Source organism: Mustelus asterias, chromosome 10 (genome assembly GCF_964213995.1).
Source record: "Mustelus asterias chromosome 10, sMusAst1.hap1.1, whole genome shotgun sequence".
Taxonomy (NCBI): Eukaryota; Metazoa; Chordata; class Chondrichthyes; order Carcharhiniformes; family Triakidae; genus Mustelus; species Mustelus asterias.
Genome location: NC_135810.1, coordinates 88852174 through 88996352, shown reverse-complemented (window position 1 = coordinate 88996352; position 144179 = coordinate 88852174). Strand labels below are relative to the sequence as shown.

The following is a 144179-nucleotide window of genomic DNA, read 5'->3' as shown; positions in this document are numbered from 1 at the left end:
ATGGAATGTAGGCACAGATGGCTGGGCCATCATTTATTTCCCATCCCTAATTGCACTGGGATTGATTAGCTAGCTTGCGAGGCATTTCGGAGGGCTTTTAAGAGTCAACCACATTGCTGTGGGTCTGGAGTTTATTGTAGGCCAGCCCAGGATGGCAGATTTCTTAAAGGATAAGTGATATGGGCCTAAGTAAATGTTTCAGTAGCAGATGGGTAAAATGGTGCAGGTGTTCAGGTTAATAGGTGTTGGACAGTCTTAGTGATGGCAAGAGTCTGTTACAACCGTGATTCCCTAGTCCGTTCCTGAATCACTCCCAACATCCCCTCCTGTTCTCATAGCACCTTCCTGTGCAAAGTGTCAGTCCTGGCTCAGATGATAATACTCTCACCTCTGAGTCAGAGGTTATGGGTTCAAGTCCCACTCTACGACTTGAGCACAAATATTTACTGAGGGAGTGCTGCACTGTTGAAGATGCCATCTTCCGGACAAGATGTTAAACCAATGCCCCACCTGACCCTCTCAGATCGATATAAAAGGTTTTATGGCAGTATTTCAAAGAAGAGCAAGGGAATTATCTCCTACATCCTGGCTAATATTTATCTCAACTTCCTAAAACAAATTACCTGGTCAATATCAGATTGTTGTTTTGTGAGAGCTTGCTTGTGTGCAAATTGCCTACACTTCAAAAGTACTTAATTGGCTGTAAAATACTTTAAAACCTGGTGATCATGAAAGGGGCTGAGCTATCTTGTTCTCTTCTTCCCACATTGTTCCAATGAAGTTTTTAAAAATGTATTTGTGGGACATGGGTGTCACTGGCTGGTCAGCATTTGTTGCCCATCCCTAGTTGCCCTTGAACTGAGCGGCTCGCTAGGCCATCTCAGAGGACAGTTGAGAGTCAAATTCTAAATTGGGGCAAGGCCAATTTTGATGGTATCAGGCAGGAACTTTCAAAAGTTAATTGGGGGAGTCTGTGGGAAGGCAAGGGGACGTCTGGTAAGTGGCACGCTTTCAAAAATGTGTTAACCAGGGTTCAGGGTAAACACATTCCTCTTGGAGTGAAGGGCAAGGCTGGCAGAAGTAGGGAACCCTGGATCACTCGGGATATTGAGGCCCTGGGCAAGAAGAAGAAAAAGGCAGCTGGGATCAAGTGAATCCCTTGAAGAGTATAGGGGGTGTAGGAGTAGAGTTAAGAGAGAAATCAGGAGGGCAAAAAGGGGACATGCGATTGTTTTGGCAGATAAGGCAAAGGAGAATCCAAAGAGCTTCTACAAATACATAAAGGGCAAAAGAGTAACAAGGGAGAGAGTAGGGCCTCTTAAGGGTCAACAAGGTCATCTATGTGCGGATCCACAAGAGATGGGTGGATGTTAGGGAACTTGGGGAAATAAATAGTGATGTCTTGAGGAGTGTACATATTACAGAGAAAGAGGTGCTGGAAGTCTTAAAGCGCATCAAGGTAGATAAATCCCCAGGACCTGATTAAGTGTATCCCAGGACATTGTGGGAGGCTAGGGAGGAAATTGTGAGTCCCCGAGCTGAGATATTTGAATCATTGATAGTCACGGGTGAGGTGCCTGAAGATTGGAGAGTGGCAAATGTTGTGCCTTTGTTTAAAAAGGGCTGCAGGGAAAAGCCTGGGAACTACAGGCCAGTGAGCCTCACATCTGTGGTGGGTAAATTGTTGGAAGGTATTTTGAGAGACAGGATCTACAGGCATTTAGAGATGCAAGGACTGATTACGGACAGTCAGCGTAGCTTTGTGAGTGGAAAATCATGTCGCACAAATTTGACTGAGTTTTTTGAAGGGGTAGCCAAGAAGGTAGATGAGGGCAGTGCAGTTGATGTTGTCTACATGGACTTTAGCAAGGCCTTTGACAAGGTACCGCATAGTAGGTTGTTGCATAAGGTTAAATCTCACGGGATCCAGGGTGAGGTATCTAAATGGATACAAAATTGGCTTCTTGACAGAAGCCAGAGGGTGGTTGTAAAGAGTTGTTCTTCAAACTGGAGGCCTGTGACCAGTGGTGTGCATGATGTGGAGACAATACACATCTCTTTAGCCTGTCTTGATGCTATTAGCTGTAAGTATTCGCATTCCAACCATTATTCATGTAAATTGAGTTTGTGTCTTTATATGCCCTGTTTGTGAACAGAATTCCCACTCAACTGAAGAAGGGGCTTGGGGCTCCGAAAGCTTGTGTGGCTTTTGCTACCAAATAAACCTGTTGGACTTTAACCTGGTGTTGTTAAACTTCTTACCAGTGGTGTGCCTCAGGGATCAGTGCTGGGTCCACTGTTATTTGTCATTTATATTAATGATTTGGATGAGAATATAGGAGGCATGGTTAGTAAGTTTGCAGATGACACTAAGATTGGTGGCATAGTGGACAGTGAAGAAAGTTGTCTCCAATTGCAATGGGATCTTAATCACTTGGGCCAGTGGGCTGACGAATGGCAGATGGAGTTTAATTTGGACAAATGCGAGGTGATGCATTTTGGTAGATTGAACCAGGGCAGGACTTACTCAGTTAATGGTAGGGCATTGGGGAGAGTTACAGAACAAAGAGATCTAGGTGTACATGTTCATAGCTCCTTGAAAGTGGAGTCATAGGTGGACAGAGTGGTGAAGAAGGCATTCGGCATGCTTGGTTTCATCGGTCAGAATTTTGAATACAGGAGTTGGGAAGTCTTATTGAAGTTGTATAAGACATTGGTAAGGCCACACTTGGAAAACTGTGTGCAATTCTGGTCGCCCTATTATAGAAAGGATATTACTAAACTAGAAAGAGTGCAGAAAAGATTTACTAGGATGCTGCTGGGACTTGATGGTTTGAGTTATAAGGAGAGGCTGGATAGACTGGGACTTTTTTCTCTGGAGCGTAGGAGGCTGAGGGGTGATCTTAGAGGTCTATAAAATAATGAGGGGCACAGATCAGCTAGATAGTCAATATCTTTTCCCAAAGGCAGGGGAGCCTAAAACTAGAGGGCATAGGTTTAAGGTGAGAGGGGAAAGATACAAAAGTGTCTAGCGGGGCAATTTTTTCACACACAGGGTGGTGAGTGTCTGGAACAAGCTGCCAGAGGTAATAGTAGAGGCGGGCACAATGTTGTCTTTTAAAAAGCATTTAGATAGTTACTTGGGTACGATGGGTATAGAGGGATATGGGCCAAATGTGGGCAATTGGGATTAGTTTAGGGATTTATTTTTTTTAAAAAGGGGTGGCATGGACAAGTTGGGCCGAAGGGCCTGTTTCCATGCTGTAAATCTTTATGACTCTATAACCACATTGCTGTGGCTCTGATGTCACATGTAGGCTAGATCGGGTAAGGATGGCAGATTTCCTTCCCTAAAGGGCATAAAGGAAATGCAACATGAACTCAAGGAACAGCACCTCCTCTCTGGATTTCACACTTGAGTTCAACAATTTCAGATGAAAACCAATATTCCCATTTTCTTGAACAGCAGCTGTTGATTCTGATTCTGATATCTCCCATTACATGTCCTCTAGACCCAACCTTTGTTTCATTACCTGTCGCTTTTGCTTTTTAGGCTCTCCTGCCTTCCACCACCCTATTACAGATCTTTTTTGTTCTTTCTTTCCCATGCTTCTTGTTACATCTCTAATTTTCTTCATTTCTGATGCAAGGTCATTGATCTGAAATATTTTCAGGTCAATGTGACAATACATGTGATAATAATCAAATCAAAAGGTCTGCTTGAACTAATCTACAAGAAAAGCAAGGTTTTGCCATCAAGACTTAAGAGGAAGAAAGGACTCTTGACAACATATCAAGGGCCAGTGACAATGAAAGAACATCCCAAATGCGTTATCTTTCAGAGATAAGGGAATTCAAAAAAATTCTTAAATTATACACAACAGTATGCTACCTGACATGAGTATTTCCAACATATTCTTGGTTTTATTTTAAAATTTGGATGTACTTGTTTATGTTGCGACTTTTTTTAATTTGGAGGGAACCATAAACTACTGAATATTATTTATGAATGCATTCTATAACAGGCACATCCAGCTGTTGTGTATAATTTAAGAAGTTTTTTGAATTCCCGTATCTCTGAAAGATAACGTATTTGGGATGATCTTTCATTGTCACTGGCCCTTGATATACTGTCAAGAGTCCTTTCTTCCTCTTAAGTCTTGATGGCAAAACCTTGCTTTTCTTGTACATTAGTTCGAGCAGACCTTTTGATTTGATTTATTATTGTCACATGTATTAGCATACAGTGAAAAGTATTGTTTCTTGCGAGCTATACAGACTAAGCATCTCGTTCATAGAGAAGGAAAGGAGAGAGTGCAGAATGTAGTGTTACAGTCATAGCTATGATGTAGACAAAGATCCACTTAATGCAAGGTACGTCCATTCAAAGGTCTGATGGCAGCAGGGAAGAAGCTGTTCTTGAGTCGGTTGGTACGTGACCTGATTGAACCATTTGATGGTGCCCTATCACATCTAATTTTCTCTCCATTTTTCCATCTCATTTTGCACCATTGTTTCTGGTGGCCACAAGACGTACCTGCTACTTTGAGGCAACTGCATGCAAATATGGTGGAAATTACAGGGGCGATTCTCGCAAAACAAATTCTAAGTGCCAAATTCCCGTAAAAACTGGAGTAACTCCCATGGTTTTTTTTTAGCGGGATTTTCAAAATGAATCTCCCACACTCTGAGCACTGCAGAGTGCCTCGGAGATTCATTCTGAAAATCAGGGGATGGGGCCTATTCTTGCCTGAAAGGCCATCAGCTGAGCTGGCCACTGTGCATGCGGCAATCTGTAATAGCGGAGATCGGTGCATGCGCAGTAGCCCCGCACTAGCAGCCTCCCGATCGTTGGCCAGCTCGACTGCTAGCTAGCACAGCAATCCCCCCCCTGCTGGCTTCCTGACCGCCCCCCATCGCTGGCTTCCTGACCGCCCCCCCTGCCCACTCACCAACCCGACCGCTCGCCTCCCAGACCTCTCTGGGCCAGCCCAGTAGTCCTGACCCCGGCAGCCATGACACACCATTCTGGATGGCCAGCCCCCAACCACCCATTTCTCTCCCTTGGGATCTACCGATCCCAAGTGCAGAGTGACAGTGGGACCCCCTACCCCCATGGCACTGCCCGATGCCCACGGGGCCAAGCTGTCAATGCCCAGGGAGCACCCCCCCCCCCCCGCCCCCCGACCTCCTGGAGGGGCCCCTATGGCCTCCTTTCACTCAAGCGGGGTCGATTGCCAGTTCCCTGTTACTGAGGAACTGTTGTAAATCCCGCTGTAGTGAAACACTCCTCGCGGGGAAGGAGGGGAGATGCTAGTGGACCCAGAGACTTCAGTCCCAGACCTGCTAATGGGATTTAAATGCAAATTTTAATATTTAAATCGGCTTGGCGTGGAGCTGCTGACTCCCTAAATTCTGTTCCCGGAGACACACCGAGGCCGTGGCGCCCAGTGGGGAATGCGCTAAACGGTCTCCGCTGAAGACTCCTGGCCCATTGCCAGAATTCTGCAATACATCTTTTTTGCAAGTTTTTTCCCTTCCATTTAAAATGGGTTTTCAAAGTTAAGCCAAACAAGGAAGATGTGGAAGATAATTTTTCAGAAACTGTAAACATTGAGAGCATCAGTTTATAACTTATTACTTGTGCCACTGAAAGTTGGCGGATGTAACTTTTGTGTATTGTGTCTATAACCACAATATCTCAAAAATAAATGGATTGGTTTTAACCAAAGTAATGGCCCAAGGGAGAGATAATTAGTTTTTGCCGAAAATGCAGAAACATTTCCAAATCCTGGAATTTTAAAAAATAGTTCTGTTGATATTGGGAGATAGATAAAAATCAATTTGCCCGAAGAATGTTGGGGGTTGTTTAATTTAGAATGTTGTAGATTTGTCGCAGCTGCTGTGGTTCAATTTGCCAATGTTGCCAAAATATGAACAGAGTTTTCGGAGCAGATTTTTGAATGTGGCTTGGCCTGAAACTTCCTCCGTGAAATGGAAGCTCTTCATGAAAGATTTATTTTTTTCAGCTTTAGTTACAGAGCACCAACCAGGCAGGAAAAAACCTCAGGAGCTGCGTATTGTTATAATGTTGAGTTAACAGTGTGGTGGAGGTGTGCACTCCACGGAGAATTTTCTTCACTTGTATCTAACTGTTTTCGGTTTGTTTGATTTGGTGCATTTTCTGTGGTCTGCTAATTTGCTCTCCACCATTTTACAAAATGAACAAGGCACCTGAAAATCCATAGAGCTTATCGAGCCCACGGGAAAACTGCAACCAAGTTTGTGGGACCTAATTTAAATATTATTTGTAAATGCCCAAAATGTAGGGAGGGTTAGCTTGTATTGAGTTTTCTACAGCAGTGTCCGACTGAATGCAGATTTTTGGAAGGCATATGGACCCCCTTTTATAAAGGAGTAATGGAGCTGGTAGTTACTGCCATGATGCTTAAGAATATCACGTTGCTTCCTGAAAAAGCATTTACAGTGCTCTACCAGAGAACCTTGAGTGGCTTTGTCCTCTTGCTGACCTCAAACATTTTATAACCTCAGACGTTGTTTCTCTGAAGAAGAGAATTGATTATGCCTATTCCTTTAAGCTGTTTAGGGTTATTAATTGCTAAGGAGTAAATTTGGCACCTTTCCTGGTCCATACATCTCTGTTCCAGGTCACACAATACTCTAAATGGTTCAGTGAGTAATTGAGGATTTTTCTTTTATGTACTGTACTTGAGATATATTTTTGACCATATCTTCCATTACTATGCTGTGGAATATTGTTTTATTTGCATTGATATGATTGAGATCTTGTGTAATACTGTCAGCTGAATTATTTGAATCACTGGCTTCTTAACAGTATAATCATAGAATCATACAGTATAGAAGGATACCATTCAGCCCATCAGATCAGTGCTGGCTCCTGTTCTTTCCCATTTCCTTTTCGATAATAGAGCCAGTTCTCTTTTAAAAGTTACTATTAATCTGTTTTCACCATCCTTTCAGGCAGTGCACTCCAGATATTGACAATTTGCTGCATCGAACAAAAACATTCTAATTTCCTCGCTGGTTCTTCTGCAAATTATTTTAAATCTGTAGCCTCTGGAGACTTAACCTCCTACCAATGGAAACTGTCAAACCCTTTGATTTCAAAATAAGGTAAACAATCCCAGTTGTTTGAGTGTGTCCCCATAAGTGAAGTATCTTATCCCTGGATATCAGCAGGACATGTAGTAAATTTTCTTGATGGGAGCATATCACTACTAAGTGAAAGCTGTGGCAGATAGTCGGAAAGTGTGAGGTCATTCACTTTTACGTCAGAGTTGAGGGGGAGAGCTGACTGGTGGTGATTTTAACTTGAAAGTCACTACACCTCTGGCAAGGGGCAAAATTGAGAAGGCGGGCCTTCATGAATAATCTCCGCTGGTACGGAAATTCAACCTGTGCTGGTGACATCACTTTGCATCACAATCTGACGCCTCTCCGAACATTGACGACTGGCAATCTACTGTGCTTAGAACCAGAATTTTCATGGACTTATTTCGACTGCTGAGGAACTTCGAAGTGTGTCCTTATAGGGATACCTCAGGCGGGGCCTTTGGTTTCAATCCATATCACAGGATTACGTTTGTAAATCCAGAACTTGATATACTTGTGTCCTGCTGGAGTTTGCGACCATTGCATTCCTGTCGGAATTGAGACTGGAATCTGCAGGAACAGCTGATGAACAAATTATTATTTCTGTTAAAGAAATTAATAAAAATAGGATCATAATTGGAGAGATGGAATTCTGATTATTTGGTAATTGCTAATTTGCAGGTTTAAAAAAATCTAAGTCTGTATTTGCACTATTCACAGCATGGCAGTGCTAATTATTGGTTAGACTAAATGTCAATGCAGTCAAAAGATGGTTGCTTTTGTATCATGCTGTTATTCTGCATCAACACCAATAATGTTTCTTTGAAACAATTGTTTGAGATTTCACAGCTGTTTGAATTCTGTTATTACTGTATTAAAATTCATTGAAGACCAGGGCCGTTTTTCTTGGAATTAAACTGACACTTGAGTTTAAGAATGAGCACTGATTTTAACCCTTCACCAGCCCTCCTCCAAAGATTACTGGTTAACAGCACAAGAACAACAGGAATTCTGATCATCATTGTTTTGCTTCACTTTGTCAGGTTTTCCCCTCTCTTCAAAACATTCGGGATACTAAGGCCTCGCCCACTCCAAACCTGAAATTCCCTTCCCCCATCTATATTGTCAAGGGGTAATGAGAGGTGTGTAGTTCCAAAACCTATGGTATGAAACCAGATGAACAATATTGGCAGTGTTACCACCTACTGACTCACTGTCACTTGCATTTTGCTGAGCCTGACTGATGACTCAAGAGTATTATGGAAGTAAAGCGCGAGTTACAAAATAAATTGTGTGGGTTGAAGGCATATAGCCTGACATCTTGTACTTGATGCCAGCTTGGAATTTAGTTTTAATTTTTGTATTATCAAGGTTTAAATTAGAGTAGATGTTTGAAATAAATTATCAAAACCTTCCTCTTCCCATTGCTTCTGGCAACGTCATGGCACCTTGCCCAAGGGGCTGTAACTTTTTATTTATTTCAACACTGCCACTGGATTTAGGATGTCCACTGGTTGCCCCTGTATAATAAACCATGCAGCACTGGTCTTTCTGTTAGCACAATGTTCCTTGTTATTTTATATCAATAACAGAAAATGCGAAGGTGTGCAATCAATAGTGTTAAAAACTACATGCCAACATTTTTTTAGCCACAGGTAGGCTGACTGCTTAGGTTATCCATTTAGGCTGTTATTGTCATTTTTGTATCACTGTTATCAATGGAAGTTGTATCTCTTTTCAACTATTGCACTTACACTCCACCAATAACATTATGGATTTAATGCTGCAATGTAATGGGCATGCATTTAGAACACTATGGAGATGAAATCCAGGTGGCCATTATCAGTTTCCTGTGTTGTGAATTTTTGGATAGGTACATTAATAGGGAGGGACTAGAGGAATACGGTCCATGTAAGGGCAGAAGGATTTTTTTTTTTAGTTTAGTGAGGGCGTCATGATCTGCATGGGCTTGGAGGATCCATTTCTATGCTCTACTTTTCTTTTGTTCTTTGTTATTTTATATGGTGAGATGAATTTGGCAACCAATAAGGAACCGCATGTATAATAAGTACATAAATATAATACTGTGACTAATAAATCCAATAGGGAATGCAAGAGAAAATTATTTACTTAGCGAGTTGCACATTCCAATTGCTATTATCTAAATACCACTGGGACCAGTGTACTGGTGAATAATAGCTAGGGATGGGGTACTGGTGGTGGTGCAAGGAGTGTTGGAAATATAAAGAGAATGGACAACAAAATTGTGTAGGACAGTAATGCAGGTAATAATTAATCGAGTGCGGATAGAGGAAAGGATCCAGCATACAAACATAATTGCACCAGCAAATAAGGTCAGAGTAGGAAATGTGGTAAAAAGGTACAATTAAAGGCTCTTTATCTAAACATTCGCAATAAGATAGATGAATTGATACCATAGATAGTTGTTGCAGAGATATGGGTGGAATTCTCCTGAATCGGGACTAAGTTTGCCTATGAGAAACCTGTCAGCCTGTCCAGCTTTTCAGAGATTTCTGTGCTAAGGGGACAGGGCTCCTCCTCCCAAACTGGAAATGGTGCTCTTCCCACCCCCCACACCCCATCCCCCTCCCACTGACCAGGGGAGCACCACCAGCCCTCACCAAAGAAGGGCATACTCCCAACCCACAAAACGGGAGAATCCCACTGGTAAATGCTGCTAAGGCCAGTGGGAAAAACTCCAGGATTCGCACTGGCATGGGCACTTTATCCTCTCGGCCTTTTTCTAAGATCAAGTGTAGTTATGCGGATGCTGCACTTGGTTGAGATCATTAGGTTACATTTAAGCTTCATTTTCACATGAAGCAATTTTTAAAAGCGGCATCTCGGCCTTTTGGCTAAGATGCAAATGAGATCAAGCCTTGGAGGAGGAAGACCTGCGCCTACTCCAATCAGCTTGGCTCATGTAGATCAGGCCCAAGACCTGTCTTGCAGACCCTGTCTTGTCAGCTTGGATCGGGAATGTCTCAACTTGTTGAGACTCTGAATTGGACTTGATTTGATTGAATTGGAATTAAAAAAAACTTTGTCCCAAATCAGGAGAACCGTGGCCAAAATCTTTGGTTTTCATGACCAGCACCATTTTTCACGACCAACACCATTTTATGAGCACCAGATTTCCAGCGCAGTCAACCTCTCACCGGAAACGGACGAGAGGTAGGTTAATGTATTGAAATTTATTTAAAGAAGGATTTGCATGTCATTAGCGAGCCCAGCACTCAATCGTCTGGGCTCACCTGCCTTTATGACTTCGCTGGGAAAGGTTCTCGCCGACTAGGAATAGAAATCCATGATTGGGGAGCAGTCGAATTGGCCTCACCAGTGGAACTGGAGGCCATTGAGGCCCCCCGGGGAGGCCGAGGGCAAGAAGGGTGTGCCCCTTGGGCAGTGCCACCTTGGCACCTGGGCAATGCCCACCAGGCAGTGCCATGGGGTGGGGCCAGTGGGGGAGGGGCCAGTGGGGGGGTGGGTCTAATGGAGAGGAGGGAACCCGCTACAGTGATCGGTAGGGGAGGGGGCCCTCTGCCACTCCGCAGCGATCGGTTGGGGGAGGGCAGCGGGACTGCAATTGGTGGGGGTGGGAAGGGGTTGGCAGAGGATGCATCTATTGCCACGGGCCCCTGCTATTGCAGTGGGGGGGGGGGGGGGAGCTGCGTCTGGCTGCCTGCACTAGCAGGGGCCTGACAGCTCTCTCTGTCTGTCAGACCCCTGCTACTGCTAACGTGCATGTGCAGCATTGGAGGCCTGCACATGCACACTATCTCCCTCTGCAGGCTTTCAGGTGCATTAAACCCCGCCCACTGGCGTCTGCAGTGAGCAACAGGCTCACTCAGAATTTTTGCAAGCATTGTGCATATGGCGGGGCCTAAAAACACGCCCAAAAGACGGATCTGAAACTTCCAGTTTCAAGACTGCCCAGCACTTCGACAAAAAATAGTAAAATACTGCCCAAAGTGCCTAGCAACATGAACCCAAGTTAGCAGAATTTGGTTCCCATTTCCATTGGGATGTTATTTAGTGTGCTCAAGGGGTGGGGTGGGGAAGAGATGTGACACACGGTCCCGTAACCACAGTTTTCGTGATGCTTATAATCAATTGGGAGAACAAGTTACAGGCACGGGAGAGATATTCTATTAATCTTTGTAGTTAGTTTCTGTGTGAACAACTAGCTTGACATCAACTCATGTTGCAGCTGTTCAAAACTCTAGTGCGGCCGCACTTGGAGTATTGCGTACAGTTCTGGTCGCCGCATTATAGGAAGGATGTGGAAGCATTGGAAAGGGTGCAGAGGAGATTTTCTAGGATGTTGCCTGGTTTGGTGGGAAGGTCTTATGAGGAAAGGCTGAGGGACTTGAGGTTGTTTTCGTTAGAGAGAAGGTGGTTAAGATGTGACTTAATAGAGACATACAAGATGATCAGAGGATTCGATAGGGTGGATAGTGAGAGCCTTTTTCCTCGGATGGTGATAGCTAGCACGAGGGGACATAGCTTTAAATTGAGGGGTGATAAATATAGGACAGATGTCAGAGGTAGGTTCTTCATTCAGAGAGTAGTAAGGGCGTGGAATGCCCTGCCTGCAGCAGTAGTGGACTTGCCAACATTAAGGGCATTTAAATGGTCATTGGATAAACATATGGATGATATTGGAATAGTGTAGGTTAGATGGGCTTTAGATTGGTTTCACTGGTCGGCGCAACATCGAGGCCGAAGGGCCTGTACTGCGCTGTAATGTTCTATGTTCTGTGTTCAGCGTTGAGGAATTCTCTGGATCAAGACTTGCTGCATTTTTTGTCTTCATTTTCAGCTTAAACTGAAGGTCTGGAAAGCATGTACAAGTAACCCCCACAGCTTGCCTCCTGGACTTGCAGAATTTCACTAGCTGTTCTGTCTGGAGACAATACACATCTCTTTAACCTGTGTTTAATGTTCCCTCCACCCACATTGTCTGTACATTTAAGACCTGGCTGGCTGTAGGATTCGCATTCTAATCAGTATTCTGCAACTTGATTCTGTCTGTTTGCACTGCTTGAGAGCAGATTTCCACTCCATCTGACGAAGGAGCAGTGCTCCGAAAGCTTATGGTATTTGCTACCAAATAAACCTGTTGGACTTTAACCTGGTGTTGTGAGACTTCTTACTGTGTTCACCCCAGTCCAACGCCGGCATCTCCACATCAAGCATGTACAAACCAGCGTACAGTAACTATTGAGCTCAAATGGTAATTGGAAAAATATACATTTATGATTAATAATCTAGTAAAGCTCAACACAGAACAGATGATATTAAAATAGACCAGAGACAAAGGAAACCAAGTTTATTAACTTAATGGAAATTTTCTCTATTTTAATACATTGCTGAGTGGTAGATTGATTACACAAGACCTGAAACATAGAATGAATCCATAGAATCCCTATAGTGCAGAAGGAGGCCATTTGACCCATCGAGTCTGTATCGACCACAATCCCACCCAGGCCCTATTCCCGTAACCCCACATATCTACCCTGCTAATCCCCCTGACTCTAGGGTCAATTTAGCATGGCCAATCGACCTATCCTGCACATCTTTGAACTGTGGGAGGGAACCAGAGCACCCGGAGGAAACCCACGCAGACATGGGGAGAAAGTGCAAACTCCACACACACTGACCCGAAGCTGGAATTGACCCCGGGTCCCTGGTGCTATGAGGGAACAGTGCTAGCCACTGTGCCACCGTGCCACCATATTCCTTTTGAATTGGAAAGAAAGACTGCTGAGATTATTTTTATTAAAAGTTTATTTATTAGTCACAAGTAAGGCTTACATTAACACTGCAATAAAGTTACTGTGAAATTCTCCTAGTTGCCACACTACAGCGCCTGTTCGGGTCAATGCACCTAACCAGCATGTCTTTCAGGCTGTGGGAGGAAACCGGAGTACCCGGAGGAAACCCACGCAGAAACAGGAAGAACATGCAGACTCCACACAGACAGTGACCCAAGCCGGAAATCAAACCTGGCTGAGAGGCAGCAGTGTTAACCACTGTGCCACCGTGCCGCCCAAATGTAAATCTAATTACCACAAAGCTAAAATAATATTCAACAGAAGATTTAAGCCATTAGTCTTGCATAATAGTGGTCTGTTTACATCATCAGTGTGCCAAAATGAAGCCGGGCAAACCACTCTTCTGTTATAAAGGCCCAGAGAAGGCATTTATTCCAACAGGTTTGTAAATTGGCTGAGATGGCATAAATGGGATTTTGAATCTTTCCATGATAAAGGAATTAACTTCTGAGATGTTCACCATGGCTGAAGTTAGAAGGGGCTGTGTTGTAGGTGGAGTTATAGTATGTTCTCAGGGTTGTAACTATAACTGAACACAGGGGATCCATTGACATGCTCTTTTACAATACATAATAGTGGCTATCTTGAATGAGATCATATAGGCCTTGTGCCAGCCTACAAATCATGATTTCATTAGAACTCATCCGAGACTGGTAATTTAAAACAAAAAGAAAAATTTGAATTGTTGATAGTGGAGGAACAATGTTTTAAAATGACAGCTCTGATTTTGATGCCAGGGTTGTAATTTCTTCATTATAAGTTTTTAACAGTGTACTGAAAGAACCTTCAGGAGTACTTGTATTCAGAAGATAGTTCACACAAAAGAAAATATTGGGCAATTGGTTTCGATTGAACTGTAAAATAGTGCCTGATATAGAGGGGATGCTGATGCAAACAAATATAAACCTGTTTGACTTATTTTAACAGTACTTGCATTTGTATAGTTCCCCTTTTTGTTCCTCAAATTCTAATAATTTTAATAGGCGTGTAGTTTTGAGAAGAGCAGGTATTTATCCGCTTTCTGAAAACACAAATGATGTATTGTAGCCATTGGAGGGCATTCATGCTAGATTTCATTTTAAAACTTTTGTTTGGGAATACAGCAAGGTCACCATGTCAGGGCGAGTGACAAAAGGGAGAGTTTTTAATTATTTTCCACACAGAAGACTTCTTGAGTTTGCTAGCTTGGTACTTTAGCTCCTTGTTTCAATACTAAAGTACATGGGGAATTATTTTGTTTTATGCAATGGATCTTTTCTCAACCCCTTTCAAAATTAACATAACCAGTTTATTCACCCATAGGTCAATGAGCTGAATACCATTGCAATGTCCTTTCCTTTTTTTCTCTCTCACTATATCCACTGAGTGAGGAGGACGTATTGTCTGTGTGAGGATCTTTCCAATGACAACTTTACACAGTGGATTAAAGGCGGAAACTAGCCCCAAGGGTCATACAGCTGTGACTTTGCTCCCTCTCTCTCTCTCCCTCCTATTGTTCTCTAGAGATGTGATGTGCCAAACAAACAAGCAGTTAGTCACTGGTAGCCCTTTGCTTATAGTGCCTACTGTCGCTTTGCTTTCTGACTGCTCCTGAACCTCTTCGGTGTTTCTCAGTTTGCATTTTACTCTTAAGGATTTTTTTCCTCTCCAAAGAAGTGACGAATTTTCAGTTAGGTCTTTGAGACCTCTGTGAACTGCTGCATTGTCTGGGGCTGGTCCAACTGGTTTGTGATTTGATCTGCTTGCCTGTACGAAAGAGCCACTGTTTAGCAGTCATCTAGAAGTTTGTATATATGTGAATGTCCTCCGTGCTCTTTCCCAGATCACGCAGGTAAGATGTCTTGTTTGTATTTTGAGTGTGTCCTGACGTGCATGTTGCTGACTTGGTCAGGGGACAGTATCTAGTACAGTAACCATGACAGGCAACAGGTGACTTGATTGCTGGCAAATGTCCTAAAACTGCAATGGTCATAGTAAATAAAGCAAAGTTCCAGTCAGCATTACACATTTGATAAAATTAAGTTGGATGGGGATATTTCTTTTGATTGTTGCTTTTAGGTTTTGTGGTTCAGAACAAGATGAGCATTGTCCCCCAGCTGAGCTGCAATAAAATTGCATTGGATTTTTGTTGTATTGCAGGAAAGTAGTCATGGAGAATATTAAGAAAAATGAGAAAACGTTCTGTTTGAGCAATATTATAGATATCAGCAATAGTCAATTGAAGCGCCATGGCTTGCTTCCTGCTTGCATGTCAAACACCATTTTAGAACTTGACCACTGTTTATCATAAGTGCTCGTGTTCAGGACTGACCTTTTTTTTGCAATAGCAACTCGTGTCTAAGCTGTTGCTCTGGCCACTAATTGCAATGGTGCATTTCTGTTTTTAGCACAGTTCAGGGCAACTCATTGTACTGGATGTAGATGATCTAACTTCAGTTCCACGTTTCACTCACTCCATTTTATTTTTAAAAGGCCTTATTTGATTTACAGCTCATTCATGTAACACCAATTTGTGTATATTAACTACTTGCATTATTTTTTTCAAGTTTGTAGCTTTTTGTCATTCTCTTTATTTTGTTTTAATTTGTTTGATTGTTTTTTTATTAAGCTGGAGCTGATTGCATTTATAAGTCTGGGTGTAACCAACCTTGTGCTTTCCTGATAAGAGGTAAAATCTGAAACATTGAATAATGAGATTGGCATGCAAGGCCTGTTTGTGTAATTCAGATCGTTTTAAGGGGCAGCATGGTGGCACAGTGGCACCGCTGCCTCACAGCACCAAGGATCGAGGTTCAATTCTGCCCTTGGGTAACTCTGTGTGGAGTTTGTACATTCTCCCCTTTTTTTGAGATCCATGCTTGGCCTTTCAAACAGGCCTTTCAAAGCTGAGCAATATTATGTGTGGATGACATCACTAATGCATATGTTAATAACCTAGTATGTCTTCAGATAATGCGGCCTCTCTAAGTTCAGTTCAAACAGACAGGAGAATTTGTTTACATGACATTGTGTTTTTGTAATAGACAGGAGCAAGCACTTGATTCTTTAATCACCCTGGAGGATTGCCAAGCAAATATTTATAGGATTTTAACTTGCCTCATTGTAATAGCCAAGCCTTGACAGTTCTTGCACAAATGCTTCCAAGGTCAAGTTTACTACTTGCATGGCTCCATTACTACAAACTTGTATTCAAATAAATGGTTTATCCATAACTTTTTTGCTTAGCAGATTTTGCCTGCCGCATTTTGTGCCATGATGTCTGACCCATATCAGTGTTCAGTGAAGCTCTTATAAAAGTTGGTGACTATTAAATTTCGGAGTAATTTGACACTCTACCTTTCAGTTGATTACTCAAATTGCTTTTAATGTGCGTCCTATAACCATGAGTTGCATTAGCATCAATCTGCCAGTTTCCTCCCATCGGTGCTGAGGAAGACTGACTTTTTCTTGTGAATTCGGCCCTAGTTGTCTTACTAAAAGTAGCAGATATGTTGCTGTAAGGGCAGCGTGCATCATGCACAAGCGTTTCAATTATCTTTGTAGTGACATCATGTTGCAATTAATTACTCCATGCTTGCATCCTGACCAGAATGCCATAGCCAGCCTGCAGAAACATGAAATGTCGACACCAGTGCAATCAAATTCTCAGAAGATTGATTGCAGGTTATACAAATGAAGAGGGCACTTATTTGAGTGCATATCTCTGCCATGTGTTAACTCAACATTGTTACAATGTGCAGCTCTTCTTTGAGACTTGTACTTGCCTGGTTGATGCTCTGTAACTTCAGAGCTGAAAAGAAACATTTTTGTTAAGAGCTTCTATCTCACTGAGGAGGTTCCAAGCCAATCCACATTCAACAACCTGCTCTGAAAGCTCTGCTCTTCTCTGACAACTGTGCCAAATAACATCACAGCAGCTGAGACAATCTTCAATGTTCTAAAAAAAATGAACCGCATTCTAAATAAAACAACTCGATATTCTAATGGAAAAATAGTCAATTTGTCCTATTTCCCAGTGCTAATGTGAATTTTAATTAAATTTTAATTTTAAAAAAAATCCAGGATCTGGATCTGCAACTGCATCAAAAACTAACCAATTCTTCCTCTGGCTATACCCTATCTGGGTATGAGATTTTGTTGAAACCTACTCTTAAGTTTTTGAGATATGTTGTTAATAGACTAATGGGCAAAAACATTACCTCACCCACCTTCGATGCCAGAAGTGATAACTGTGCAGAGGAAGGCAGTTAAGCTCAAGGCTGAAGTATCAAAACAGTTTTTAAATCAGTCATTTTCTTGCTGCAATAGAAGTTACTGATGTCCTCTTTCACAATGTATCAGACTGTCCACAATTTAACAGTGCTACACATACATTTAAAAAAATCTGTCCAAGTACAAATCATCAAGTGATTTTTCACTGTCCATTTTATTTGTGTACTTTCTCTTTTGTCAATAGAAAAGAGCACTCTGCAATTGACTGTTTTGTTCATGGTCATGATACTTGGGTTTTGATGGAATCAGGGGTTTGCAATTAAACAGGGAATTTCTGAGAGCCAAGTAACGTCATTTGGCCATTCATACTTTGGCAACAACGCGTCCCTTCAAATGCTGATAAATGAGACATGTTCCAGAAGAAGAAGTGAAATAGTGCACAGATTTAGATTATTCAAACATTTTTGGATGCTTGGACTGATCTTGTGATGTGTTGATGTCTGAGCAAGTGTCTTTCAGTAAAGTAGTGGTGTTATTTTGCACTACTTCAGAGGTTATGTGAACATGAGCCCTTCTGTCCAAACAAGCCCTATAGATTGTCACTTTGTAGATTCACAGCTTTCACACCTCAGCTTTCTTGTAAACACTTATTTGAATAATTAGTAAGAAATCTATAAATCAATTTGCCCAGTCCTCTTGTTACCCTTGAGAAGGAGCTGGAGAGCTGCTGTCTTGAACTACTGCAGTCCCTGAGGTGTAGGAATACCCATAATGTTGTGAGGGAAAGGGTTCCAGGACTTTGACCCAGGGACAGCGTATATTTCCAAGTCAGGATGATGAGTGACTTGGAAGGGAACCTCCAGATATCTGCTGCCCTTGTCCTTCTAGGTGGTAATGGTTGTGGTTTTGGAAGGTGCTGTCTAAAAAATCTTGGTGAGTTCCTGCAGTGTATCTTGTAAATGGTACACACGGCTGCCACTGCTCGTCGGTAGTGTAGGGATTTAATGTTTCTGGAAGGGGTAGTAATCATGTGGGCTGCTTGCGCTGGATGGTGTCCAGCTTCTTGTGTTCAAGTTGCACTGATCCAGGCAAGTGGAGAATATTCCATTACACTTCTCACTTGTGCCTCGTGGATGGCGGGCATGCTTTGGGGAGTCAGGAGGCAAGTTACTTGCTATTGGATTCCTAACCTTTGACCTGCTCTGGTAGCCACAGAATTTATACGGCTAGACCAGTTCAGTTTTGGGTCAATGGTGAGCTCCAGGATGTTGATGATGGGGAATTCAGCAATAGTAATGTTATTGAATGTCAGGGGGTGATGGTTAGATCCTCTCTTGTTGGAGATGGTCTTTGCCTGGCACTTGTGTGGCATGAGTGTTACTTGCCACTTGTCAGCCCAGGCCTGGATATTGTCCAGGTTTGCCGCATTTGGACATGGACTGCTTTGTTATCTGAGGAGTTACGAATGATACAGAATTTTGTATCGTCAGCAGTGAACATCCCCACTTTCTTATGATGAAAGGAAGGTCATCAATGAAGCAGCTAAAGATGAGGAACTTCTGCATTGATATCCTGGAGCTGAGATGATTGACCTACAATTACCACAACCATCTTCCTTTGTGACAGGTATGACTCCAACCAGCAGAGGGTTTCCCCGCGATTATCATTGATTCCAGTTTTGCCAGGGGTCCTTGATGCCATACTTCGTCAAATGCTGCCATGATGTCAAGGGCAGTCACTTTCACCTCCACTCACCTCTGGCGTTCAGCTCTTTTGTCCATGTTTGAACCAAAGCTGTCATAAGGTCAGGAGCTGAGTGACCCTGGTGGAATCCAAGCTGAGCATCCGCGAGCAGTTTATTGCCGCTTGATGGTGGCAACACTTTACTGATGATCGAGACCAGACTGATGATTGTTTTATGTTTACAGGGCATACCATTTGATTTTGATTTGATATTTTAAATTTGATTAATTATTGTCACATGTATTAGCATACAGTGAAAAGTATTGTTTCTTGCGTGCTATACAGACAAAGCATACTGTTCATAGAGAAGGAAATGAGAGAGTGCAGAATGTAGTGTTACAGTCAGAGCTAGGGTGTAGAGAAAGATCAACTTGATGCAAGGTAAGTCCATTCAAAAGTCTGGCAGCAGAGAAGAAACTGTTCTTGAGTTGGTTGGTATGTGACCTTAGACTTTTGTATCGTTTTCCCGACAGGAGTGGAAGACAAAATGTCCGGGGTGCGTGGGGTCCTTAATTATGCTGGCTGCTTTTCCGAGGCAGAGGGAAGTGTAGACAGTCAATGGATGGGAGGCTGGTTTGCATGATGGATTGGGCTACATTCACGACCTTTTGTAGTTCCTTGTGGTCTTGGGCAGAGCAGGACCCATACCAAGCTATGATACAACCAGAAATAGTGCTTTCTATGATGCATCGATAAAAGTTGGTGAGAGTTGGTGCTGGCGTGCGAAATTTCCTTAGTCTTCTGAGAAAGTAGAGGCGTTGGTGGGCTTTCTTAACTATAGTGTCAGCATTACCAGAGTAATTTTCCACATTGCTGGGTGCATGCCAATGTTGTAGCTATACTGGAACAGCTTGGTTAGTGGCGTGGTAATTTATAGAATAGAATCCCGAGAGTGCAGAGAGAGGCCATTCAGCCCATCAAGCCTGCACTGCAACAATCCCATCCAGGCCTTATTTCCATAACCCCATGTATTTGTACTGCTAATCTCCCTGACACTTGGGGACAATTTTACATGGCCAGTCAACCCAACTCTCTCATCTTTGGAGTGTGGGAGGAAATCAGAACGCCCGCAGGAAACCCATGCAGACACGGGGAAAACATGCAAACTCCTCACAGTCTGAGACCCAAGACTGGAATTGACCCTGTGTCCTGGCGCTGTGAGGCAGCAGTGCTTGCCACTGTGCTGCCCAAAAGTTAGAACATAGAACATAGAACAGTACAGCACAGAACAGGCCCTTCGGCCCACGATGTTGTGCCGAGCTTTATCTGAAACCAAGATCAAGCTATCCCACTCCCTATCATCCTGGTGTGCTCCATGTGCCTATCCAATAACCGCTTAAATGTTCCTAAAGTGTCTGACTCCACTATCACTGCAGGCAGTCCATTCCACACCCCAACCACTCTCTGCGTAAAGAACCTACCTCTGATATCCTTCCTGTATCTCCCACCACGAACCCTATAGTTATGTCCCCTTGTAATAGCTCCATCCACCCGAGGAAATAGTCTTTGAACGTTCACTCCATCTATCCCCTTCATCATTTTATAAACCTCTATTAAGTCTCCCCTCAGCCTCCTCCGCTCCAGAGAGAACAGCCCTAGCTCCCTCAACCTTTCCTCATAAGACCTACCCTCCCAAACCAGGCAGCATCCTGGTAAATCTCCTCTGCACTCTTTCCAGCGCTTCCACATCCTTCTTATAGTGAGGTGACCAGAACTGCACACAATACTCCAAATGTGGTCTCACCAAGGTCCTGTACAGTTGCAGCATAACCCCACGGCTCTTAAACTCCAACCCCCTGTCAATAAAAGCTAACACACCTATAGGCCTTCTTCACAGCTCTATCCACTTGAGTGGCAACCTTTAGAGATCTGTGGATATGAACCCCAAGATCTCTCTGTTCCTCCACAGTCTTCAGAACCCTACCTTTGACCCTGAAATCCACATTTAAATTAGTCCTACCAAAATGAATCACCTCACATTTATCAGGGTTAAACTCCATTTGCCATTTTTCAGCCCAGCTTTGCATCCTATCTATGTCTCTTTGCAGCCTACAACAGCCCTCCACCTCATCCACTACTCCACCAATCTTGGTGTCATCAGCAAATTTACTGATCCACCCTTCAGTCCCCTCCTCTAAGTCATTAATAAAAATCACAAAGAGCAGAGGACCAAGCACTGATCCCTGCGGCACTCCGCTAGCAACCTGCCTCCAATCCGAAAATTTTCCATCGACCACCACACTCTGTCTTCGATCAGACAGCCAGTTACCTATCCAATCGGCCAACTTTCCCTCTATCCCACACCTCCTCACTTTCATCATAAGCCGACCATGGGGGACCTTATCAAACGCCTTACTAAAATCCATGTATATGACATCAACTGCCCTACCTTCATCAACACAGCACCCCATTGTTGCCCAGTTTTGAGCTGCTAGATCTGATCAAAGTCCATCCCATTTAGCATGCTTGTGGTGCCACTATAAACTGTTCATTACCCGTCATTTTAGCTTGAATTGCCATTGGCATCAGTACAATACAGTGTCGCAATGAGCTTTGCAAATGAAACTCGTGTTCATGGACCCAAATATAGTGGGTGGAATTTTACAAGATTTTTTCTAAGTGTCCAGTTGGTCTGAAAATGGGAGAGTTCCAGATCTGTTTTTTGGGCGAGTTTTCACGCCCAATCTTCTGCACTCTGTCTCTAAAAAGATGGGCTCGTCAGTTTCTAGCTAGAGAGGCCATGGGCGGGTCTTAGCTCGCCGGACAGCTGTCAAGGGAGGTATTGCGCATGTGCAGTCCTCTGATGCTGCACGTGCGCATTAACAGTAGCAGGATCTGACAGAGAGAGAGAGAGCTGTCAGGCCCCTGCTGCTGCAGGCAGCCTCAACTAGTGGCTCGAGATACAGCTCCTGCCACGCAGACTGATCGTGGCCCCCCTCCCCCACAGATCGCATGCAGAGTGGGAGTGGCCTGCCCCATTGGCCTTGTCCCCTGACACTGCCTGGTGAGCATTGCCCAGGTGCCAGGTGGCACTGCCAATCTGGCACTGTCCAAGGGGCACCCCTGCCTTGCACTCAGCTTCCCCAGGGGGCCTCGATGGCCTTCGGCTCCACCGGCAAGGACAATAAGACTGTTCCCGTTCATGGGGAGCAGGTGTTTTCCTCACCAGAGAAAGCTTCTCCCAGCGAGGCCATAAAGGCAAGTGAACCCGAACGATTGAGTGCCGGTCTTGCTAAATACATTGAAATGAAGATGTACATAAATTTAAATAAATTAATCAGCCTCTTGCTCATTTCCGGTGAGAGGCTGACCGCGCAAGACATCCGGGTGTTGTAAAACAGGCGTGAAAACAGATACCATTCGCACCAGCCACTTTATGCCCGATTTTATGACATTTTCCCGTCGCAAAACGAGCATAAAGCAGCTGTAAAATTTTGCCCAGTGTTTTGCAAGCTAATTGGGAGTCGTACTTTTTATGCTCATACCCCTTTTAAAATAGTCTTGAATAGCTTGGTTTCGTCAAGTAGTTAATAACTACTGATTATTGACCGTACATACTGCTTACCCCAATATAAAGTCATTATTGACGGAGGATTCTGGAACTTGTACAGTAACAATTTGTGGTACCCTCCCTCACCCCAGCTCTCAAACTACTAGTCAGCCCATACCAACACTTGACCTCCAGCCACTACTCCTATCAATGGCTAAGAACACATTCAGCTGGATCTGTTCCAAGTGCTCTGCGGTTCCAAAGCAGCGGTGGTGCCAGTGGAGGAGCAGCCTATGGCCACTCGGACGCTCAGTTTAATTTCTCCTGCTTGAATAGCGGGACACCAGGATGTTGAGGGCATGACAGTAAATCTGGACTTTTTGCACCTTACAGCTGATATCATTATTGTGTTGATGTTTGTGGGCCCTTGTTACACATAGGTAGATTGCTGCATTTTCTTGCATTACATTGTGTCATAGACAGAATGTATCTGCTGCCTTACTACCTGGAATCTGCTCTCTTATTTCCTGGAATCAGTATGCTTTGTTTGGAAAGATGGAGTACTGTGTGCAGTTTTAGTTTCCTTACTTGAGAAAGGATATACTGGCACGGAGGGGGTGTAGAGGAGATTCACTGCGTTGATTCCGGAGTCGAGAGAGTTGGCTTATGAGGAGAGACTGAGTAAACTGGGGCTATACTCATTGGAATTCAGAAGAATGAGGGGAGATCTTGTAGAAACATATATAAGATTATGAAGGGAATAGATAAGATTGAAGCAAGGAAGTTGTTTCCACTGGCGGATGAAACTAGAACTAGGGGGCATGGCTTCAAAATAAGGGGGAGCATATTTAGGACTGAGTTGAGGAGGAACTTCACACAAAGGGTTGTGAATCTGTGGAATTCCCTGCCCAGTGAAGCAGTTGAGGCTTCCTCATTGAATGTTTTTAAGTCAAGGAAAGATCAATTTTTGAACAGTAAAGGAATTAAGGGTTATGGTGGGCGGGCGGGTAAGTGGAGCTGAGTCCACGAAAAGATCAGCCATGATCTTATTGAGCGGCAGAGCAGGCTCGAGGGGCCAGATGGCTTACTCCTGCTCCTAGTTCTTATGTTCTTATGTGCATCTTGGGAATGTGTATTCCAATGAATAATTCAGTAGCAAGCTTTTGTGAGCTTAAAAATGAAGGTTATTTATTTTCATGCACCATGAAGTAACCCAGTGTCACTTACAGAAACAAGCAGGTTGGATACAGTTAAAAATTAGTTACTTCAGACTCTGATTTATGATTTCCAATCTCCCATGTGGCAGTCCTATGGTTTCTTGAATGGATTCAATGATTTAAAGTTGGTAGGGGCCTTTTAAAGTGAAGGGCTCACAGCAGGCTTTGAAGTATCTTGTAGTTGAATATCTAGGAGGTTGATTCTCAGATGAACTTTGAAACTGAACAAGTTAAGTGCTTTGACTGCTTGCTGACTTTCAGCTCACTTTAGGTTCTCAGCTTGGTTGATGACGACTGGATGGATCTGCTGGGTCCTGGGGTAATAAGAGTACATTCCCTAAAACTAGCTTGGATCACATGACGTTGTTGAGTACACTTCTAGTTTGTATGGGGGAGGCCATCATGTTACAATGGGAAGTTGATAGTGGCTTTTGAGTTTTGATCTTTCCTTTTGTCCAAAATATGAAGACAGGCAGACTGGAAACTCCATTGTCATTAGGTGTTGGTTCGTGTGTGAATTCCACAAATGGCTGTCCATATTTAGTGAGCTGTTGGCTGGAGACTTGATACTGTCTGTAGTACAAATGCTAAAATGTCACATGACTTGCAGCAGCTAACTTTGCTTGTTTATGTCCAATTTTAAAAAATATTTACTGATAATTCATAATTTGATACACCTGCACTAGCCATGACAGTAGTGACTACATTTCCAAGTATTTAATTGATTTTTAAGGCACTGATGCGACAGACAATATGCACATGATTTTTTTCTCTTCTGTTCTCTTAATACCACATTTGTTCACTCCACGTATGTATTTCCTCACATTGTGCTATTTATAACTCTTGTATGTCAGTTGAGATTAAGGGATGATTGAAAACTTTACATCAGTTGTGATCAAATTAATTGTTTTGTTGTCCATCAGAGTTGACTGATTAATGCAGTGTAGAACCATGGGCGGTGGGTGGCGCAGTGTTTCGCATTGCTGCCTCAACACCAGGTACCCCATTCGATTCTGGCCTTATGTGACTGTCTGTGTGGAGTTTGCACAATCTCTCTCTGTCTGCATGGATTTCCTCCGGGTGTTCTAATTTCTTCCCACAGTTCAAAGATGTGTAGGTTAGGTGCATTAGCCACTGTTTTTTTTTTAAAAGAAAAGCATTGTGATAGAGTGGAGGAGTGGGCCTGAATAAGATCATCTTTCAGAGAGCCAATGCAGACTCGATGGGCCAAAGTGGACTTGGGTGCAAAGTAGGATACAGATGGTAGAGTTTTGGATAATTTTGATTTTTTAAAAAAACAAGTAAAATCTTCGTCTCTGTGGCTCACACTTGTTGAGTAAACTTGCTAAGTCATCAATGTGTAGTCATTATCTGCTTTGTGGAAGGCTAGTTCAGCAGCTCTTAATATATGGTATAAAACAAAATGCTGTAAAGTCCTTATACGTGGTGCTGTGCAGTGTTTCAACACACAACTTGGTGTATTTATTAAGGCTGCCATTTGAAAGACCAGTAAAATATGGCATTAAATCCACTTGCTGAGATATTTCAGGAGCTAGCAACTCTAGTATACCATTAAGTGTTATATCAATGTTGCTATAATTGCACAATTTACAACCTAGTCTCAGATTTTATACAACATTGTATAGAATTTTTCTCATGTCTGCTTCATGGCTGTAGAAAGTATCTGGCTTATCGTACTTCACTGAAAGATCAGTTTGTGAAATCACGAGATGTTCCGCAACTCCAAATCTTAATTTTCAGAAAACAAAAGCAACAATGCTGCTGAAATAAAAACAAGTGCTAGAAATACTCAGTAGGTCAGGCAGCATGTGTGAAGATACAGAATTATTGGCCGAGATCTTCCGAGCAGCTCCAAGCTGGGCTGCCGCTGCATTCAAATTCCTCCACTCAACATTGTACGTTTCTTTGGGACCTTCCTGGTTTTCACAGAAATGCACAGCGCAGTGCAAACTCCGTATAACTACAGAGCCTGGCAGCATGGTGGCACAATGGTTAGCACTGCTGCCTCACAGCGCCAGGGACCCGGGTTCGATTCCTGGCTTGGATCACTGTCTGCATGGGTTTCCTCCAGGTGCTCCGGTTTCTTCCCACAGTCCAAAGATGTGCGGGTTAGGTGGATTGGCCATGCTAAATTGCCCCTTAGTGGCAGGGGGACTAGCTAGGGTAAATGCATGGGGTTATGGGGATTGGGCCTGGGTGGGATTGTGGTCGGTGCAGACTCGATGGGCCGAATGGCCTCCTGCACTGTAGGATTTTATCGATTATATGAATGTCAGTTGAGGAAGCCCATCGGAGCAGAGTGGAGTTGGAGAAGACAGAACGCACCCCGTTTTTAAGGCACTCGCTGATGTATGGTAAATTTAAAGGTCCAAGTGAAGTGGATGAGTGAATGGGTTGGGGAAGATGAAATGGCTTAGTTGGTAGTCAGGTCAGGGGTTAGTCGAGATGGTCCTGTCTGATCGGGGAGGAGTCAGTTGTGTAGTTACACAGATATTGGATTAGGTTTTAATTTGTCTAACATTTCCTGGTTAACTACCCACAAGTTCTGCAGAATAGCTCCAAGTCGCTGACTCCGAGTCTGAGTTGGAGGCATTTCCACAGGATCCCAAAGAATTGCCCGTTGGAAGTTGATAATCAGTGAAGCGGAAGAACAAAAGAGAAGGTTTGGGGTAGGACGAAAGCCAGGAGAGATTAAGTGGATCACAAGAAGGGAAGCAAAGCTGAATAATCTTTCTTCAAAATACTTCTTTTCAATCTTGTTTAAGGGCAGATGGATTATGTAAGTGCATAACATGATGGGATCTCACCAATCACATGACTGTTTATTGTTCAATTTACTATAGTCTCTATTTCTAGTTATACCCAAACTAGTGTTTCTCCTTTACCATTGAATGTGAAAAGATTTGTTCAACCCTTTCTTTGTTTCCTCTGTGCAGGTACTCCAGTCCAGTGAAGTTCTGACCTCTCACAACATATATGAGGAAGAGAAGGAAGGAAGTGAAGCTGAGTTGGAGCCAGTGAATGCAAACATCAACACTCCAGATCTTTCCAGCATCTGTAGTAATGGCAACATGAAAACTCTCCATAATGGATGGACAAATGCCAATATCTTGTTATCTGTAGATAATACAGATTCCAGAATGTTTCATAATTCATCACATCAGAAGATTGGTAATGGTTACTGTGATCATAGTAGTAATAATAATGATCAGGAAATGGGAGAGAATCAATTGAGCCCTTCAAAAATCATGCATTTTTTCTCAAATCCCAAGAAGAATCCCAATTGTGACTCTGATAGTAGACCCCATTCTGTGATATTGATGGGAAATTCCCCTACTTGGAATGCCTTATCATCTTTAAGGAAAATGGGTTCTTTCAAAAAACTCAAGTCCTCGGTTTTTCAAGGAATTCAAGCCAGAGGAAACAATGAGGTTATAAATGCAGAAAATTTTGAAAATGTGCACAACCATATGCAAAATGGCCATGCTGTGCAAATTCAAAACAGATGTTCTAACACAGGAGCATTACAGGATTTGTGTAGTTCTGTGGAGGACATGGCTTCTGAGGGCTCAGAAACTGAAGATGTTGATGAAGCCTTTTTACGCCACACCCACCGATCACGGAGCATTAGACGTGCTTACAGGGTTGGACGGATAAATTTATTGGATTGTGATAAGTCCCCAATTCAAGAGGACTCTACTAGGGTTGTGTCTCTTGGGGGACAAGAATCAAACATTAGTGATCCAATAGGAACAAACTGTGAAAACCACAAAGCTATCTACAGGAGAAGCAAAAGCACTGACAATTTAAGTTTTTTCAAGAAAAGTTCATTTAAAAGGAAATCAACTTCCAACCTCACAGAGTTAAAAGTCAGCAATGAAAATGAAAGAATACAACGGACAGCAAGCACATCATCAGCAGATGAAAAAGTCAATGGCAATATTGAAAGGCGATCAAAACGCTGGAGGAGTCCAATCAGGGCTAAAGATTTTAACAGAATGCTAAGACTAGTGAGTAACGTTGCAGATGTTGCAAGGAAGCGGGAGAGTCAATCAAAGGAAAATTCACCTTCACATGAAAAAAGCAATCCAGCTCGATCTAACAGCAGGCTACATGATGATTATTCTCGAAGAGTTTCTAGCAGTGCTGACAGTGAAAGACACAAATTTTCCTCACCTGAGTGGAACCAACCTTCTTCCTTTCCTGTATCCCCCAATTCATTAACTCCCACAAATTTGCAAACTGCTACGGTGCAATTAGAAAAATCATTATCCTCACCAGAGCTTAAAAACACCCAGTCTTCCCAATGTTTGAGCTTGGCTGGAACAAAACCAAACAGTCAATGTGCCTTCTCTCCTGTTAGTCCCACCACCAATGAAGTATTCTTTGATAATTCAAATGAAGACAAACGCGCCAGTCAATTTACATTTGAAACTGAGCAGCCTAATATTCCAGTCAGACCAATTGCTCCTAAACCTCCGAGTGCTAGCATTGAAAAGGTTAAGCACAATATTACTTTTTATTGTCCAAATCAACATAGTACCTTGTCACTTAGCTCAACAGACAGTGATGGGCGAACTGAAGGAACTATCTCAAAAGCTGGAAAATGTCCAGTATCATTTCAGGATCTGGTGCAAACAGTTTTCTATGATGACGGTAATGAAGACAGTGGGATAAGTAGTCATTCACAGCTCAGCCTGAATACAACAATTTCTGGAGTGGATGAGAAAAAGGAGGTAGGATTTATGTACTGTTTATTTTTGCCATAAACAACACATTTCATTGATTTCTTTGAGGAGCTTATGTGTATATGTACATCTGTACGTTGATTGGGTGGCATGGTGGTACAGCACCAGGGACCTGGATTCGATTCTGGTCTGCGTGGGTTTCCTCCTGGCATTCTGGTTTCATCCCGCAGTCCATAGATGTGCAGGTTAGGTGGATTAGCCACAGTAAATACCGTGGTTATGGGGATAGGGCAGAGGGGAGAGCCTGGGTAGAGATGCTCTTTTGGAGAGTTGGTGCAAACCCAATGGATCAAAGGCCTCCTTCTGCACTTTAGAGCTTCTATGGTTCTAACAATTGACAACCTTGTGGGTGAGACACGAATACTACTCACTGAGCTGCGGCTGACTAATATTATGCAGTATACATGACCATATATTTATGAAAGTAGTGATAGATCTGGGTGACAAAATGATAAATTTACTTGATAGTTCTATTTATAGCATGAATACTTCTGCATTAACGATCCTGTGGTTGCAAAATTAACATAGGTTGGGATGGGAAACTGATGAAGTAGAGACTTTTAGTTTATGGTGCTATAGATTACCTGTCCCAGCAATAACAGCGGTTAAAGAATAATTGGAACTGCAACTTTCCAAAGGTCGGACTTACTCTTTCATTGTTTAGATTACAACTGATGATTTTAGAAATGTTGGGTATTAATTTGGCTTGGATGAGGAGGGGAAAGTTGTTAAGAAATTTTGAAGTCTAATTTCCTAAATGATTGATAGATTAATATTATATAAACTGCTTTTATATGGATGCCAGTTTTTTGTGGGTCTACCATTCCATTGTAGGGATAAGGAATCGGGTCGTTCATGCTGGTCTCCTGGATTCTGAATGAGATGCCATTCATCATATCATGCTAATGTCATTCAAATGTGAATGACTGTGTATTTAGATGTGGCAATTGTATTTTATATTAATCTTAATTCATTTATGTGATTTATGTGCTTATTACCAGTAATGACTGATTTGATGCACAAAGTTGTCAAAAGATATTTTAGCTTGGATGATGGTTGGCCTCTATGACCTTGAGTTAGACGAGGGAAAGTGGCTAATGTTTTTCGGTCTGATTTGATATCTATAATGATCCCTATTGACACTATACATGTGTTGACATTGGATACCTCCCTGCATGGCTTCCCTGATGGTAACTATCAATAGGCTATTCTGTCCAGGCTTATGCAACCATTCAGTGAAATATTGAAGACTCTTGGCACTGAACACACAGCCCCCAATATACATTGTTGTCTCAGGGTATAAGAAAAAGTGGGAGAAATTGTGGATCAGTGAAAAGAGAGAAGGAAGCTAATAAGTAAGATTAAAAACTAGAAATGCTTGAAGCATCTGTGGGGAGAGAGTTATTGTTTTAGGGCAATGATTACTCATTGGAACTAGAAAAGTTAGAGATTTAATAGTTTTAAACAGATTCATATCAGTCATGTGAACATGTTATGAGATCACTCAGAAAACCAATTGTTCGTGCATTTTGCAGCCTTCTGAGGCCACCCTCAGTTACAGTATAAATTGAACTGCAAGGAAAGACACTTTACATCAAATTGATAGAGAAAATCTGCTCAAAGGAAGGAATGTGGGGAAACCTTGTGGCAACTGGTCAAACCATGCATTGATTTATAGATCAGAACATCTAACATGGGTAAATGTTCATCTTCACTGTGACTGGTAATCTGGCTGAGGGTAGTCTGCCTATTGTAGAATCTACCTAGCTTTTTAATTTTATTTAAGTTAATAATATAAACAAAATACAGCAGATTGGTGTTCTGCTGTGCCAGATTACTGTCCATATGGCAAAGATGGAAAATCAGCCCCCTAGTATTTTTATTTTTTTGTACGTGTAAATCTATCTCTCTATAAAGATACTGACTTCTGGCATGTACCCTTCAATATTTCATTTGTGCGCTTCACAACTCCTTTTGTGACCCATGACCTTAATGGCATGAGAGGAATTCTTGCTTACCCTTTATGCTGCCCTTCACAAACCAGGATGCTTTCCTTTTTGATGCATCCTGCTTTTCAAATGATATGTCTAATTGAAACAGTCCAAATTGCTTTCTGCCTTATAGCCAATACTTGATGCTTTGTGTAGAAACCAAAGCTAATGCTAATTGGTTCCCCATCCTCAGATAAGTTAGTTGTAATTAAAGTCTACGATAGCTAGCATGGATAGAAGAAAAAATAAACTTGCAGCCATTTGACTTTCAATCTTTCTTATTAGTATGTGCAGCAGTTTTTATAGAGCATCTTAATTACCAGGTTATGTTCCTATATATGCTGTATTGTTATAGTGATCTTGAGCCTTATCATTCTGTTATATATTTTGCAACTAACTTGGGTACAATTAGGATAAAAGTACACTCTTGCTGTTTGGGGGATCTGCATGCTAGTTTGGACCTAAACTCTGTTGTAAACTAGCAATAAACAGAGAAAACACTTGCAGCTCAGAAGCAGGTCATTCTGCTGGTCAACTTTATCTCACTATCCAGCTCTTGGTCCATAGCCTTAAAGGTTACGGTACTTCAAATGCATATCCAGGTTTTTTTTAAACTGATGAGAGTTTCTAAATTTAATCAACCTTTCGAGCAGTGCATTCCAGATACCCACACTCCCCCTCGATGGAGAAAATTCACTTCAGGTCCCCTCTGACCCCACTGCCAGATTACTGACCTTTCTGTTAAGGGATGTATACCCTTCCTATCTTCTCTTTCTAGACTCCATAAACCTCAGTTAAACTTCCCCTCAGCTTCCTTTACAAAGAAAACCATCCCAGTCTATCAAATCTTCCCTCATATATTTAAAATTATACTCCCTCATGTGATCACATGTTTTTGCAATGTGAAGACCAGCACTGTATGCAATGTTTTTGCATTGTGTCTCTCGGCTAATAAAAGAAAATATCCTTTTTGTCCACCATATCTTCCTGTCATGCAACCTACAGGGATCTGATTTGATTTGATTTATTATTGTCACAGGTTTGGGAGACGGTGAAAAGTATTCTTTCTTGCGCATGATACAGACAAAATATACCGTTCATAGATTACATTGGGGAGAAGGAAAGGAGAGGTGCAGAATATATTGTTAAAATCATAGCTATGGTGTAGAGAAAGATCAGCTAAATATATGGTAAGTTCAATCAAACGTCTGATGGCTGGAAGAAGCTGTACTTTAGTCAGTTGGTTTATGATCTCAGGCTTTTCTATCTTTTTCCCGACAGAAGAAGGTGGAAGAGAGTATGTCTGGGGGGCATGGGTCCTTGATTATGCTGGCTACTTTTCAGAGGCAGCAGGGAGTATAGACTGAGTCAACTAATGGGGGACTGGGCTACATTCACAACCCTTTGTAGTTTCTTGCGGTCTTGGTCCGAGCAGGAGCCATACCAAGCTGTGATACACCTGGAAAGGATGCTTTCTTTGGTGCATCTGTAAAAATTGGTGAGAGTCGTAGCCGACATGCTGAATTTCTTTAGCCTTCTGAGAAAGTGGAGGCATTGGTGGGCTTTCTTAACTGTAGCATCAGCGTGGAGGGACCAGGACAGCTTATTGGTGATCTGGACACCCAGAAACATGAAGCTGTCGACCATTTCCACTTCTTCGCCGTTGATGTAGACAGGGGCATGTCCTCCACTGCGCTTCCTGAAGTCAATGACGAGCTCCTTTGTTTTACTGACATTGAGGGAGAGATTATTGTTATCACAACATTTCACCAGATTCTCTCTCTTTGCTGTGCTCCGTCTCGCCATTGTTTGAGATCCGACCCACTACAGTGGTGCCATCAGCAAACTTGAAAATGAGTTGAAGGGGAGTTTGGCCACAGAGTCATAAGTGTATAAGAAATATAGTAAGGGGCTGAGGACACAGCCTTGCGGGGCCCCAGTGTCGAGGATAATCGTGGAGGTGTCGGTGCCTATCATCACTGCGATCTGTGGGTTAGAAAGGCTAGGATCCAGTTGCAGAAGGATGAGCCGAGCCCTAGGCCACGGAGTTTGGAGATGAGTTTTTTTGGGATAATGGTGTTGAAGACTGAGCTGTAGTAGATAAATAAGTGCCCTTGTTATATCTAGGTGTTCCAGGGATGAATGTAGGGCCAGGGTGATTGTGTCTGCTGTGGACCTTTTGCTGCGATAGACAAACTGTAGTGGATCCAGACAATCTGGGAGACCGGAGTTGACGTGTGCCATGCCTAAGCTTTTGAAGCATTTCATGATAATGGATGTCAGTGTCACTGGGCGACAGTCATTAAGGTACATTGCCTGGCTTTTCTTTAGTACAGGGATGATGGTTGTCGCCATGAAGCAAAAGGGGACCTCAGATCGACGTAAGGAGAGCTTAAAGATGTCTGTGAATACTCCCACCAGTTGGACTGCACAAGATCTGAATGTTTGTCCAGGTGCCCCTTCCGACCCAATTGTTTTCGGTGGATTAACTTTCAAAAAGGCTGATCCAATATCTGCAATAGTGACCTCGGATACCAGTTCAGCTGAGGCTTCTGGGAGGATGATATCCTCTCACTGACCTCTTGCTCAAACCAGGCGTAGAATGTGTTAAGCTCATCGGGGAGGGGTGCCTTGTTGCCGGTAATTCTACACGTCTTCACCTTGTAGCCTGCAATGTCGTGTAGACCTTGCCATAACTGATGGGTGTTCTTGTGACTAGCCTGGGACTCTAGCTTGCTCTGGTTCTGTCTCTTGGCATCTTTGATGATGCTTCCGTAACTCGTATCTGGATTTCTTGCATTGGTGGGGGTCACTGACTTGAACACCTCAGACCTGGACTTCAGTAAGCAGTGCATGTCCCTATTCATCCATGGTTTCCAGTTGGGAAACACATGATTTGCTTCTTTGGCACAGTCTTCTGTGCACTTACTAATGAAGTCACTGTTGTGGCGTACTCATTCAGGCTGGTCACTGAGTTCTTAAGTATTGATCAGTCCACTGAATCAGAACAGTCCCATAGGCGATCATCCCGTTCCTCGGACCAACATTGCACAACTTTATCGGATTCTCCCACTTCAATTTTTGCTTGTAAGCTGGGAGCAGGGGCATAGCCTTGTGGTCTGATTTGACAAAGGGACCACAATCCCTCTGTTCCTCCGCACCTCTGGTTCCTACTGCTTATTATTTGCATTGCGTTGTTGTTTGCCATCCCCAAATGCAATTCCTCACGGTTCTCTCTTCGTCAATTTTCTGCACACCTGACCAAGCTTTTGCTATCTTCTTGCAGTCTAAAGCTTTCTTCCTCACTGACAACCACACAATCAATTTTTGTATCATCTACAAATTGCTTGATCCTGCCCCTACATTTATGTCTGAACCATTGATATATACCATGAAAAGCTGGGGACCTAATATGGAGCCTTGTGAAACCCAATAGAAACAGCCATCCAATCACAAAACACTCATTGATTTGCCCTTTGCTTTCTGTCATTGAGCCGCTTTCGGATCCAATTTGCCACTTTCTCTTCAGTGTTTACTTTTCAGACCAGTCTCCATGTGGGACCTGTCCAAAGCCTTGATATAATTAATGTAGACTACATCAAATGTTCAATCCTCATGACACTCCTTGTTACCCTCTCAAAAATGTCTTTCAAATTAGTCAATCATGGCCCTCTCTTAACAAATCTATGCTGCCTGTTCTTGATTTATTTGTGTCTTTCTAATTGATTTCTGCTACTACTTAGAATTTTTTCTAATAACTTGCCCACCACCGAGGTATGACTGACTCGGTCTATCTCTCTTCTCTCTAACAACAGTGACATTAGTGGACCTTCAGCGCCATGCGTGTAACCATTGGATTGGAAAATGATGATCAGAGCCTATCCTCGCTTTTCTGAACAGCCTGGGAGTGGTTAGTTAGCTACTTCCAACAGTGCTAAGCCTCTTAACATTTCCTTTTGTTGTTTATCGCATCCAATATTTCATCTTTCTCCATGACTGCAATGACTGCATCATCCTCCTCTTTTGATAAGCCAGACACAAAGTATTCATTGAAAACCATGCCCATTGATGCCTTCCTCCTCCACCCAGGTCAGTAATCAGATTTACTTTCCCACATTTGAAATAATAAACAAAAAAAAATTCTGGAAATCTGAAATTAAAACTAACAATGGTGGAAGCACTCAGCTGGCTAGATTAGATCTGTGGAGAGATGAACAGTTAGTGTTTCAGGTTAATGACTTTTCATCAGAATATTAATGAAATATTGGTCTTTAAAGTAAAGGCAGGTTTTAGCCAATATATCAACGGGCAGCATCATCTTCAGCTTGAAGTTGGCGCAAATCATGTACTTTGAAAGTAAGCAAATTAAACAACTAAATGATTACATTCATCCTCTGAAAGCAATTAGTGCATTTTTTTATTTGACCCAAGCCACAGAATAGGTGGAGTAGTGTTTTACAAAACTGGGAGTAGCAATCAAATTGCTGAGTGATTTTAGGAAACTGTATTGCATAATAAATATAGTACCAAGTTATGTGCTCTGAATCAACATGGCATAAAATTAACAATCATGCAGTATGATAGACAAATGTATAGTTCCTTTTCAATTATCCAATGATTAGCCAGTTTTGGGTGCCTTATTTTAGGCAGTATATCAAGGGTTGGGGAAGATACAGAAGACATTACCAGAGGAGGGAGGTAATCTTTATTAAGAGGAGAGAGTACAGATATTATTCATTAGGACAGAGAAGAGGACATTCCAGCCCGAATGGCTGTTTAACAAGAGTGCTAATGGACTGAGTGGTGGGGGAGCATGTGCCTCTCCCATGGAACCAAGGCCACTCTCTTCAGAGTGTGTCTTCCAGCTGCCTGTGCTTTCTTGGCAGTTGAGGCTTTATAATATCAACATTGCTATGAAGTTGGTAGAGCTGATGATTCTGTCCATGTTTCAAAATGTCAATGCTTTGCTTGAAGCCTTAACGCATGTTGGAACTGACTCCTCCATGCTTTACAACATTTAGTGAAAGCTCACTAGCAAGGCAGTGCAACCAGAAACTCCACCCACCCCTCTCCCCATTGTCGGCCTGACGTCACACTGGGGGGGGGTTCACAACAGGTCCTGACAAACAGGGACCTGATGAATGGTCCCTGCTGGGATAGACCCTCAAAATCAGCATTTGAGCCCTCTGATGCAGACGTTTCTCTCTCAGGCTGACAGGCAAGTGGTGTTCAATCCCCCTGGTCTAACACCTGGACATGTATGCCCAATAATTCTTCTCATGAAGGCACCTCTTTTAACTAAACTTCTAAAGTATGTTATGCCGTCTTCTCACTAAGTTGGTGTTTGGTGATGGCACAATGAAGTTAATGGTGCATCTACCATTGGTTGGTTTGCACTGGTACAAGGGCTTCTGCACCTTCAGTACCTGAAATCAAATAGAGAAATGATGGTTTTGCTTTTAATCTGAGACATTTATGAGGACAAGATGTCAAGACACCCTACACAACATTTCCTCCGCTGTTGCCAGTCACAGTAGCTGTGACTCTTTCCTTGCCCATGATGGGCTGCATGTCTTACCTTTGAGCTGGAGAGGGGTGCAGACTGTCCCTTCTTCCTCTGCTGTCAGCTTCCTGGTGCATATCCCCCTGTAAAAAGAGGTTTTGTTAACATCTTGAGGTGCTTATAATGGTAGAATAGTTGGTATGCCGATTGTCGAATCAGGTGTGCAGAAGGGAGGCAAGGTCGGGAAGTATCAACTTGAGTAGCAAGGCTATAAGTGGTTGAGATGTGAGCATGAGAGCAGTAATCTTACCTTGACATAATGAGCTCAATGAACTTCTTCCAGTATTGAAGTCATTTCTCTAATAAGTACTGGCATTCACATGCTCTGCAAAATCTTCACATTGTTTGTGGTCTTCATACCTGGAAGGGCAACTGCCCTTTACGGGAAAGTGAATATCCTTTCCCCTGTCCACTAACTTTAAAAAAAAAGAAAGGTTGGACTTTAACCTGGTGTTGTGAGACTTCTTACTGTGCTTACCCCAGTCCAACGCTGGCATCTCCACATCACTAACTCCACTGCAGCATTGGAGAACCTGGGGTGCCCTGTCTGTACTCTCGGCAGTATCATCCTGAGTCTGCAGCCTCTTTTGTCTTCAGCCAGATTGTGTTTCCTCTTTGAGATGTTCCTCCTTCACACCCCCCACTCCTGTCTCACTGCTGAGAGACATGCAGGTAATGGGTAGCGCACATACAACTGGGCTACATGTCTGAGTGGTTAATTACATGCTACCTAATGGATATGCACTGCTCAAATCATTACCATTAAATTTCTAGGCCCATGTTCCTAATACATTGTGAGCACCAGCTTTGTGTTCAAAATGTGAGCTCAGCAGAAATATAAGAAATTTAATTGATTACTTTTCTGTCCTTTTTTTTGGATATATTCTTGGCAGTTCCCGATAGTGCTGGCATTGACCTAAATTTGCATTTAATCTCTCTCTCATATCTTTCTGGAAAAGGGAACTAACCAAAATAATGATTGTGAATATTCACTGCTAGTTGTCAACCCTTTGAGGTCAGGTAATCTTTAAATCTAAACTATTGTACCTTAATTTTTGGCTGCAGTGTGATCACATGAGGTCATGAATTTATTGCAGATATTTCTGTAAGTGTTGGTGCTCTTGACTCTTTAAAGTGCTTGTGGAACTTCATGTTGAAATTTGAGACCTGTGAACCATCGAGGAAGACATTCTGCAATTTGATTTTTGCCCTCTGCTGGTTGTTTCTGATATTTTATTATTTAGCGAAAATGGAGCAATTTGCTATGGAAATAGTGCCTCATGTTGCTATCATTGCGAGAGGACAAATTGTTCATTAAATTCCAACAATACAATTTGAAACTTAATGAACTGAATAGAATAAGATTTAAGAATAAAGCACAATTGCAATATTGAATTTGAACATTTACTGACATTCCAAGCACAATATAGAATTTTGATTTAAGTTTATTTTTTTCAAAAATCGCTTCGAATTAGATTGTACAGCTCTGTTAATTCTCACAAGTTAACAGCTTTTTAGTCAGAGATGCACTGTTTTAAAAATATCTGTCAAATATAAATAGATGGGTCATTTGTGATTTATATACAAGATCATAAAGCACTTGCATTAGTGAATATACAATATAAAATAAAAGCAAATTACTGCAGATGCTGGATTCTGAAACCAAAAAAGAAAATGCTGGAAAATCTGTAAGGAGAGAAAAGAGCTGACGTTTTGAGTCCAGATGACCCTTTGTCAAAGCTAAAAGGCATAGAAAGTGGGAGATATTATACTGCAGGGTGAGGGAATGAAAGGTGAGTCATAGCCACAGAAGCCAGGGAAAAGGCTGCTAATGGCAGTCCATAGAGAGTAAAAAAGGGTGTGAATGGCCAAACGACAGAGAAACTGAAATCATGGTCCAGGGGGAGTTTCCGCTCTTTGTTCCCTCAAGTCTAATCCTGATATTGTCATCAAATCTGCCAACAAAGGGGGATGCTGTTGCCGTCTGGCATTCTGACCTCTGAGGCTGAGCGCCAACTCTCAGATACTTCCTCCTCCATGGATCATGACCACACCACTGAACATCAAGCCATTATCTCTCTGACCTCATTTCCCGCTTCTACCAACTTCCCAAAATCCACAAAAAGGATTGTCTTGGTATTGTGTCAGCAAGCTCCTGCCCACTGAACTTATTCCCTCTTATCTTGACTCCATCCTCACTCCTCTGGGGCATTCCTTCCCCATCTGCATTTGGGATTCCTCTGACACTCTGCGTCATATTGACAGCTTCCAGTTTGCAGGCCCTAACCGCCTCCTATTCACTATGGATGTGCAATCTCTCTACACCTCCATCTCACACCATGACAGCCTGAGAGCTCTTCGCTTCTTCCTTGAAAAGAGGCCTGAACAATTCCCATCCACCACCACTCTCCTCAGCCTGACTGAACTTGTTCTATCACTCAACAACTTCTCCTTTAACTCATCTCACTTTCTCCAAATCAAAAGAGTAGCAATGGGTCCTAGCTACGCTTGTCTTTTTATGGGGTATGTGAAACATTCCTTGTTCCAGGCCTACGTGGGTCCCCCCCCACAACTCCTTTACTGGTACATCGATTACTATTTTGGTGCCGCTTCAAGCTCTCGTCCAGACCTCAAAAAATTCATCAGCTTCGCTTCCAGTTTCCACCCCTCCATCGCTTTCATCTGATCCATCTTGCATACTACCCTTCCCTTCCTTGACCTTTCTGTCTCCATTCCTGGCAATAGACTATCAATATCCATTATAAGCCCACTGACTCCCACAGCTATCTGGACTACAGCTCTTCGCATCCTACACCCTGTAAGGACTCCATCCCTTTCTCTTAGCTCCTTCGCTTCCGTTGCATTTGTTCCGATGATGCCACTTTCCAAAGTGGTGCTTCTAATATGAACTCCTTTTTTCCTCAACTGTGGATTCCCATCTACAGTTATCGTCAAGGCTCTCAACAGTGTGCAGTCCATCTCCCGTGCCACAACCCTCACCTCCTCTCCTCCCTCCCAGAATAAGGATAGAGTCCCCTTGTTCTCACATTTCACCCCACCAGCCTCCACATGCAAAGCATAATACTCTGCCATTTTCGCCAACTCCAGCGTGATGCCACCATCAAACACTTCTTCTCTTCATTCTGTCGTTCAGCATTCCGCAGAGACTGTTCCCTCCGGGATAACCTAGTCCACTTCACTATACCCAACACCTCTCCCGTCACTCATGGCACCTTCCCATGCAATCGCAGAAGGTGTAACACCAGCCCCTTTATCTCTTCCGTGCTTACCATCCAAGGTCCAAAACATTAATTCCAGGTTAAGCAGGATTTCACTTGCACCTCTTTCAATTTGATGTATTACATTCACTGCTCCCAATGTGGTCTCCTTGGGGCGGCATGGTAGCACAGTGGTTAGCACTGCTGTTTCACAGCGCCAGGGACCCGGGTTCGATTCCCGGCTTGGGTCACTGTCTGTGTGGAGTTTGCATGTTCTCCCCGTGTCTGCGTGGGTTTCCTCCAAGTGCTCCGGTTTCCTCCCACATTCTGAAAGACGTGTTGGTTAGGTGGATTGACCAGAACAAGCGCTGGACTGTGGCGACTCGGGGAATTTCCCAGTAACTTCATTGCAGTGTTAATGTAAGCCTTACTTGGGACTAATAAATAAACTTTTTAAACTTTATATCGGAGAGACCAAGCGTAGACTGGGTGATCGCTTTGCTGAGCACCTTCGGTCTGTGCGCAATCAGGACCCTGACCTTCCGGTTGCTTGCCATTTTAACACACGATCCTGCTCCCATGCCCACATGTCTGTCCTTGGTCTGCTTCAATGTTTCAGTGAAGCTCAACGCAAACTGGGGGAACAGCATCTCATCTTCCGGCTAGGCACTTTACAGCCTTCCGGTCTCAACATCGAATTCAACAACTTCAGATGATTAGCTCTACCCCACCTCGACACCTTTGTTTTCATTTTATTTTTTAACTGTTCGCTACCTTTTTATTTCTTTATTGTATTTCTTCGCTCCTCCCCACCCACTCTTTCCCCCTACTTTATCCCCCCTTTCCTTACCTATTTCTCCCCCTTTGCTTCCCCTTTCCTCTTTTTGTAAATTTTACCTTTCTTTCCACCCCTCTCCAAACACACACACATACACATCTTCATCTGTCACAGCTTACCCTCTGATTTCAGCTTCTCTGCTGTTTGGCCATTCACACCCTTTATTCTCTCTACGGACTGCCATTAGCAGCCATTTCCCCTGGTCTCTGTGGCTGTGACTCATCTTTCATTCCCTCACCCTGCAGTGTAAATATCTCCCACTTTCTATGCCTTTTAGCTTGGACAAGGAGTCATCTGGACTTGAAATGTCAGCTCTTTTCTCTCCTTACAGATGCTGCCAGACCTGCTGAGATTTTCCAGCATTTTCTCTTTTGGTTTTAATTATACTATCTTTTGTGAATAGTTTGAAAGTCTTATTTTGGTTACAGTGCAAATACTTAAACAGGTGGAATAATCAATCCGGGTTTCTACTTCTGAGACTCTTGCTGGAAAATGGACCAGTTTTGAACAAAAGATGAGAAGGGAAAACCGAGCATCATTGTTATCCCCTGGTTATGTAGTATGCTGATTACTTATAGTGGGCCTCATAGCTGAAGAATAGCTACTTAGATGAGGAATTGCTATTGAATTTTACTCTTTAGTAATACAGTCAGGAAAATAGCATAGAAAATTGGAGGAAGAATAAAGAACAAAGAAAATTACAGCACAGGAACAGGCTCTTTGGCCCCCCAAGCCTGCACCGACCATGCTGCCCGACTTAACTAAAACCCCCTATCCTTCCGGGGACCATATCCCTCTATTCCCATCCTATTCATATACTTGTCAAACATAGAAACATAGAAACCCTACAGTGCAGAAGGAGGCCATTCGGCCCATCGAGTCTGCACCGACCACAATCCCACCCAGGCCCTACCCCCACATATTTACCCGCTAATCCCTCTAACTACGCATCTCAGGGACAATTTTTAACCTGGCCAATCAACCTAACCCGCACATCTTTGGACTGTGGGAGGAAACCGGAGCACCCGGAGGAAACCCACGCAGACACGAGGAGAATGTGCAAACTCCACACAGACAGTGACCCGAGCCAGGAATCGAATCCGGGACCCTGGAGCTGTGAAGCAGCAGTGCTAACCACTGTGCTACCGTGCCGCCCTTGTCAAGATGCCCCTTAAAAGTCACTACCGCATCCGCTTCCACTACCTCCCCCGGCAACAGGTTCCAGGCACCCACTACTCTCTGTGTAAAAAATCTGCCTCGTACATCTCCTTTAAACCTTGTCCCTTGCACCTTAAACCTATGCCCCCTAGTAATTGACTCTTCCACCCTGGGAAAAAGCTTCTGACTATCCACTCTGTCCATGCCTCTCATAATTTTGTAGACTTCTATCAGGTCTGCCTCAACCTCCGTCACTCCAGTGAGAACAAACCAAGTTTCTCCAACCTCTCCTCATAGCTAATGCCCTCCATACCAGGCAACATCCTGGTAAATCTTTTCTATACCCTCTCCAAAGCTTCCACATCCTTCTGATAGTGCGGCGACCAGAATTGAACACTATATTCCAAGTGCGGCCTAACTGAGGCTCTATAAAGCTGCAACATGACTTGCCAATTTTTAAACTCAATACCCCGGCTGATGAAGGCAAGCATGCCGTATGCCTTCTTGACTACCGTCTCCACCTGCATTGCCACTTTCAGTGACCTGTGTACCTGTACACCCTGATCCCTTTGCCTATCAATACTCTTAAGGGTTCTGCCATTTAGTGTATATTTCCTATCTGTATTAGACCTTCCAAAATGCATTACCTCACATTTGTCCGGATTAAACTCCATCTGCCATCTCTCCGCCCAAGTCTCCAACTGATCTATATCCTGCTGTATCCTCTGATGGCCCTCATCGCTATCCACAAATCCACCAACCTTTGTGTCGTCTGCAAAGTTACTAATCAATCACATTTTCCTCCAAATCATTTGGTCCCAGCACTGATCCCTGAGGAACACCACTTGTCACAGCCCTCCATTCAGAAACGCACCCTTCCACTGCTACCCTCTGCCTTCTTTGACCGATGGTATTTGTATTATGGTATTTGCTACCAAATAAACCTGTTGGACTTTAACCTGGTGTTGTGAGACTTCTTACTGTGTTCACCCCAGTCCAACACCGGCATCTCCACATCATGACTTCTTTGACCGAGCCAGTTTTGTATCCACCTTGCCAGCTCACCTCTGATCCCATGCGACTTCACCTTCTGCACCAGTCTGCCATGAGGGACCTTGTCAAAGGCGCTACTGAAGTCCATGTAGACAACATCCACTGCCCTACCCACATCAATCATCTTCGTCACTTCCTCAAAAAACTCAATCAAGTTCGTGAGACACGACCTCCCCTTCACAAAACCATGTTGCCTTTCACTAGAAGGAATTAAAATTGGTTGAGGCACATAATTGCGACCTGTTTCTTTTCTCTTGAAAATTGGTTGATTTTTTAAAAATAAGACTTGTAATATATTTGCTTCATTTTTTTGGTCTTTCTCCACATAGATTTGTCCTGATTTCAGGTCTTTCAATAGAGCCAATTCCCTCGAGACTGATTACTTTCAAAAAGTATGATTGACGCAAATAAATGTACAACAAGATTTTGGTGTCTTAAGACATGCACTGTAATAAACAAGCTAAAATTAACTTGGATCAACCAGAAACCTCGTACTTCATTTATGCCATTTGTATAGCCTAGTGATGAAGTCCTGTACTCTTTCTCGTGATTCAAATACCATTTTCTCCCTGCCATATCAGGGCAAGTCTTCCTGGGTTGTTACCTGTGAAATATTCTATACAGACACTTTGACCAGTTTATTACTCAAAAATGCTTTTACCCAGGTGCTGTTAGTTTGAGACAAAGGACTGTGATTCAAACTTAGTTTTATTAAAACATTTGCTTGTTAAAGAAACAATTGTTACACAATAAAAAGTTAATTTTTTCCCAAACTAGGCTGACTGCCTGAAAACACATATACTACCCACTCTAGTGAATTTGACCGGGCTGTTGGATTCAATTCACTGAGCTCATGTCGACAGATTAACTCAGGGTCTTCTTGGTACAAAGGTGGATCATGCCTGTCCTCTAATGTCATGATGTGGAGATGCTGGCGTTGGACTGGGGTAAACACAGTAAGAAGTCTCACAACACCAGGTTAAAGTCCAACAGGTTTATTTTGCTACCAAATAAACCTGTTGGACTTTAACCTGGTGTTGTGAGACTTCTTACTCTTATGTCATCACAAGTCGCAGTTCACAGCAGGCTAGTCAAGTCTTCGTTCGGGGTCGTCTCCAGATGTCTGTTTTTATCCCCCTCTCTGAGTCCTTCTGGTACATTCTCCAATGGAGTCACAGGGTGGGAGTTCACCAATGAGGTTAGGCCAGGTTATCCGGGGTGCGCATGTCCCCTTTTAAGATGTGATTCATAATAGGGAGTCTGGCTGAAACTAGGGAATACACAAACATAATGTATTTTTTCATTGCTCTGGCTGAGTACCTCTTGATGGGTTTCAGGTCATAATAACTCTCCCATTGTTAAGGTCGAGCAGCTCTGTTCAATATGCAAGACAGGTTTTGGCTGGTCCCTGTTGCTTTTGACCTGTGGTAACCTTGTCTGCATTCCATCAGTCCTTGCTTGTCGAACCTGTTCAGCTGTGTATTAATTTAAAGTGTCCTATTTTATGTTGGGCCTAGTTGCTTAGGCCATTGGCCACTTGACCACAGTTCCTCCTCTTAATCTAATGAGTCTCAGCAAATAGGATCTCACAACCCAAGTCAAATTCCCTTCACAGGCAAGTAGCTGAGTCTCAGATAGTCAGCCCCAAATCCCTAACTCTTTCACGACACAAACATTCTTATTAGTAACTATAAAAACATTAACTTTAAACTTCATACGCAGAAAACTTTTAACATTACAAAAATCAAGACAAAATGGGTCTTAATCTTAAAACATTTTCTCAAATGCAAATACAAATCTCAAACATTGTAAAATCAATAATAAAAACCGGTTCATACCATCTTTTTATCAATTCAAATACAAAATGAATATTTACAGATATGTACAGAACAGTCTTTAATATACACATGAGACTTTGTTGAGCATCATCTTCATACTTAATCTCTGTAGCAGTTCCTCCTTCCACCTGACAAATGTTACTCTTGGAGGATGATGAGGTATATTAGTGTGCATAGGATTAGCAACATAGCCAGATGTGACAGCAGGTAGACCCATGGATGTATCTGGATATTTGAACCTCAACCAGAAATCCTTCCACCAAGTGGTGACTTTAATTTGGTTAATGTTTTCTTTTATATCTTTGGTTTGCTACACTATCTTGGTGAAGGTCCTGTGGGCGCTGGCTAATTGGGTCCAAATTTGTTGCAGCTTCTCCAGCAGAGGTTTGATGCCTGTGTCAATTGTGTCAGGCATAAACACTGGCCTGAGCGTTTGAGGGTTAATCCCGAAATTTAGAGTTGGGAGTGTGCTTGTGCCCATGCATCTGTATTGGGTCTGTGGTGCCTCTTAGATAGAAGCATATACTGCTAGGACCAGCACTACTCTGTCCAGTCCTCCTTTTGTTCTGCATGAATGGGGAGGAGAAAAGGGACCAGCAACTGCTGTTTAAGATGGGAACATGAGAATAAAAGGGGGAATGTTGCCCCTGAACTCTGACGAGTCCTTGTCAGGAACAAAGTGATGAGAAAAAAAGAGAGCAGAGGTTCGAAAAAGTCGTAAGCGAAATAGGAGCAGAATTAGACTACCCGGCCCATCGAGTCTGCTCCGCCATTCAATCATGGTTGATATTTTTCTCATCCCCATTCTTCTGCCTTTTCCCCATAACCCCTGATCCCCTTATTAATCAACAACTTATCTATCTCTGTCTTAAAGACACTCAATGACCTGGCCTCCACAGCCTCCTATGACAAAGAGTTCCACAGATTCACCACTTAGGCTGAAGAAATTCCTCCTCATCTCTGTTTTAAAGGATCGTCCTTTTAGCCTGAGGTTGTGCCCTCTGGGTCTAGTTTTTCCTACTAGTGGAGACATCCTCTCCAGATCCACTCTATCCAGGCCTCGCAGTATCCTGTAAGTTTCAATAAGATCCCCCCCCCCCCCACCCCCCTCATCCTTCTAAACTCCAACGAGTACAGACCAGAGTCCTCAACCATTCCTCATCTGACAAGCTCTTCATTCCAGGGATCATTTTTGTGAACCTCCTCTGGACCGTTTCCAAGGCCAGCACATCCTTCCTTAGATTCGGGGCCCAAAACTGCTCATACTACTCCAAATGGGGTCTGAGCAGAGCCTTATACAACCTCAGAAGTACATCCCTGCTCTTGTTTTCTAGCCCGCTCGACCTGAATGCTGACATTGCCTGCCTAACTGTCGAATTGAACCTGCATGTTAACCTTAAGAGAGCCTTGAACAATGACTCCCAAGTCACTTTGTGTTTCTGATTTCCTAAGCATTTCCCCATTTGGAAAATAGTCTATGCCTCCATTCCCCCTTCCAAAGTGTATAACCTCACACTTTTGCACATTGTATTCCATCTGCCAATTCTTTTCCCACTCTCCTAATGGAACTCTCTACCATTTCGTTTGACTTTTAATGTCGTGGCTCTGAAGCTATACGATTTTGGCTAACTGTGCCGTCTTTAATTCGTCTGCCTAGTAGCAGTTGTATGGAGCGTGTTCTGTTAATATGTGAGGGGATTGAGTCCAATGATGTAGGCAAAGTGCTGTACTGCCCAGAAAACTGCCAGGAGGTATCTCGCGTGCACCGAGAAACCCCGTTCTGCCAAGGATAGGAGCCATGAGGTGTAGGCCTACAGTCCGATTCTCCTGTGGCGTTCTTGGAGAAGTAAGGCTGGACAGACACAGCAGAGGTGGTGGCACAGTGGTATACAGTTGGGAGGGAGCAAAATAGTCCCTGAGTGAGGGGCTTCAATATCCATCACCAAAAGTCATTTGATTGCCTACCACAGACATAGCTGTTAGAGTGGATCTGTGGCAGATGGAAAAACATACTTGACTGGGAAACATTACTGAAAGGAAAGACAGTGGACAGGCAATGGCAGGCATTTAAAGAACAAATAGGCGAACTCCAGAAGATGTTTATTCCTGTTTGGCACAAGAGTGGTAAGGGAATTGTGGCCAAACCATGGCTTACAAGGGAAAATAGAGATGGTATCAGATTCGAGGAAGAAGCATACAAATTGGCAATAAAAAGCAATAGGCCTGAGTATTGGAAGCAGTTTAAAATTTAGCAAAGGAGGACCAAGGGAAAAGTAGAGTATGAAAGTAAGCTAGCGGGGAACATAAAAACTGACTGTAAAAGTTTCTATCGATATGTAAAGGGAAAGAAACGAATGTAGGCCCCTTACAGTCAGAAATGGGAGAATTTATAACAGAGAATAAAGAAATGGCTGAGCAATTAAATTTGTACTTTGCTTCAGCAAAAGAAGACACGAATAATGTACCAGATGTGCTGAGAAAAGCATGTTTTAGTGAGGAACTGAAGGAAATCAGCATTCGTAGAGAAATGGTTTTGGGGAAATTGATGGGATTGAAGATGGATAAATCACCAGGTCCTGATAATCTTCATCCCAGAGTACTTAAGGAAGTGGCCCTGGAAATAGTAGAACCATTGGTGGTTATTTTCCAAAATTCTTTTGATTCTGGAATAGTTCCTACATATTGAAGGGTAGCTAATGTAAGCCCACTATTCAAAAAGGGAGGTAGAGAGAAAACAGGGAACAATAGATCAGTGAACCTAACGTCGGTACTGGGTACTGGGGAAATTGCTAGAATCTATTATAAAGGATTTCATAACTGGGCCCTTGATTGCACCCCTATTCACTCCAGTGGATCGGGCCACTAATTCCCTGAAAGTGGGGAGCTACTGTAATCCCAGTGAAATGAACCACTCTGGTGAGGGGGGGGGGGCGGAACGCTAGCGGACCCAGAGATTTCAGTCCCGGACCCTATTTAAATGATTTCTATGCTTCCTCGCTGATTTCGGGCGTGGAGCTGATGCCACTGGAAATCTGGCGCAGGGAGACACTATCGTGGTGGGAATGCATGCGCAAACCCCGTGAATCGGCCGCCGCGAGAATCTCCCAGCCCACTATGCTAAAAAATGAGTAGGATGGGAGAATCGTGGCCATTATCTCCAAATTTGCAGATGATACAAAGTTGGGTGGAAGGGTGAGCTGTGAGGAGGATGTAAAGATACTTCAGCATGATTTGGACAGGCTGAATGCGTGAGCATCTGCATGGCAGATGCAGTATAATGTGGACAAATGTGAGGTTATCCACTTTGGTAGCAATAATTGGAAGACAGATTATTACTCGAATGGGTGTAAATTGAGAGAGGTGGGTACTCAGTGAGACCTTGTTGTCCTTTTGCATCAGTCGCTGAAAGTAAGCACAGGTACAGCAGGCAGTAAAGAAGGCAAATGGCAAATGTTGTCTTTCATAGCGAGAGGATTTTAGTATATGGATCGGGATGTTTTGCTGGAATTGTATAGGGCGTTGGTGAGGCCACACCTGGAGTATTGTGTGCTGTTTTGGCGTCCTTATCTGAGGAAGGATGTCCTTGCTATAGAGGGAGCACAGCGAAGGTTTACCAGGCTGATTCCTGGGATGGCAGGTATGTCATATGAGGGGAGACTAAGTCGCTTAAGATTATATTCACTGGAGTTTAGAAGAGTGAAAGGGGATCTCATAGAAACTTTTTTTTTAATTCTAACAGGGTTAGACAGGGTAGATTCAGAAAGAATGTTCCCGATGGTGGGGGCAGTCTAGAATCAGGGGCCATAGTTTGAGGATTAGGGATAAACCTTTTAGAACTGAGGGGAGGAGAAATTTCTTCACCCAGAGGGTGATGAATGTCTGGAATTCACCACCACAGAATGTAGTTGAGACCAAAATGTCTAATTTCAAGAAGAAATTAGATATAGCTTTTTGGGCTAAAAGGGATCAAAGGATATTGGGGAAAGGGAGGATCAGGATATTGAATTCAATGATCAGCCATGATCAAAATCAATGGCAGAGCAGGCTTGAAGGGCCGAATGGCCTACTCCTGCTTTTTCTTTCTATGTTGACCTCATCCTCAACAACCTGCCTTCCACAGATGCATTTGTCCATGGCAGTATCGGTAGGGGTGACTTCCATATGGTTGTTGAAACAAGTCCCGTCTTCACATTGAGGATACTCTCTATCATTGTGTGGCACTACCACCATGCTAAATTGGATAGGCTTTGAATAGACCTAGCAACTCCAAACTGGGCATCCATGAGGAACTGTGGGCCATTAGCAGCAGCCGAATCATACTCAACCACAATCTGTAACCTCATGGCCTGGCATATCCCCCACTCTACCATTACCTTCAAGCCAGGGTATCAACTCAGGTTCAGTGGAGAGTGCAGGAAGGCATTCCAGGAGCAACACCAAGCATATCTAAAAATGAGGTGTTAATAGATTCCTGGTCAAGCTGTTCCGGTACAGGTACAACATTGGCATATGCCCAACAATGTGGAAAATTGTCCAGGTATGTCCGGAACACAAAAAGCAAGACAAATCCAAACTGGTGAGTTACTGCTCCATCAGTCTACTCTTGATTATCAATAAAGTGATGGAAGGGGTCATCAATAGTGCCATCAAGTACCACTTGCTAAGCAATAACCTGCTCACTGTCGCTTAGTTTGTGCTGCGCCAGGGTCACTCCACTCCTGACCTCATTACAGCCTTGGTTCAAGCATAGACAAAAGAGTTGAATTCCAGAGATGAGTTGAGAGTGAATGCCCTTGACATCAAGGCAGCATCTGCCAAATGTGGCATCAAGGAGCTCTAGCAAAACTGGAGTCAATGGGAATCAGAGGAGAAACCCTGTGCTGGTTGGAGTCATACCTGTGATCTATCCTTCTCCATAATTCCTCTGTCACAACTTTTTCATTAATTTGCAGTTTGAGTATATTGTTGGGGAAATGGAGATAATTTTAAGTAATTTATATTTCTTTTTGTGGGTCTTTAAAAAATGGTTTAAGTGAGCTTAATTTTGTCTGTATTTGTGTGGTAAGAAAGGAGTAATAATTTCAGTTTGGTTCAGATGCCTGCATTGTAATGAAGGTTTTACAATGTTAAAGCAGACATTGCTTAAAGAAAATCTAGGCTATTGCTTAGCAATAAGGGGCCACACTGAAACAGCAAGAGCACTTGAGTCAGTTGGAACCAGATAACTCAGAAGAGAGCAACACTCTCAGAAACTGACCGAACGAGGAAGACGTGAAAGACTGCAGAGGGTGGGTTCCAATGTAAAGAAGTAAAAGCTCTTTAGACCCGAACAGAAGAAAATTCCAGGCAGATTGTGGAATCAAAGGAACAATGAATAGGAATAAGGTCCCATTCACTGACGTTAAAGGAAGGAGCAGCGAGAGGCTCCAAGTTAAAGATGGGGCTGCAATTTAAGTTTATTTATTAGTGTCATAAGTAGGTTTACATTAACACTGCAGTGAAGTTATTATGCAAATCCCCGAGTTGGCACACTCCGACACCTGAAAGGATACACTGAGGGAAAATTTAGTATGGCCAATGCACCTAACCAGCATGTCTTTCGGACTGTGGGAGGAAACCAGAGCACCTGGAGGAAACCCACATAGACACGGGGAACATATGCAGACTCCGCACAGACAGTGGCCTAAGCCAGGAATCAAACCCGGGTCCCTGGTACTGTGAGGCAGCAGTGCTAACCATTGTGCCACAGTGCGGAGGTGTAGGCCTGGGTACTTTGGCTTGCGAGAAGCCAGATATCAGAGATGATCAAAAGGTTGGTGACTCTTTAACAGGGTCTGTGACGTAGTTGTGCTCTGGTGGCATGGCTGAGTATTTGAGAGATTGCATAGAACTTGACAGTGGTATAGCAAAAGGAGAGATTGAAATCCTGGAGTTAGAACCTTTCATAGAATCCCTAGAGTACAGAAGGAGGCCATTCGGCCCATTGAGTCTACACCGACCACAATCTCACCCAGGCCCTATTTCCGTAACCCCATGCATTTACCCCAGCTAATCCTCCTGACACGAGGGTCAATTTAGCATGGTCAGTCCACCTAACCCACACATCTTTGGAGTGTGGGAGTAAACCGAGCACTCTGAGGAAATCCACGCAGACACGGGGAAAATGTGCAAACTTCACACAGACAGTGACCTGAGGCCGGAATTGAACCTGTGACCCAGTGCTAACCACTGTGCTGCCCATTCCAAGGTATGTTTTTCAAGAGTGGAGCTCAGAAACCGCTCGTGTGAATACAGAGTTCCAGTGAAACCAGTTGGCTCACAGTTTGAGAAGGATCTGGAGGGAATTGATGAGAAATCCATATAGGTGGAATCTGTCACTTGGTTTCAGAATGTGGTGTGTTTGATCACATTTTGCCTATTAGTTTATATAGACAGTGTGCTTTCTGAGATCATTGGTGTTCAAGATTGCTTTTGTAACTTGTGTTATCCTTACAAATTTGTATGTACCTGTAAAGGTAAAGCTGGGGTGAAGGCGTAGTGTATCATAGTTACTCTTTTTCAGTTTAGTAAATGTTTTATTCTTTTACAAGTTCATCAGTAATCCGGTGACTCGGTTATCCACACATCTAAACAAAAGAAATATAAAAGTTGGGGCTTATCTAGCAAGGTCCAGGCTCTGATGTCCAGCAGCAACATCAGTTGGAATTGTAGCAATACTAAAAGCCATTTACAAGAAACAAGGCTTGGAGAAGACATTTACTGTACTTCCCTTTGTTGAAGCAGGGAGTGAAACATCCCACATTTGGATCAGGCCTCTTCGGATGCAGAAATGCCACAGCTGCCTCTCTAGAATCTGGAAACTATTTCCTTACTACTTTGCTCTATGGCATCCTTTTGAAATGGATGGGTATCAGCTGATATTAGGAGGACAATGACCTGGAGTTTCCTCTGTGATGAGGTAATGGTGCATGCCTTTCACCTTGCACACAATTGTCCACAGACAATTTGCAGGCTTGTTAGCAGAAATTTCCTCTAATCGAGTCTCTCCCAGTGTGGCACTCTCTGGAGGGGATCTGTAGCATCAGTGAGCAACAACAAGGCTCTTCAACCAATTCAATTAAAAGAGTCCAAACCAGAAATGCAGGAAATATTAGATTTACATAATGTATAGAAAGTGAACTAAAAACGGGAAATACAAATAGCACTGAAGCAGAACCAGATAGAGGAAAAATATTGATCAAATCACCAAAACTAATTTTCTTAAGGAATGAGAGCCTTGAAAATATATTTTACCAAAGATATTGTTCATTAGTAATTATAAAACCATTTAAAAACTCATTGCTCCTGAACACATCGACCCTAAGTTTTTCAAACATATTTAGTCAGAAGTAATGGACAAGTACCCCAGTTCCACACTGTTGCAGTTATTTCAATGCTGAGACTACTGAAGATGGTAGCAGCAGCACCCTGTGGATGAGCAGGGTACCACTGACGGCTTCTCAATTTTCACTTTCAATTGTCCATGTGTGTTGTAGAGATATGATGATCAGAATTCCTCCACTATAATTGTAAGCACTGATAGCACCATTGTTGTTTTCACTGACATATCAACTAATGGAAACAGAATATCTTTCTTTACTCAAAGTTGTTCCTAATTTTGAACACCTCAATATGGTCACCTCTTAATCTTCTCTGCTCCAAGGAGAATAATCCCAATTTTTCTAATCTTCCCTTGTATTTTAAAATACCTAATTCCTGGTATCATTCTAGTAAATCTTCTTGCACTCTCTCTCTAGGACTTTTAATATCCTTCCTTAAATAAGGTGCCCAGAACTGGATACAATACTCCAAATGTGGCCTGACCAATGATTTGTAGAAGTGCAGCATCACTTCCTTGCTTTTATATTCTATGCTTCCATTTATAAACCCAAGAATCCAATAAGTCTTAACAACTGTTTCAATTGCCAGAGCAGAATTATGTACTGGAATCCTGAGATCCCTCTGCTCCTTACTCCCCTCAAAGTTGTACCTTTGAGCCTGTATTAACTCCCCATGTTTCTTCTACCAAAATGCATTACCTCACCATTTTGCTGCATTTTCTGTTTTTGTTTCAGACTCCAGCATCCACAGTATTTTGCTTTTTACTCATTTAGTACCTCTGCCATACCCTCCACTTCAGTGAGCAGTTTACCTTGCTTGTCCTTTGTGGGCCCCACGCTATCCTTCAGTAATCTTTTACCATTAGATGTTTGAAAAACATTTTGTTTTAGCGCAGCCTGCCATTCTTTCCCCATGCTTCCTCTTAGCCTTCCTATTCCAGCCTTAGCCCCTCTCCTGCATTTGAGATACTCTTCCTGATTGCTATTATTTTAATATTCTGGCATGCATCATATGTTTTTTTTTCCTTTCTTATTTACTCATCAATTTCCTTAGTCATCCAGGGTACTCTAGCTTTGGATACCCTATATTTATTTCTCGTGGGTATGTACCTAGCTTGCATTATATTCATCTCCCCTTTGAAAGTCTTCCATTTTTCCCCCACTGTTTTATCCATCAAAATGCACTTCCAATCGACCTGCTCCAGTTCAACTTTTCGATCCCTAAAATTTGACCTTTTTCAGTCTGGGATCTTAATCCTTTTTATCCTTTTCCAACTTAATATTGAACCTTATTATATTGTAGTCGTTATTTCCCAACTGCTCCCAAATTTGACGTTTTCCACCTGGCCTACCTCATTTGCAAGGAAAAGATCCAGCACAGTTTCATCCCTGGTAGGAGTGGAAATGTACTGTTCCAGAAATTTCTAAGCTTCCAACAAACCAGCAGAACCTCGTTATGTTTTAGTAAAAGGCAGGATTGCCCCTCCCTGGAGCTGCACAAAGCTTCTTTGCATTTCTAAAAGATGATTCTGGCCAACACAGACACTGTGTCTCATAGAACAAAGGCAGAAGTTTGTGACTTCTAATATTCAATGTAGGCTTAATGGCCCGACTGTCACCAGCTCCCAAACACAATACGCCCAGGGGCCTAGTTAGTCAATCCAAAACCACATTGCTCCATGACTGAGACACGAGCTGTCCAAATACCTTTACTTATTAAATTGTCAGATCCTATCTTCAGTCAGAGAAATGGTACTCCAGGCAAACAGCCTGTCGTGGTCTACCATCTTACCATCGAGCAGGCGGCAACAGAAAGACACCTGTTTTCTACACCTTGAACTACTGGAACATTGGAACTTGTGCCTTCAAGTTTAATTAATCTTTGCATGTTTTCTTCCATGATGAAACTCCTCCATTCTGGAAAGATGGATCACCTTGCGACAGCCCACCGAAGTAATTCGTAAGAACTAAGAGCAGGAGTAGGCAATTTAGCCCCTCAAGCCTGTTGCGCCATTTAATACGATCATAGAACCATAGAAAATTACAGCTCAGAAACAGGCCTTTTGGCCCTTCTTGTCTGTGCCGAACCATTTTATGCCTAGTCCCACTGACCTGCACTTGGACCATATCCCTCCACACCCCTCTCATCCATGAACCCGTCCAAGTTTTTCTTAAATGTTAAAAGTGACCCCGCATTTACCACTTTATCCGGCAGCTCATTCCACACTCCCACCACTCTCTGCGTGAAGAAGCCCCCCCTAATATTCCCTTTAAACTTTTCTCCTTTCACCCTTAACCCATGCCCTCTGGTTTTTTTCTCCCCTAGCCTCAGCGGAAAAAGCCTGCTTGCATTCACTCTATCTATACCCATCAAAATCTTATACACCTCTATCAAATCTCCCCTCAATCTTCTACGCTCCAGGGAATAAAGTCCCAACCTATTCAATCTCTCTCTGTAACTCAGCTTCTCAAGTCCCGGCAACATCCTTGTGAACCTTCTCTACACTCTTTCAATCTTATTTACATCCTTCCTGTAACTAGGTGACCAATCATGGCTGATCTCATCTTAGCCTCAACTCCTTTCCTGCCCATTCAGCGTAGCCCTTCAAACCCTTAAGAATTAAAAATCTGTCCATCTTTTCCTTAAATTTACTCCATGTCCCAGTATCCACCCCACTCTGGGGTAGTGAATTCCACAGATTCACGACCCTTTGAGAAAAGCAATTTCTCCTCATCTCTGTTTTAAGTCTGCCACCCCTTATCCTAAAACTATGACCTCTTCTTCTAGAGTGCCCTGCTAGAGGAAATATCTTGCCATACACCATGGACTTTTGGTTCTGGACTCTGGGTTCACGTAAAACCATAATTTGTATTTTTATCATGTTCTTACCTGAACACCCTTTCTTTCGCTTATCCCCCTTTTATTGTACTAGTGCAAAAGGAGCGGACATCGCAAAACCCCATTCCTGTGTGTTCTGTGTGTGTTCTGTGTTTGCTATGCGGATTGGGTTGGGGAAAATACCCCACTACTTACAAACAGGGGAATCAAAAAATGCCCTTCTGTTTATGAACAGGTAGTGATAGCAGAAATCAGGACTGTTTAAATGAATCCCACTCTTGTCCTTAACAGAAGGTAAAACTACTTTTAATCACGTGTATTCAGTTCCAGACAGAAAATGGAAACATTAGATTGCAGGATAGTTTTTTTTTACTTTGACCTACATCTTTTACAGTTGACTGAATTTTTTACTTTGACCTAGATCTTTTATTGTTGACTGAATACATATTTCAATGTGCTATTTATAAAGTGAATTACGTGTGAATAATTAACTAACTCCTGTTCCTCAGGTTCTGATACTTCCAATCAAGTTCAGACTTAGGTAATCTGTTGACAAATATCCTTACAACAACAATGACAGCTAATACTTATATAGTACCTTTTAATGTAATAAAACTTCCCAAGATGCTTCATAGGCACATTATAAAAGAAAGTATGACACCCACACACATGAGATGATATTAGGTCACATGATCAAAAGCTTGGTTAAAGGGAGAGATTTTGAGTAGAGCCTTTAAAAGAGGAAAGCGAAGTGTATGCATAGAGGTTTGGGGATGGAAAGCTAGATCTTTGGCCTTAGGAAACTGAAGGCTTGACCAGCCACTAAAAATGGAGTCATTAAAATTAGGGATCTGCAAGAGGCCAGAATTAGATGAGCATCATAATGCAAATGTCAGTGAATACCAAGGTCATGAATACCTGGGTAAACAGACTCAGGATCCTAGTAACCATTGCTTGTGGAATAATAGTTACTCATGTTGTGAACAGGTGGGTGGCAGTGATTAAGTATGAATCAATCTCGTCCATTGTGATAACATCAATTCTGTTAAACTTTAACTGGTTGAACTTGCCTCCTCTGGTAGATGGGTGTATTCATCAACGTTAAATGATGCTGCACAGCAGTAAATATGATTAATGCACCATTACGCTGTATAACAGCAGGTGTATTGGTAGCATAGAACATTGGAAGTCCAAAGTACTTTCTCAAAAAATAAGTAGCTTTTCTGACCTGCACTTTTCTGCACTCTGTTATCTGCAGCTAAGAGCAATAGTCCAAAAAGTGGTTTCCTGTCCTGTTGCCAGAATTCAAGCATGAGGTTGGAGAGGAGCTTGCAGTGGAAGGGGAGGATCTGGTTGTTGTGGTCCACTTAGGCACCAACAACATCGGTGGAATTAGGAATGTGGTTCTGCTGAGGGAGAATGAGTAGCTAGGGACCAAATTAAAAAGCAGAACCTCAAAGGTAATAATCTCTGGATTATTACTTGAGCCACAAGCAAATTGGAGTTGGGTAAATAAAATTTGGCTGAAAAGGAGAAATGGGTTTCAATCGATGGGCTACTGGCAGCAGTACAGGGGGCAAGTGTGAGCTCTACTGCTGGGTAGTCTTCACCTTGAACATGCTGGAACCAGTGTTCTGGTGCGTTGTATAGCTAAGATAGGAAAGAGGGCTTTAAACTAAATAGTGGAGGCGAGTGATCAAGTGAGGGAAGATCTGGTAAATTACAGAGGACAAGGCAGGAGAGCACGGTAGCGATAAGGAAATTGAAAAAGTGAGTGTGGCAGGAAGGGGCAAAATGTACAAAGTTAACAGGGCGCCGGCAGAAAAGGCCACAGATTGCAAAAATAATATAAGGTATAATTAAATTTTATCTGAATGCACACTGGTTGATGAATTAACAGCACAAAAGGAAATCAGCAGGTATGATCTAATTGCCATTTCAGAAATGTAGCTGCAAGGTGGCCAAGGCTGGGACCTGAATGTTCAAGCGCACTCAACATTTAGGAAGAATAGGCAAAAAGAAAAAGGCAATGAGGTAGTGCTGTTAATAAAGGATGAGATCAGTACGTTAGTGAAACAGAATCTTAGATCAGAAGATGAAAATGTAGAATCAGTTTAAGTGGAACCAAGAAACAGCAAGGTGCAGCAAACATTGGTATAACTTATATATAGGCCACCAAATAGTAGTGGTAACGTAGCGTACGAGGTAAGTCAAGAAATCGGAGGCACATGGATCAAGGGTAATACAGTAACTACGGGGAACTTTTTTTATGTGTAGCCTGGGTAAACCTAATTAGTACTAATGCTGTGGAAGACAAATTCCTGGAGTGTATACAAGATGGTTTTCTAGAACAGTGTGTTTATGAGCCAACTGGAAAATGGGCTGTTATAGAACTTCTGTTGTGCAATGAGAAAGAACTAATTAATAATTTCATTGTAAGTGAGCTCCTAAGGAGGAATGAACATAATATGCTGGGTGCAATTCAATCCATAACTAGGGTCTTAAATCTATCAAAGCATACTATATAGGTACAAGGGCCAAATTGGCTGTGGTAGATTGGGTAACTACATTTAAAGGTATGATGGTGGACAGGCAGTGGCTAACATTTTAAAAATTAATAAGTTGTTTGCAAAAAATTACATTCCTTTGAGGCACAAAAAAAGGAGGAAAGGTGATCGAACCATAGTTTAACAAGAGAAGTGTAAGACTGTATTAGACCAAATGAAGAGGCTTATAAAGTTGCCCAAAATATTGCAAGATTTAGGATTAACAGCATTTTATAATTCAACAAAGGAGGACCAAAAAACTTATGGAAGAAATAGAATATCAAGGTAAACTAGCAAGAAACCTGAAAATGGACAATAAATGTTTCTATTGGTATGTAAAGAGAAAAAGATCAGCAAAGGCAAATGTGGGCTCACTCCAGGTGGAGACTGGAAAGTCAAACATACAGAACAAGGAAATAGCAGAGAAATTAAGCAAACACTTTGAGCGGATTTTCCAGCTGCGCTCACCTCAATGCCTGAAAATCCCACCTGAAGTCAACGGATCTTTGCATGGTCCATGTCCTGCCTATATGATTCCTGGGAATATTGCCCCCCTTTTCTGTCTTTATGAAGAAAGATGCACAAAAAAACCTTGCTGGAATACTAGAGAATCAATAGTCTACCGAGAACAAGGAACTGAAAGAAATTGATATTTAAAAAGTAGTATTAGAGAAGTTTATGGGACTGAAAGTCAATAAATCACTTGGTCCTAAGTGTTGAAAGAGGATGACAATCGAGATGATGGATGTGTCAATAGTCATCTTCCAAAATTCTGTGGGTGCTAGAATGGTTCCTGCAGGTTAGAAGGTAGCAAAAGTTAACCCCATTATTAAAGAAGGGAGGGAGAGAGAAAATGGGGAATTACAAATTTGTTAGCCTGACATTAGTAATAATAAAAATACTAGAATTTATTATAAAAGGTATGATACTGGACGCTTAGAAAATAATAGCACTATTGGGCAAGGTTAACATGGATGTATTGAAGGGAAATCCTGTTTAACAAACCTTTTGGAGTTTTGTGAGGACATAACTAGCAGAATAGAGAAGAAGCGACCAGATAGATGTGGATGTGGTGTATTTTCATTTTCTGTCGGCTTTTGAGAAGGTCCAACACAAGAGGTTAGTAATCAAAATTGGAGTAAATGGGATTGGGGCTAATATGCTGGTTAGCAGGCAGAAAACAGTGAGAATAAATGAGTCATTCTCAGGCTGGTATAGGCTATGACTAGGATCAGTGTTTGCATACCAACTACTCACAATCTCTGTCAGTGATTTGAATGTGAGGGCCAAATGTAATATTTCAAGTTTGCTAATAACACAAAACTAGGTGGGAATGTGAGTTGTGGGAGGATGTAGAGAGATTTCAAGGAGATTTAGAAAAGTTGTGAATGCGGAAGAACATGGCAGATGACGCGCAAGGTTTTCCACTTGGATAGATAAAACAGAAATGCAGAGTATTTCTCAAAAAAGTGAGAGATTGCAAAATGTTGATGTCTAAAGTGACCTGGATGTCCTTGTTCATAAGTCACAAAGCCAGCATGCAGGCGCAGCAAGCAATTAGGAAGGCAAATTGTATGTTGGCCTTTTTTTGCAAGAGTTTGACAACAGTAATAAAATGGTATTGTTGGAATTGTATGATGCCTTGGTGAGATTGCTCCAGGCACAATGTGCACTGATTTGGTCTCCTTACCAAAAGAAGGATATAGTTGCCATCGAGGGAGCGCAACAAAGGTTCACTAATCTCTGGGGTGGCAGTATAGGTCTCTGTGGAGACTGGGGCTGTATTCTCTACAGTTTAGAATAGACTTGTCCAACCTTTTAGCCTGGAGGGCCACATTTCAAAAATGGACTGATGAGCAAATTTCAGAAAATAAAGTTCAGCACAACATTAGACATGAATTTTTTTAAAAAGGTACAAAATGAAGCAACTTGTTGAGTAAAAAAAAAAGAGAAGTATTAGAGTGTAAGTAAGTGTGTTTGTCTGGTTCGCTCCCAATCACCGGGTGCTCACTCACTCAACCTTACCCATTGCGCAAGTGGAAGAGAGTGTATGGGCAAGGTTGACATGCTATTTGTCCAATCACAGGCTTGTTTCACCCTACATAGGTTCACATATCATCAGCAAATGCATGAAGAAACCAGTCTGTAATTAAATGAGCAGGCTCTCGGCTTTCCAGGAAATTTTGGACAGTTGATTTCAGTGACATGGTAGATGAGGTGAAAGTGCCTCGGGCTGTGTCCTGCTTGTGGACCAGACCTTAGAATGTTAGAATCCATACAGTATAGAAGGAGGCCATTCAGCCCATTTAGCCTGCACCGACAACAATCCCACCCAGGCCCTATTCACATAAACCCATGTATTTACCTTGGTAGTATCCCTGACACCAAGGGACAATTTTGCATGGCCAATCAACCTAACCTGCACATCTTTGGACTGGAGGAAACCAGAGCACCCAGAGGAAACCCACGCAGACACGGAGAGAGCTTGCAAACTCCACATGGATAGTGACCAGAGCCCAGATTTGAACCCGGGTCTATGGCGCTGTGGGGCAGCTGTCCTAATCGCTGTGCCACCATCCTGCCCCAACCAAGCTTGGTTTAGAAGAATGACGGATAATCTCATTAAAACAAAATTCTTACAGCTCTCAACAGGTTAGATGCAGGAAGGATGTTTCCTTTTGTTGGGTGTCCAGAACTATGGGCACACTTTCAGAATAAGAGGTAGGCTACTTAGGATTGAGATCAGGAGGAATTTCTTCACTAAGCAGGTGGTGAATCTTTGAAATTCTCTACCCAGGGAACTGTAGAGCTCAGTCATGAGTATGTTTAAGACCAAGATCAATCAATTTCCAAGTATTAAAGATAGCAAAGGATATGGGGATAGTGCAGGAAAATGCCATTGAGGTAGAAGATCAGCTAATCTAGTTGAATGGTGGAGCAGGCTCGAGGAATCGAATGGCCTCTTCTTGTTTCCTATGTGTTTTGTTTTTATGTCTGACTTAATTTACTGTACTAAGTATCAGTGCTTATGGATAAGAATTTGATTTCATTGTATTTGATTGCTTCTGCTGCTAACAGAGATATATGTGAAAAGCAGCAAAAGATCAATAATAAATTTAAAGGATGATTTTACGGACTTGTGTAACAGAGAGATATTGTGTGTCTCTTCACAGCCCTGCACTAATTACAAGAGGTATGGTGCTGCAAATCTTTAATGTTTTAAATTTATATTTTGATATGTGTGGTGCATTGTAGCTCTTGCACTGCTGTTAGTGTTTGGCACTTATCTGACTTTAAAAGCCTTGAACAGTGCAGAGGTAAAAGTACAGTCATGGGATCAACATCATGAGTCATAACCTTCAGACCTCGCTCAGTGTAGCTGTAGATTGCCAGATGGGCTGACGTGTTTTAATACAAAAAAAGAAAGATAAAGAATCAAGTGGATGACCACTCTCAATAAGTACTGTATTGTATTTCAGTGTATGTGCAAGACTCTGCCTGACCATGAGGTAAGCACCACAATAAGTAAGGTTGATTTTGGTCTTTTAAGTAGCTGTGTTTTTCTTTTTGCTGCATCCTCTGCAATGATTAATTATTAACTGTATTTAAAAAAAGGTGAGTTAAAATGAAGCGGTACAAAGGATTAGAATAAACATTAATTAGAATAAAACATTTTTCCTTCAGCAAATGTTCACAGTTAATAGCTATTAAGTTGCTTCTAACAGAATGGAAGATATTATTTACTGCCTAAGTTAGGCATTTAACAAGTGCATTTAATTCTGCACCCTCATGATGAGGTCAAAACACCTTAAAACTGAGCTTTTGTCCCTGAACTGCACGGATGCAGTAAACCTTTAGATGCAATAACCACTTCTGCTGAGTCAGCTAATTTCAGCTGGCTGAACAGTAGGGGATTACTGTTAGCTCCAGCTCAACCGGGTTAGGGCTTGTTGATCCAGAAGCATTCCCACCCTGTTCACGGTATCATAACTTCACTAGAATATTGATTGTAGATTCCGTGCTACGCATTTTCTGAGATCTGTAAACCTCGTAATATTTTTAAAGTTTAAATGTCTGTTTAAATATGCCAAGTATAGGCGTTTGAGATGTTTGTACATCTAAAAAAAGAGATGATTACTTGTTATTGCTTTTAATATGCTGATGTATGGAAACCCTAGAGCTTGTAACTTGGGAAAGAAGTAATACTAATAAAGATGATGACACTTCGTGTTCACATTTGAAAGGTTTCTTCCGAAGACCAGTGGAGAAAGCCATTACCTTCCCAGGAAGAAGAAAAGACAGTTGCACAAAAGATTGGGCAAAGAAATGGGAACTCGTGGAAAGGCAGGCAGCGACAACGACCCCTTTCAGACTATGGTCAATTTTCTAGCGGGAAGCTTTCTATCCCAGAAAATGGTTTTCCCATTCAACCTCAAAAAATTGACCCGACGGAGAATGAAGATGCAACTGACACCCCTTATATTGACTCCCAGCCACAGAAATGTGCCACTGTTCAGTTCCATAGAAACCAGAAAAGGAGACCGATCTCTGTGATTGGTGGGGTCAGTACCTATGGGAATATTCGCTCAGAAGAATTGGAGGACCTTCTTACAATACAAGTAAGGTGACACTCTTTACCGTGTCTTCTACACCAAAATCAAACTTTCCTGCTATGATCTGCTTCTTCATATTTGGCTGAAAGTTTGCTTCAGTTCTTCAAGAAACTCTATAAAGGAACATGTGCTACTTCCTGTCCTCCCTACTTCTGATTCCGGCATTGGTGTACTTTATATTTGCTTTTCTGTCCTGCACTTGAATTTCTTGCCAATTCTTTTCCATTTAATACAGTGTGTATTGCCAATGTTTCCACTTTGATAATTGCTGAGTCCATGAATTTGATGATTAATGTGGTGCTTAAATTATTGCAACAGATAAAGATTTCTTGCATTGTACCACCTGGTGAATAACAAGTAAATTCATTTCAGATATTTTAAAACTCAAGTCAAATGAAAGGTTACTTGACATATTAATCCTTAAGTATCCATAAAATCTCCCCTTCCACTATGATAATAGTCAGCACAATATTTTCACTCTTATGATAAGAATAGTGAAAGAAGAATGGTTGATTTTAAATTGAGCATTTCTCCACTCCACCTGACGAAGGGACAGCCTGTTCCGAAAGCTGGTGGCATTTGCTACCAAATAAACCTGTTGGACTTTAACCTGGTGTTGTTAAACTTCTTACTGATTTTAAATTGTCAGGACAGTGATCATTTTCATTGGTGATAATTGGAACTTTCTCTAACACTTTGAATATTACTAGATTATTTCTAGAGCAAAAATAGACCTCCATATGATAATCAGTCGAGGCTGGATCATTTAATTTATTCAAAACTTGATAGACAAGGGAGTTGAGCGTAATGGGGAGGGGGGTGCACAGGGGGGTGGGTGTGGAGTGGAGGAAAGTGGAATTGAGACCATAACTAGATCAGCCTACTGAAATGTCACAAGCAGGCTCAAAGGGCTCCTGCTCCTAAGACTTTTCCTATGATCTTGATGAACAAAAAGTACACTGTCTTAATGTAAAGTAGCAATTGGCACAAAGGTTCTTTCAGCAGTAGAAAAGAGGAAAAATTAATGATAAGAATATGTTATATACCACCACATGGCAAAATGGGCATGGATGCACTGCTGTGGCCGATCATGTAGATTAGACTTGGAAGTTAGACTATGGGCATACCTGCACTTCAGGGACTTAGTGGTTCAAGAGGGCAGTTCACTACCATCTTTTGAAGGGCAACTAGGGATAGCTGGTTTAAATGAAGAAAAAAAAAGGGGGATTTTTATTATCTTGTTTTAATACTAGGATTTATTGTGGAACAATTTTTATGCATAAGAAAACATAAAATTCTACTTATTAAATTCTTTCAAGAATGTTTCCAGAAACAGTAGGCAGAGAACCCACAAGAGAAGCATTATTGTTTTTTTAGTAACTAATGAAGTGGGAGTAATTAAGCCTAAATGAAGTAAGGGATCAGTTGAGAACTCATGTTCATAAAGTTTTGTTTTGAATTGAAATGCAGCTAGAATGGAAAATAAATTTATTATATTAAAGAATTGGATTTTGGCAAAGCAGATTTTGAGTGGATGAAACACTAGTGAACAAATTTTGCAAGTCAAAATTTTTTCTTTTGATAATTTTGGCAAATGTTTAGTATGAATACTTGTACTTGCAGACTTTTTGTTGAGCATATTATTGGAAGGAGTTTGAACCATTTAAGGAGAGGGAGCTACGGCTATTTTGTTTTCTTTACCCCAACCTAATTATTAAAACCAACTCTGGTACCTTGACTACTATAGCATTTCCAAGCGTAGAAGGAGGCCATTTGGCCCATTTGTACCTGTTCCATATTGTTGAAAAGAGCTGCTCAATTTAATTCCACACGCCTGCTTTTTCTCCACTTCCCTAAAAATTTGTCCATTAAATGCCTTTTCAAAGTTTCTATGGAATCTAATTCCATTTCCCTTTCAGGTCGTACATTCCAGATCCAGATTGTATGCGAGACGGGGGAGACTCCTAGTTTCCTCATGATTAAGATCAGCTAAACACTATCAGGGATTGAATCTTGGTACATCCTTTCCATATACCTCTGCAGCACACTGAATTTCAACAATAAGTCACATGTGGAGCAATCAAACCATATTTCTTAATATTTTGAACTGGTTTATGACAGATGTATCAAATAAAGTAGTAATGCAGAGTTCAGCATTGAAATGTTAGGAGACTAAAATAACGGTTCCTGAATGAACCACTGACTTTGAAAAACTTGATGGTCTATGTGATAAATGCCATACCCTATGAGCCATAATGTGATCAGGTTTTATCTCAGTTTGGTGCTGAGTTGACAAATCTCAACTAGGATGTTGGGAGGGCTAATACAATTGGCCTCAAGGTCTTAAGTTAGGAAGAAGAGTCGGGCAAAAATTCCAGAACAATTTCTGTACCGTCAAGCTTGATCGAAGATGCATTTGTAGACATAAAACAATCAGCTTTAGATGTGAGTAATCATGTTATAATATATACTTGCCAAGATTCATTGTATGGTGGAATGGATTCTTATGTAGTGTACTGGAAAAATGCTACAATCTGTAGAGCTGCACCCCAGCCTTAATAGGAACCATTAAACAAAGGGAAGAAGTTTGATGGTTGAGTTGGTAAATTTAAGTATCCGGTATGGTTCAGAAACCTTGAAAGTTGGTCTCGTTCCTAAGCTGAATAAGCTACCTCAGTTGAGATAGCCGTTGAGATGTTACAGTTGGCTTCTGAATCCTTCGATCGGAGGGGAAATACATATGTCATTTGGCTCTTGCCCACTATCTGGTGGTCTGTGCAGAAAAATTTGCTTCAGTGTGATGCACTGCAGAGTTGACTATCTTGTCTTAGCTAGCAATAGGAAAAATATCAATTCAGTAAACTACTGGAGGGCAGCAAATGTACTTGATTATGCAGAATCATTTCCCTCAGGAGAGCCAAAGTGAATATGAGCGATAGAGAAGGCTATCAAATTTCAAACCATACTGAACAAAATAATGTGCTTTATTAGTTTAATTTTCAAAGGTCAGCAATATTTTTCCTTTAAAGCCTTTTAAACACCACAGTGGTTTAAAAAGTGCCATGTTAACTTTCATTTTCTTGTGCTCAGATGGTTGGCTAATAGCTTTCAGACATAGTAATCACATTTTCAAAGTTGGATATTTACAGCTGGTCGATAAACTCTACACAGGATGCAATATTTCAATCTATTTAGTTTTCAGGAAGTTGGAAGCTGAAGTATCTGGCAATATACAAGAACACTGCTGAATAGATTTTGTATTGTGTACCATAGAACTGTATGTAGGTCAAAGTCACAGTATGCAGCGACACAAACCATAGTAAGGATTGTTGGAGCTGAATTATTTTTTGATGCTGGTAGAGTAGTTGAATGGATTTGATGAAGAACTAGATACTTTTCCAAGTTTTTTAATTTAGTATTTTTTTAGTCTTTTTTATGTTTTAGTCTTTTTTATGCAATTTGTAGGATATGTGAGATACTTTTCTAGTCATATTTTAATTTCAGAGCTAGGAAGGCATTTTTGTATGACAGATTTCTCTGTCAAAAGAAAATCTACATTATTTTCTTGTGCATCATGGCAAAAATAAAATTAGATTATATTTTGTCACACCAACAGATATTGCCACAATGCAATTCTATTGTAACTTTTTAAAAAGTCCTGTGGTGTCTTTCTGTGATAGCTGTGTTCTGTGCACGAAGGAAGGATGAATTCCTGCTATCAAAGTATCTGGTGTTATTTTAATTACTTTAGAGACTGACCATTATTATGCCTCAATTATTACAATCATCATCATACTGAACTTTTTCCTAAAAGTATAAGTGATCTACTTAATAAAAATATAAGTGTAGTTCATTATATTCCCTGGGTAATGGGATTAGGCAGGTAGTAATTGATGCTATTTCTTTGTCTATGTTCTAACAATTACCCCTAGTTACCTACATTTTATGTGTCGAAAAAAATTAAAGAATTATCATAGAGAGGAAATAACCATCGGACCCATATTATGTTCTGGGGAGATCATTTTACCGCCAGCAATGCTCTGATATTTTGATAGGCCAACACAAAAATGACTAGAAGTCCATTTAAAATTTACTAACATTAGTTGCAGCACAACTACCAATTAATTATGTTAAACTGAACAGCTAAATCACCTTTCACCCATCAATTAAATATTCACCTGGACTTCAAAATCAAGTGGGGGCTGTTGTTTTCCAGAATGTTTTCCTACTAGGTTTTTTATAAATATGAGGTTTATAAGAATATGTTTTAGAACTGGGTCTCAAGTATAGCTAATCAGCATTTCTACCTTGATAACAAGGCCCATGTGATTCATGTTGACCTGCAGGTGGGCTTTGAGGGGGGGAAAGATTTCTAAGGTAACCATGAAATTCTCAGGCAAGAAATATGCTGGAATTCTGGAGCGAGGGAGTGATATGAAGCCATGAGTGCCTCTAGTTCATCGTACAGCGTGGGAGCCTGCTCTCGGATTCAAAAACAAATTGGTGAGGATTTGAAATGAGGCTGGAGTATTAGCTTAGCTTGTGCAAGAGGGAGAAGAGGTAAAACTGTCACCTTGAAAGACAATTCTAGGGTTAAAAACTACCAAGCTGGGAAAGGCAAGAAATGGAAATAAGCCCTTAGATTTTGGACTGAGGCTGGGAAAATCAAGTGAATACTTAAGGAATGGTGTAGAGTAGATCTGTGAAGTGTGTTTTGGTTGTGTTTAAAAATAAAAAGGGAAAGTTCTGTTCTATAGTTTTAAGTAAAAGCTGCACACAAAACTTGTGTTTAGTCAATGCTGCTTTTAGTCTGGTTGTTCCAGTCAGTCTTAAAACCCGAAGTCTTGTCATGTCATCCTTTTAGCTATCAACTGGAAGTTCAAATTTATTTTTAAAAGTTAACAGTCTCTACAGAGTGTACCCTGTAAGTTTCTTCTTGAGAAATGTAAGTCCGATTCTCCCAATCCAGGAAGACTAAGACAAATCCTACAACAGGAATCAGATTTGCCATTTTGGTTCAACAAGGAATAACAAACCAATTGAAACCAACTTCAAATAACATCTATTATATTGTGGAAACTTAGCTGAAATAGTGTATGCACTTAAACACTTACTTTTCCTTGGTGGTGGTATATTTTTTTGTATCCAGAATGATACATTTAATTTTCTTTGTTTTCAGCCAGTTGCTCGGCCACCTGTTCCTTCACATCAGGTACCACCATATAAAGCAGTGTCTGCCAGATTTCGACCTTTCACTTTCTCCCAAAGCACACCTATTGGCTTAGATCGGGTTGGACGCAGACGGCAATTGAGAACATCAAATTGTAAGTAATATGCATCTAAATCAAGGAACATGAAAGAATGTGACTGTCAGCATCCAGTAAAGCATATATCTGTGAATATCATACTGAGTTTCTCCCAAGGTTCTCACTATCATTGATGCCAATGTCCAGCTTATTTAGTTTACTTCATGCAACCTTCAAAGTATGCTGCATATATTCAAGGCAATCAAAGCTATGGGCCTTGCCAAATATCCCCACTAAACTACTGAAGAATTGGATGCCAGAACCAATAGCTCTCCCACCCCTTATCTAACTGTTTGTTGCGCAGCTGTATGCAATGTGGAAGGCTGTCCAGGTACTGTGGATGTCAGCATATCAGTTGACTTTTGAAGCCTTGAAAATTCCTTCTGTTAATGGGGAACGATTTATACAGCAAGTATAAAAGTGAAGTGTTGTGGATATGAGTGGACGCCATTTTGAGATATCATCTGCTCCTGATGCAGTGTGGGTGCCCTTGTAAACTTCTGCACACCTTTGCAACACTTCCTGTATCGTCTGCTTGATCCCTTATGCCCATGTATGAGGCACCGGTAAGTAAAACATGCATTGGGAGAAAAAATTGGACCTGGCTACTAATGTGAGATTGTGTCATGGCTGAAAAGGAGGTCAAATTTTATGCCAAATATATGCAAAGACATGATTTTTTGGGACTGGAGAAATATGGTTGTCTTGTACGACAGTCAACTTGTGTCCCATAATTTATGCTATGTCCTATCCACAAAAACAAAATAAATTTACAAAGAGGCAATTCAACAATCAAAACGTTAATCACCATTTCTGAATGTTCCAATGTCAACATCTTGGCGTTCACCATTGGACTGAAGCTTAATGGGACTAACAGCCCCTTCCCCATCCAATACGTTAAACACTAGCAGCTGCAGCACACCAAGAGGGAGTCCCAGGCAAGTGTCTTCAGGACGTTAATTCTACACCCTGCCACCCACCAATTTTACATGACTCTGCCAGGCACTCTGGCCTTGTAATAGTCACTGTCCTGCATTTTGCCAACATAACAGACTCCAGTATCATGACATCCTTCCCTTGATAGAATTTAAATTGTGGGATTTTAATGAACTTGGAAATCAAATAAACAGAGAAATCCACAGAATATAAGAGCTAAAATTACATCATGCTTGAAGACCCCCCAGAAGTCGGCAATCCCATGGGAGGGCTGCAAAAGATGCAGCCAATCTTGGAATGTTTGACTTGTCCATTTACTGTGATGTATTCATCATTGTGAAAATGAGGCCACCTCAAATAAAGAATTTCTGTGCAAGTTCCTTGCATGCTCCTACTTCACAGGTTTCATTAATTGTTAAGAGCTTTGGGACATCCTGAGATCATGAAAGACACTTTATGAATGCACCTTCAGGACGTTAATTCTACAACCTGCCTCCCATCGATTTTACATGGCTCTGCCAGGCACTCAGGTTGAACTGCCTCGAGAAGTGCAACATCCATTGAGGCTAAACTTGGTCTTTTGCACTCAAATGGTTTTATTCTACTCCAGTATCAGAGTGGCACAGTGGTTAGCACTGCGCCATGGACATTGGTTCAATTCCAGCCTTGGGTGACTGTGTCTGTGTGGAGTTTGCACATTCTCCCCATGTGTGTGTGGGTTTTCTCCGGGTTCTCCGGCTTCCTCCCACACTCCAAAGATGTGCAAGTTGGGTGTATTAGCCATGTTAAATGCGTGGGGTTACTGGGTGGGTGGTGTGCTGGGTCGGACACTCTTTCAGAGAATCGGTGCAGAATTGATGGGCCGAATGGGCCCATTGATGGGCCCCCTTCTGCACTATAGGGTATCTATGTTTCTAAGACTCAAATTTATATTATTTGAACTTGTTTCTTGCAACAATCACAAAAGACTAGTATTTTACAACTGTTCAGATGTTAATGGTATGTTAATTGCATTCAGTTTAAGGGTGAACAAATGAAGGGCAGTGATTGATTTAAGTACCATGAACACATGTAAAGAGAAACCTCTGGAACACTGGGTGTTGGCTAGGAATAGTGAACATTTGGTACGTTGCATTCTGTAAATAAATCCTAGTATTAAGTAAAAGATTGGTGTCCGGTTGCCTATTTTATCATTTGCTTCAGAATGAATTAAGATGGTGGCAGAAGATGGTTGCTTAAAGGTGAAGGTTAGAAACTAAGAATTTATTTTTAGACAGAAAGCTATAATCTGAGTTACTTTCGTGAAGGATGGCTGAAAGCCTGTGTAAATTATCGGGGTATGATTACCCACTAATGTTCTCGGAATTTGAACCGAATTGCCTGTGCAAAAGTGAAGTGGATGTATAGACACTGGTTACATCCTCATTGAAGAGAAAATTGGCATTGTCACTTACTAACAAAGGTAAAATCAGAAGCATTGTATTTTGGGAGTTGGATGCCCATTAGTTGGATATTGATGAAGGTTTGGATCTTCTATTAAACTTCGTGGATAGAATTTGAATGAAAGATTCATAGATTTTTAAAAAAATAGACAATCATTCCATAGAGGAATTTATCTCCGACCTTAACAGAAATTCAATTGGCGATTCCTTATTTTAAAGTTTATTTATTAGTGTCACAAGTAGGCCTACATTAACACTGCATTGCAGTTACTGTGAAAATCCCCTAGTCGCCACATTCCAACGTCTGTTTAGGTACACTGAGGGAGAATTTAGTATGGCCAACGCACCTAGCCAGCACATCTTTCAGACTGTGGGAGGAAACAGGAGCACCCGGAGGAAACCCATGCAGACACGGGGGGAATGTGCAGACTCCACACTGTCACCCAAGCTGGGAATCGAACCCAGGTTACTGGCGCTGTGAGGCAACAGTGCTAACCACTGTGCTACCATGTTATTGTTACAATCCCAGCTGATTTTAATACCGGACACATCAGGTGCCAGAGTGAAACCTGACTTGTAGATTCTAACTTTGTTGTTTTATAGAAACCGTGGAGGAAAGTTCATAAGATATAGGAGCAGAAGTAGGCCATTCGGCTCATCGAGTCTTTTCTGCCATTCGATCATGGCTTCTCATCCCCATTTTTCTGCCTTCTCCCCATAACCCTTCAACCCATTCCCAATTAAAAATCAGTCTAACTCTTCCTTAAATTTACTCACTAACCCAGCATCCACTGCACTTTGGGGTAGCAAATTCCACAGATTCACAACCCTTTGGGAGAAATAGTTTCTCCTCCACACTGTTTTAAATTTGCTACCCTTTATCCTAAGACAATGACCTCTGTCCTAGAATGCCCCATGAGAGGAAGCATCTGCTCCATGTCTGCTTTATTCATACCTTTTATCATCTTGTATACCTCAATTTGATCTCCAGAGGCCTAAACTATTCAATCTCTCTTCATATGACAAACCCCTAATTTCTGGAATCAATCTAGTGAGCCTCCTCTGAACTGCCTCCAATGCCACTACATCTTTCCTCAGGGGATCAAAACTGTGCACAATACTCCAGGTGTGGCCTCACCAATGCCTTGTACAGTTGCAACAATACTTCCTTTCCTATATATTCTAATCCTTAAGCTATAAGTGCCAACATTCTATTCCCTTTCTTTATTATCTGCTGTACCTGCGTGCTAGTTTTCTGTGACTCTTGAATGAGGACACCCAGATTCTTCTGCACCGGAGCACCCTGAAGTCTCTCTCCATTTAGATAATAAGTCGCCTTCCCATTTTTCCGACCAAAATGCATGACCTCGCACTCATCCACATTAAACTCCATCTGCCACATTTTGGCCCACTCTCCTAACCTATCTATATCCATTTGTAAGGTTCTGATTTCTTCATTGCAATTTACTGTCCCGCCTATTTTTGTGTCATCTGCAAATTTGGCTGTAGAGTCTTCTATCCCTGTATCCAAGTCATTAACATAGATTGTAAATAGCTTGGGCCCAAAGACCGAACTCTGTGGCACCCCACTAGTTATTTCTTGCCATCCAGAAAAAAAAACATTTATCCCAACTCACTGTCTTCCGTCCATTAGCCAGCCACCTATCCAAGCTAATAAATTATTCCTAATCCCATGTGATATAACCTTGTGAATTAACCTTTTATGTGGCAACTTATCAAACTCCTTCCAGAAGTCCATATATACTACATCTACATGATCTCCATTATCCACTTTTGCTTGTTAAATTCTCGAAGAACTCTAGCAAATTAGTCAAACATGATTTTCCATTCATAAAACCATGCTGACTCTGATGGATAGCGTTTTGACTTTCCAAATGTCCTGATATTGCTTCTTTGATAATTGATTCTAACACTTTCCCAACAACAGATGTTAAACTAACTGGTCTGTAATTTCCCACATTTTGCCTCTCTCCCTTTTTGAATAAGATCGTTACATTAATATTTTTCCAATCCACTGGAACCTTTCCTGCATCCAGGGAATTTTGGAATATTATAACCAATGGATCCACCATCTCTGCTGCCACTTTCTTTAATACCCTAGGATGTAGGCCATCAGGTCCGGGGGACTTAACTGCCCTCAATCGCAATAGTTTGCTGTGTACCTTTTCCGTTTTGATGTTGATTGTTCTAAGTTCTATCCTTTCTCTTACCTTTGACTTCCCGTTCCCAAAGGAAGGGGACTAGTGTCCTCCACCGTGAAAACTGAGGCAAAGTATTGATTTAGCATCTCTGCCATTTCAGTGTTCCTCACTATTATCTCTCCGGTTTCATCTTCCAAAGGACCAACGTTCATCCGAGCGACTCTCTTCCCTTTTATATGCCTATAGAAGTTTTTGCTTTCCTCCTTGATATTTTGCGCTAGTTTTCTTTTGTGATTTACCTTGGCTCTTTTTATTACTTTTTTAATATCCCTTTGCTTATGTTTGAAAGTTTCCTAATCTTCCAGCCTGCTACTGGCCTTTGCAATATGGTTAGTTACTGAATAAGTTCACAGGAGTTTATTGATGAACTTTTAACACACAGAATAAAACATTTATTAAACAAGAATAACTATATTATACCAGACAAAATGTTGGAATGATTGCCACAAACACAAGAAAATGATTCAAACTCACATTATTCCTTTTGTTATGGAGAAAAATCCAGCTATTTGGCTATAGTGTACCTCTTTCTTACTCTCGGGAAAACCAGACGTAGACTCTTGGAGTTTCAGACAAGGTCTTTAATACAAACTATATAGTAAGGGCCAGTTCCGGTGTTCCAACTTGTGGTTCACCAGGAAAAAGCTCTGATTCAAGAATTCTTCAGACAATTATAGTCAAGATCCAGTTACAAGAAATTAGCATATACCAATCAGGGATGTACAGAAAAAAAGAGTTATATATGTCCATGCACAACAATTGATTAGGGTTACATCATGCATATGATACAAATGTTAAAACAAGATACAAATGTTTAAACCTAGCACAATCGTTGCATGCATGCTTAATTATAGTCTCTAGTCAGCATGAGGTTTGGTTATATTAGCTGACCACTTTTGCATGTTATCCTTGCCACCCTAGCTTGTGTCTGGGTTTGTAGATTTCAGTCACCTCCCCCATGTCCAGATGACTGATTTTAATAGCTTCTCCCAGGCTGAGCCATGGGTAGATACATAAACTTACATTTCATGCAGTCCCCCTTCCTATTCATAGTGACATGTGTTCATTGTTCGCCTTGCCTGTGAATTAACAGCCCATGGTCTGGTGCCTTGGTGTACTTGTACTGCTTGACTGCATTTTTTAATCCTTTCACCGAATATGATTATTCTTATGGCTACTAGTCCTGTACACCTTTTATCCCAGCAATACTCTTACCGACACACAACTCAGTGAAGATTTACCACTATCTGAACATCAAAGCTTCTTGTTTGGGGTGTCCCAGTTACAAAGCTTTTCTACTGGCGGAACTCTGAGCATTCACCAGACTTTTTTCCAACTAGTATCTCTGCCCGAGAAACCCAACATCAGACATGCAAAGCAAGCATGAGTTCCCTAAACTCAGATCCCCAACAGACTTGCAGTATTTCTTATTGGAGAGCTTAGAACTCCTGTCTTCACTCTCTTAACATATACACTGTCAACTTCTTTTCTGTCTTTCTCTATCCTGTATGTTAATGGACTCTTGTCGCTCGGCAACAACAGTTTTTTCTCCTCTGTTTTATTCCCAACATCACTAAACATGCAACCTCTTTTAACCCATGATGGATGTAAAATGAAAAGCTTCAACAGTGTTCCTTATTTTTCAGCAATGCTCAAGTTCGCCACTACCAAGCAACTAGAAGTAATTTCTCCTCCTCTCAGTCCTAAATGATTGGCCCCATACCCTGAGACAGTGCTTCTATGTTTTCTGACCAGCATAAACAATCTCTCAGCGTCCACCCTATCTGGAAACATTGGTGAAATTTCTGACTGACAATGGAGGAATTTGCTAATGAGAAGTTTTGAGACAAAAATATGAAATTTGCACTCACAGTTGAGCAACGGACTCTCCAGGAATCAATTTTTTATTTCAGAGGCTCTTCTTGAGATTTTCTTGAGGGCTATCTTTTGGATTTCAGAGGCTCCTTTTACATCCTCAATAACTCTTTTATTAGGTGATGCAGTCATGTAGAAAAATTACCTTCTGCAAGAGCCATTGTGCATTGAACACTGCTGCTCTTACCACACTGTTTCTATATTTTGTTTCCTCTCTTGTGATACTCTATAGGCTTTGCTGTGTCTGCATCACACTGTTTTTACATTTTCAGTCTTCATCGCGTGATGCTTTAGTCTCCGATATAATCAATGCTATGACCTCTCACTATGATTGTTTTATAGATGGTCTAAGGCTAAAATTAAACTACCCACTGATAATCAAGTGCTAGTATTTTATCCTGTTTCAATTTTGATATCCTACAAACGTAGCCTTTATTTATGTGTATGTATGTCAGATAGTGATGCTCAAGGCGCTCATTTGGTACAGTAGATTTATTACACAAAATGTTAGCTGAGTGATATAAATCATCCACTAAGTCTGATAAAAATCTAATCCAAAAGTGAATGGTAGCCCAAACGAAGATAATTGCAGGTATCTTTTTTTTCTAGGCAGAAGGACAGAATGTAATGGTAGTACCCCATTACAGATTAGTCAGGTCTCCAACTCTGAAAATCTGCTCATACTTGCATGTCTGTCAGACTAGCAGAGGCAACAACTTAATAGTGCATATAGACTTAATAAAATAAAAATACAATCTTAAGTTATAGAGTTATATAATTTCAAGAATAGTTAAAATAAACTTCAAAGCTATTTATTGCCAGAATGGCAAAGCAAGAATTTGGTTCAATTATTTGCTTGTATCTATCAATAATCTAACAGCTCAACAGTCAAAGGAGGAAGCCTTTGTTATATTATTAGATCAGCGACACCGAATGGTTTATTGCTTCCATCACAAGGATAACAGTAGGGCTTAGTATAAGCTGGTATCAGTGGACCTTGAATACAAAGTATTGACTTCCACTCCAGTTAAACAGGAACATTGTATGATTTTTCTGATTGAAAATCTTAACCTTTTTGAATATGTGAATAATTTGATTTTTGATTTGATTTATTGTTGTCACATGTATTAACATACAGTGAAAAGTATTGTTTCTTGCGCGCTATACAGACAAAACATACCGTTCATAGAGAAGGAAACGAAAGAGTGCAGAATGTAGTGTTACAGTCATAGCTAGGCAGTAGAGAAAGATCAACTTAATGCAAGGTAAGTCCATTCAAAAATCTGACAGCAGCAGGGAAGAAGCTGTTCTTGAGTCGGTTGGTAACCTCTGTAAAATAAATAACTCTGATAATTGCACAATGTAATGTAGGACTGAGCACTCCAAATCAAGAACACCTCCAAATGAATTTCTTATGATTCCAACCAGAGTTGGGAATCTGCTCATCTGGGAATGTGCTGATCTTATTCTGGACTCTTGAGCACCCCCAATTTTAATTGCTCCACGTTTGATGGCCATGCCAAGATCGTAATTTCTGGAATTCCTTCCCTGGTTTTATACTGCTCTTTCCTCCTTTAAGATGCTCATTAAAACCCATCTGTTTTGCCAAATTTTTCACCACCTGCCATGATATTGGGCGGAATTTTCCCAAACCAATTCCAAGTGTCATAACAGTGAGAAAATGGGAGTCCTCTGCACCGGTCTTTTGGGCGAGCTTGGCACTGCAATCTTCTGGCACTCTGTCAATTTCTTTGACGGCTGGGGTATGTGTGACAGTAAGGGAGGGGTGGAGACTAAGAACGCCAATGAAGCGTTCTGCTTCAAAGTCCCACATGGCAGGTTGGTAAGAAGGTTAAGGATCATGGGATACAAGGAGAAGTGGCTAGATGGGTGGAGAACTGGCTTGGCCATAGGAGACAGAGGGTAGTGGTCGAAGGGTCTTTTTCCAGCTGGAGGTCTGTGACCAGTGGTGTTCCGCAGGGCTCTGTACTGGGACCTCTGCTATTTGTGATATATATAAATGATTTGGAAGAAGGTGTAACTGGTGTAATCAGCAAGTTTGCGGATGACACGAAGATGGCTGGAATTGCGGATAGCGAAGAGCATTGTCGGGCAATACAGCAGGATATAGATAGGCTGGAAAATTGGGCGCAGAGGTGGCAGATGGAATTTAATCCGTATAAATGCGAAGTGATGCATTTTGGAAGAAATAATGTAGGGAGGAGTTATACAATAAATGGCAGAGTCATCAGGAGTATAGAAACACAGAGGGACCTAGGTGTGCAAGTCCACAAATCCTTGAAGGTGGCAACACAGGTGGAGAAGGTGGTGAAGAAGGCATATGGTATGCTTGCCTTTATAGGACGGGGTATAGAGTATAAAAGCTGGAGTCTGATGATGCAGCTGTATAGAACGCTGGTTAGGCCACATTTGGAGTACTGCGTCCAGTTCTGGTCGCCGCACTACCAGAAGGACGTGGAGGCATTGGAGAGAGTGCAGAGAAGGTTTACCAGGATGTTGCCTGGTATGGAGGGTCTTAGCTATGAGGAGAGATTGGGTAGACTGGGGTTGTTCTCCTTGGAAAGACGGAGAATGAGGGGAGATCTAATAGAGGTATACAAGATTATGAAGGGGATAGATAGGGTGAACAGTGGGAAGCTTTCTCCCAGGTCGGAGGTGACGATCACGAGGGGTCACGGGCTCAAGTTGAGAGGGGCGAAGTATAACTCAGACATCAGAGGGACTTTTTTTACACAGAGGGTGGTGGGGGCCTGGAATGCGCTGCCAAGTAGGGTGGTGGAGGCAGGCACGCTGACATCGTTTAAGACTTACCTGGATAGTCACATGAGCAGCCTGGGAATGGAGGGATACAAACGATTGGTCTAGTTGGACCAAGGAGCGGCACAGGCTTGGAGGGCCGAAGGGCCTGTTTCCTGTGCTGTACTGTTCTTTGTTCTTTTTTCTTTGAAGCCAGCTTCCAAGCATTCGGGTGCCATTGCGCAAGGCATCCCAATCTGCTGTTGAACCAAGGTGCCTTCTTCCACCCCCCCCCCCCCCCCCACCCCTTCTTTGGTGGCATTGTCTAAACCCGCCCCCCCCTCCTCTCCACTGACACAGGTCGCTGGCACTGCAGCATCCAGACCATCCTGATGAGTCCTCTGGTGGATCCCAACATGACCCCCCTCCCCCCAATGATGTCCTCCTCAAGTCACCCTCCTTGCATGACACCCCCCCCTCTTGCATAGCCCATCATTGTGCATAACCTCTTCTCCCCCCCCCCCCCCCGCCCCCACCTCAGCTCCCATCCCCTTGTCACTGCCCTGACACACTTATGGTGCCCAACTGGGCACTGCCAGGATGCCAAGCCAGGCACTGCCAGGGTGCTAAATGGGCACTGCTCAACCTGGGAGCTTCAATTGCTTCTAATTTCTCCTGGCATGGCCATGGCGCCTGGTCTCTACTACTACAGAGCATCAGTGATTCCCACCAGTGAGGTTGGAAGCATCTGGGAGGGGGAAGCTGCCGTGTCGGACCCATAATCATATGCAGATACAGGCAGTCTAATAGTAATGAGCATCGTGTACTTTCTGGGTGCAAAGCCATTCTCGCCGATTAAATGGGGCCAGGAAGATAGCAATCTAATTCGTGCTGGGTGTGAATCGGATTTTTGGCCTCGCACACTAATCGGTGAGCTGTTAAGATTGTGTCTATGGCTCTGAGCCAAATGTTGCTTTATAACGCTCCTGTGAAGCAACCTCGGGCACTATTTGGACCATTATTTAAATGGTAAAACATTGCAGCATGCTGCCGTGCAGAGGGACCTGGGTGTCCTTGTGCATGACTCACTAAAAGTTTGGTTTGCAGGTGCAGCAGATAATTAAGAAGGCAAATGGAATTTTGTCCTTCATTGCTAGAGGGATGGAGTTTAAAAACGGGGAGATTATGTTGCAGCTGTGTAAGGTGCTGGTGAGGCCACATCTGGAGTACTGTGTACAGTTTTGGTCTCCTTACTTAAGAAAGGATATACTAGCACTGGAGGGGGTGCAGAGGAGATTCACTAGGTTGATTCCAGAGTTGAGAGGATTGACTTACGAGGAGAGACCGAGTAGACTGGTGCTATACTTACTGGAATTCAGAAAAATGAGGGGCGATCTTATAGAAACATGTAAGATTATGAAGGGAATCGATGAGATAGAAGCAGGAAAGTTGTTTCCAATGGCAGGTGAAACTAGAACTAGGGGACGTAGCCTCGAAATAAGGGGAAGCAGATTTAGGACTGAGTTGAGGAGGAAGTTCTTCACCCAAAGGGTTGTGAATCTGTGGAATTCCCTGCCCAGTAAAGCAATTGAGGCTACCTCATTGAATGTTTTTAAGGCAAAGATAGATTTTTGAACAGTAAAGGAATTAAGGGTTCTGGTTAGTGGGCGGGTAAGTGGAGCTGAGTCCACAAAAAGATCAGCCACTATCTCATTGAGTTGCAGAGCAGGCTAGAGGAGCCAAACGGCCTACTCCTGCTCCTAGTTCTTATGCTCTTATGTTCTTACTATAGCACACTAAGAGAACTATAGAAATATAAGTTGTTGTGTCTGCATCTTTTAGATTTGACTGCATTAGTTAGGGGGTGTAGAGTGACCCAGCCTGATGACATGTCAGCATTCATTTGTCAGAGGTTTAATAACAGCAGAAGAAATTGAAAAATAGGAGTAGACCAATCTTCTGCCTTAACTTCACTTTCTCGTCCACTCCATATTTCCCTGGATTCTTTGATGGACCAAAAAATGCTCTTGGTCTTAACTATACACGGGGAAAGTGTATCCACAGCTTCTCGGGTAACAGATTCCAAGAATTCACAACTATTTAAATGAAGAAATTTCTCCTTGTCTCGGCCCTAAAAGATTTATTCTGACGCTTCCAGGTTCTAGGCTCCCCAACAAGGAGAAAACAGCTCAGTGTCTACTCTATTGAGCCCCTTCAGAATCCAAAGATGTGCGAGTTAGGTTGATTGGCCATGCGAAATAATTAAAACTGTCTCATTCTACAATGTTAGATCTGAATTGCTTTATCCCATGTTGATTCCACAATGTATTGTTCCAAAAAAACGGTCACAAAAGTGTTCTACAAATTCATCTTTCAAATAAACTTTGCCAATTTGATTGGTCCAGTCTATAAGAAGAGTAAAGACCTTGCAAATATTATATTGCCTTTGTTACAAGCTCCAAAGTTTTGCTGTTTAATGCTCTAGCCAATGGTATAACCACTGTTAAAGGCCCCATAAACTACTCCTGCCATTAACCAATACTGATTTTACTTCCAGATCTTCTGAGCCTAGATCCTTTGTCACACTGTAGATCACATCCTAGATCACATTGTCCTGATGTTGTTACTAAGAGGGTTTCTAATCCTCCTTTTCCATTCCGTCTATCTTTTCAAAATGTTGTCTACTCTGGGATATTTATTTTCCAACCTCATAACCATGTCTCTGTATTGATTAGATATAAACTACTATTTTCTCTGTGTTGCTAGTAAATATCTCTCATTGCAAATACTTTGTGTCTTCAGATATAAAATCTTTAATGTTTGTTAGTACTTTTGTTGGACTTGGTTATACTATATGCCAGGACAACGATTCCAGTCTGGTTTAAATTGAGTTCACCCCAATGGAACAGTTCTTCCTTTCTCCAGCACTGTTGTTAATGCCCTATAAATTCAAATCCCCTCTTTCTATACCACTCTGAACCACATGTTTTAGATTCTCTAATTTACTTGACACCAGGCATGGCTCAAGTAATAATCTAGAGATCATTATTATTGCAGTTCTATATTTTAATTTGGTCAAAAACTCTCTCAGAATATCATTTCTAGTTCTACCTGTGCCATTAGTTCCCACGTGGACCAGGACAAGTGAACCATCCCCTCCCAGCCCAGTTCATCTCTAGCTGTAAATAGATGTCCCTAGCCCTGGCACTGGGCAGAAAGCACAACCTTTGGAATTCCCTGTCTAAGCTGCTGAGAATTGATCACCTGACTATATTGTCCCCTATCCCTACCACATTCTGTTTCACTTACCTTGAACCCCCATCCTCCCCTCCAACTTGAATGACATTCTACAGCATGGTTCTATAGTCAGTTTGCCCCATCCACCCTGCAGTCCTTGTTCACATCTCTGCGGGCCGCAATATCTTGCGCCCTTAAGTGAAAGACTCCGCCATCACTACAAGCTGGATTTCCATACTTGCCTGACTGTTGGTCATATCCTCCTGTCTCTGACCATTGGTCATCAATGAACATATGAATTAGGAGTAGGAATAGGCCAGTCAGCCCCTTAAGTTTGCTCCAGTATTCAATAAAATCATGGCTGATCAGGCTGTAACTTCAACCCCATGTTCTTGTCTACCCCTGTTAACCTTTCACCCTTTCAAAATGTCTAGGCAATGCTTCCCCCTCCCTTATGGCTCACAATGTCAGCAGCTCTGAATCCAGCTCGATAATTGAACAAATGTTGCTCAAGCTGCAGACACACACCACAGATATGATTGGTGATCGGATGCTAGTAAAGTGACTAGTCAGTGACTTTTCCTTCACCTGCAGATAGGTGGCATGTATGATCTAACAGCCCAACTGAATCCGGGAAATTAAAATGAAGAATGACATATATGAAACTGTTTGGATAGTCATCTGCCTGAAAAGAGAACTCTCTGTTCAAACAATCCATTGATAATCAGAAATTGTCTTGCAACAATTAAGTGGGTGGTAAAATGGCAAGGGGGCATGAAAACAGTATACGTTAGCCAACAGCAATATAACTACTTGTGCTGAGGTTTTGTGATTAGTGTGAGTTAGAGGGATTATAAAAGGTGAAGTGCGTTTTCAATTATACGAATGTGAAAGTTTCTCCTCTGTCCTGCTCATCCTGTGTTTATGGACAGTATATTGATTCAATGTGTGCACAGTTATTTTAACTTGAAATATAGTTGCTGACAATTTAAGAAATTTGTGTGCTGTATTAGATGAAGTAAAGAAAAACTTACAGCGACAACAGAGTTATTCAAAACCTTGCGATTTTTCCATTTGAGAGTTGCTCCATTGAAGCATATTCTACCATCTTATGATTATGGAACTTTGTGTAGATATGCTTAAATGCAATTGTTCAAGGTCACAATCTGTTCCTGGGATAAATAAACTCGACCTTCGTGTATGTGAAGCGTGTGTTGAGCAGTTTTCTGTTGAGTTTGTATAACTTTGCTATCTCTAATTTCAAGGTGGCGTTGGGATATTAATTATCTGTGTGTGATAAGCCATATATTAGAAACCTTCTGATAAACAAACTTGGAACGCAGAATTTGACTTTAACTATTTCACAATTTGTGGTTATATCTAGTTTTTAAAATCATTAACCATTAGATTAATATAAAGGGAAATAACTTTTTTCAGGTTTGTGCATTGTGTGAAGACCTCAGTTCTTACTTTATTAGTGTCACAAGTAGGCTTACATTAACACTGCAATGAAGGTACTATGAAAATCCCCTAGTCGCCACACTCCGGCGTCTGTTTGGGTACAGTGAGGGAGAATTGAGCATGGCCAATGCACCTAACCAGCATGTCTTTTGAACTGTGGGAGGAAACCGGAGCACCTGGAGGAAACCCACGCAGACACTGGGAGAATGTGCAGACTCTGCACAGACAGTGACCTAAGCCAGGAATCGAACCTGGGTCCCTGGCACTGTGAGGCAGCAACTGTGCCACCATATAAATTGTTTGCTATAACTTGTTGTAAAGTTCTATTGTATGTAATTTGGAAAGAAAGTCTTGCTCCAATATATTCTGTTTGAACCATAAAAAGTTATTAAGTATTTGTCACCTTGGTTCAATTTTGGAACAAATGTTAAGTGAAATTTGAATTTAGACATCACTCTGGTTTTTGTTTTAGAATCAAGGAGTTGTATGCTGATGAAACATCATTAATAATGTAGTGTAGCATTTATTTGCTAATTCATATTCAGCTGCACTTCAGTTTGTAGCATTCAGATCTTTGCAGGGGGCTATTATGATGTGTTGCAGTGCATGTTTAGAGGAGGAAGGGGGTTTCTGAGCACATTTGTGGAAGAAAATGGGTTTTAGATTTGGGATTTGCTGGTCTAAATCATTTAAAATTTGTTTGAGAGAGGCTTCTATTCTGGGCAACCAGGTTTTGAAATTTAATATTTTTCATAGTCAATGACACAAATCTTATCCAGTTTAAGAGTTTATAAATGCTTCAGAAATTAATCTATGAACTCTGAAATATTTTGTACCACATTTCCTTAGCTATTTTTTTCAAATGGTGTAACTTTAAAAGCTATTTTGCATCGCCTATTGGCTATTTCAGTCACCTTTCTTCATTCAGTAACCTCCCTTGAGTTACCCCATGACATCACAGGGGAAAAAAAATCCTGTAAGTAGTTGATGTACAGGGAGCAGTGGACTGTTGGTGTTGAATCGGTGCCTGGCCTGATGAAGCCGACTGGCAATCGAGCCAATGAATGAACCATTGCAGAGGTTCAAATACATAGCATTTGATGTGCAAGGAAACAGCAGCAATGTCTTTCAGCTAAGTCAACTGCTTTACTATAAAATTCATATATCAGAATGGTAGCAAGGGGAGAATTGACAAGATTTTGGAGTCTAGAGAGCCTGCAGCTTGATATGTATGGTAAAAAAAATACTGTTTATTTGCATGAAGCTGTGAAAATTAAAGCTAAAGGTCACATGGGGAAAGTATTTCATGATAAAAATGAAACACAGAAGAAAATGTGAAGAGTTGATTTAGGAAATTGTGCTCTGGATTTATTAATTTAAAAGTGAAGAACCAGGAAATCTGTGGTCTGAGGATAGAAATTATGGGAAGTATTCTCGATGTCTTACTCTTGAAAAATGCCAATGACTAAGCATATACAGCTAGCTGGTGGTATTCTGATTATAGGCTTTTAATTGGAGTGAAATAACTATATCCAGAACACAATTTGTTAGAAAAATAAAGGTTTTATAGGTCATTTTATTTATAATCACACTGAAAACCTTTAGATGTGGCTTTATTAATACCACTATTCAAAATTTCATCTATCTTGTGGCTTTCAGCATACAGCGGTTCATACTTGTCTTTTTTTTTGGAAAGCGCACATACTGTGCAGTAACTGAAGGAGCTAAGCTGACTATAAGACATTCTATCTGAGAACATTACTTTTCTACTAAATCTGTGTTGTTCTATATAATGGGAACATGCTGACCGATGTCTTGGAATATGCACAGATTGTTTGTGGGAGACAGAAGTTCATAACACGATAAATTAAATGTTTTTTTCCAAGAGGCAGATAATTAATTTTAAAGAGACAATGTCCTTCTATTTCAGAAGTGCTTTTATCATGATGACAAAATGTGCAAGATTATGCTTCTTTAATGTGCTTAGCAATATCTCAGTGTAATTTGTCTAATAATTTAAAGAACATGCTTGTGCAGATATTGGTCCTTTTAAAAAGGGTGTGTCCCTAAGATAAAATATATCTATTTAAGTAGAAAGAAAGCATTGAATACAGTAAAAATATTCTCAATTAATTGACTTTTTAAAAAAAGTTGTGAATATAGACCTGGAATTTATGTTGAGTTACTAACATATAATGCTGAATTTTCATGGGGAATGGTGTGAGAGTTTGGGAGAGCATTGAGAGCTAAAAGCAGTAAAATTGATGATATGTTGAGGAAACGGACTTCTGCATTTGACAGCTGCGTGTTGGGCTGCCTGCATTTTAGGCTGCCTGTTCCGGAGAGGCAGGTTGTCAATTTCCATATGCTAACCGCTCAATAAGAGCAATATTGACACACTGCTTTCACAGATTTCCTGGACTTCCTGGAACTTGCTAATGAAACTAAGTCAACTACACAATGGCAATTGAGGGGGCTGAAGCTCAGTCAAAGATGCCAATAACTACTCCGTATTTACATCTGCATTCTTATCTATGAGTTGGAAAGGATTTGTTCACAGTACTTGTGCAAAGAGGTTGTACAATTTATATGTTACTTTTTACGCTTTGGAGGTTTACTTTACCACATCAGGCTTCTAATTGGCTTTCGCATCACTTGACTTTGCAACTTTGCCTGGCATTTTGCAGGTGCAATATGCCACCGACTGCACATAAGACAATTGAGCAACTACAGACCAACCAAGTATATTCATCAATCACAAGGGCCTCCACTCCATCAGTGTGCTGCTAGTGTGCAACTGCAAAAGATCTTTATGCAAGTGTGTGCAAAATTCCAGGGCAGCTGCCACTGTGCTTTCTTCCAATGGCAATCCAAACTCCCTGATTGCTTTGCACCTGGAAGCAGGCTTGAGGAGGAGCTGCAAGGTAACTGGCGTTACACACTGTAAATTTGGTTCATGATGGTCATCAGAAACTTGCCAATTGAAGTCCAACAAATCTGTAATGACATCTTATCACATACTATGTGCGATTGTGCAGGCCATCGGCATGCTGAGTAGGTGCTTCAGGTGCCTGGGCAACGCTGGAGGAGTTGTTCAGTAAGCCAGGGCCATGGTTTGCTTTGTTCTGCTCCATACAACATTGTACAACAGTAAGGCTTGGGCCTTCAAGATGAACAAGAGATCAGATCCTCCTCGAATGATTTGAAGGGGGAGGAGGTGGAAAGCAATGAGGACAATGCACCATAAGCTGCTCATATTTCTTCAAGGCATGCCCTTACTAATGCAGTTAGGTTGCACCGACGTATCCACGTCAGCAGAAAATGCAGTGGCCACTCTTCCCCCACCCCCATACGACTGTCACAAAGCTGTCCTGCAACCAAACAAATGTCCACTCAGTATTCATGTGGGCATTGCCCATATAAATTCATGTCCTCACATTCACCATCAGAACAAGTTAGATGGTCACTTACCACCTTGCTCCCAAAAAATTGGGAAAAAAATAACATTTGTGTGATCTGAATACATTTTTTAAAAACCTTATGACAAGACATGAAAATAATTAAAACCTGTATGTATCAAAATTTTATTTTATTTTGCTGTTTTAAAATGGATTTCTCCTGAACCATAAATGACTGCTGCAGGTCACATGACTTGAGATTGGCCATCCGTTCTGGGGAGCTACTAACAGCTATTACAACAACAATACAATTTCATACTCATCATTGTGGAATCTCGTACCCACATTTTAATCATGAAACTAGACGACTAACAGATGAACTGACTCACCCAGCCAGGACGATAACAAAGACAGAGACATCAAAACTTGTTATACCTGAAGAAGTGTTAACAGCCACCATTTTGCTCCGAAGGGAAGCAATGTGTTTTGACCAGAAGAAACTGCTTGCGAAGCTGTATTTAACTCATTAATGGGCAATGTCACATAACCCCATGCTTCTGGTCTTTTGGATTGTTTTAATATTACATTTCTAGCCTCACAGCTCAGTCTATTGTTTTAACACCGAAAGGAAGGAACGGCAGCAACTCTTGGCTGATCAAATAGCTGGTCGTCATCCCTCAACTCCTTGAAGTCTGTTTGATTTTAAAAGTCTTTGGTCAGAACTTGCCAAGCAGTCTAAGCACAGAAACCCCACAGTGCTGCATTGTTATTCATTTCCAGGGTTTTAGTGTTATTGTCTCCGAACAGAAACTCAACTGGACTGAACTCCACTACAAAGAAAACAAACTCTGGATTTTGACTTCTCGGAATCTGGAACTTACAGGAAGAAATATTCATTTGTGGTTTTTTTACCTTTTTGTTGCCCATAATTGTAAATCCTCCTCTTTTCCATTCCCCTTATAGTGTGCATGGGTACAACTTCACCCCGGGTTTGAATATGAATAAACTTTATCTTCTGAGGTAATCGTAACATGAGTTTGCTGTGAGTTATTAAATTGGATGTCTCAAACTGAGAGTTTGGGGAAACGCGCCACAACCTACTGTGAAAATAATTCAAAAACACCTCTGCTTATGGACACACAGGGAGAGGATAAAGAAGTTCAGTTTCTCTCTGTCTCCGATCCATAACACTTATTTGGCATTGCCTCAGACACCCATCTGTGTGCCCTTGTGCAACCTTGGAGCTTTATTCTTCCCTTTCTTGCTTTTCCTAAGAGATGTACGTGTTGCAGAGGTAGGAGCAGATTCCGATCCTAGTTCTGACTGCCAAGATGTTCTTGGGCAATATCCCCTGTGTTTTAGAGTCCTTGTTGAGACTGCATGTTGAAGAGGCTCTGCCCTGCTGGATGAGGCAGCATGTGTGGCACTGGCTGAGAGGTGGGCTGTGAGAAACCAAAGGGCTTTGAGAGAAGTCTCTGCCTCCGTGTCCCCTTTCACTATCATCCCTCTCCGGGTCCAGCTGACTTTAATGCTACCTCTGTTTTGGAGAACTCTGCAGATAAAACATGGCACGTTATGGCCAAAACTAGGCTATCTGTCAATTTAAGGTGCAAAACATGTTTGCCTCCAGAGCCTGCATGGTGCTGTTGAAGGAGGCATGGACTCACTTGATCAAAAGGTGTGATGTTCCAGGTGCTGGTCACTCTCTTCTCATGGAAGAACACATCATCTCAGAAGCCTGTGATTGTGTGAATTATACTTTGAAAGCCTTTCTGTGGATCACACATGGTCTGCTGCTGCTCCTCAGTAATTATCGACAGTCCCCAAGATACAGAACCTGCATCCAGCTGAGAAGAGCTTCAAGAGAGTGTGCTCTTCAAAGCAGACTCTCCACTGCTGCCTGGTGTTTCTCACTTGTAAATGAGTCACCAAGTAAAAATACAACTATAACTATCTTATTGAATCTTAATGAACAAAGAATGGGTATCTTACCTCATGCATCCTCAAAAGGAGACAACTCCTCTAAGGAATCATCATCAGTGACCTTCACCAACTGACCCTGTATGCATGAAGACCTGTGGGAGATAAAAGACATGAATTAGTCCTGGCAAAGGTAAGGATATGTTGCGCCACATTATCATTATGAAGCTGATCATATTTCCGTTGAAATCAAATCATTGTGACTTGAGTGCTATATGGTGCCTTTGATTTAATTGTGTCATCAGGTAGTTGGGAGCTCCACACATCTTCCCAATGCTAAAGGCCAGGGAGACTCCATTTATCTCCAGTGCTACTACCTCGATGTGCTTGTCAGCTGTGAGATGTTTGGAGGGCCGGTTATCTCCTCCTCTGGTGTTCTGTGCTCTTTTCCTTCTCTCCTTTTGGAAGAGGCCTATGAGGGAGTGTGATAGCATTTGTTCATCCTGTGCATTGGTTAATGATGACTGAGGGAGGGGCATGACATTGTTGAAGGATGAATGGGAACGGTGGATGGATAGATAAGGATGTGAGGAAGTACATAAAAAGAGAAGGCAGATGGGCACCTACAAGATACGTGGCTAGAAGATGCAAAACTATATAAAAAAATACTTGAAAATTTAGAGGTAAAAGGGAGGCAGGAACTTATCATAATTATTAGTGAAATGGTACTGGGAAAATGATATTAGAACTAAATGTTGACAAGGCTTGATGGCTGTCATCCTAAAGTCTTGAAATAAGTGGTTGCAATAGAAGTAGATTTATTGGTCGTGACCTGAAAAGGTCCCAGTGGATTGGAAAATCACAAATCACCAATCTTAAGACCCATATTCAAGAAAGGAGGGAGATGGAAAGCAGGAAACTATAAGCCAGTTATCCTAACATTTGTCATTGGGAAAATGCTAGAATTCATTACTCAGGAGGTGTAGGACATTTAGAAAATCATCATCCAATCAAGCAAAGTCATGGTTTTGTGAAAGAGAAATTGTTTTTGACAAATTTGTAAGTTCTTTGAGGAAAGCACTAATAAATAGACAAACAAAAAATACAAGTAGCAAGCAAGGTAGATAGTGTGGAATGTGTGGATGTGGTGTATTTGGATTTCCAAAACGTCTTTAGCAAGGTGCCAGGTGATATATTTACTTGAACATGGACATAGAATTGGTTAGCCAACAGGAAGCAGAGAGTAGGGATAAGTGGGTAATTTTCAGGTTGGTAAGCTGTTATTAGTGGAATACCACAGAGATCAGTGAGCTCAACAATTAGCAATCCATATCAATGACTGGGATGAAGGCACTGAATGTATTGTAGCTAAATTTGCTGATGACATAAAGAGAGGTGGGATATTTGTCAACAGGATATAAGGATTTGGATAGGTAAAGTGAGTGGGCAAAAATTTGGCAGATGTAGTATAATGTGGGAAAATGTGAACTTGTCCACTTTGGCAAGAAAAATAGAAAAGCAGTATATTATTTGAATGGAGAGAGACTGCAAAAATCTATTTGTTTAAAGTTGATTTATTAGTCACAAGGAAGGCTTACATTAACACTGCAATGAAGTTTACTGTGAAATTCCCCTAGTCGCCACACTCCGGTGCCTGTTCGGACCAATGCACCTAACCAGCATGTCTTTCAGAATGTGGGAAGAAACCGGAGCACCCGGAGGAAACCCACGCAGACATGGGGAGAACGTGCAAACTCCACACAGACAGTGACCCAAGCCTGTAATCGAACCCAGGTCCCTGGTGCTGTGAAGCAGTTGTGCTAGCCACTGTGCTACCGTGCCACCCACAATCTACAGTACATACGGATCTGGGTGTGTTGTACATGACTCTCAGAAAGTTCATATGCAGATACAGCAAGTGATTAGGAAAGCAAATGGAATGTTGGTGTTCATTGCAAGAGAAATAGAGTATGAGGCCAGAATTTTGCATTTGAAGTTGGAAGCATGTAAAATTGCTCAAGACGTCGGATGCGCATCCTGATATCATCGTGCCCTTGTGCAATATTTTGGGTTGGCGGCTGTGCACGAAAGTCAGAAGCACGCCCGGCAACAACGGAGAAGCCAACTTAAATTAATTAAACACTAATTGACTGGAATTTTACATTGCCAGTCTGCCTTTACGGTTAGTGGGTGGACCAATTGGCAAGACTGCATCCTTGATCCAGGGTGGGATGAAAGGTCATGGCTCAAATAAAATGAACAAGAGTGTCTGGAGACTGAGATTTGTGTATGATTGTGCAGCCTAAACACTCGGGGCATAGTTTTAACGTTAATATTTATTTTTCGCAGGTTAGCGGTTCCCTGAGACAGCTCCGCAATGACTGCCCCCCTGTGGGAGGACATTGGAAGTGTTAGCCCACATCTTACCTGCCTTCCCGGCAGTGTTCAGCTTTATACAGATTAGTGAAATTGGGCTCCAGCTGACCACGGCCAGGAATGCATTTTGCACCCGCTCCAAGGCCCACTCGGTGCATGCATCTGATGGGCAAAACCTTCACACTTAAAAGTAGGGAAGTGTGACTGCAGCTACGTACAGCCTTTGTTAGACCACATCTAGAGTACTGTGTACAGTTTTTGTCTCCTTAAGGAAGGATAAAATGGAATAAATAGAAACAGTTCAGAGAAGGTTTACTCAATTGATTCTGAATTCTTGTACCTATTGGAGTCAGGAAGAATGAGAGGTGATCTTCAATCATATAAGATTCTGAGGGACTTGGCAGGATGGATGCTGGGAGGATGCTTCTCCCTTGTAGGGAGTCTAGAACTAGGGGACACGGAAAGGGTCTCTCATTTTAAGACTGAAATAAGGAGAATTTCTTTACTCTTAGGTTCGTTAGTCTGTGGAATTTGTTTCCTCACAAAGCGGTGGAGGCTGGGGCATTGAATATATCCAAGACTGAATTCAGATCAATTTTTGATCAACATGGAAATTGAACATTATGGAGGGGGCAGACAGGAAAATAAAGTTGAGATCAAAATCAGTCATGATTTTATCAAATGACAGAGCAAGTTCGAGGAGCCAAATGACCACTCCTGCTCCTAATTCTTGTGTATTCTTGAATGAGGAGAGCTATGTTAGGGAAGGGCTTGACAAGGTTAGATTTGAAGGGGCGAAGTTAGATGCAAGTTAATAAGTCACTGTACCCACCTTTCTTGACTTGCTTACATCATTAAAATGCTTTCTGCATTAAATCCAGGAGCTTGGCACCATGCTGCTATTATGATCATCACCAAGTCAATGATTCCAAACTGTGTGAATGTGCAGCAATAGGAATGTGTTGGGCAAGGAACAAATAGACAGCAAACAAACAATAGTCCTTTTAAGATGCGCGTATGTGTGGTCATGAATCATTTTCATGAGTGACTGCACAAAAGGAACAGTGACTTTGCTAATACTCCCTTGGTTTTCACTGCAGACTTCTTGCTCCTATCGGTAGGGAAGAGTTTCTCTCTCCAATTGTTCACTGAACTTCCAGGGAGCTGATACAAGGGGCAGTTTGGTCCTTCTGGACTTCACTCTGACACTTTCCTCTGTTCTTTGTCAGCACCAAGCTTTTGAGTTTGTGTCCTGGGGTCCATATCATGCCTGCTGTCACTGATTTACCCAGAAACCTGCAAATAAAATGATAATTAGGTGGCTATTTCTCAGTTTCCTGTACACCATTGGGTCTATCACAGCTGCACCCCCAGCACATCTTGGAATTAAAATCAGTCCACGAATATTTAATATATTTTACTGAAATTCCATTCTGCAGTGGTTTACCTGAGACATTAATCCATGGGGTTTAAACAGGATAATGTCTTCTCCAAATTGACAGCAACAATTCTGATGGACGTTTTATAGATTGATTAAACATTATTACACTGTGCAATTTGAAGGACATGCAAATTGCAATAACAGTGTTTAAAATCTGTAAAATGCAGTTAAGATTTTGGGGTGAGAGTTATTTGCACAACAGTATTTTACTATGAAGATTCTTATTTATTAGCAATTTTCCCTAGTCTAGTTACTTGAACTTGTCTAACAAACAAGGACTTCACTTTGGTATCTCAGCAATAAGATCACTTTCCACTAAACGTTTATCTAGCCTGATTGTTTGTATTCCCTGGTGCTTGATAAAGTAGGCCAGAACTTCCCTAAACCCACATTTATCCTATCTGCCTCCTCCTGAACATATACCCATTGCAGAACTGGAGCAGAATGCTGTAATGATGATTTTAAACCATATAAACATTTGCTTACAATCCAATTTTTTACAATTTTGATCATTTCAATTTAGATTCATGTAACTAGAAGTTATTTTAAATGTATTTGGTATTTCTAATGCTTCTGAAACTACAGAAACCATGTAATTTAAAAAATGATCAGTGTTTATGTGCTTTTAATGGATGGGAAGTGATTCTATTTATCAACCGTGTGCAGATCCATTGCTTTTGGGATCATGAGCATTTAGGAATTCAGATTAGGTTTATGTTTAGATTCTCTAGCTGCTGGACATTTGATATAAGACTCTAAATCAGTTTGTTCAGCTGTATTTGCATAAAATAGGTTTTTGCCAGATTTGTTTAAACAAATTTACAAGTTGAGCAAAAATTGTTTCTTCGACAAAAGATAATTAGGGGAATATAGTCAAATAATTTTGAACCTTAAAGCCAATTCTCAAATAAAAACTTTTTAAAAAAAGTTTATTTAATTACAAGCAAAACCTATGCAGAAGCAATTGGAGTTCCTTATTTATCCCTTACTTGAGAGAATAATGGGTCAACGTTCTTGGAAAAATAAAATGTTAACAGCACACTATTAAAGCACTAATTGACCAGGCAATACGCAACCGTTGCAAATCTCCAGAACTTGCTGGTCGATTTACTTACACAAATGGCATCTGGCCCTTAGCCTCCCTGTTATTTTTAAGAGCTTGCTGGTATTGCATATTAATTGAGCATCTCATCATAGCAAGTTAGAGCTCATAATTAATAACATAAGTACCCTTTTAACAGCATAATAATTCTTAATGCAACATCAATCAAATTTTATTGCCCAAAAAAGATAACAGTTTAAGCAGTGGAGTCACATGACTACAAGTAGTAAATTGCTAGACTTTTACATTTTAATTGTTTTCTACTTTACGTTTCTTCTTTCATAATCCAATCTTTATTTCCTTTTTCCACACCTGATTTGACTCTAATTCACACACTTTAGTTAACATTTCTTGTGCCAACATTTCACTGTTTCTTTGTATCTTGTATAGTTTTAGCAAGACTTCTCTCTTCACGTACGCCATTCCCTTTGAAATAAAGGCAAACATTCCATTTGCCTTCCCAATTACCTGCTGAACTTGTGTGTTAGATTTTTTGTGATTTATGCACGAGGACCCCCAAATCCCTCTGTGCTACAGTTTTCTGCAGTCTTTCGCCACTTAAATAATATTCAGCTCCTTTTTCCTATAAAGATGCATTACCTCACATTTTCCTATATTATATTCCACCTGGCAAGTTTTTGCCCACTGACATAACAGTGGTTAGCACTGCTGCTTCACAGCTCCAGGGATCTGGGTTCGATTCCCGGCTTGGGTCACTGTCTGTGTGGAGTTTGCACATTCTCCTCGTGTCTGCGTGGGTTTCCTCCAGGTGCTCCATTTCCTCCCACAGTCCAAAGATGTGCGGGTTAGGTTGATTGGCCATGTTAAAATTGCCCCTTAGTGTCCTGAGATGTGTAGGTTAGAGGGATTAGTGGGTAAAATATGTAGGGATATGGGAGTAGGGTCTGGGTGGGATTGTGGTCGGTGCAAACTCGATGGGCCGAATGGCCTCTTTCTGTACTGTAGGGTTTCTATGATTCTATGAGAACGATTCTCTCTCTGTAGACTGTCACCCTCACCACTTGCCATCCCATTTATTTTTGTCATCTGCAAACCTGCAATTAGTACATTAACTTCCCCCATCCAGATCATTAACATGCATTGTAAATAATCATAGCCCAGCACTGATCCTTGTGGCATTCCACTAGTTACAAGCATTCATTATGTATTTTAGGTGTCAGTTCAACTCTTAACATTGGTTCTAATTTCACATGATTGTGGATTCAAGTCCTTCTCCAACTTGAGTGCATAATGTAGGCTGGGTAGGTTTTCAACTTGAGATTTCTAGAACCTAGGATAGCCAGGAAGCAAGAGCAGGATATCCCTGAGGTCATCTGATTTAATCCAACAGCCTTCAGAATTCTGTCCAGTCATCATGTTCCTGGGTTTACTGGATTTTTACTGTAGGATACCAAAAAAATGTTTTCTCCAATGATAACATCAACCATCCAATATGGCTAACTCTCAGAAGAATTCTCAGGAGTGTGTAATTTGTTTTTAGAAGTTGAATCTAAGCCAGGCTATAGTTCAAGACAGAATTGATGGAACCCAAAATCGTCAATAATGCCATCCTTCAAATGACTATGTTAAATTATAGATTCAAGTGGATGCGGTTGCATAACATTTCTGACCAAACAAGAAGTTCTCCCAGTTACCCAGCCAGCATTACTCTGTTGACCAGTCATGCTCAAAATAATACTGATCTGTTTGCTATAATTGTACAAAATGGCTGTGGCTGCATGATCAGAGTTAAAACATTCCATAGGCAATGACTTTGTCATGTGATGTTTCCAAGAAACATGGTAATGTGTTAAACAAGTGATTTATGCACCATTTGTGTTGGTAAGTTATACAAGCCAGTGTGATCCTATCCTTGTCCATGCACCTAAGTGACTCTTGTGGATTAAAGGGTAAGGACAACCATAGTTTCCTTGAGAAGGTGGTACCAGTCTGTCTACTTGAGAATTAATTAATTTCACCCTAAGCTACATTAAGGCAGCCTTTTGTCTTGTAAAACAATGGTTTGTGCCTTGGTGGTCAAGCATCGCCTAGTGTGATACCATGCCATTCCGTAGAGGAAGATGGTGGGATGAGAAGGTTCAGGATCCGCTGACCTGTTTTCTCTGGACCCTCTTCTTGACCAGCTTTTTTTTTCTTTTCTGCTCACCTCTTGCAATGCCCTTCCAAATAGTCAGCCTCCACAGACCATGTGCAACAGCAACTGTTTTCTATAGTTGATAGTGTCAGTATCCACCATCTTCACTTGCAGTTCTCCTTTTAGTGGAGGTTATGGATGCTTAGCAGATTATGATTCAGTGATTAGTTCACCATGTGAAAGGTCTTCAGGTATGTTAGGTTGTGTACAAATGACTGCTGGTTACAACTTTGATGTGGAGATGCTGGCGTTGGACTGGGGTAAGCACAGTAAGAAGTCTCACAACACCAGGTTAAAGTCCAACAGGTTTATTTGGTAGCAAATTTGGTAGCAAATTTGCTACCAAATAAACCTGTTGGACTTTAACCTGGTGTTGTGAGACTTCTTACTGTGGTTACAACTTTGCCAGAATATCCAGCTACCTTTCGACACAGAATGTTAGGGGGATATATGGGAAGATCAAAAAGATAATATGTCCATCAGCGAGGGAAATAGCTTCACTGAAAATAAAGGCAGGGGAGGTCATCACCAATTATAATAAACAGTTGGAGAGATGGTGGAACACTACCTTGGGTTGTATTCTCGGGAGTACCCTATCGCCAAGGAAGCTGTAAGCATGATAAAAGCTTGCTTGTCATTGCAGATTTGGATATTGAACCCACAGTGGAAGAGCTTAGCGAAGCCACTGTCTCTCTTGCCATGGGTAAAGCTCCAAGTGCTGATGTTGTTCCATCTGAACTCAAATACTGGGAATCAGCATTCCTGTAGCATCTGCACAATTTCTCTGCCCCTGTTGGAGAGAAGGAGCAGCCCCCTTGGATGCATGCGATACAAAGATTGTGATGCTGTGCGAGAAAAGGGCTAATGCACTGATTGCATCAATTATCAAGGCATCTTCCTGCTAAGCGTGTGGGAAAATTATTTGCCCATTTTGTCCTTGTTAGATTGTGGTTCCTGGCTGAATGTATCTACTTCAACCCCCAGTGTGTTTTTAAAGTTGGAAGAGCTACATTGGGCATGATCACCTCAGTATGGCAGCTGCAAGGGAAATGACTGGCAAGTTTCTGCTCCCCGGACCTAGAATACCTGACGCTAAAATGCCGGGGCTTATCCTGACAGCAGTTTGCATCCCACCCCACGCAGACGTGAAGACCGCGCTGGATGAAATATACACCATCACAAATAGCCTTGAGATGAAACATCCCGAGGTCTTGTTCATCGTGGCCAGGTACTTCAATCAGGCCTAGCTCAAAAGTGTCCTACCAAGATACCACCAAAACGTCTCCTATTCCACCAGAGGCCCAAACATCCTAGACCTCTGCTCCACAAATATCAAACATTCCTACTGCTCTATCACCTGCCCACACTTTGACAAATCAGACCACAACGCTGTGCTCCTGCTTCCAGCTTACAAGCAAAAACTGAAAAGGGAGAATCAGTTAAAGAAAGTTCTGCAATGTTGGTCTGAGAAATCGGATGATCTCCCACGGGACTGCTTAGAGTCGGTAGACTGGTCAGTATTTAAAAACTTTGCGACCAGCCTGAACGAGTACGCCACAACAGTAACTGACTTAATTAGTAAGTGTGTAGAAGACTGTGTGCCAAAGAAGCAAATCCATGTGTTTCCTAACCAGAAATCCTTGCTGAACAGGAATATCCACTGCTTGCTGCAGTCCAGGTCTGAGGCATTCAAGTCAGGTGACCCTGACCTATATAAGAAAGTGAGGTATGATCTATGGAGATCCATCAATGATGCCAAAAGACAGTACCAGACCAATCTAGAGTCCCAGGCTAGCCACACGGACTCCCGCCGACTATTGCAAGGTCTGAAAGACATAACACGCTACAAGATGAAGGCATGTAAAATCGCCGGCACCAATGCACCTTCCCTGATGAGCTCAATGCATTCTATGCCCGTTTTGAGCAAGAGGTCAACGAGAGCATGCCCTCCACTCCAGAAGCCTCAGACAAACCTGTATCTGAAGTCACCATTGCAGACGTAAGAGCAGCCTTCTCGTAGGTCAACCCACGGAAAGCGAATGGGGTACCCGGACGAATACTCAGATCTTGCGTGGACCAGCTAGCGGGGTTATTCGCGGACATCTTCAACCTCTCTTTACACCAATTTGAGGTCCCTATCTGCTTCAAGAAGATGACCATCATCTCGGCACCAAAGAAAAGCCAGGCAGCATGCCTTAATGACTATCGTCTGGTGACCTCCATCATTACGAAGTGCTTTAAAAGGTTAGCCATGGCACAAATCAATTCTGGCCCCCCCAGATTGCCTGGATCCACTATAGTTCACCTACCACAACAACAGGTCCACAGCAGATGCCATCTCCCTGGCCCTGCACCCAACCCTGGAACACCTAGATAACAAAGACATCTATGTCAGACATCTACTTATCGACTACAGCTCAGCCTTCGACACCAATATTCCTCCGAAACACATCTCCAAACTCCGTGGCCTGGGGCTCGGCTCCTCCCTCTGCGACTGGATCCTGAACTTCCTAACCCACAGACCGCAATCAGTAAGGGGAGGCAACAACACCTCTTCCACAATCATCTTCAACACCAGTGTCCCACAAGGCTGTGTCCTCGGCTCCTTACTCTACTCCTTATACACCTATGACTGCGTGGCCAAATTCCCCTCCAACTCGATTTTCAAGTTGGCTGATGACACCACCGTAGTGGGTTGGATCTCAAATAATGATAAAATGGAGTACAGGAATGAGAGAGAGAATCTGGTGAACTGGTACGATGACAATAATCTCTCCCTCAATGTCAACAAAACGAAGGAGATAGTCATCAACTTCAGGAAGCGTAGTGCAGGACGTGCCCCTGTCTACATCAATGGGGATGAAGTAGAAATGGATGAGAGCATCAAGTTTTTAGGTGCCCAGATCACCAACAAACCTGTCCATGTCCCTCCATGATGTGGAGATGCCGGTGTTGGACTGGGGTAAACACAGAAGTTTAACACCAGGTTAAAGTCCAACAGGTTTATTTGGTAGCAAATGGTGGCATTTGCTACCAAATAAACCTGTTGGACTTTAACCTGGTGTTGTTAGACTTCTTAATGTCCCTCCATGCCAATGCTATAGTTAAAAAAGCCCACCAATGCCTCTACTTTCTCAGGAGACTAAGGAAATTTGGTATGTCCACTACAATTTTCACCAACCTTTACAGTTGCACCATAGAAAGCTTTCTTTCTGGTTGTATTACAGCTTGATATGGCTCCTGCTCTGTCCAAGACTGCAAAAAACTACAAAGGGTCATGAATGAAGCCCAGTCCATCACTCGAACCAGCCTCCCACCCATTGACACTGTCTATACTTCTCGCTGCCTCGGAAAAACAGTCAGTATAATCAAGGACCCCACGCACCCGGACATGCCCTTTTCCACCTTCTTTCATCGGGAAAGATACAAAAGTCTGAGGACACGTACCAACAGACACGGGAACAACTTTTTCCCTGCTGCCGTCAGACTTTTGAATGGACTTGCCTTGCATTAAGTTAATCTTTCTCTACACTCTAGCTACGACTGTAGCACTACATTCTGCACTCTCCTTTCCTTCTCTATGTATGATATGCTTTGTCTGTATAGCAGGTAAGAAACAATACGTTTCACTGTATACTAATACATGTGACAATAAATCAAATCAAATGACACAAGCAAAGGAAACCATTCTGTTGCCTCTGTCAATCCCACCAAGGTGTTTGACCATGTGAGAAGAGGTTGTCTGTTTAAGCTGCTTGGAAAATTGGCTGACTGCTGAAACTGTTCAGTGTGATGTCCTCCTTCCTAAGCTACGTAAGAGAACATTAAGAGTAAACAAGATAGCTTCAGACTACAGTCATACATAGAACAGACCACCCAGTGGTGGGGGGTTTGTAATTGTGAACCAGTTGGACTTTTATAACAATCTGGTGGCCTTTTTTCATATTTTCCTCATGCTAGCCCATCAACAATACACTTTTTATCCAGAACAACAGTGCAGGCAGCAAAAGATATGCCGGGGAAGAGAATAAATTGAGTTTCTGTTCCTGCTCTGGATTGCTGCTACTCCATCAGGTTGAAAGCATGATTGTATAATATCTGAGTAATGACAGAGTTGGGGCTGGGTTGTGATATTCATTTGATGAAATAGCTGAAAATGTTTTAACATCCAAGCTAATATATAAATAGCACAGTAATGAAGAACTGGAGGGTTTTGACATCTATGGAACCATGTTTGCAGCATGAACAGTGCTTTCAGGAGAGGAAGGATGAAAGGCATAAAAAAGAGTTTGGGGGTAGCAGTGTAAAGAGGTTATGATGCAACTAATGAACATCTCATGTTTGTTGCATTTTTTCTTTTTCTTCGTTAGATGGCTGCATGTTCTGTCCACCCAATGTACATTTTATCCCGACCTTGGAGAAATAAAATACAAGCTTTATAGCACTGTTTCTGTTTGGTCAGGATTGATATGCTACTGTGCTTGTTGCCTTGCTTTGCTTCCATTACAATGTTGCAGCAATTAAGACAATGATGTTTGTGCACTGTTATTTTTACCAACAGAAAAAAGTGTTAATGTTACAATGCTGCCCAAATTATAGTTCTATGTTTAATGATGCTACACATATGGAAGTGTGAATATGTTCTTAATAAATAAATCTTGAAAATATTTCAATTTCTAGAATCAGTTTCTGGCTATTGATAATGCTAGGGAGTTTATTCATGTATAGTGAGGAGGTAAGCGTGTTGAATGGGATACTTCCTTTCGTGAATACTGACAACGTCCTCTGGTTAATTAACTTGTGCTTAATTAAGAATCAAGCTGTATTGTAATGGTGCAAGTGAGATGCAATAGTCAATTATCTCACTCATCACAAACTCAAAATCTGACCTTTTAAGAGTTCCACTCCATATTAAGCTACGTTGGTAAAGAAAATAATGCATTTGTATAATGTCTTTTACAAACTCAGGACATACCAAAATATCTTGGAATTAATTAAATGCTCTTGAGGTGTAGTCCCTATTCTAATGTAGGGAAATTTGACAGCCAATTTGTAGACAGCATAGTTCACCAACAGTAATACGATGACTGACCATATAATCTCTCTTTTACTGAGGTTAATTGAGGCATAAATGTTATTCTGCACACCGAGAACTTCAAAATAAAAGCAAAATGCTGTGAATATTGGAAGTCTGAAATAAAAACAGAAAAGGCCGAGAAAGGGTGATATTGCAGAAATTTAACTCTTTATCTCTCCACAGATACTGCAGGACCTGCTGACTTTTTCCAGAATTTTCTGTTTTAAATTGAAGAGGACTTTCCTGCTCCACTTAAACCTTTGCCCCTTTATAGGCAAACTGAATCTTGATTTAATGTCTCATATGAAAGACATTATGGCGTGGCACAGTGGTTAGCACTGCTGCCTCATAGCGCCAGGGATCCAGGTTTGATTCCCGGCTTGTGTCACCGTCTGTGTGGAGGTTGCACATTCTCCCCGTGTCTGTGTGGGTTTCCTCCTGGTGCTCCGGTTTCCTCCCACTGTCTCAAAGACGTGCTGGTTAGGTGCATTGATCCGAACAGGCATCGGAGTGTGGCGACTAGGGGAATTTCACAGTAACTTCATTGCAGTCTTAATGTAAGTCTTACTTGTGACTAATAAATTAACTTTACTTTACAGTGGGGGGAATTCTCAGGCTGTTCACACCGGCGAGATTCTCAGGTCCCGCTGGTAACGCCACCTCCTGCTGCTGAGAAACATGCAACTGGGAGGCTGGAGAATTTCCTGCAATATCTCTGACAATTCAGCAGTCCCTCAGTACTACTTTGAGCATCAGTCTAGTTCCTGGAGTTGGGCTTGAGTTCATGAATTCTGGCTCAGAGTTAGTGCTACTGCTTATCTAAGACTCACACCAGTACTTTGGTTCTTTGGTCTGTCGGACAAAGCTATCATGAGGATACGAATCATATGGCTAAACCCATTAAAAAGCATTCTTACATGGAAACTGTTGTGATTTTCTCCCCATCTCAGGTGCAAAGCAATATTCCCTCGAAGATGTGTGCATGCATGATCAGGCAACAATCTGAAATGTACTTGTGCATAGGCATAAGCAGGCCACTCTCAATTTTGTCAGTTTGTTGAGAGAAATTTCCCACTTAATTTAAAATCTAAATTACTATTAACTAAAACGTGGTGCTCGGGGGAGTTTGTAACTTGACCAGGGCAGATTTACAATGAAACACACTGTGCCTGTTAGGCACAAGCCCTCCAAATGACAGGGGGCCTCTAAATGTTCATTGAGTTTCTCTCAGCCGATCAAGGATAGAATAGCTTTGAAATCCCTTCCAGAATTTGCACGTCAGTCACTTTGCTGAGCCGGTCACAGAAGACGAGGTAATTTTTTCCTGACGCCATCTCTGGCCGAAAATACATTACCCATGCAGCTTGTTTCATGGTGAGGGGCAGCAGTATATAACCGGGAGACCCAGCTTGTGGTCCTTGATGGGAATTGTAGTTGGGATGTGTGGCATTTGTTGCCCAGTGTTTGAGAGTTTGAAACAAGAACAGAAAATGCTGGAAAATCTCAGCAGGTCTTCCCTCTCTGTGGAGAGAGAACAGCACTCATGTTTTGAGTCTGGATGAGAGTAATCCAGACTCCACGTTAGCTCTGTCTTTCTCCGCAGATGCTGTCAGACCTGCTGAGATTTTCCAGCATTTTCTGTTCTTGTTTCTGATTTCAGCATCTGCAGTAACTTTCTTTTATCTTTTGGAGTTTGAATTTGAGATTGCAAGCTTGATCTCTTGAAAACCAAGGTTGCTAGCAGGGCTGGCTCATTCAGAACTGCCCCATTCAGAACTGCCCCCACCCCCCAGTATGGGACCTGGCTCCAAGATTATTTTTGACCAAGTGTCAAAAAATATGGTGGGAAAAGCTGGCATTGGAGTCAATGGGCTACACACCGCTTTTCCCATCTGAGTTGACACTTAGCCAAAGCAAAAGAAAATTCCACCCCATATTTCTACATGGTTATCTACACCTACAGCTTACCAACTTCATTTGTGTGTTTACATGCATGCACTGTAAACCTAATTTGGACTATGTTGCATTCTCTCTTAGTCTGATTCAATGTATAACTTAACTCTTTCATACTCTGGTGCTATTTGACTCATCCTTTGTGTATCTTACTTTGCCTTTCTAATGCCACATCCAACAGAATGATACTGAATTTTTCACTTGGGTGAGGCAAATTTGTACACCGTCCCTTGGGAGGTATTGCTGCAGTTTGTTTGTAGCTGTGATAGATTTGTATTTAAATTGAGTAGCTTGGCTCCTCAATTGGGTAATTGCTCAGATAATAACTGAATTAACTGGCTTATGTCTCACGGGAAGTACAAAAGCTAATGCCAGTATCACACCAATCTCTTGACAAAATGCTAACTTTTGTCACAAGCCCCCACAAGAAATTTGTACCTAAATATTTGTGCTTTGATTGGTCTTCCACTGGGGTGGCCTTCAGCCCCAAATTCAGATCATTCTCCTTTTGCACTGATTGCAATAAAACTTGCAGTTAACAATGATTTATCCTTTCTGCCACGATTGCAACTTCATCCTTAAAGCATGATACAGCTCTTTAAAAGCTATTGTCACACCCTCTTGTACCATCCTTCCCCCAGCACCCCAAACAGAAAACTCTGTGTACTTTTTCATGCATCAGGATTTTATTGAAATTAAAGGGAAGGGTTTGTATTATATAATTTGATATCCACATCATAGCTCCACATAATTTAATTTGCCATGCTTGCAAAAATACAGTTATAAAAGAGGTCCCACATGGCAGATGGTACAAAAATTAAAATTACATGGGATTTGGGGTGGGGCTGGCTAGATGGATACAGACCTGGCTTGGTTATAGAGTAAGAAGTTTAACAACACCAGGTTAAAGTCCAACAGGTTTATTTGGTAGCAAAAGCCACACAAGCTTTCGAGGCTCTGAGCCCCTTCTTCAGGTGAGTGGGAATTCTGTTCACAAACAGAACTTATAAGACACAGACTCAATTTACATGAATAATGGTTGGAATGCGAATACTTACAACTAATCCAGTCTTTAAGAAACAAAACAATGGGAGTGGAGAGAGCATCAAGACAGGCTAAAAAGATGTGTATTGTCTCCAGACAAGGCAGCCAGTGAAACTCTGCAGGTCCACGCAACTGTGGGAGGCATGGTACATTGGGGAAACTATGCAGACGCTGCGACAACGGATGAATGAACACCGCTCGACAATCACCAGGCAAGACTGTTCTCTTCCTGTTGGGGAGCACTTCAGCGGTCACGGGCATTCGGCCTCTGATATTCGGGTAAGCGTTCTCCAAGGCGGCCTTCGCGACACACGACAGCGCAGAGTCGCGGAGCAGAAACTGATAGCCAGGTTCCGCACACACAAGGACGGCCTCAACCGGGATATTGGGTTTATGTCACGCTATTTCACATAAATATTTCTGCTTTTTTCCTCCTGAGTCTTTATCATGCGATCCTAGAATCAGAATTTATGTCACACTATTTGTAACTCCCACAGTTGCGTGGACCTGCAGAGTTTCACTGGCTGCCTTGTCTGGAGACAATACACATCTTTTTAGCCTGTCTTGATGCTCTCTCCACTCCCATTGTTTTGTTTCTTAAAGACTGGATTAGTTGTAAGTATTCGCATTCCAACCATTATTCATGTAAATTGAGTCTGTGTCTTATAAGTTCTGTTTGTGAACAGAATTCCCACTCACCTGAAGAAGGGGCTCAGAGCCTCGAAAGCTTGTGTGGCTTTTGCTACCAAATAAACCTGTTGGACTTTAACCTGGTGTTGTTAAACTTCTTACTGTGTTTACCCCAGTCCAACGCCGGCATCTCCACATCTTGGTTATAGAGGACAGAGAGTAGCAATGGAAGGGTGTTTTTCAGAATGGAGATCTGTAGCGAGTGGTGTTCCGCAGCGATCAGTGCTGGGACCTCTGTTGTTTGTAGTATATATAAATGATCTGGAGGAAAATGTGGGGGTCTGATTAATAAGTTTGAGGATGACACGAAGATTGGTGGAGTTGCTGATAGTGCTGGGGATTGTCAGAGGATATAACGAGATATAGATAGATTGGAAACTTGGGTACAGAAATGGAAGATGGAATTTAATCCAGACAAATGCGAGGTGATGCATTTTGGAGGATCAAATTTAGGTGTGGATTATACTGTAAATGATAGAACTCTTAGGAACACTAGAATATAGAGGGATCTGGGTGTGCAGGTCCACAGTTCCCTAAAAGGGGCAACACAGGTAGCTAAGGTGATTAAGAAAGCTATGGCATGCTTGCCTTCATCAGCCGGGGCATTGAGTACAAGGGTTGGCAAATCATGTTGCAGCTATACAAAACCTTGGTTAGGCCGCATTTGGAGTATTGCATGGAGTTCTGGTCATCGCATTATCAGAAGGATGTGGAAGCTTTGGAGAGAGTGTAAAGAATGTTCAGCAGGATGTTGCCTGATCTCGAGGGTGTTGGCTATGAGGAGAGGTTCAATAAACTAGGATTGTTTTCACTGGAAAGACCGAGGCTGAGGGGAGACCTGATAGAGAACTACAAAATTATGAAAGGCATAAACAGGGTGGATAGTCAGAAGCTTTTTACCAGGGGTGGAAATGTCAATTTTAAGGGGGCAGAGGTTCAAGGTGAGGGGGGGAAAGTTTAAGGAGGATGTGCAGGAGGAGATGGTGGAAGCAGGCACATTAGCAAAATTTAAGAGGCATGTGGATGGGTACATAAATAGCGAAGGAATAGAGGAATATGGACCAAGTAAGGGCAGAAGGCATTTTTTTTAGTTTAGTTGGGGCATCATGATCGCCATGGGCTTGGAGAGCCAAAAGGCCTGTTCCTGTGCTGTACTTTGTTCTTTCTTTGTTCTAATATGCAATATTAACTTTCTATATGTTTATCATTAAATATTACATTTTTCTCCTAGTTTCTGCAGATGGAGGCACAGAGTCTTCTGCACTAGTTGATGATAATGGCAGTGAAGAAGATTTTGCATATGACGAAATACGCCATGCAAATCCCAGATATCTCCAGCTTGGTGGAGAACAACTTGCCATTAATGAGGTATCGACCTTTATCATAAATGCTATTCTTATTGTAGTAAGATTGATTTTAAAGTTGATTTCCAAGGTGAGATGTTAAATACTGAACACTTCATATACAGAGTTAGCATACGTGAAAGGATGCCATCAAAAAATGTATCACGAATGTCAGTCCTACACGAGTGGATTACTTAATCGGAGCGCGCTTCAACCCAGGCTTTTCTGTGTTATTTGTAAAAACAAAGGCGGTCCGTGCATGTGTGTCTCTTTACATTTTCTGTTAATTGCACAAACACAAAAGCCTCAGCATTGCTCAAGTAAAGTCAGAGGCTTTCTAAGATCATGGGTGATATGCTATTAGTATTAGCAAGGACACTGTTGACAGTTTCAAAGACAGGTAAGTGTTTTTATGCTTTCTGTCATGTTCTATTTATTTCTTAGACCCTTTCCTATCTTTTGAAAGTGCTACTTTTTTTCTCTGTTTCCTTGGAGAGTTGACCCTTGGATGGTCATTGATGATTGATTTTTTTTTTTAAATCAATGCTAATATTAATATTATCATCCATTTTCCTTTTTCAAATATTCTTCATTCTTCTCTGAAGTGTTTATCATTTTTCACAATATTTGCTTTTGCAGGTTTCCGGTTTTTCCCAAGTGCCATGAAATGCAACATTATCTAAGATGTGTTTTGTTCATTGCACAGCTTTTTGATGAAAGATTCACCCCATCCTTTGCATAAATCTTATGTCATAGAATCCATACAGTGCAGAAAGAGGCCATTCAGCCCATTGAGTCTGTGCTGACCACAATCCCACCTCGGGCCCTATTCCCATAACCCCTCATATTTACCCTGCTAATCCCTCTGACACTAGGGTTAATTTAGCATGGCCAATCCATCTAACTCGCACATCTTTGGACGGTGGGAGGAAACCAGAGCACCCGGAGGAAACCCAGGCAGATACGGGGAGAATGTGCAAACTCCACACAGACAGTGACCCAAGGTCAGATTTGAACCCAGCTCCCTGGCGCTGTGAGGCAGCATTGCTAACCACTGTGTCACCGTGCCGCTCCAAACTTATGACGTATAAGTTAATTGAGACAGCCAAAGTTGGAATTGTAAAGAATGGAAGCTGAGACATTGATTTTTTTTTTTCAAATTTTCTCTCCAGTTCTCTTCCCACACTACTACTTGCAGCATTGCTGTTCCATAGATGCCAAGCATCCACTACAGCATTTGGAACAAGTACTCGTTTTATTTACCTAATGAGTATCAGCAGGCAGTTTCACCATGTGGAGGATCGCAGCATAGACCTATTTTCCACTTTCTATATCTGACCGAGGCCAATTTTAATGTCCCTTTGCCTATCTAGTCTGAGATCAGATAACACTGACCAGGGAATTAACCTGCAGTCCTAATCTCTGTATGGCTCAGATAATCACTAGATCAACTCAGATCCACTGAGAGGCCTTGCTACTTACTGTATTTATTAGCTCCTAATGGAAAGAGCATATATTTTGTGACATTTTGCTTTTATTTATTGAGGCAGTTGTAATCTGAAACTACTTTCTTTCTGTAGCTGATAAGCGATGGCCACATTGTCTATGCAGAGGCATTATGGGATCACGTTACCATGGACGAACAGGAACTTGGATTCAAAGCCGGAGAAGTCATCCAAGTACTTGATGCCTCCAACAAGGAATGGTGGTGGGGCATGATTGAAGACAAAGAAGCCTGGTTTCCTGCTAGCTTTGTCCGAGTATGTTTTTCAGTACAAAACTGCAGAAGTATGATGATGATTTTCTCAGGGCAGGTTGACATTTTTACCTGATAAACCTTATTTTTAATTTGAGGGCAAGTCTCCTTTCCTCTTGTGCTCCCTCCCTTCCCTCTTTTCGAATCCCTCTGGAAGAGGCACAGACTGGTTCATCAGCAGACAACATTCTTCCTATGGCACTCTGATCCTGTGACTGACTCACACGTGATTTGTTGCACTTCACACTCAGAATAAAAAACTGACATCTCTTTACACTTTCCTGCAGCATGCCTAAATCAAAAATATGTGAGCGATCATAGGTACAAAATAAATTTTAAGGTGGCATGTATATGTGTTGAAAATTAAGAATTTAAGAACTCCATGAAGAAGTTATTTGGATTGAATGACGAGGATTATAATGTTGCCAAGAAGAGTAGTAAATGCAAGGATTTGGGGAATTTTAGAAACCAGCAAAGGATGATCAAAAAATATAGATGGCGGAGCAAATGAACTATTGAAGTCAACTAACAAGAATCAACAAAAGGAAGTGTGGGCCCCTTAGAGACTGAGACAGGAGAAATTATAATGGGGGAATAAAGACATGGTAGAGACACTGAATAAATTGTTTGGCTGTCTTTGGAGTAGAAAATGTAAACAGAAAAGTGGAAAACTAAAAATCTAATGGGAGTGGTGGATTTAAAAATAATAATTATTAATGAGGAGAAAAATTAACAGGATCAGAAGCTGACAAATTCCATGGGCTCCAATAGCCTACACTGTTGGGTTCTAAAAGAGGCAGTTGCAGAGATGGTGAATGCATTGGTTGTGACCTTCCAAAAATTGTTGGCTGCTTGTCTCCTCATAAATTGTCCTCTAGATGCTGTCCTACTGACACTTGATCTTGAGCCACTTCATTCCCTGAAACCAGATCCAGCAATACTTCCTTCCTCAACAGATAACTGCTTCGCACCCTGTCTGTTCCTTTTTTGAATTAGGCCTCTGTTATTAGGACAACGTCATACTTCCATGTAACTACCTGCTCCTGTCATTCCCCAACTTTATTTACTACACTGTATCTTCATAAATAAAGTCTCCCTAGTCTCGTATGACCGTAGGCTGGTCAATCACTGGTGGTGATTTAACCTGAAGATCACCACACCTCAGGTGAGGGGCAAGGTTGAGAAGACAGGCCTTCATGAATAACCTCAGCTGGTACGGGAATTGAACCCATGTAGTTGGCATTGCTCTGCATCACAAAGCCGCTATCCAGCCAACTGACCTAATTGACACTCATACATGCACTGTAAACATAATTTAGACCTTATTGCATTCCTTCTCACTCCAACTCCATCTCGTAACTTATTTTTTAATCTAGCATTATTTCTCCCCTCCAGGAGCACAAGCAAACTGCCCCACAAGGTTAGGAGTTAACTATCCAATCTGAGCAGATCACATCTGTAGCCCGTTTCCAACTATGTATTCATCTGCTTTATCCTCCTACTTCTATACTCACTAGTGTATGGCATCAGGAGATTACTACTTCTGAAGTGCTGCTTGCTAGGTTCTTTCCTAGCTCCCTAAAATCTGTCTCTTCCTTCTTTATACCCATGTATTTAGTACCGATAAGGACCATGACTGCTGACTGTTCGATGCCATAAATTTGGCTTTAGCTGCACTCTCATTTTATAAAAAAAACATAATTCTCCATGGTTGGTTGGAAAGTGAGAAGGACTTGGGTTCCCATACTATCTTCCAGATCTTCTTTGACTGCCCAGTGGTAACCCAGCCGCTCTCTGCCCACACACCCTTTATGAGCAAATTGACAACATCTACCTAGCTAAACTTCACCTCAGAGCTGCTGCTCAATCTCTGAAACCTGGAGCTCAAGCGGCTCCACCTGAAGGCAGTTCCTGTCTATGTGGTTGTCTAGGACATGAGAAGCATCCTGGAATTCCCATGTGGAAAAGGATGTGCATCCCATGGGACCAATATGCCCTGCCAAGTCTCTAATTATTAGACTATTGAGTGACTTAACAAAAATAAAATTAAGACTTAAATAAGCAGTTTCTTCCCTTGTGCCAACATCATGAGTTACAACCTGCCAATTTGAGAAAATCCAATTCATCCATACACTCTGCTTCCTGCCTTTTAATCAATTCTCCATCCATGTTAATATATTACTCTCAACATTATGAGCCCTTCTTGCATTAGTACCTGAAAAAAATAAATGCCTTGGGTAGGACTCCTTATAGAAAGGCATAACTTTAAACATCTACCATAGATTTTGGGCTTTCTCATGAGATGTGTTGGAGGTTTGGCATGCAGGTGCACCTTGACTGCAGTTATGTCACCTCTGTTTTATCAGTTGTAGAGAAACAATGGCAAAGGACAAAGAAACACAGATTTGAGAGGTAACAACGTGTTCAAGAACTTTAGAGATGAAAGGAAGATTGGAAATGGGCGATAGTTTGCAAGGACAGAGGGGTTGCAGATTATTTTTTATGGATTATTTTATTTTGAGGAGAGGGGTGATTATTACAGTTTTGAAGGAGAGGGGACAATACCTCCAGTCAGCGAATGACTAACAATATCAGCTAATACACAGACCGGAAAGGTCATTCGGTGCTTAGCAATTTAGTGGAAGTAGGGCCAAGGGAACATGAGGGAAAGGTGCAAGTTCAGAGCTAGGGCAGGGGGAGTGTTTGAGGAACTTTAGTCCATTAAGCTGGTAGAAGGGAGGGAAGTGGCAGAGGCAGCTGTCGGTTGGCCTCAATCTTTCTGACAAAGAAATCTGAGCTCTCGCACTTGTTGGAGGTGAAGTTGCATTTGAACATACAAATCAGGAGCAGACATAGGCCACTTGGTCCCTCGAGCCTAATCTGCCATTCAATAAAATCATGGCTAATCTGATTGTAACCTTAACCCCACATTCCCGCCACCCCTGATCAAAAAATTTCACCCCCATGTTAAGCAAGAAGCTATCTTATCAATATTCAAAGACTGCTTCCACTGCCTTTTGAGGAAGAGAGTTCCAGAGACTCGTTATGCTTTGAGAGACAAGATTTCTCCTCATCTCTGTCTTAAATGAGTGACCCTTATTTTTAATCAACGACCCCTAATTCTAGATTCTGACAAGAGGGAGCATCTTTTCCACATTCACCCCATCAATATCCCTCAGGCTCCTAAAGGTTTTGACCAACCTCTACTGGATACAAACCTAATCTCCCCAGCCTTTCCTCATAAGACAACCTGCTCATTCTTGGTATTAGTACAGTAAACCTTCTCTGAATGGCTCCTAATGCATTTACATCTTTCTTTAAATAAGGAAACCAATATGTACACATGACTCCAGATGCGGTCTCACCAATGCTCTGTGCAACTGAAACGTAACCTTCCTACTTTTGTAATCAATTCTCCTCACCATAAATAGTGGCATTCTATTAGCTTTCCTAATTATTTGTACCTGTTTACTTATCTTTTCTGATTCATGTACTAGGACACCCAGATCTCTCTGCATCTCAGATGTCTGCAATCTCACCATTTAGGTAATAAGCATTTTTATTCTTCCTGCCAAATGGATTCTATCACACTTGCCCATGCTACGCTCCATTTGCCTGATTTTTACCCACTCACTTAACCTATCCATGTCCCTTTGTAGCCACCTTGCATCCCCTTCACAATTTACTCCCCTACCTATCTTTGTGTCATCAGCAAATTTAGCAACCGTACCTACAGTTGGAGGAGAGAAGGAGGGAAAAATAACTGGAATCATTTTAGCATTTCTGGACATTTCTGTAAGAGCGAGCAGTTTTGGAAGATGAGAGTAGGACCCGATAGTGCCCATCTGGTCCAACCAGACCGGGCAGTGAAAAGCTAAACTTATCAGCTAGGCTGCCATTCAAGTCTGTGTCCTTCCAATTTATGGGATCAAAATTTTAATGGGGACTAAGGCATCATCAAAGGAGGACTTGGCTCAGCAGAATGAAAGCTTCAGAAATGTTCTGGTGAACAGAGAGCTAAAGGCCATTTGGGATTTTGAAAGTGTAGTTTTAATTTAACTTAGAAGCATAGAATCCCCACAGTGCAGAAGAAGGCCATTCGGCCCATCAAGCCTGTGCCTACAACAATCCCACCTAAGTCCTATCCCCATAACCCCATGTATTTACCTGCTAATCCCCCTGACACCAAGGGGCAATTTAGCATGAACAATTCACCTAACCCGCACGTCTTTGGAGTGTGGGAGGAAACTGGAGCACCCGGAGGAAACCCACGCAGACATGGGAAGAATGTGCAAACTCACACAGACAGTGACCTGAGGCCGGAATTGAACCCAAGTCCCTGGCGCTGTGAGGCAGCAGTGCTAACCACTGTGCCACCCACCGTAGAGAAGTTTTTTCTAAGGTTGGTTGCTTGGAGATGTAAGATTTTTGGGGGGAAAGGGGATGAGATTTATGGAAGCGATCAGAGATATCTTGGTGTGTAATTGACGTGATAGGAACAGTGAGGTCATGTGTGATAGCAAAATCAAATGGGTATCTGTGAACATAGCTTAGAGAAAAGTTAAGAGTGGATAGGATGGTAGAGATATGATGAATTGAGATGGAGGTTGAAATTGCTGAGAATGAAAACTACATAGTGCAGATGCTAAGGGAGGAAAGCAGTAAAGTGATGTCAACAACTTGTATAGCGCTTTGACAAAGGGTCAACTGGACTCGAAACGTAAGCTCTTTTCTCTCCTTACAGATGCTGCCAGACCTGCTGAGATTTTCCAGCATTTTCTCTTTTGGTTTCAGATTCCAGCATCCGCAGTAATTTGCTTTTAACTTATATAGAGTATTTAATATAATGTCCCAAGGTGCTTCATGGGAGCATAATAAAACAACATATGACACTAATGCATGTAAGATATTAGGTCAGATGACCCAAGGCTTGCTCAAAGAGAGCAGTTTTAAGTTTGTTTATAAAGGAAAAAAATGAGATTGAGAAGCAGAGAGATGTCAAGAGGATATTTCAGAGTTTGGGGCCCAGGCAACTGAAGACACTTGCCACCAATAGTGGAGAAAATAAAATAGGGGATGTACCAAAAGCCAGAATTAGCAGAGCACAGATATCTGAGGTTTGTGCAGCTGAAGGCTATTACAACAAAAGGGAGGATTGAGGGATTTGAAAACAAGGATAAAAATTTTAAAATCAAGATGTTGCTTGATCAGGAACTGAACAAAGAACAATACAGCACAGGAACAGGCCCTTCGGCCCTCCAAGCCCGTGCTGCTCCCTGGTCCAAACTAGACCATTCTTTTGTATCCCTCCATTCCCACTCCGTTCATGTGGCTATCTAGATAAGTCTTAAACGTTCCCAGTGTGTCCGCCTCCACCACCTTGCCTGGCAGCGCATTCCAGGCCCCCACCACCCTCTGTGTAAAATATGTCCTTCTGATATCTGTGTTAAACCTCCCCCACTTCACCTTGAACCTATGACCCCTCGTGAACGTCACCACCGACCTGGGGAAAAGCTTCCCACCGTTCACCCTATCTATGCCTTTCATAATTTTATACGCCTCTATTAAGTCTCCCCTCATCCTCCGTCTTTCCAGGGAGAACAACCCCAGTTTACCCAATCTCTCCTCATAACTAAGCCCCTCCATACCAGGCAACATCCTGGTAAACCTCCTCTGTACTCTCTCCAAAGCCTCCACGTCTTTCTGGTAGTGTGGCGACCAGAACTGGACGCAGTATTCCAAATGTGGCCGAACCAACGTTCTATACATCTGCAACATCAGACCCCAACTTTTATACTCTATGCCCCGTCCTATAAAGGCAAGCATGCCATATGCCTTCTTCACCACCTTCTCCACCTGTGACGTCACCTTCAAGGATCTGTGGACTTGCACACCCAGGTCCCTCTGTATTTACACCCTTTATGGTTCTGCCATTTATCGTATAGCTCCTCCCTACATTATTTCTACCAAAATGCATCACTTCGCATTTATCAGGATTGAACTCCATCTGCCATTTCTTTGCCCAAATTTCCAGCCTATCTATATCCTTCTGTAGCCTCTGACAATGCTCCTCACTATCTGCAAGTCCTGCCAATTTTGTGTCGTCTGCAAACTTACTGATCATCCCAGTGACACCTTCTTCCAGATCGTTTATATAAATCACAAACAGCAGAGGTCCCAATACAGAGCCCTGCGGAACACCACTAGTCACAGGCCGCCAGCTGGAAAAAGACCCTTCCACTACCACCCTCTGTCTTCTGTGACCAAGCCAGTTCTCCACCCATCTAGCCACCTCCCCCTTTATCCCATGAGATCCAACCTTTTGCACCAGCCTACCATGAGGGACTTTGTCAAATACTGCATTGAGGTTTTAACAAAGGGAATTGCAGCACATTGATTTACTTTGTAGTCAAATTAAGGACAACCGATTTCATTTAATATTAAGCATATTAATTTCTATCTTATTTTGTAGTTCAAATAATCTGAAAAGCAATGAGTTTTTCCTCTAATATAGAGCTATTGTACTTGTGACTAGTGGGTTCAGCTGAATGTGTTGTTTAAAAATTATTGCTACATTCTTACACTTAATGGAGGGGTTATACTTAATAACATACTTAACACCGAAGAAACAATGAGCATGATACGCAAAAGATCTTTGCTTATATATGTAATTAAGAATTTATAATTGCATATAAATAATACACTGCTTATAACATATGGAAGATTTTCTAGTTTGCTTTGATGTTTCTGCATTAGCCAGGTTTCATAAATTTACTATTTTTTACTCTTAACAGCTACGGGTGAACCAGGAAGATGCTGTAGGTGAAGGCACTGGAAAGTTTCCAAATGAGCAACTGGGTGCCAGCTGCAGTAAACATCGCCTTCTCAAAACTGCAGAGAACCAGGAGCAGATGAGAACAAATGTTATTCAAGAGATCATGAACACTGAACGTGTCTATATCAAGCACCTGAAAGACATCTGTGAGGTATTGAAAAAAAATGCAACACTGAAACTGGAGGAAGTCTCCACTGTTTCATACCAGGAGTATCTTTGTAGTTGCAGTTTGTAACTTTCATTGAATCTCAGTAAGTTTGCAACATGGAAGGAGACCAGTTGGTCTATCATGTCTGTGCTGGCTCTCTGCAAGAGCAACTCAGCTAGTCCCCCTTCCCTGTCTTTTTCCCATAACCCTGCAAATTATTTCTATTCAGATAATTATTTAGAATCTTCTGCCATTTTCCACAGAATAGCTTAGGAAAAATGAATTGCTTTTTAAATTGTCTCACAAATGTGTGTCAAGGTGATGGTAACTTAAAATGCTAATAAAAGGTTTCCCAGTGATTGCCAACAGTAAGTACCTCACATCCACTATTTTGGAAGGTCACTGCTCGATCGGCATGGGATTTTGTAAGTTTTCCCTCCAGCAGTGGGAGATGGAAGGTAAAAGATAATCAAAATCAAGATAAAAGCAGAGAGGCCCAGCAGTAGTAGATGATTTCCAAATCTTCCCTCTGTTCACACCCAAAAAACAAATATTAAATTATAAACCAAGAGACTGGATTTTTGTTGCCTTCAATCAAGGCACTAACCTGAGAGAGCAGATTACTAGTGAGACACTGAAGGTGAAGGAAAGTGTAATCACTAATGTAATACAGGGTATAATCAATTTGTATTCATCGAACTCTGACAAAAAGACAACGTGCTAATAACCAGGATATCTTTTTAGGTGTTGCTCCAGAGGTAACTGTTGAACAGGATACCAGAGGAATTCTTCTGCTGTTTAAATTGTGCCGAGACAGCTTTACATCAATCTGAGAGACAAGATGGTGTTTTGGTGTAATGTTTTCATCTGACAGACAGTGCCTGTCATGGGTGCAGCACTCTTTTGATGCTGCACTGAAGAAACACTCCAGTCTTATGTACTGAAGTCATTGAAGTGGGATTTCAACCCATAACTTTCCGATTTAGCGATAAGCATGTGACTATTATGGGCAAATTGAAAATTAATGGAAATAAAATTACATTTTCTAAATGGCCTATAATGCACCTTGCCAGATTATTGTCCAAAGGTGCATCCGTGTGTTGGCATGCTGTTTCAGTTTGGGAAACATCACAAGTGTGAGAAATTCTGGCTTCAAACATCTACATTTGGATTCAATAGATAAAGGAATCCTTGACTTCTTTTTCCCCCACTGTCTAGCCTGGGGATCGTTCCTATTCTGAATGGCTCAGTATTACAGTTACCAAATAGGAAAGCCTTTACAAAGTGGTTGTAGGTAGCAGCAATTATGTAAGTAGTTCTTGTTTACAGTAAAATGTGAAGGTGTACCTTTCAAGCAAATAGAACTGCTATCAAATTTAAGCTATATTGCAGGGGCAGATCACATTCAAGAGTGATAGGAAGTTACATTCTCTTTAAATGGACTTAAAGAATCTGGTAAATACTTGTCTGATCATTTTTAATGGTGGAAAATATGCCTCATAATTTTTTTAAGTTTTCAAATTGTACGTGAATGTATCTGACCACTGAATGTTACATTAGCTATGCTGAGTGTACGTGTATGTGGCCATAAGAATGTTATCAAGTTATACATTTGATCATTTCAAAACTGTGCTCATGAATTCCAGCATGCTGTGATCCTCCGTTATTTCCTTTAATTAAGCCCCGTTAATAATTAATCTCCTCTATAATTCTTAAACATGCTGCAGGGTGTCTTTGCACAGCTGGACATTTAGTGAGGGTACAAAGAGTGAATTTTGAATAATAGATTAAGGCTGACATTTATGTAAAGTCAAACTGTCATATCAAATCTTGAGAATTTTCTTTTCAAAATATCTTGCATGGAAGATCAAAACCATTTGTAAGTATTATTTCAATCTTGTTTGATACAAATTATGTGCACACTGATTTTTATTATTTTCTTGGCTTTTTAGGGATATATTCGCCAGTGTCGCAAACATACAGGGATGTTTTCTGAAGCACAGTTAAATATCATATTTGGGAACATTGAAGAGATTTACAAATTCCAAAGGAAATTTTTGAAGGACTTAGAAAAACTATTCAACAAAGATGAGCCTCATCTGAGTGAAATCGGATCCTGTTTCCTTCAACACGTATGTTAAATGTATAGTTGTACTGATTTGATGTGCATGAATTCTAGCCAATTTCACCACTAGTACAAAGTTAGAAAAACAAATGGTTTATTCTCTTGATTCAGATTTCAGCTACTCAACTAAAGTAATAAGATACAGAATTCACTTGAATGGAACCTATAACATGTTTGCAGTCAACCTTGCTCCAAAATCCCCTGGCAACTGGGACATCTCGGGCACATCAGCAGTGAGCAGTGGTGGATTTATGTCCAATCTGCTATCCTGTTTGGTCTAATTCAGATTTTGAGGGACAGCACAATTTTTACACTAGATATTTTCTAGGTTTCAGCAGCACCAGCAACTCCTGTAAGCGGATCTTATATTTCCTCTGATTCAAAGTGCATCTTTTTTGCCTAATATCAAGTTAAGCAGCTGCATGACTCATGTTCATAACACCATAATAGAAATAAGCCCCTCACTGAAATATGTGAGATCTCGTGTCAGTTCTTCTCACCTTGCAAAAGGTGAACTGAATAATACAGGTTTTGGACTATTAACTAATTCATTGGCATAACCTACATGAATTAACAAAATGCAGTTTGACATCATTTGAACTTGTATTTTATTATACCCTTGTGTTATGAAAGCAATAAAACTACAACTAATTTTCTGTCCAAATGTATAAGATGGAAGATCGGCTTTTTTTAGTTAAATTTTTTAAAGCTAAATTGACTCTGACAAATTAGAAACAGACTGGTGCTGAAACTAGAGGCATCTCTGTGACTGAGAGCAAAAGAGAGATCGTCCCTGCAAACTACTTTTTGCCTTTGAATTAGGGGTTCATTCACAGAGGGCTCTAGATCACCTGACAAAGGAGCATCGCTCTGAAAGCTTGTGATTTCAAATGAACATGGTGGACTATAAACCTGATGTTGTATGACCTCTCGTCTTGTCCGCCCCAATCCAACACCGGCAACTCCACATTATGATTTAATTCATATACAATGTTTGTTCATTATTAGAGGGATGAGGATCTTCAGTTACATAGATTGGAGAAGCTGGGGCTGTTCTCCTGAGAGAAGAGAAGGTTGAGAGGAGATCTGATAGAGGTATTCAAAATTGTGAGGGGTCTGGACAGAGTAGATAATCAAAAAACTGTTCCCACTGGTGGAAGGATTGAGAACCAGAGGATAACAATTTAATGCGATTGGCAAAAGAAGCAACAGCAGCATGAGGAAAATATTTTTTACACAATGAGTGGTTAGGAACTGGAATGCACTGTCTGAGAGGGCATAATTTTATGGCCCCATTGCAGTGGGGTCGGACTGGAAAATGCGGTGAGCTATTCAAAAGTCCATTGACTTGGGAGAAACCGGAAAATCCTGCCAGCAGGCGGGGCTGTGTAGTCAAGGCAGATTCAAACATGGCCTTCAAAAGAAAATTTGATTTTTATCTGAAGAGGAAATATTTGCAGGTCTACAGGAAAAGTGCAAAGGAGGGGTGTTAGGTGAATTGCTCTAATAAAGAGCTGGCACGAACATGACAGTCCCAAAGGGGTTCTTTTGTGCTGTAACCAATTTATATTGAACGAAAACAATATGCATTGATAAACCAAACTATTTGCCAATGAGCGCAATCATATCAACGAACAAAAATTTGGGGCGTTCCAATGTTTACAGCTTCAGTAGTTCACAGAAATGAGCAGCACACATATCAACATATTGAACTGATTACTGCTTCAAATCACTGTTCGCTGCTACCATTCATGCCAGTGGGAACTTGCGGTCCCGCCAACGGCACACCCCCACCCTGGGTTTCCCAGTGGTAAGGGGTGTATTCAACAACAAACTCCATTGACAATGGCATGACCATACAATCCCGCTGCCAGCGAGCAGCGCCCCACTTCGCACTGCTGCTAAACACTCAGTGGAGAGAGAGAAAAGTCCTGTCGCATTGAGAGTCTAAAGTTGGTTTGAACGTGCTGTTTTTTTTTTGTAAAGTACAAAGTCTTGTGCCCTAACTTCTCATCTCATCCATCCCTCCTGTGCTCACTGAGCAATGGTTTTGCTCCTCCCAATTTTTGTAATCTGCTCCAACTCTGTAGCCTTCTGAGATATCTGCATGTCTCCAATTCTAGTCTCTTGAGCATGCCTAATTTTAAATGCTTCACCTTTGATGGTTGTGCCTTTTAGCTTAAGCCCTGGAATTCGCTCCCTAAACTTCTCTGCCTCTTCATCTTTCCTCCCTTAAAGCATTTGTTAAAATCTCCCTCTTTGACTAAGTTTTTGGTTTTCTGTCCTAATATCTCCTTAGATGGCATGGAAGCAAATTCTATTTGCTAACAACTCTGTGAAGTGCCTTTTGATATTTCACTATGATAATGGTCATATTTTAATGCAAATTTATGTTGTGTTGCCTATGAAAAGTAAACAATTAAATATTTTCAATTTTTCAAGGAGTGAAACAAGATTGAATGATTTGAATGGATTTACTTGCTTGCAAAATGCTGGAGATTGCAATGTAAAAGTCGACCTTTGAAGCCTTGCAAAATATGCCTAAAAGCTAGAGCCAACTGATTTGCTGAATATAAAATATGAACTGCCAGCGTAGATGGTTGCCATTTTGAAATAAGAAAAAAAACAGTACTTCTAATTAAATAAATGTGACACAATGAATTGATTCTGCAAGGATACCTTTGTGCACAATCAAAATGTTATATAAACCTTGAATGTAATTGTCTTCGGCATCCAATGCAAAGAATTCTATGTTCTAATTCATCAAATTTATTCTGAGACACTTTGATTATGGCATCATTGTAAGGATCCCACTCTCAACCAGATTTGGTAGTTTCAATTTCAGATTCATCCCTCCACAACAAATCAACCTTCTCTCCATCTGTTACCTTGGATACTCAGCATTCTTGAACAAAATATCTGTATATCTAATTTTTTCCACCTATTCCATTTGCCATGCTCTTACGCAGTCATTTTAGCCTATCTAAATTCCCTTGAAGCCTCTTTACATTCTCCTCACAACTCACATTCCCACCAAGTTTTGTCATTGGCATTCTAAGAAATGTTGGCTGGAATTCTCTGGCCGTTCACGCCAGCGGGATTCTCTGGTCCCACTGGCAGCGCAGGTTTCCCGCTGGCGTGGGGTGATGTCAATGGGAATTCCCATTGACAGCGGCGGGACTAGAGAATCCCGCTGCTAGCAAACAGTGCATCACCTCCCGCTGGCAGGCAACACATGGCTGGGAGACCAGAGAATCTCGCCGATTACATTTGATCCCCATATCCCAATCATTGATATAGATTGTGATAGCTGGGGCCCAAGAATTGATCCTTGCAGTCACAGCCTGCCAACTTGTGAATGATCTGTTTATTTTACTCTCTTTTCTGCCTGTTAATCAATCATTAACCATTGCCAGAATAATATAACCAATGCACCATTATTTTCTAAGTGTCCAGTTATTGTAAAATACTACTGATTTCAGGCTAACAGGTCTGTAATTCCTAGTTTTCTCTCTCTCCTACTTTCTTAAATAATGGGGTTAGATTTGGTACCTTTCAAACTGCAAGAACCATACCAGAATCGATACAATTTTGGCAGATGACCACCAAACTTTTTGTTATCCCTAGAGCCTCTTACTACACTCTGGGATGTAGATTCCAAATCCAGGTCCCAATTGTTCAACTTCCAGTCTCATTTCAGTGTAGCACTTAGCAGAAAAGGGAAGTTGATTTGTATGCTGCATGCAGGCCTAAACATGACTTCTTGTGCTGAAAGAATTTGGTCATCTAACAACTGGGTCGACCTGTATGCTGTGATCTATGGTATACAATATCCAGTTCATATTTTGGGATTTAACTTTTGATATTGGTGCAGAAGACGATGTTTGTGAATGTGGCATTAAGAAACATTGATTTCTGGTGATTTTTTAAAACATTTCAATGAGGTTGAGAAGCAATTTGAAGTGTAATGATCAATTTTGTTTGATTAACTACTATTGTTCCTTTACAGAAAGAAGGGTTTGGAATATACTCTGAATATTGCAACAATCACCCTAGTGCATGTGCTGAACTTGCCAAACTCATGAAACAGAGCAAATATCGACACTTCTTTGAGGCCTGTCGACTGCTTCAACAGATGATTGACATCGCCATTGATGGCTTTCTTCTTACTCCAGTCCAGAAGATCTGTAAATACCCACTACAGCTTGCTGAGTTGCTCAAGTACACTACCCCAGATCACAGGTATTGGAATGAAGTCCAAATGTATTAACAGACTGTCTGAAAAAAATATAAATAAAGTATATTCTTCTCCCTTGTGACAATCCATCATCCTTGAATGAGAGTAGCATTTTCAAAATTTAAGAGTAACTTTGGAGCACAAAAAATTGCACTTAACATTTGAACAACCAGCTTGAAACGTATTGGTGATCACAGATTACTTCATATTGGGTGCCTGCAGCTGGGCTAGGGGATAAGAATCTTTTGAATAACGCCAATTTGTATTTGTTAAATTTGACTGCATGATTATACTGGAAGGTTACATTTCAGATTTCCTTTAAGCTCCAGCAACTTCGTATAGTTTAAGCATCTTACTGAAGGTGTTTTTTTTTCAGACTATAGCGACTCCAAGATCTCCAGTATGTGAAGTTGAGTCATTTTGCAAATTAAAATATAGTGCTCTATGATGCCCATTGTGTTGAATCCTATACTTCACTGAAGTGTTATGGATATAAATGAGATATAAATGTTGGGGGGAAGTTTTTCACACAGAGAGTGGTGGGCGAGTGGAATCGGCTGCCGTCTGTGGTGGTGGAGGCAAACTCAATAGGGTCTTTTGAGAGATTCCTGGATGAGTACATGGGACTTAATAGAATGGAGGGTTATAGGTAGGCCTAGAAGGTAGGGAGATGTTCGGCACAACTTGTGGGGCCGAAGGGCCTGTTTTGTGCTGTAGTTTTTCTATGTTTCTATAAATGAGATAAATTCTGCTCACTTTTTTAAGACTATTGAAGAAAGCATATAAAGAGGGGAGAAATCCCAAAAAACAGATCGGGATGACACTTACTGCTTTCTGCATAAAACTTTTACAGATAGAAAATATAACACCAAGGGAGCTTTACCCTGCATCTGAAAATGTGTATGCCTGACCTAGTTAAGAGACCACTAAACCAGCAAAACGTTTCATTCCTCAAAACCAAATACAAAATCCAGCCAAAAATTATGAATTCAAGTTAAAAGATCTTTTTGATAACTTTCTTTGCTCCCCTGCTGAATGCATTGACCAGAGGTACAGTTCTAAGAGTTCGTGATGCTTTTCGGGTGCAAGCCCAAAGGGTGGATGTGAGTCTTAATAATGAATGCGAGCGTCCTCCCTTTATCATGGTGGCGTCACATCTGCACCAATTCCCACCTATGCCTAACATCCACAATTGCAATCTTCTAGAGGTAGTCACAGGTTAGTGTGCATGAAAAGTAACCTTGGTTGGTTGTCCATTACCGTGATCCAGGGGCCTGGGACCAATTATAATGTCCTTGCTGACACCCAAGATCGGTTAAATTCAATTGAGAATGGGAGTGGAACCTTTCAAAACTGTTTGGCCCAGCTGGTCACAGCTTTAACCAACAGTAGGGAATTTAAAATAACTTTTTGGCAATTTTGAACATGAAAAATATGCTTCTATTAAACATGCACAGCAGGGATGATGTACAGCTGACTGTGGTTGGAGGTTTCAAAGGTGGAATGTAATTGGGTGCTTTTTGTTTGCTGCGATATATTACATCTGACATCAAAGATCGATGTTTCAAGCTCTGTTTGGAAAACAAATTTTGTTGTAACATAGTCACTTTATACCCAGCTGGATTGATAGTGTTGCTGCTCCTTTTGTTCTAAATTGTATTTGATTGAAATCTAGGAACCTGCACAATGGCAGTTGTTGAACAGTGTCAAAGATTAATCAAACCTCTTGCCATTTCACAGTGATTACAAAAACATCGGTGCTGCATACGAAGCCATGAAGAATGTAGCACGTCTGATTAATGAACGCAAAAGACGATTAGAAAGTATAAACAAGATCGCTCAGTGGCAAGTGTCCATTGTAAATTGGGAGGTACATTTTGCATTTCTGTTCTTTAATTAGATTGCTTCGGTTTATATAAATTTTTGATATTTCTATTAGTTTTGGGGCAAGCAATTTTAACATCTAATTGCTGAGATTTGCTGTTAATTACATCAAATCCTAATAGATGTGCATTACCCTGGAAAAAGTGGTGGAGAAATATCTGTCATCTTGCAAAATATGTACTGTTTCAGCCAAATTGCCTAGATCGCAGCAGCCAGTGATATAAAAATGCCAGTACTGGAATAAGTCCTCTCTGATTATTCTAGTATCAAACTCAAAAACACAACAGCCCTCAGAGCTTTTACATCAAGCAAGGAAACTCTTATCATAAACCATTGCAATATTTCGTGGCACTATGAAAGCCCTTCCCCTCTGCCTTTCCCCAAGGAAAACAGTCCTAGCTTCTGGAATCTATCTTCAAAACAGGTTTCAGAGATGAGGAACTCATGAATCTTGTCTGCATTCTCTCCAATGCCTTCATATTCTTCCTAATGTGTGGTGGTTAGAACAGGGATGCAACACCCCAGCTGGGGTCAAACTAGTGTTTTGTACAAGTTGAGCATAACCTTGTTCTTGGACTCTGTGCTCCTATTAATAAAGCTTAGGATACTGTATGCTTTATTAACCACTCTCTCCACCTCTCCTGCCACCTTCCTTGACTTATGCACATATACACTCAGGTCCCTCTGCTCTTGCACCCCATTAGAATTGTGCCTTTAATTTACATTATATCTCCATTTTTTTGACGACAAAATGAATCACTTCGCATGTCTCTGCACTGAACTTCATCTGCCACCTGTCTGCCCATTCCACCAGTTTGTCTGTGTCCTTTTGAAATTCTACACCATCTTTCTCATAGTTTAATGCTTTCAAGTTTTGTATTATCCGCAAACTATAAAATTGTGCCCTGTGCACTAAGGCCTGGGTCATTAATGTGTATCTGAAAAAGGGTCCCAGCACTGACTCCTGGGGAGTTCTACTACACACCACCTTCTTCCAGCCTGAAAAACATCCATTAACCACTACTCCCTGTTTCCTGTCACTTAGCTAATTGTGTATCCATGTTGGTGGTGCCCCTTTTATTACATGAGCTATAACTTTGTTCTCAAGTCTGTTGTATGACACTATATCAAATACCTTTGGAAGTTCATGTACACCACATCAACAACATTGCTCTCAACAACCCGACTCTGTTACCTCTTCAAAAAACTCCAGTACTTTAGTTAAATACAATTTTCCCTTAAATCCATGCTGTTTTCCTTAATCAGTGACCTTCCCTCCTTCATAAGGTCAGAAGTGGGGATGTTCACTGTGATTGCGTAATGTTCACCATTTGTGACTCGTCAAATACTTAAGCAGTCCATGTCCACGTGCAGCAAGACATGGGCAAATATCCAGCCTCAACAAGTGGAAAGTAATATTTGTGCCACTTGAGTGTGAGGCAATACCATCTCCAACAAGAGAATCTAAACATGGCCTTTTGACATTAAATGAGATCACCATCGCTGAATCCCCCACTAACAAAAACTGAACTGGACCAGCTATATAAATACTGTGGCTACAGGAGCAGATTAGAAGCTAGGAATCCTGCAGTGAGTAACTCGATTCTTGACTCCCCAAAGCCTACTCACCATCTGCAAGGCACAGACAGGAGTGTGATGGAATAATCTCCACTTGCCTGGATGAGTGCAACTCCAAGAACACTCAAGAAACTGGAATAAGCAACCCACTTGATTGGCATTCTCTCCACCACTGCGGCAGCAGTGTACGCCATACACAAGACACAATGCAGCAACTCACCAAGGCTCCTTTGAAAGCACCTTCCAAACCTGCAATCTCTACCACCAAGAGGGACATGGGTAGCAGCTGCAAGGGAACACCACCACCTACAAGTTCCTCTCCAAACAACACACCATCCTACATTTGTTATCACTGGTGCATCATATGGTCTGCATCATTTCAAGGAGGCAGCTCACCATCAGCTTCCAGATGGCAATTGGGGATGAGCAGTAAATGCTTGCCTAGTGAGTGCCACATTTGTCCATGTAACTATTACTTTTGCCCCAAATTGTTATTTTGAGAAAGTTTCCCACTACCAAAATTAAACCGACTGGCCTATAGTTGCTGGGTTTATCTTTAGCAATTCTTCAGTCCTCTAGCAACACCTCTGAGCATAGGGAACACTGAAAAAGAATGGCCTGTCCCTCCATGATTTGCACTGTCACCTTCCCCATGTTCTTGGATGCATCTCTTCTGGTCCTTGTGCCTTATCAAATTTAAGTACAGCTATCCTATCCAATACCACCCCTTTATCAATTCAAAACCCTTCCAGTGTCTGAACTACCTCCTCTTTTATCAATGGCCTGGTTAGCATCCTCTTCCTTGGTAAAGACAGATGCAAAATATTTATTTAATGCCTTCGCTTTGCCCTCTTCTCCATACTTAATTCTCCTTTTTGTCCCTAATTGGCCCTACTCTTTCTTTTTTTGCCACGTTTTTACTATGTATATGTCTGTAGAAGACTTCTGATTCCCTTTTGTTAGCTGCCAGTCTCTTTTCATACTCCCTCTTTGCTTCTCTTATGTTTTTTCACCCTCTCTCTAAACCTTCTATATTCGCCTTGTTCTCAATTCCATTATCCACCTCACATCTGTCACAAGCACTTTTCTTCTTTATCTTAATTTCTATCACTTGTCATCCTTGCAGCTCCGGATTTGTTTGCCGTAGCTTTTCCTTTTGAGGGAATATAGCTTGACTGTGCCCGAATCATCTCCTCGGCACGGTAGCACAGTGCTTAGCACTGCTGCTTCACAGCTCCAGGGTCCCGGGTTCGATTCCCGGCCTGGGTCACTGTCTGTGTGGAGTTTGCACATTCTCCTCGTGTCTGCGTGGGTTTCCTCTGGGTGCTCCGGTTTCCTCCCACAGTCCAAAGATGTGCGGGTTAGGTTGATTGGCCAGGTTAAAAAAAAAATTGCCCCTTAGTGTCCTGGGATGCGTCGGTTAGAGGGATTAGCGGGTAAAATATGTGGGGGTAGGGCCTGGGTGGGATTGTGGTCGGTGCAGACTCGATGGGCCGAATGGCCTCCTTCTGCACTGTAGGGTTTCTATGATTTCTTTGAAGATAGCCTATGGATCAACTACTGTTTTTCCAGCCAACCGTTGACTCCAGGTTTTTTGGCCCAGATCTGTTCTTACCCCATTGACATTGGCTTTCCCTTAGTTAATTATTATTATTCTGGATTGCTCGTTCTCTTTTCCACAGTCCGCCTAAGCCTTATGATGCAATGATCACTGCTTCTTAAAAGTTCTTCTACTGACATTGATCCACTTGGTCCATCTCATTCCCAAGAACTATGTCCAACAGTGCCTCCTTTTCCATTGTACTGGAACCATACTGCTGTAGAAAATTTTCCTGAGCACCATCTAGGAACTCTTGCCTTTATCTGCCCTTTACTACAATCCAGTCTATGTTCAGATAATTAAAGTCCCCATTATAACTACTCTTTTTTTTTTGTGCCTCTTTGTAATTACAATACAAATTTATTCCTCTAAATCCTTCCCACTACTTGGTGGTCCATAGACTACATCAAGCAATATTATTGCACCATTTTTGTTCTAGCCAAATAGATTCCATCCTTGACCCCTCTGTGGCTTCTTCTTTCTCCATACTAAAGTGCTCTCCACTTCTCTTCCTTTCCTATCTTTCCTTAACATTTTGATCCAGGAATATTTGTCACTCTGCAGTGTGTCCTCCTTTTGAGTCAGGTCTCCTGTTATAGCCACGTCATATTCGCACCTATAACTTGCCGGTTACCACACTCCATTCATTCACATACATGCACAGTTACCTTGATTTAGACTTTATTACTTTATCCTTTACTCGTACCCCATTTTAACATACTATTCCATATTCTAGTATTAACTGGCTTTCCTGGTATTCTGTGCACCTTGGTATCTCTTTGATATTATCCCCTGATTCCTATGCCCTGGAAACTTAGTTTAAACCCTCCTCAATAGCACTAGCAAAACATACCACAAGGGACTCAGTCCTGGCTCTATTTAGGTGCAATCCATCCAGCCCCCTCTCAATGTCCCAAAAATCTAAAACCACCACCCACCATCTCTCAGCCATACGTTCATCTACTTTATATTCCTATTTTAAATGCTCACTTACACATGATGATCAAAATTTTTAGGTCTTTCTCATTAATTTCTTACCTAGCTCCCTAAACTCTGACTGTAGGACCACATCCCTTTTTCTGCCTGTGTCATTCATACCAATGTGGTCCACAACTGCTGGCTGTTTTACCTTCCCCCACTCATGGATACTTTGTAGCCGCTCAGTGACATCCTCAGCAGCCACAGAAATGCTTATTTATTCCTCTATCGAATCACGTATCACTATTGCTCTTCCAGTCTTCCTTGTTTCCCACTTGTACAGCTGAACCACCCAAGTGCCATGGACTTGGCTCTGGCTGAACTCCCCAGATGAACCATCATTCTCATCAGTATTCAGAACTGAATGCAGATTAGAGAATGGGATGCACTTAGGGAGCATCTGTACTACCTGCCTGTTCTTTTGTGACTATCTGGTGGTTATTCATCCCCTCAGTCCTTGCATACTCTAAAGCTGTGGCCACATAAACGTGCTATCCATAAAGCACTCAACCTCACAGATGTGACGCAGTGACGCCAACTGCTGCTCAAGTTCTCAAACCCAAGTTGCTACAACTGAACAGTTCCTGCACATATGGTTATCCAGGACACAGAAGGCTCCCTGGAGTCCCACATAGCATAGGATGGAGATCAAAGGAATGCTGACATTTTTCTATTTATTAGTTAACCTTATTACTGCTAATGAACCTTGCCAATACTAATAAATCTTAACTGCTGTTAAACCTCATTAAAATGGATAAATCCTACTAATACTTAACACAACTTTCTAGTAGTAATAAACCTTCCTTAAAAATAAAACTCAGGACTCAGCAACTATTCACATGTTGTTTATTATTAATACTTTATATTTTTAATCATTTTTAGCCTGCTAGTTGTTTGGACTTGGTCCCGAAGCGACAATACTCACCAGCCACTTGGGACGTTCTTTTGCTGCCATACCTTGATTTTTGTTTCTGAATGTGCTTCTGAAGCTACAGCCTGTGTAACACCCTGCCCCGCTTTCCTCTGAACCCTTGCTCTTTCTCTTGTGTTTTGGCCCAAAGTTGTCTCCAAACCCTAATGTTTTTGCGTTATGTTGAAATTCTGTAGTTCCTAGTTTTGACCACTAGAGTGAGCTCTATTTGCACTTTGGAGGCACCTTGTGGTCTTAACTGGTACTGCAACATTAAAAAGTGCCTAAGGCTCTTTCTACACTGTAAGAGTTTTAACAACAGGAGAAAATAAATTTGCTACCAAATAAACCTGTTGGACTTTAACCTGATGTTGTTAACTCTTACTGTGATTACCCCAGTCCAACACCGGCATCTCCACATCTTTCGACACTGACAGGAAGGATAATGTGTTACATTGTTGGAGCGGCTCTATGTATCATGTCATTTACCTGTATATTTTTCAGGGGCCAGATGTTTTAACTAGAAGTTCAGAATTGATCCATTCTGGAGAGTTGACTAAAATCTCATGCCAAGGAAAGAGCCAACAGAGAACATTTTTTCTGTTTGACCATCAACTGTTTTTCTGTAAAAAGGACTTGTTGAGACGAGATATGTTATACTATAAAGGACATATTGACATGGATGAGATAAAAATACTGGACACAGAAGATGGTAAAGACAAAGATTTTAACATTAATGTAAAAAATGCCTTCAAACTGAGAAGTAAATCAACAGAGGAAGTCTACCTATTCTGTGCCAAAAAGCCAGAAGACAAACAGCGCTGGCTCCAAGCATGTATAGATGAAAGGAAAAGGGTAGAAGAAGACAAAGAAATGGGTAAGTTTGATTTCTGAACATTACTCGAGGAAAAATAGGTGCAGCAATTGATTTCCTACCCTCCTGTGTGGGCAGTCATTCTTCATGGAAAAACTTGACAATGAGACTTTACAGAATAATTACAGAGCATGGTAACCAAACAAAATTCAGTCTCAGCAACACTTACAAACTTCTAACATTCCGTTTCCCCAACCAAGAGGTATCAAGGTCCAACTGATGCACCTATTTGAGGTTAGATAAGGTGGGAATATTCTGCGTGCATTGCTTAGCTAGCCATTGACTACATTTGTTGGGAATTTGGAGAAGCACAATGGATCACTCTGCAGTCACATTGCTTTCTTTCATTACCAATGTAGCAAAGTGGAAGCTACAAATGTAATGTACTTGACAGTTGAATTTTTTGTGTTTCCCCCCTAACTTGCTTCCCATAATTCCTTAAGGCAGTACTTTTCCCAAGAACATATCCTTATGTTTTATTACAATGAATTGTAATTGCTTCCATTGCTTTTGAGAATCTGCTTTTATCATAGCTGAGTCGAGAGATTCTGGGTTTGAAATGGAAACATCACTTCATGACTTGTGCTCATAATTTGGGCTGGTACTTCATTCAAGTAAATAGGGAATGCTGCATTGTCGTAAGTGTTGCATTTGAGATGGGGATGTTAAACCGATGCATAGTCCAAATAAGCAAATGGACATAATAGATCCCATGCCACCTTTTTGAAAGAGAGCCAGGAAGTTTCCTGTTTCTCTCATTAATATTCATCCATCAACAAACACCACCAAAAACAATGAATGGTCAGCATATTTTGGGGACATTATCAAATATATATTGGCTGCTGCACCAGCCTACAAACCAAGTGATTGTATTTCAAAAATTTAGTCATTGTCTCTGAAGTAGTTTGGGGTAAGTATTATATAAATATAAATCTTTCTTTTCAGAGTTACCAACAAATGTCAAATCTCTAAGGTATCATCAACCCAGTATATATTAGTTGCTTTGTGACTGTGTTAAGTGTCACTACCAGTGTAATGATTTGGTGGCTCTATCTCCTATTCTGATCCTTAGTTAAGCTCCTGATCTGAGTAGTTCTATGAAAGAAAGAGAAGGAAAGTCAAAGAGGGAAACTCCTTCTTCGTTTTGGCAATTGGCAACAAAGGGATTTCATATCGTTAAAAGTATAAAAGTTCAGTAACCGTTAACTTTGCTCAATAACTAAATATTTAAATGTCCAAAACCATTACTGATCTGATTAATATGCTAGTATTTAAGGCATTGTTATGAGTTATTTAAATTAATTCCAAAGATCGATCTTAAGATACTAAATCTTCATTATACTACTGTGCTACCACTAATGTGATTAAGTGTCCTTCTATTTAAAGAATAAAGATCATTTGCACAGGCTTGACACCTGATTGAAGACTTGGATGAGTTGTGTTCCTTCTGAACTACAGAAATGTTCATTTTCTATATATTACATCAGAATATAGATCAGTGTACTATGAATGAAAATACAGTGACATTTTGCATCATGTACCCATGTTTTATTGAAAACAAAAACTGGAATATAGTATATCAGTAAGTATTTGGGAGAGGAGCTTCAGGTGGAACACTTTGTCAGAATTCCTTCTTTGCCAGCTGTTTTCATTCTGCAAGTACATCATCCAAATCCATGTTCATGATTCAGTAGATTAACATGAAGCTCAAAGAGAGGTACAGGTGCCACATAGAGGAGGAGGAAATGGGATGTGACTCATGTATGGGAATCATGAACTCAATAGGCCTGTTTGAACTTGATGCTGATTTCAAGCAGACTTCATTTTCACTGGTGGAAGGGCTTGCTTTATTCTGCAGCATGGAGTTATGAATTCTTAGAGAAGTTATAAATATAAAAGGCAGATCAGCTCTGAGGCGCTGAAAACTTATTTAAATTGCCAGCCCTTTAAAAAAACTGCCAGTCTATGTCTGAGAGAGTTGGGGGATAAAACTTGTTCTAGGATGTTTCAATAGCTGTTTGTTTACATAACCCTAAATGCTATCATTTTAGCAATATTAATGTTTGGCTGCTTTCTACTTTGTAATCATGTTGGGCTTTGTAAGTTCATGGTTTGATCAACAACTTCGAGGTAATTAAAGGATTTAGCAGTCTTTGATGTCTGGTTATGAATATAAGACTATTTTAATAAGGGACTAAATACTTGAGGGAATTTAAATGCTTTGAATGGCTTTCTTGAATGCTTTTTTATATAGTGAATGCAAATAGATATTTAGAACCGTATTATGCAAAATGCATATTTTTGCTTCAAGTAGATTATGGACTATGTTTGTAAGGGTCATGTATTAATGAAGAATTTTCTTTTGCATTAATCTTCTTTCAGGATTTGTGATACCAGAAAATCAGAAGAAGCAAGCAATGATAAATGCCAAAAAATCCAGGCATGGGAAGATGAAGGGTGAGTAGGAGTACATATTTAGAAGGTTTCCGTTGTGTAGTGTGATAAAATATTTAAGGAGTTTACACAGGCTCCAGATTTTGAGCAGATCCAATTTCAGTGTTGCTTTTAAAAAAATGATGTCAAACATATTAAAGACTTAAAAAAAATGATGATCTTCTGGATTCGGTTTGATCGTACAAGATCATTAGAGGAATTTTTTAATACTTTTAAAATCCCTCTCAGGGTTTTACCTGTTTTTTCATTTCTCCGAGGAAATTACAGGGTGGATAGGGAGTGTATGTATTGTTTATGTATACTATCACAACTGTGTGGGATGGGGTAGATGGACCAGCAGCTCATTTCCTGTTTGACATTCTGATATGTTTGCAGTACATAGCAATTGGCAAACTGCAACTTATTCATAGCAACCAAAATAGCTTTAATTTCCCACTGTTCAGGTTAAGAAATGTTCAGGTAAACATGATAATAGCATGTTGTTGCTAGAGAAACAATGAAAATGTAATAAAACCCCAGCAAGTAACTTTTTTAAAGATCTTAAGGAAAGGAGTATAATGTGACTTCAAACCCTGTACTTTCTTCAAGGGCAGAGGAAAGAATAGTTACAGCTAGTACTTGCAGTCACTGAATACATCAGAATCCTTTTTATTACATGAGATTACAGGATTTCTGATTTTTCCCATGAAAACAAAAATCATTTTGACATCATGAGCTCATTTTTAGAAAATAGAACATAGAACATTACAGCGCAGTACAGGCCCTTCAGCCCTCGATGTTGCGCCGACCAGTGAAACCAATCTAAAGCCCCACTAATCGACACTATTCCAATATCATCCATACGTTTATCCCACAACCATTTGAATGCTCTTAATGTTGACGAGTTCACTACTGCTGCAGGCAGGGCATTCCACGCCCTTACTACTCTCGGAGTAAAGAACCTACCTCTAACATCTGCCCTATATCTCTCACCCTTCAATTTAAAGCTATGTCCCCTCGTGTTAGCCATCACCATCCGAGGAAAAAGGCTCTCACTATCCACCCTATCTAATCCTCTGATCATCTTGTATGCCTCTATTAAGTCACCTCTTAACCTTCTTCTCTCTAACGAAAACAACCTCAAGTCCCTCAGCCTTTCCTCATACGATCTTCCCACCATACCAGGCAACATCCTGGTAAATCTCCTCTGCACCTTTTCCAACACTTCCACATCTTTCCTATAATGCGGCGACCAGAACTGTACGCAATACTCCAAGGGAGGCCGCACCAGAGTTTTGTACAGTTGCAGCATGACCTCCTGGCTCCGAAACTCAATCCCTCTACCAATAAAAGCTAACACACCGTATGTCTTCTTAACCCTATCAACCTGGGTGCCAACTTTCAGGGATCTATGCACATGGACACCCAGATCCCTCTGTTCATCCACACTACCAAGTATCTTACCTTTAGCTCAGTACTCTGTATTCCTGTTACTCCTTCCAAAGTGAATCACCTCACACTTTTCTGCATTAAACTCCATTTGCCATCTCTCAGCCCAGCTCTGCAGATTATCTATGTCCCTCTGTAACCTGCCACTTCCCTCCGCACTGTCTACAACTCCACCGACTTTAGTGTCATCCGCAAATTTACTAATCCATCCTCTACGCCCTCATCCAGGACATTTATAAAAATGAGAAACAGCAGTGGCCCCAAAACAGATCCTTGCGGTACACCACTAGTAACTGAACTCCAGGATGCTTCTTTATAGGACCCTGGTTAGACCCCACTTGGAGTACTGCGCGCAGTTCTGGTCACCTCATTACAGGAAAGATGTTGAAGCCATTGAAAGAGTGCAGAGGAGATTTACAAGGATGTTGCCTGGATTGGGGGGCATGCCTTATGAGGATAGGTTGAGGGAGCTTGGTCTCTTCTCCCTGGAGAGACGAAGGATGAGAGGTGACCTGATAGAGGTTTACAAGATGTTGAGAGGTCTGGATAGGGTAGACTCTCAGAGGCTATTTCCAAGGGCTGAAATGGTTGCTACGAGAGGACACAGGTTTAAGGTGCTGGGGGGTAGGTACAGAGGAGATGTCAGGGGTAAGTTTTTCACTCAGAGGGTGGTGGGTGAGTGGAATCGGCTGACGTCGGTGGTGGTGGAGGCAAACTCATTGGGGTCTTTTAAGAGACTTCTGGATGAGTACATGGGATTTAATGGGATTGAGGGCTATAGATAGGCCTAGAGGTGGGGATGTGATCGGCGCAACTTGTGGGCCGAAGGGCCTGTTTGTGCTGTGGCTTTCTATGTTCTATGAATATTTCCCATCAACCACCACGCTCTGTTTTCTTACAGCTAGCCAATTCCTGATCCAAACCACTAAATCACCCTCAAACCCATGTGTCTGTATTTTCTGCAATAGCTTACCATGGGGAACCTTATCAAATGCTTTGCTGAAATCCATATACACCACATCAACCTCTTTGGTCACCTTCTCAAAGAATTCAATAAGGTTTGTGAGGCACGACCTACCCTTCACAAAACCGTGTTGACTATCCCTAATCAAATTATTCCTTTCTAGATGATTATAAATCCTATCTCTTATAATCCTTTCCAAAACTTTGCCCACAACAGAAGTCCAGGGTTGTCCCTACTCCCCTTCTTCTATCCTCCAGTCTTCTGGCACTGTTCCTGTAGACAACGATGACTCAAAGATCAAAGCCAAAGGCTCTGCAATCTCCTCCCTAGCCTCCCAGAGAATCCTAGGATAAATCCCATCCGGCCCAGGGGACTTATCTATTTTTACCCTTTCCAGAATTGCTAACACCTCCTCCTTATGAACCTCAATCCCGTCCAGTCCAACAGCCTGCATCTCAGTACTCCCCTCGACAACACTGTCCCCCTCCTGTGTGAATACCGACAAAAAATATTCATTTAGTGCCTCTCCTATCTCCTCTGTAAAATCCCTGCTGTCCTTTTGCTGGATGTAATAATATGGCTAAATATCTACTTGTGTTGTGCATGGAATATACAGTACAGATCAATGAGATTGGCTGGAATTTTCTGGCCAATCTCACCGGTGGGATCCTTTGTGCAAAGCTGAAGCTTTGGGTTAATATCATGTGTGATGTCTTTTTGGCGATTCAAAATTCTGCTTCACTTTGGTTGGGATTGGGGATGGAAGACAAGAGGAAGCCCTATTCTTTCTGACCTGATGTAGAATAGTTTGGCCATGGTGGTCACTGCACAAAGTGTTGCTCTATTCACAACACTGTTTTAGTTGAAAGAAGTGACATTGATGCAGAAGTAAAGAACCAACAAAGAAGAGTACAGCACAGGAACAAGCCCTTCGGCCCACCAAGCCTGCACCGATCACATTGTCCTATCTAGACCTACAGCCTGTATCCCACTATTCCCCAACTGTTCATGTGTCTATGCAGATAAGCCTTAAATGTCACTAACGTGTCTGCCTCAACCACCTCACTTGGCAATGCATTCCAGGCCCCCACCACCCTCTTTTTAAAAAAACTTCCCTGTACATCTCTGCTGAACCTTTCCCCTCTTACCTTGAACTTGTGCCTCCTTGTAATTGTCATTTCTGCCCTGGGAAAAAGCTTCCAACTTTTCATCTTATCTATATCCCTCATAATTATATAAACTTCTACCAGGTCACCCCTCAGCCTGTCTATCCAGGGAGAACAATCTCAGTTTATTCAATCTCTCCTCATGGCTAATACACTCTATATCTGGCAACATCCTGGTAAACATTTTCTGTACTCCCTCCAAAGCCTCCACGTCCTTCTGGTAGTGTGGCACCCAGAATTGGAAATGGTATTTCAAATGTGACCGAACCAACGTTTTATATAACTGTAACATAATTTGCCAGCTTTTATACTCGATGCCCCGGCCAATGAAGACAAGCATGCCATATGCTTTCTTCACCACCTTTTCCACCTGTGTTGACACTTTTAAGGATCTGTGGACCTGTACTCCCAGATCTCTCTGTGTTTATGCTCCTGATGGTGACAAAAATGATTTTAAAAAAGCACATTTAATGCAGTGGGTATCAGTGTATGCATGAATGCGGACATATTTGTTTTGTTGTTCATTAGATTGTTTGATTCTGATTAAACAGTTAATTAACAGCAATATATGATTCTCCAATATTTACTGTCGTAGGGGTGAATTATAGTGGATTTTCAGTTCCTCCTTCACATCAATCGCTGCATCCACTCCACCAGCGACACATCACTGTGCCTACCAGCCTTCCTCAGCAACAAGTGTTTGCATTGGCTGAACCCAAACGTAAACCTTCTCCCTTCTGGCACAGCTTTACCAAGCTGACACCCTTTAAGAAATGAAAAGCCATGGTTACCGTAAGGAGAAAAATCCAATCAAATCATTGTGGAGATCAAAGATTCTGGGAAATCTTCCCGCTTTGAGTAGATGAACAATAAAGAGCCATCAATTATGAATGTTATACCTGCTTCTACTCTCCATATAGCTCAATTGAGGCCTTCCTGACGTCTACAGCAGCCAGGCAATGAAGATAATAGAACTGTGAAGCAAGCAGTTACCAAAAGCTGCAGTTTCAAATGTACTCTGGTTAACTCATAAAATATTCTCACATTTTACAGAGGATGAGTACATATTTTCAGTAATTGAATTATGCTGTTATTGAGAACAGTTGCCAGTATTCTGTCACATTGGGCCTTTTCATTCCTTTCTGCACATTCATATTAGATATTTTAGTTAACCATTAACCCCTTTGCCTTGATATTTTATGGAACAGTGATGAAACTGAAAAATTTGCAAAAACCCAGTTGAGACAAAAAACAAATGTGATTCTACTACAAATTTGTTCAAGAAAGCACATTATTAAATAAGAGATGAAACTGGTTGGTACATAGACATTTTAAACAAGCAAATGTTTTGAAACCTGAAATGTGAAAACCACATTGCATATTTTGTGTTTAGGAGTTCCATATTAATACGAAAAGTCAGGAATATAAACAAAATGTTTTTATAATAGTGTCTTCAATGTGCTTTAAATGTAGATGACTGCAGATGAATTTCTTCATTGCAACAGAAACATTGTCATCTAGTGCTCGAAAGGGAAATCGAGATCCGTCTGATCAGTATTTTTTTTTTACCTGCCAAGGCCTTAAAGTTCCTTGTTTACTTGTATTACAGTAGCACAATAGGGCTTCTTTCTCATTTTCCATGTGGCATTAAATCCACAGTGTTAATCGAGAGTAAATTTAATCCTCACCATTCCAAATGAAGATTACCAAAACAAACATACAGGACTTGGTGCTTTTGTTTATATTTTGCTATTTATGGCATGGGCTGTGAGCACCAAAACCAAACTACTGTGTCACCAGTTCTAAGTGGAATGTTTCTTAGTGAATACCTTATGGAATTGCTTCATGTTTCCAGGAATGGCATTCAGCCCTAAATACGCATGGAGTACCAAAATTGTGATTTTTTTTTGCACCCATTTAAGTCTTGCCTTTTGGACTGTGAAATAACACAGTCCCATTGCTTTGTCACTGTTGGGGAAATTTGTAGGAAGAATGTCATAAAATTGAATAGCGTTTAAAAATGTTTATTTATAACCAAAATATTTGGAAACAATTACCTTTAAATTACAAAGGAAACCAACTGCTGGGGAAATGTTGCTGGCAAACTGCAGTGCAGCTTTTGTGAACCAAAGAACACTAGCCATAGTGACTAGTGATTAATCAGTACTACATTACTCCCCCGTCATTTTGCAGGTTTTGAAAGTATCCAGTCAATGGATACTTACAAATTATCTGTAATACAAGAATTGCTTTGTATATAATGTGGATCTGTGTGTCTTGAAATTTTTATTGAGACCGATTTTTCTTTTGTGACATTTACCACGTCATATAATAGTGATGTCTGGTGTATACTGTTACATTTCTGTGCAGTCTTATGAGCAGATGGCCGCTTCAAAACCATGTAATTGGCTGCTGTACAATATTGTTATCTCGAGCATAAATGTACATAACTAATGTAACTAATTTTTGTAGATTAGTTTTATTATGTTGCAGCAAGTGAGTTATCTGCAGTTAATGTATGAAAACGATTGCTCCGAAGTCATTTATTTTGGTGAAATAAATATGATTTTCTCATTGTAAAACGATGCTTGTTCATTTTTAATTAACATAAAAGGCTGCTTTTTTATGAGACTTGACAATGTTCACATCTGCCTGCAAAAGATGAGTCAACAGCTACATATATCACATTTTGAGATATTGTAGGATCTTTGTTTTTGCCCTTATTCTTTCATTCTGTCCTGAATGCCTGTTTCTTGCTGGATTAAGCACCTCCATTACCAGCTGTCACAAGTGGCCATCTTTGTATGGATCTACACACGGAGTGTCAGCATAGACTGAACAATGAGTTGTATCTTCAAAACCCCACAACTTCCCAAAGCACCTTGCAGCCAGTGAAGCACATTTGAAGTATAGTCACTGTTGTTAAGTAGGAAAAGTAGCAGCCAATTTCCACACAGGAAACACGTGCAGACAGCAATTTGTTAATATTGTGATGTTGATTAAGGGTAACCTTTGGCCAGGACACCAGAGATATAACTTCTATTCTTCTTCAAGGATCTTTTGCGTCCGTTTGAGAGGGCAGCTAGGCCTCGCTTAAACATCTCTTCTGAAAGATGGCGCCTCAGAGTGCAGCACTCCCTCAGTGTTGGCCTAAATTTTCTTGCTCAAGTCCCTGAAGCTGGACTTCCACCTCAGAGTCAGAAGATTGTGAGTGTTACAAACTGAACCAAGGCTGATGTGTGCATAACAGGCTTTACCACTGGAGGTTTACGTACTAGTCCAATCCAATGTTAACCAGAATTCACACCAGGCTATTCAGAGGAATCTTCTTCAAAATCTATTTCTATCTGAATTTGGGATTGCTTGGTCTTATTTCCAGTTTTGGCAATAGATGCTGTTCACCTTGCATAATGGAGGAAGATGCACATAATAGTGAAAGTATTTTATATGTGTTTAGAAATTTCTATTTGTAAGGTGTTTTATACCAATTTCAGTTTGCTAATTTATTACACTGGGATCCATTGTTATGTTCATTTTCATGAGACTCTTCCGTCCTTGATACAAAGGCAAAACACCAACCGCTGTCCGATTCGAAAGTTCTTTATTCTTCTTACATATACAAGCTGGCAAGCCTTTGCTACATAACCTCCACTCAGTGCTGGGAGTCAGGTAGCAAAGGCGTGCTGAATAATGGGACAGTCCCCCTTTATGTATTTTTACAATTCTCACAATCACATGCGGTTTGATAGATACCCTACAGGGCAGAAAGAGGCCATTTGGCCCATCGAGTCTGCACCGACCACAATCCCACCCAGGCCCTACCCCCATATCCCTACATATTTACCCACTAATCCCTCTAATTTACACATCTCAGGACACTAAGGGGCAATTTCAGCATGGCCAATCAACCTAACCCGCACATCTTTGGACTGTGGGAGGAAACCGGAGCACCCGGAGGAAACCCACGCAGACATGAGGAGAATGTGCAAACTCCACACAGACAGTGACCCAAGCCGGGAATCGAACCCAGGTCCCTGGAGCTGTGAAGCAGCAGCGCTAACCACTGTGCTACCATGCCGCTATATTGATGCAATATAGCTGATCACAAGACACCCTTTGTTCTAGTCAGATTAACTACATCTAAGGTCATAATATGGTTATGTTGAAAGAAAGAGAACTGTTAATGGGTAATCTCGTTAATCACAGATGTCTTAAGCTTGTCATTTCGAATTCAACTTACAGCAGCATGCGATATTTAACCCCATAATATCTCATTCCCTCCTTTTATCATTTCATGATAATTTAAACCATTAGGAGAGAGGAGCTTGGGCCTGCTATAGGCCAGGCATCGACAAACACATTGTAGCGAGAGCAATAATAAGCAAACCACCAGAATAATGATTCCCAAATGCATTAGCATTCCTCCCCAGTCCCCAAAGAGGTTACCAAAGGCCCACCAGCCAGGGGATTGTAGTCCTTAAAGTTCTGCCTCTCAGTTCTAATTTTGTCAGCCGTCTTTTTAATATGCTCAGCTAAATCAGTGATATTGTCGGAGGAATGTATGTACAGCACTCAGAGCCTATTAGGGCGCAGGTGCCTCCGGTAGCCACCAACAAGTAATCTAAAGCCATTTGATTTTGGAGTGCCACCGTCCGTATAGCTACGACTTCAGCTGAAACTTCGGAGATAGCTGTGCTCACATCCTTTAATCCAACCACAGTATCATTAGCTATTTTCTCAAGAGCAGATGCCATACTGATCAGCTCTCGAGCCGCCTTTGCTGTTTGCAGGAAAGGCTATCATCGAAAATCGTTCAGCTTCTGTTATGGCCCGTTTAGATCTCAACAGGTGTATCTTGGGGTGGAGATGTAGGGAGTCATAATGTCGGACATAGGGGACCACATATGCTAGATAGCAAGATCCAGACCAGTCCCAGGGAAGCCAAGGATAGGTGTTATCTCCACAGACAAAATAGGTGCCATTGTACACTCCCATGTCGTTTAATAGAACTGGGTCGAGTTGGAATGGAGCTCCCACAGTAGTCCAAAATGATTTGGCTGTAGGGCAATGGACTTTAGGCCTTAGCTTTACCATACTACTCCTGGGACTGGTGATATTAAACTGCTGAATGCAGTAGCTATGGACATTTGGTTCTGTTTCTCATCAGGCAGATGGATCCCCTTTGTTGATTGTTTACAACAAAGTGGGGTGGAGAGTCTGACCTATTATAGTTGGGCTGGTAATGTTTCTTAAAAGTCGATAAAGTACACCCCCCCTCCACCCCCCCCCCCTTCTTCATTGTAGAGACACCACTGCTGAAGTCAATTAGCCAATTTCCTCCCATGGTCCGAGCCCCTTTTCTTCTTCTGTCCTTAGTACCGTTTTGATACAAAATCCGCTCAATCATTTCCTTGGTTTTGAAAGGAATAGGAAACAGGGGGATCCCCTCTTTGGCCTGTGGTGGTATGTGTGAGCAGACCCAATACCTGCTTACATTAAACTTTACAGCATACTCATAAGACATGTACAAAAAGGTGTTAAAGTGAAATTGACCATTAGTCAGTCCATCTTTCAGGCTTCCTTTCCGCTGTTCCGGTTGTCCTTGTGCCAGGAAAATAGCTGAAAGGCTGAAGACGGTGAAGATAAACTTCATGATTTATTAGTGGATGTTGGTGTGCACCGTTTACAGTCACTCAGATATATCCAGCGAGGTTGTCCTTGAATCTTGATTGCAGTTGGAGTCTGGAGGAGAACTTGGAACAGTCCTTTCCACCGTGGCCCAAGTTTGGGTCGATCCCAGTTTTTTATTAGCACGAGGTCTCCTATTTGTGGTCCAGGGAAGTAGTCAGTCCTGTGGGTCAGAATCTTGATCCGGTGTCCGTGGGGTTGATCCAAAGGCGCACTGTACCTGTGAATGAAGAAACTCTAAAGGTGAGGTTAGCTGTCGGAAGTACTTCTGCATTTCGTCTCCCATAACGTGTAAATCTATCTGGGTGGGCGGGCTTGTATTTGCATCCCAGGGCATCCTCCTTGGTTTACCATAGATTATCTCCATAGATGATAGTCCAGTGGTAGAGTGGGGTGTTATTCTCATGTGGTAGAGGGCTAAGGGTAAGAGTTTTAACCAATTTAGGCCGGTTTCAGATGTTAGCTTGGCTAGCTTAGCTTTAAGGGCATCATTGGCTCTTTCCACTATCCCCACTGCCTGAGGATGGTAGGCACAGTGGAACTGCTGCTGAATGTGTAATATGTCACACAGTTCCTTATTAATTTTCCCTACGAAATGGGGGCCATTGTCCAAGCTAATCTGTTGGGGCACACCGAATCTCGGTATTATTTCTGTCAATGACAACTTTACTACTGTCGAGGCCTTGTTATTTGTAGTGGGCAAGCCGCTATCCATCTACTAAACACATCAACAATTACAAGACAATACTTATAACACTGCACACACGGTAATTCAATAAAATCCAGCTGAATACAATGAAATGGGCCACACCTGGCGAGCACTTTATGCCTTGGCCAATGTTATTTTTTTGGCAGGTTAAGCATGATGCTATGCGAGACTGAGCAGCCTCGGCTAGTCGAGGGTGCCACCAGGTATGAAGCAATATTCCACTCATTCCCTCCTTTCCCAGGTGGATGTCAGAGAGTAGACAATCAATCAATGAAGGCAGTAATGCATCTGGAATACAAACTTGGCCTGCTGGAGTAACCCAGAGGCCTGATGACGCAGAATGCGAACATCCATTCGTCTTCCAAAGATCGTGTTCAGAAGCAGGGGGCGTCCCCCTGTAAGCGCTGAATAGTGACTATATCTGGCATGCCCGGTTTGCTCAAAGAAGGCGAGCGATTTATCGCCTGCTTATTCATGGAGGGCACTATGTTAGTTTGGGCTGTTGCAGCCTTTTTGGCGGCATAGTGAGCTCTGGTGTTGCCTGCAGTAACTGTCGAATCATCGGCAGCATGGGCAGTACATTTAATCACAGCCAGTTGTTTAGGGAGGAGGATGGCTTGGAGAAGATTACGAACATAAGGAGAGTTTTGGATGGGAGTCCCTGAAGAGGTAAGGAAACCTCTTTGGGCCCATAATTGGCCGAAATCGTGGGTGACCCCGAAAGCATAACGGGAGTCGGTATAAATATTTGCGGATTTGTTCGCAGCGAGGATGCAGGCGCGGGTGAGGACAAATAGTTCGGCCTTTTGGGCGGAGATGGAAGGTTAGAATGCAGCCGCCTCCAGGGTGGTAGTATCATTTACAACTGAGTAACCAGAAATGGGTCTCCCAGAGGGGGAGAGGGAGGAACTGCCATCAACAAATATGGTAAGGTCAGGGGAAGGGAGGGGAAAGTTTGTAAGATCCGGACGAGGGGAGGTTAGAAAATGATTTCTAAGTAAACAATCATGTGGGGGCTCCGGGAGTTCGTCTGGAGGAGCGGTCAGGAATGTGGCAGGATTAATAGTGGAGCAGAAGGAGAACGTCAAGAGTGGGTTATTAAGGAGTGCAACTTCGTAACGACTTAACCGAGCCTGGCTTAGCTGCTGAGTCTGATGGGAGGTAAGAAGGGCCACCACGGCGTTTCAAAAATAAACCCACCTTAATTAGCTGCTACATTTTGAAACTTTGAAAATATGGTTCATTGCATAGCAATAATAATGGGGCGAAGCTCTGGAGGTTCTATCCTTTGGCGGAACTAAAATGAAATGTAGCAATAGGACAATATAGCAATGTATAAGGATAGTTCAGAAAACAAAACACAAGAATGGAAATGGAGGTGGAGGAAGGAGGAGAAAAGAATGTTCATTTTTAACAGTCTTGCAGCCATAATGGACCTGGCCAAGACTGAGACAAGTCACAAGAAAAATACTTCATGGTGGTTCTGTGCTGCAAATGAGGTAGGTGACTTTTGAGCTCATTCAAAGTAATGACTTAAATACGTGGTGAGAAAAAGCACCCTCATGCTACAAATTAAAGTTACATGAATGGTTCACAGCTAAACTATTAGAGTGCTCTGCAAAATAGAGAAGAGACACAAATTGGTCAAAGTCACTATGTCCCAAAAGTGTTAAAGGAGTGGTGTTAATACAGATAGTGGCCAGGGCTTGAACAAAGACTCGTGTCTCTTCATTTTCCTAATGGAATAACAGCTTGGAGGGCCCAGGACAGGGTGGTTTGGTCGCTTGCCCTGTCTTGTCAGCCTGGATCGGAAATGTCTCAACTTGTTGAGACTCTGAATTGGATTTGATTTGATTGAATTGGAAAAGTATTTAAAAAAACAGCTTGGAGAGAAAGTCTAAATTGAAAAGTCTTTTATTGGAGCCCATCTTAAACAAGACCTGAAGAAAGTATGGCTGAAAGCACAGTGGATACTTTGAAACACAAAAAAATACATATTGTATCATCTAACTCAAAACTTGGAATAGAACTCAATTTATATTAACTGAGATATAATTTTGTAAACTGGATCTCACAAGCAGAGGATGGTCAAAATTGTGCTCATGGCGAAAATACTTTTCTACAGGTCTTAATAAATGTTGAGAGGCTTTACTGAGGTGACAGTGAAAGCAATGGAATCTTGAGTAATTTTAAGATGTTGCAGTTAAAATGTTTCAGTCAATGTAAGTGAATATGAAAGGTCACTGACGAGGTTAAAGATGGATTCCTTAATGATTAAAGCTGACTCCCAGCGTTTTATGTTAAAACAAAAGCAACTGTTGGCACTTCTTAAAAAAAGTTACAAATATTCAAAAATAACCCAGCATTATCTATTATGGGCACAAAGCAAATGACAGTGATGAATGAATATCAGTATGTATCATTGAAACCGTGTGTGGTTAATCACGTAAACGCTTCTCCAACTTAGCTTAATTAGATTTTAGATAAAGTACATGGCTTCCAATTTATATAATGGAAAGTGCCCAGAGAACATAGATTTCTCTGGAATTAAACTGGAGAAATGTGATACATGAGGTAGTGGGTGAGGGGCTGGTGGAGGGTAATATTAGCAGCGGCCGTTCGGGACTATCATAATCCTCACTATCTTCCGAATCACTAGAGTAATTATCTCGTCGGCGCCGATGGGTCTTAAAGGGATGCGGTTTTTTCTCAGTACGGGTAGTACGAGATCGGGTTCTACAGGCTATCGGAGAAGTGGACGGTCCCTTTGTTGAGCCCTTGTGAGGGCGGGTGCCAGGTCCTGAGGTAGTTTGTTGGACAGGGGCATCAGATGTTGTCGAGGTCGGCAAAACAGGAGGTTGACCAGGGGCTTCGGATCTTAGAATTTCGGACTCTGGGGTATAAGGCGGAGGAGGGGGAGGTGGAGTTGGTTGGACCTGGACAGGTTGGGGTTGGAGTTGGGGAGCGGTCGGAGTGCTAGGTTGCCTTCTCCAATCCTCCTCTTCCAGTTGTTCATCGGTGTCAGTACTTTGGAACAACAATGGCATGCCAGATATGTCAGGAGGTACCTCCTGGTTTTTTATCTTTCCTTTGTTTGGCCTGTCGCTCTCTGTCTCAGTCTCGTCTCTCCCTTTCCAACCTCTCTTGTTCTGCTCTATCTCTTTTGTCCTTCTCATGCTTCTCACATTCCCACTTCAACATTTCCCAAGGTTTGGGTTTCCCTTCATCATCACATTCACTGATCCCTCTCCTACGTGCATATTCCTCCCAGCTAGCCAGCTTTGATTTTTTGGTTAGTTCATCGGGTTTCTTTCTCCATAAAGACATTAAAACTTTTCATTTACTTCCCGCATTATATTTCCAAATAGCCTCCTCTGCTTTAGTACCCTTATCCAAATCCCAAGTTCCCCCTAATGGCCAATTCTCCTTTCCCAACTTTTTGTTTAAACACCCTGACAAGCGTCTGAGTCGCTCCTCGTCCTTTGGGTTTTCATGACACATTTTATATAAAGGGGTCCCATCCCCTGACTTATCCAAAGTTTGACCCATTGTCAGAAGACTTTGACCACTTGTGCTTCACGATCTTCAGTGTCCTGTTGTCCCTACGCCCATTTCAGAGTCCTGACCTTCGCGTGGGGGATTTCCCCTCTTAACAACCGGTCTAAGGCTGGGCGTTTGAGACAGGCACTTCCTTTCGATCGGCACAACTAGTCACGTTTCCAACTTTACCTACCTAATTCCCACCCTTTTTATGTCTGAGGACTCGAACCTCCAATTCTACCGACCTAGGGACTCGAACCCCGGTCAACCAGGGAACTCAAAACCTCCCAGTTTTGATATACCAAAGTCCTGGGGACTCTAACCTCCAAGTACGTGTGGGGGACTTGAACCTCCGTTATCTTACTGAATAAACCTGGGGACTCTAACCACCCAGTGTAGGACTAGTCAGTGTTCAAGGACGTAAGTTGTCTCTGGGTTCCATCAATACAGGGCCTCAGGGGATGAGGTCGACTGGGTTCAGTGAGAGAGACCAAGGTTAATGTTACCTTGTGGGCTCGTCCGTCTCACGTCACCAACACCCAGACGATCGCTTATTCAGTCCACCTCGGAGGATATCTGTATATGTTGGAACCCTGCTCTGCAACGCCAATTGTTATGTTCGTTTTCGTGAGACTCTTCCGTCCTTGATACAAAGGCAAAACACCAACCGCTGTCCGATTCGAAAGTTCTTTATTCTTCTTACATATGCAAGCTGGCAAGCCTTTGCTATGTAACCTCCGCTCAGTGCTGGGAGTCAGGTGGCAAAGGCATGCTGAATAATGGGACAGTCCCCCTTTATGTATTTTTACAATTCTCATAATCACATGCGGTTTGATACAATATAGCTGATCACAAGACACCCTTTGTTCTAGTCAGGTTAACTACATCTAAGGTCGTAATATGGTTATGTTGAAAGAAAGAGAACTGTTAATGGGTAATCTCGTTAATCACAGATGTCTTAAGCTTGTCATTTCGAATTCAACTTACAGCAGCATGCGATATTTAACCCCATAATATCTCACCATGTACCTCTTTTTTGTGAATGTGGGCCTATTTAATGAGCTTATAGTAAAGGTGCATTGTTGGCTGACTCCAAATATTAATATGGTTTCTATTATCTAGGTATTTTCTTACAATCTCCAAAGAGACCGATAATTGGAGGCCTGAATTTATTTTCAAAAAATCAACGGTTGAAAGAATGACATGACAAGATTTGATGTTTTACAACTTTTACTGTACAAACTAAGTGTAATGTTTTTGATCAAGTACTTATTTTTCTAGGCAACTTATTATTTAAACCATAGATAAGAGGTTCTCCATTTAACTTTTAACATAACTAAAAATCTCCTATTATGGTCATACATTACACTGACCCTTAAGTGGACACTTTATCCTCCAGTAACCAATCTAGAATTATTCTCAGCTTCTGATGTCTAGCTTCCTTCCTACTTTCCTATTTGGGTTACACTGTAGATTCCTTCCTTTATCTCCAAGCTAGGCGAATCTTCCAGCCATCTCATAAATCATCACAAAATTCAGTCTGATTAAGTTCTGAACAATGGTGAGTATTTTCTCTGCTTAAGGTGCAGGCCTGGGTATTTCTATCCCTTGCTCTCTTCCTCGCAGATGATCTCATAAGCAATTTGTGATATTAATTGATTTATAGAGAAACCTGCCCTCAAAAATTGTCCTCTCTACCCTCTTTCCTCGTGGTATTGGGAAACACATTAGCATTTCTACTTGGATACAAAGCTAATTAGTTTTTGATCTAAACTCCCTTTCACCTTAGAAAGAAATAGATAATTTGCAACACAATTTTAAACAAATAAACACCTTTTTTGGAACCTTGAGATACTTAGGGTCCACTCATTGGAGTGGGTAGAAAATACTTAACTGGACTAATACCATTGAAGCAAAGAAAGTCTACAGCACATTCAGCCCATTGTCTCTGTGCCACCAAGAAAAAGGGAAAAAAAGGAAACTAGCCATCATTGTATTCCCACTTTCCAGCACATGGACTTACAACCTTACAGGTTATAACATTTCAGGTGCATATCCAGGTACCTTTCTAAATGAGTTCAGTGTTTCAGCCTCAACCACCCAACTTAGGC

General features: G+C 41.6%; 1 protein-coding gene across 3 annotated transcripts; it reads left to right on the top strand.

Annotated features, from left to right (window-relative positions):
* Positions 1-26694: 26694 nt before the first annotated feature.
* Positions 26695-134703, top strand: LOC144500067 (spermatogenesis-associated protein 13-like). Of its 3 annotated transcripts, none has more exons than XM_078222838.1 (12): positions 26695-28411; positions 61091-61465; positions 66639-66783; positions 103083-103219; positions 104775-104954; positions 111745-111936; positions 113886-114065; positions 118068-118300; positions 120036-120165; positions 125750-126122; positions 128502-128576; positions 132727-134703. In XM_078222838.1, exons 1-12 carry the CDS (start codon positions 26747-26749, stop codon positions 132906-132908), a joined length of 3867 nt encoding a protein of 1288 aa, XP_078078964.1. In that variant the 5' UTR covers positions 26695-26746; the 3' UTR covers positions 132909-134703. The 3 variants fall into 3 exon arrangements, with proteins under 3 accessions (XP_078078964.1, XP_078078965.1, XP_078078966.1); XM_078222839.1 differs by lacking the exon at positions 26695-28411 and adding an exon at positions 60299-60355; XM_078222840.1 differs by lacking the exon at positions 26695-28411 and having other exon boundaries at positions 61411-61465; positions 66643-66783.
* Positions 134704-144179: the final 9476 nt, after the last annotated feature.

Excerpts from the sequence above, each read along its gene's own strand:
- LOC144500067 (XM_078222838.1), top strand. The coding sequence starts at position 26,747 with ATGAAAACTCTCCATAATGGATGGACAAATGCCAATATCTTGTTATCT. Across the intron at positions 66,784-103,082 it reads GCAATTGAGAACATCAAATT|TTTCTGCAGATGGAGGCACA; the intron begins GTAAGTAATATG and ends TTTTTCTCCTAG. Across the intron at positions 120,166-125,749 it reads TGTCCATTGTAAATTGGGAG|GGGCCAGATGTTTTAACTAG; the intron begins GTACATTTTGCA and ends TATATTTTTCAG.